At 39.1% G+C, this 119,839-nt stretch overlaps 7 protein-coding genes and 3 pseudogenes across 11 annotated transcripts; 4 read left to right on the top strand and 6 right to left on the bottom strand.

Moving 5' to 3' along the window:
- The first annotated feature begins 5,633 nt into the window (after positions 1-5,633).
- On the top strand, positions 5,634-31,472 carry LOC137288170 (uncharacterized). 4 transcript variants are annotated; one of them, XM_067820602.1, is made up of 8 exons: positions 5,634-5,785; positions 6,310-6,394; positions 7,181-7,286; positions 12,337-12,654; positions 15,703-15,786; positions 29,514-29,573; positions 29,821-29,902; positions 30,149-31,472. In XM_067820602.1, the coding sequence occupies exons 3-8, from the start codon at positions 7,217-7,219 to the stop codon at positions 30,330-30,332; spliced, it is 798 nt and encodes a 265-aa protein (XP_067676703.1). In that variant the 5' UTR covers positions 5,634-5,785; positions 6,310-6,394; positions 7,181-7,216; the 3' UTR covers positions 30,333-31,472. The 4 variants fall into 4 exon arrangements, with proteins under 4 accessions (XP_067676703.1, XP_067676702.1, XP_067676706.1 ...); XM_067820601.1 differs by having other exon boundaries at positions 5,634-5,789; XM_067820605.1 differs by lacking the exon at positions 6,310-6,394.
- Positions 31,473-37,991: 6,519 nt separating this feature from the next.
- Positions 37,992-43,596, bottom strand: LOC137288171 (uncharacterized). Its single transcript, XM_067820606.1, has 6 exons — positions 43,270-43,596; positions 42,682-42,729; positions 41,209-41,277; positions 40,741-40,800; positions 40,320-40,401; positions 37,992-40,081 (listed from the first exon to the last, which is right to left on the bottom strand). The coding sequence occupies exons 1-6, from the start codon at positions 43,541-43,543 to the stop codon at positions 39,880-39,882; spliced, it is 735 nt and encodes a 244-aa protein (XP_067676707.1). The 5' UTR covers positions 43,544-43,596; the 3' UTR covers positions 37,992-39,879.
- Positions 43,597-61,023: 17,427 nt separating this feature from the next.
- LOC137288166 (uncharacterized) lies at positions 61,024-70,089 on the top strand. The gene is made up of 8 exons (XM_067820584.1): positions 61,024-61,199; positions 62,243-62,560; positions 63,080-63,412; positions 63,942-63,992; positions 66,336-66,380; positions 66,726-66,770; positions 68,001-68,094; positions 68,554-70,089. Exons 1-8 carry the CDS (start codon positions 61,124-61,126, stop codon positions 69,740-69,742), a joined length of 2,151 nt encoding a protein of 716 aa, XP_067676685.1. The 5' UTR covers positions 61,024-61,123; the 3' UTR covers positions 69,743-70,089.
- A 2,927-nt stretch (positions 70,090-73,016) lies between these two features.
- On the top strand, positions 73,017-76,789 carry LOC137287052 (uncharacterized). The gene is made up of 3 exons (XM_067819164.1): positions 73,017-73,578; positions 74,271-74,352; positions 74,842-76,789. Exons 1-3 carry the CDS (start codon positions 73,539-73,541, stop codon positions 75,881-75,883), a joined length of 1,164 nt encoding a protein of 387 aa, XP_067675265.1. The 5' UTR covers positions 73,017-73,538; the 3' UTR covers positions 75,884-76,789.
- An 8,486-nt stretch (positions 76,790-85,275) lies between these two features.
- Positions 85,276-87,729, bottom strand: LOC137287859 (uncharacterized; annotated as a pseudogene). Its single transcript, XR_010957051.1, has 5 exons — positions 87,655-87,729; positions 87,080-87,213; positions 86,428-86,587; positions 85,781-85,903; positions 85,276-85,346 (listed from the first exon to the last, which is right to left on the bottom strand). The product of XR_010957051.1 is annotated as an uncharacterized protein (transcript).
- A 3,882-nt stretch (positions 87,730-91,611) lies between these two features.
- On the bottom strand, positions 91,612-94,065 carry LOC137287858 (uncharacterized; annotated as a pseudogene).
- Positions 94,066-97,982: 3,917 nt separating this feature from the next.
- Positions 97,983-100,371, bottom strand: LOC137287857 (uncharacterized; annotated as a pseudogene).
- Positions 100,372-104,018: 3,647 nt separating this feature from the next.
- Positions 104,019-105,780, bottom strand: LOC137287150 (uncharacterized). Its single transcript, XM_067819314.1, has 4 exons — positions 105,733-105,780; positions 105,106-105,265; positions 104,452-104,574; positions 104,019-104,089 (listed from the first exon to the last, which is right to left on the bottom strand). Exons 2-4 carry the CDS (start codon positions 105,263-105,265, stop codon positions 104,079-104,081), a joined length of 294 nt encoding a protein of 97 aa, XP_067675415.1. The 5' UTR covers positions 105,733-105,780; the 3' UTR covers positions 104,019-104,078.
- A 2,135-nt stretch (positions 105,781-107,915) lies between these two features.
- On the top strand, positions 107,916-109,741 carry LOC137287152 (uncharacterized). Its single transcript, XM_067819316.1, has 3 exons — positions 107,916-108,078; positions 109,154-109,276; positions 109,674-109,741. The coding sequence occupies exons 1-3, from the start codon at positions 107,919-107,921 to the stop codon at positions 109,739-109,741; spliced, it is 351 nt and encodes a 116-aa protein (XP_067675417.1). The 5' UTR covers positions 107,916-107,918.
- Positions 109,742-113,726: 3,985 nt separating this feature from the next.
- On the bottom strand, positions 113,727-115,324 carry LOC137287855 (uncharacterized). Its single transcript, XM_067820238.1, has 4 exons — positions 115,165-115,324; positions 114,579-114,701; positions 114,079-114,166; positions 113,727-113,733 (listed from the first exon to the last, which is right to left on the bottom strand). The coding sequence occupies exons 1-4, from the start codon at positions 115,319-115,321 to the stop codon at positions 113,727-113,729; spliced, it is 375 nt and encodes a 124-aa protein (XP_067676339.1). The 5' UTR covers positions 115,322-115,324.
- Between the last annotated feature and the right edge of the window lie 4,515 nt (positions 115,325-119,839).

Raw genomic sequence — 119,839 nt, 5'->3', positions numbered from 1 at the left:
CTCGATTCTTCATACCGTCCTTCCATTTCCATTCCAAACAAAATCAAATTATTTCTTCTGGAGTAGTTTTCACTTTTATCAAGTTTAGCCTCTAAGGCAGTGACAGTGTTTGGAGCGGAGCCAAGACAAAGTCTTAGACCTTGAAGATGTACTGAATCTAAAAGTTTAAGGTCACTTTTGCAGGCTCCACCATATACAATTGAGCCATGTTTAGAGCGGACGAGTGATCTATATAAGTGAAGGAGAGTAGTCTGATCCCCTCCCCACTTTGAATTGGAAACAACCTTTAACAAATAGAGCGCCTTGAGGCATTTAGCTTTAAGAGATTTAATATGTGGCAGAAATGTTAAATGGGAATCAAAAATTAAGCCCAAGAACTTGGCCTCCTTTACCACCTTAATGGGATAGCCATTTAAGGTTATCTCTGGGTCCTTATGAGGTATATATTTTCTACAGAAGTGTATACAATTAATTAGTTTTGGATTTAGAAAATTTAAATCCGTTTTCAAGACACCACTTATTTATTCTATTTAAACATAACTGCAGTTGTCGTTCAATTGTATGCATATTTTTACCACGACATAAAATATTAAAATCATCCACAAAGAGTGATCCATCAATTGAATCATTTAAAACCTTAGATAAACTGTTGATTTTAATGCTAAATAAAGTGACGGATAAAATACTGCCTTGTGGAACACCCTGATCCTGATTATAATGATCAGACAGGGTAGTACCCACTCGGACTTGAAACTGTCTGTCATTTAAAAAGTTGGAAATGAATTGAGGTAAACCATAAATATAAATGCATAAATCGTTATTCGAGATGAAATTCTCCAGCAATTTACCTTTGGTGTTAGTATTAGTACTACCCCAGAGTGGGTTGTGGCCATTTAAATCCCCCATGATTAAACAAGGTTTAGGTAATTGATCATAAAGAGCTTGAAGATCAGACAGTTGACAAGGTGATGTTGGCGGTATGTACAAAGAGCATAGAGTAAAAGCAACCTGTAATGTAAGTCGTACTGCAATGACTTGGAGATTTGTTTTAAGCGGTACTGTGCTATGAATAACATTGTTTCTCACCAGGATAGATGCTCCACCAGAAGCCTTATCCCCTCGAGGAGAAAAACAGTGGTATGTATTAAATTGACGGAGATCAAAATTATCTGTCTGTTTCAGGTGGGTTTCCTGTAAGCACAACGCTGACGGTTTAAAATCTTGGACTAATAATTGTAAATCAGTCAAATTGGTTTTAAGTCCTCTTCCATTGTATGATAGGCGAGGATATCATTTCTTCGGAGGATGGACGGGTGATCTACTCCTCAACATCCTTGAGGGAGACAAGCTATGTGTCCTACCATGGCTATGGTCGGACACGTCCATGTCCTCAAGGGATCCAAACTTGTTAAAGAGTTTAACAGGATTATCCGCTCCCTTCGGATCTCTGCCACTGTGACACTTTTTGACAGTTTCAGTGGACGGGTTGTGTTTGTTTTGTGCAGTTTGTTTGACATTTGTGTCTGATTTGGCTCGTTGATCTGACTTTGATGATTGTCTCTGTGATGTAGTTGGGTCCAGACTTTGATGATTGTCTCTTTGATGTAGTTGGGTCCATATTACAAGATACCATGTTCGTTTGTAAAGAAGACATCGTTTGTGAACTTGAATTCTGTTTTTGAGGCCTCACCTGGACTTCGGGAGGTAATAAAGTAGGTGCTGATGTCCTTGTCCAAGTGTAGTCAGTTTGACAACTGACAGAGTTACATGAAAAATGTTTAGATTGGTATCCCTGAAGAGAAGCGGAAACTGTGGTGGAATATGTCTGACCAGGCTGTTCTTGTGCAAGCACAATCTTGCTTCAGCAAATGTAATCTTCTGTTCATGTTTTACTCTGGAAATTTTAAAATGCAGCTTCCAAGTTGGACAGTCCTTAGAAGATGATGGATGGTTACCAGAACAATTGACACAAACAGGGATTTTGTTACACAGATTACCATCTTCGCAATGTCCGGCACAACGATGACACGCTGGTGGATTATGGCATGACCTGGAGCCATGACCATACTTTTGGCATTTGTAACACCTCAAGGGGTTAGGAATGAACGTCTCAACCCTGAGGTGAAAGTAACCAGCCTTCAGTGATTTGGGATGGTTTGGAACGCAAAATGTCAGCAGATAAGTGTCTGTTTTAATGATTTCATTATTCTTTCTGACAGTGAAACGTTTAACATCTGTCACTCCTTGGGCATGTCACTATGTCAGTTTCTGTCATGTCCGAAAGGCAATGTCCAGCATCACGGACAATGCCTTTACTGGTGTTTAATGTCCTGTGTGGAGAGACCGTCACAGGGACATTTGCAAGTGACTTCGTCGAGAGCAGAATTTTGGATTGGATGCCTTCTAGGCATTTAGACTCTAGGCACATTAAAGACGATATATGTCAAATCGAGGGGGGCGTTTGAGAAACCAAAAGAGCCAAGGCCTAAATTTAACAATACGGTTTAAAAATATAAGTTGTGCAAATACAGATAATGCACAGGGCTCGACATGACCAGCCGATTGGTTGAACCGGGCCCATTCAACCACCCGTCTAGGTGAAGTAAGGGTCAAAGGAGTGTGTTGAGCAAAGGGAACACGATTACAGGCTCCCAATGCCCTCAACCCCCAGACCCCCGTCCTCCACCGACACAGGGCCGCAACCCACGGCAAACGGGTTGGTGAACCAAATATCCCCCCGGGTCCACAACGGGGGTGTCGGCGAGCTCTTGGCGTTACCCAGCACCCACCACGTGGAGGTGGCTCGCCACGCGTGCCGATGGGTCAATGAATTTAAGCATGGTAGAGAGAGTCTTGAAGATAACCCCCGTCCAGATCACCATTTTGGCCAAAATCTCGCGTTCTCGCGATCTCGCATTCTCGCACTTAAGCTTGTTTCCAAAGGTCGAGATTGCGAGAATGCGAGATCGCGAGAAAGTCCCTTACAGTATTCCATAATATGCTCTATTTACATTATGCATTTTTTATAGTGAGTTCATGGATATTATTAACTCGTCACAAGCCTTCTGAGTAAAGGTGCAAATGGGAATATGATCGTGTGCACACACATTATTTTTTGTCAATATAAGATATCACATCGTGTCGAGGGAAATACGGGGTTTTATCAGTGCCGAGTAAGGTTGAGGCCGGGGGCGAGAGGTAGACCACCTTACGAGGGACTGATAAAAACCCGTATTGATATGATATAGGATATTTATATAGCGCACATATCCACGCACTAGTGCATGCTCAAGGCGCTGGTATTTTTCCCTCGATCACTGGATGTCAATTTCAACAGCACATTGTATTTCAATCTCAACTCCTTGGGGAGTATACAACTCTTGCTACCACTAGGCGCACCGAGTTTAGTGTGGCTCTCTCATCCTAACGAGGTACCCAATTGACAGCTAGGTGGACTGGGACACATAGTCAGAACACTTTGTCCAAGTTTACTGCACGCTGCTGTACCCGCAACTAAGTGTATGCACGTGTTCATGTGGTCATATACCTAGTGGGTTCTTTTAAGTGCACAGGGTTGTGTACTGTACCTTAGTGGGTGTGACAACACGGAAAAAATCTACATACTCTCGACTCGAAGTTGACTCGAAGGTTTTTACACCCGGTCACAGGTGGGCTCGATCCTGAAATCTCAACCTCGCTGGATTGATAGACTGGCACCTTAGCCAGCTCGCCCACCATAGTCCTGTATTTAACTAGCTGAATGTTTTCACTAAATCAAAACAAGTCAACAAGCAACACAACACGTTTCATCGCTGCCATGTTGACACCAGCTGATCGTTTGACCTCAGTGCACCGCACGTTACTAAAAGCTTGTCGATGCACGCTTTTCTCACTTCGCGTCGTCACCGAGGCGTGGCGGTGTGATATGACTTTCGTAGCGGGATTACACGACTTTTATACTCCCACTCGCGGATCGTGATGGATGTACATTATACGTTATCACATCGTGTCGAGGGAAATACGGTGTTTTATCAGTCCCGAGTAAGGTTCTATTCCCCTTGCCTCCGGCCTCAACATTACTCGGCACTGATAAAATTCAACTCCGTATTTCCCGAGACACCATGTGATAACTCATTCATCCAGCTGAATGTTTTCACTAAATCAAAACAAAACAACACGCATCAAATCGACTTGCTGCCATGTTGACACCAGCTGATCGTTTGACCTCAATGCACCGCATGTTACTAAAGGCTTGTCGATGCACGCTTTTCTCACTTCGCGTCGTCACCGAGGCGTAGCGGGGTGATATGACTTTCGTAGCAGGTTTTATACTCCCGCTCCCTTGGACCAATCAAAACTCGAATTCTTACATGAGGTTAGATAATGATGTTCATGCTTAATGATGGAGGTCACACACAAAACGAATTATAGAATTGTTAGTCGCAGAGTATGAAATATGAAATTCCCAGATCTTCCTTAACCAGTTGTTCATTTGACACGTTTCAGTTTGTGGGAAAATTGTATGGTATTATGTGCGTTTCATGTTGCGGCATCCGACCCTTTTGATGTTAAGTGTGAACCAGTGAACAACACAGGAAGACAAAAGATTTATTTAGAAGTCCATTTTATAAGTGTGCATGTGCATATTGTATCATGCGATATGCGATTTTCTGCTGCCATTTTATCCATCTTTTTGAAATCTGCCCGAGATTAAACAGATTTATGATCGGAGAGAATGTTTCCTCGGCCGTTAACGTCTCCTGTATATTTCCCTGTAATAAAAGAGTTTGGACTTCCTTTAAACAATTCATGGCAGTTATCGATGTTAGCAATACAAGATAATTTAGTGACTTCGCAACGGATGAAATGGAGTGAGTGAGTGAATATTGCTTAAAGCCGCATCAGTTTCGTTGGAGCTATTCGCGCGCTTAATTCAAGCTGGACTGACGAGTACTGTCTGTCAATCATGACAGCTCCTATACAAAGCTTTATTCAAAAACGCTTTGCTTTTGTTTTTCATGTCTGATGAAAGGTTTACCTTCATGATTACCTTAAATCACCTTTTATTCTTCTTTCCATTTCTGGTGTCCTCTGCACTGATATTGATAGAATATTGCCAAAAGCGTGGTAAAAGTAACACTCACTCACAACAAGAAGCAATGCAAACTGTGAACGTCATGTTTCGTGACTACCGTAGGTGTTTGATAGATGGATGGATGTATGGATGGATGGATAGATATATAGATAGAAATAGAATGTAAGTGATACAAAGTTCGTGTTGAAAGATTAAGAACATACTTTGAAACTTCCTATGACAATCTTCAACAAAGTATGCATCATGCTGAAAACTTTGAGCTTCCGGAACCGCTAGGTGCCTCTTATGGTTTGCGTTATGAGTCATACCTGTAGATAACGTCCCAGTGACTGCTTTCATCGCTGACACTGCAATTTTCCTATATTATGATTAGTAAAGTTGTTTAATTTAGCAGCAAGGTTTTATGCGGATGTGTGTAAATCTAGGAACAGTCACACCTAGAACTGTCGTGGAACGTCGAGGATAAATATCAGTTCAATGATAGCGTTACACAGAGTATGATATCAAGCTAGCCTGCACAAACGCTGCACTACTTCCTTGTTGACAAGCTGAACGCATTTCTCACCGTTGTGTGGCAGGTGATTTGTTCGGAACCTACCCATGTAACGGCGGTGGCCCGTTGGGATGAGATTTAACTGTGAGTGGCGAGTGTCCAACTGGTAACAAGCATGGAAGAGTGAATCACGAATAGTGAGTGAGTATAGCTTTATGCCGCTTCAGCAATGTGTCACACAGTGTACCCATTGTACGAATGCTGAGAAATAAAGGCAGGGTACAGTATTAATGTTTGTTTGAATGAACAGCGTAATCACGTTTTTCTACTATGTTCCAAAGAACATATAGTGCGATTTACATCAATCGGTAGTTACATGTACAGCTCTCCCTGTGAAGAATGACGCTGATTGTGCTCACTGAAAAAAAGAAATAACAGATGAGGACTGTGATATGACACTGTCCGCCATTGGTTTACAATGAACACTGCATGCGAAATCAGGTGGACTATGTAGATGGTTAGTCTGTAGTGGAACGTCAAATATCAAGATTCAGATTGAAAATAGAACATTGACTTGAGAAACCTTTTAATACGGATCCTCTCCTTTTGTTTACTGCCATGTCGCCATTACGAAAACAGACACAGTGTCATGCTCAGCGAACATTGTGTCAGTTCGTGATTTTAGAGTGAATCTGCACAAGTTCTTTGGGACTAATTTCAGGTGGACTACCTCTCACCCAAGAATATCCCTCTTTATTGTGTTTCCAACCATCCGTTCTTCTGAATTCCATGACTTACTTATTCAGGTATGTTCAACCAGGAAGCTATTTGTGACAATGTAAACCTCCCTCTTCTTATATTTTTCGAGGTGGACTTATCACGTCAAGCTGCTCTATGAACGTTATGACGATATCTGTCATCGTTTGGATATATGTCACGTATTTTGGCTATATATGTCACGTATTCTGTTACTATGGAGAGTAAATGTTTTTGAACATCTTAAATAAAAGACAGTTTTTAGTGTATGCATACTGAGATTATATTTATATATGTGTTTCATAGCTATACAGTGTATCATATACCTGCTTCATATGAACATATACATGTACATGAACACTACACACGGAATGGGTGGAATTGTCGATTACAAGTATGTAGTAGAACGGAGAGTTGGACATTAATATCAAACTTCAGACTGAACACAGAACATTGGCACGAGAAACATATTATGACGGATCCTCTCCTTTTGCTTATTTCCATGTCGCCGTTACAAAAATAGACACAATGTCACGCTCAATGCTCAGCGAGCTTTGGGGCGTTTCGTGATCTTAGAGTGAAAGCACTGAGGTGATCTCAAGTCACTAAGGTAACATTGGTACAATGTTAAAGAATGGGAGTTAAGGTTAACCTTAGTAAAGGCTGCCTGTGGGAGGAGGCCCTGGAATCAAGTATAGGTGGGCTACCTCTCCCCCAAGACAGTCTCCCCTGTGTTGTATCTATTCGTCTGTTTTGCATGACCTACTTACTAAGGAATGTTTAACCAGGAAGTTATTTTTGACATTGCAAACTTCCCTCATCTCATGTCTTTCAAGGTGAGCCTACGACGTAGAGGTTCGACCGCCAACGCTATGATGAAGTCTGTGATCGTTTGGATATATGTCACATATTTATGCTGCCTTCTTCAACCATTTTGTACAGGTGAGACATACACTCATATGGAGAAAAGAAATACTTGTTGAATATCTAGAATAAAAGACACTATTTCATGTAAACATTAGTAGGTATGGCATGTTGTATAACTGATACTTTTGTTCAGAACGAACTAGATTAACAATAGAGGAAGATCACTAACGGGGGTTCAAGCAAAATCGGGAATTAGTGTAAGTGTTCATGTAACGAAAATGATTTCCATGGGAAGTACGTGTTAATTTTTGAAACACTGATAATTATGATGAGTATTACATATGGATTCAGAACACAGAAAGCATGGTTCATTATTTTCTGATAATTACACGTATCATTCTGAACATCGGTACCAACAATCAAACTGTAACACCATTGTGAGAAAAAACATGACTTTATATCACAACGTAGGCATGTAGTATACCAAAATGTGCCTTGTGATGGGCGTTTTATAACTGCCATTACAAATCATGAATCTAAATAATATACGCATGCGTAATAATTACTATGATCACACCTGCCTCTGCCAAAACCGAAGGCTTCTTGCAGCTGGTATGTATTCAACCCTCTTTCCGTGTTCGTATTTACGTGTTATCAACGTTACTCACAAACATTTGAAAGGAGTTCAATGAAATATACTGGACCCCTGGAGCTTACTGAAGAAAGTATACTCTTAAAAAAACCGTAACGTAAAAGTAAAATGGCATTGAAAAAATTGGTTTTACTAAGTAATATGTAAATCAACGAATATGAACGGTGCAGTGTTGAAATTATGTAGAGCCATACACTAGTATCTCATGCACAGTTCATCAAAATGACAGTTATCATGGTCATTACTGCCGTCCAGGTGGCGGCAGTGGCGTTACTACCATGTATGACCATCTAATACTGTTTCAACAGTACGACACCTCTTTGATACAGATCGAAGCAGTTGTTGGATGTTTCGGTGTGGAATCCTTCTCCATTCCTCCTGCAGCATGTTGAACAACTGTTAAATGGTCTATGACAGATTACGATGCTGACGTACACGTATCGATCTGAACCCACATATAATCCGGCGATCTGGAGTGCACACGCAGGACATTGAGGACGTTGCCATTGGCCAGGTAGTGCTCTGTGGCATGTGATGTGTGAGGTCTGGCACTGTCCTGTTCGTACAGCTCCCTCTGGCAGCCGACAGGGCGTTGTATGTGAGAACAGATTATAAGGTCGATATATCAAGCGGCCGTTAGATTGCCTTCGACGAGCACCAATTCCCATCTCCAGGTGTATTAGATGGGTACTCACATCTTCACACCAGCTTCACCAAATCATTCCACTTGACTGATGCAGCTGGGTGCTAAGCGTTCATTGTCTGTAGACACCTTGTCTTCCATCACGTCGCTTGAGGGGATATCGCGATTCATCACTGAACCATGTGTGCCTCCAGTTCCCAAGGTCCCATGGTTGGTAATCGTGTCAAAGAGGGGACAACTTTTGGAAGTTTGGCACACATACCTGCCTCTCGGATACAGTTCCTGATTGTGTGGTCGGACATTCTCCGGGATCCAAAACCATTCATGTGCAGAATCATGGGTCGACCATTGGAAGCACCGTCTAGAAAGGACGATGGCAGTGGGTTATCCGGGTGTAGTTATCTTGGGCTGGTGTGGTGACTCGTGGTCTTCCTGGTCATGGATGGTCATTTGTTGAACTTGAATGTGCAAAACGACCCTACAAGCATTTATTGTGCTTGCCACGACATTCTTTGATTCACAAGCTTGCAATCTTTCTATGACAATATTTCTGTCGGCACTGCAGAGGCATCCCATTTTCATCTAGTATTTGGAAGTGTCCTGTATGAATTTGCGAGATGCATTTCAGTCTTTTATAGTCATAGGTTGTACTCATGCTTTGCGTGTGAAAACGAACAATGGCGGTGTTTGGGTGTGTTCGATAACAGTCAAGCTCATCATGACAATCATGATCGATGAAACCATTCAAAACTGCTTATGGTTATATTCGCTCACGAGTGTTCTTCTTAGTCATACAACAATATTCAACCCTCTAAATGTGCTTTATTTGATATATGCGCAGGTGATATAAATCCAATCGTTATTTTTCAAATTTTATTTTGCATTTTTTTCTTTTCTTTTCTTTTTTGGGATAAGTGAATGGTATAGCTCCAGTAATAATCGCAATGTGAAGTAAATGGGGAACATGGATACTAACTCAAAAAGATATGAATGGATTTAAATGAATATTGGTGGTCATATTAAGCAGGACCCATGGGCTATCTACTAACAGTTTGGTGAAAGTACATTAAAGTACAAGTACACAACAACACTTTCAAAATGCAATAGTGAGTGGAAATTGCCGTGCAAGGCAGAGGCATTCGTTAACGAGGGCTTTGCATTTCAACAACATACTTTGTTCTTACAGATTAATGACGGATTGATTGACAATGCATGTTACTTATCAATGGCAAATCCTTGTGAAGGTTAAATTACATATATTGGTACACATTATGAATTGCACTTACAATCCCAACTTGTAATATGTAGATATAAATTTACACTTCTGTATTGATCCGTTCAGTTTAAGCTGACTGCACATTTGGCTTTGTGTCATTTGTCATGTAATGACACAGACACGAGTGTCAGTGTGTAAATTCTGACTGTACTGGTAAGTCTGATGTGTGTCATGGCAGAAATATTATAAAATGAGAGAATACATTAATCGACTAAATGATTTCCATTAATACAGGCCAAAACTTACAAAGTTGGTGTCGGATGAAAGAAAAATACGTTTTAATTAACTTAAATATTATTTTGTCATATTTTCTGTCACCAAGTTGAAAATAGAAACATGTCATATGACTGTTTCTATATCATGCACCATAAGCTTCGTTTTAATATGCTACATGACTGTGTTGTGATAAGCTTATGAAAATATATTTTTTCTCAAAGCATTGTTACCAGTCATTTTGGGAACTCATATTCAATCACTCCACAGTAACACTTACAGCAAGCAGAAAGATACTGGAACAATGTTGCTTCTGAATCCGAACACAATAGTGATTACAATAATCCATGCACAGTAGTGATTACGAGCGGCGTTCAATAAGTTTTGCAAGTTGGGCATTTGTGTTTACATTTACAATGTCACGTCTTAGCAGGTGTTACCGTAGTCAAAACATAGTGTTGGCACATGTCATAACAATTCCTAGACACAACAATAATTTAGATAAAAATGCTCTATTGACCGAGGGGTGTCCATAATCATGGATTCCCTCAAACATGAGCAACGCGCTATAGTTAAGTTCCTTACAAAGGAATGATGCAAAGTTACAGAAATACATAATCGCATGTGTAATATAATGAGTGAGGATGCTCCTAGCTTTTCCCTAGTTTGTCGCTGGTCTCTTCAGTTTAAGCGGGACACAGGAAGTCCATAAACGATGAACCGCTATAGAGAAAGGAAGTTTAGCAGACCGGCGAGTTAAAGTGTCAGAACTGTCTTTGGAATTCCAGATATCAGTTGGGAGTGTTGAAAAGATAAATTCATGATCATCTTGGAATGTCCAAAGAGTCTGCAGAACTGGTTAAAAGTTAAAAACCGGTCATGTAAGTCTGTTTTATATTGAAGTTGCAAAAGTTATTGAACAACCCTCGTACAATTGGCATTCGTGCCAAAAATTAACATGTAAACCCCACGGAATTACACACTCAGTAACAATCATGAAAGTGGAAAATGCCTGATATGGGCCTAAATATTCAACAACGACTTGTTATTCTTATGAGTAGCAAACAAGTAATAGCTACTTTGCAGATGGTGTAGTCCAAAGCTAAATGTGTTAAGATAAGTTAAGAGAAAATGTTACTAGGCCACGAAGACCATGGTATACTCTGCAACAAAGCGTATATGTTGTGCCAAGAGTTAAGATCAATTTATAGTGTCAGTCATCTCTAATAGCATCGATATAAGTGTTTTAGTATAACTATGAGGATTCGAAAATAAATAATCATGTCAAGAAGTTGTAATCTGCCCTTGGTCTTTGGTTATGATTCTTCGATCCTCCCCATGAAAATACTCACATCAAACTTGGATGTAGAAACAATGAATAGATGCCTGATGAGACGCCAGTCAGATAGTCATAACATCTTTATGGCAGAAAACAACATTCACAATCGCAAAAAATGGAATTTATGTTACAAAATTGGGCTTTATCCGTGACGGATGTGTACATATATATTATATCCACAGGCTCCCTCGAGCCTTAAATGACTCAGTCTTTACTGACTCATTTAAAATTAGCTGAACACATGTAGAAACATTGTTAAAGACAATACATACAACATGTATAACATTCACATGTACACAGGTGAGAGTGAGTTAGTTGGTTAATATTTAACGTCACATCGGCAATATCTCAGCCATATCTTGTCGAGCACAGTTTCTACAATAAAAATGAAAACATTTGGAAGATTAAAACCCGTCGACGATAGGCAGTAAATATACTAGAGAATCACAGATATGAATGTAAACTAGCGAGCAAAGTTAAAACATGCAATAATTAAGTGAGTGAGTGAGTTAATATTTAGCGTCGGTATTGCAGTCGTATCGTGACGAGAACAATTTAATTTATATCAACATTAAAGTCAATGCATTGAGAACGTAAAAAAAAAGTCATCGAGTGACAAAAAAGCCCTAGACTATAACGAATGTGAACAAGAAACTAGGATACAAAAACTAAAACCTTGCAATTAAAGAAGACAATACAGTATAAAACACTGTCTTATAGATCACCAAGAACTGAAGGTAGATCACCACTCTAGGGACCATTGGGACTTAATGTACTTTAGCTATCTGCATAGTCCCTAGCCATTTCCACGATTTAAAAAGGTGTGTAGAGCTAAACTGACTTTTAGGTACTATTTAATACTTAGTTTTGCGAATATTTAAATGAGAAATGACATTGTTAAAAAGAATCCTGCATAGTTCGAGATTTGAAACAGCCATCCCTTGTGATGGACTATTCAACATAGTCAGTACATAGATATCGATGTGCGTTGTGTTTATATAGGTACAACATACACCAGTAAGGTATGCTATGGATCCGATCTACCCTGTACTCAGCATCACCTCAGCTGCAATTCCACCCAGAAGATCGGTATCCATGACGCCTACTACACTAACAACAGCGACTGTACAGTGGAGGGTATCTCTAACTGCGTCAATTTCAGCGCGGACGGTGTAACAGAATATGGATATCACAGATTTAACAACGCCGAGCTGGTTTCCCTGTACGAACACTGTTCAACAAAGGTACAATGTGTGTATAGAGCTCCCCGCCGGAGTGCTGCTCTGGCATTCTCTGTTGTGAAATATCGGTGTATTGAAGGTAAGTGTACAGTGCAATTTAGGCTGAGAAACCTATGTTTTGCTATTCCTGTTTTAATAGAAGAAATATCTGGTCTCATGACAACATGTTCAGAGGCCTGTGACCACCACAATGATCCAAATGAATTAATTTGTAAGTGGGCAGTATGCATGCTGCCATTTGCATTCGTTTACCAGTTTAAAACTTCTTATTGGGGAATATGTGACGTGGTGAGATAAACACTAGTCAGCGATTCGCCGTTGTGTTCCGTCTTCCGTCAAGATGCAACCATTGGATTCTTCAGTTGACAATAATCAATGCATTTCTAAAAGTTCATTCTATATCAATTCAAAATGAGAAGCACTATATCTGCTCCGTATTTATTTATTTATTTACTTAGTTAGTTAGTTAGTTAGTCCTGGATATGGAGGACACGTATTGCCCATTTATAGTTCCCATAAAGGGAATGCTGTTGATAATGCCATTAAAAGTCACAGCAAGACCAGGAGTCATGATTTATGTTAGAGCTTTTAAGCCAAATTTAAGAAAACGCAGGAAACTGTTTTTCCCAGAATGAGCTGAAATCGATATTAAACTCAAACTTACTTGAAGATATGAGCGGATAGATAACATTACAAAGGTTGTTTAGATGTTTCATTGACATTTTTGAAGATGCTATTTGATGAACATATATATTTTTCTGCGTTACATCTATAGAGTTGCATTTTACAGAATGCAAAGAAGATGTAACCCTCTAACATCTCTTCGTCTCAAATTGTGAACATAAGACATATTCTATTGGTAAAACGACATTTCATTCAGGGCAATACGCGCTTAATGAAGTTACTTCTAAATGAGGACTCCGGTGAAGACCCTGTGAACAAGGAAAACCCAAATATTATGACTGACGAAGTCTGTACAAACCAGCTCTGTACTTCATCGCCATTACAACTGTCAATGTCATTTTGCTTTGTGTTTATATCTCTTTTCAAGGTCAAGTACCCCTTTTTCCGTATCCAACGGACGTAGTTTAGAGGCTTCAATTCACACTCGTCCCTCTGTCACAAGAGTGTATTGCAGAATAACTTTTATATAGTTTATCCATCACTTGCAAGATAAAGACACTATTAATATGTTTTGAAGGAGGTACCAGTTTTCTGGAGTAACTGATAATTTTCTCACAAGATTTAAGGAAAGCAGCACAATTTTATTTCCACCATTAGAGCGGATGGAACGTATCATCCAGAACGTTTCTTAATTACCCTTCTTCTGGCAGGTAAAGGGAATCTTTAGGATATGATACCTTTGTGACACCTGTGGTTACTGCAATGATTCTGACGTCTGAAATTATGAATTGTACAGGGTCCCGTTTCACAAAACTGTCGTAAGCCTAAGGTCTCGTAACTTTTCTCGTAGCATTTGTACCTGCTATACTGTAACATAGGAAGTAGGAATGCTGTACGAGAAAACTTAGGAGATCTTAGGCTTACGAGAGAATTGTGAAACGGGGCCCAGGTACATTACGGAACGTGAATGGAGCTGCTGAGATGAAGGTATCTCAGGTTTCACTCATCTATGAAGACAAAGCGAGACACAATCCGACATTATATTTAAAATTCTGTTTCTCATGTTCATTGTTACCTCATATGTAGCTCTGTTGTGGTTATAATAATAAACTTCAGATCAAACGTACATTCTTGAGGTTGTCCTTTATCACAAGTTGGAAACAAGTTACCTATTTGAACCCGTGGTTAAGGTTATTTACGGACCTTCCTCTAGTTAAGGTTGTTTAGATCAGCACCGTAACAATATGCAAATCTTCCTTTTTGGATATATGCTGCTTTGTTTTGGGGATATACAGCTTAGATTCCTGCAGAATATGGCTTTAGGTTGCACTGGATCACCCCTGATGTCATCATACAAGTACATGTATCAAACATAATGGAAATACTGAGTGGGTGCCACTGGATATCAATCTCAAAGGCACATCGTATTATCAATCAATCCCTTTAGAAGTATACAACTCTTGCTGCCTTTAAGCGCACCGAGTTTATTGTGGCTTTCTAATCTTTCCGAGGTACCACACTTGGGACACTTAATCATAGCATTGTCCAAGTTCACGTTGCTGTACCCGCAACTAGAGGGGATTGTAACGCTTTAAAAAAAACTGTCATCAAAGTATGTACTCTAACTAACGGCGTATTAGCACTATACACAAGCAAGGTCAACACACCTAGTTCGTTTCAGGGCGAATTTAACAATGGTCACTTATCATTCCATCCCATTTAAAGCATGCACATATTTTAAGCCACTGGGCGTACATACAAAATGAGCCATACAGCACAATATTCGAAGCAGTACTGTGGGAAGTTGCGGTCTTCGGAAACTCGATAAAGGTCGTGATTTCTCGATTCCGAGACAAACTCCCTGCATGGAATTTGTAGCGGTAACTAAACTATTTTCTGGCTTATTTTACAGTATACACAAACGACATGCACCAAAACATACCGAATTGATGGCACCTATCAGCGCTCTAATCGCCATTCTTTCTGAGAAACTTACACCTTACAGTCATGATGAGCCCACATACATTTATACAACACAAACAAATGCTCGACTTTTACCATAACCTGTCAGGCACTAAAACGAGTCAGGGAGCTCACAAACTGTAAATACAATATGTCTCATCAGATCGCTGACTCTTCAATGCGGGCTAGGTCAAGGTCGAGGTCGTTCATGGCGAACATGCACGACATAATCTTGTTTGCGATGAACAAAATAATATAGCTGATGATACACCCGGCCACATGAAGGCTCGATCCCCGCTGGATCACTAGCCTGGCGCTTCAGCAATCTCGCCCACGAGCCCCATTTGGCAAAATATCGATACCTTTAGTAAATCTCATTATTGTGATGAGACAGAAAGCAAGAAAGTAAACTACACTTTATCATCAGATCATCAGGTGTGTAACTGTCATGCAAATGTTCTGTTTCAGCATATTCCACTTTGAGTTTAAAATCCGTTAACAATAAGTACAATTTGACACAAATGCACTTTTGTATTTTTAGAAAATATTCCTGAATCTCCAAAGATAAAGTCGACCCATAACTCACTTGCACCTGGGACCACAGACAACAACAACACTGCAGCAGGTATTTGCCTTGACAATATGTCACATTGGGTTCAATTACTATAAAGTTAGAAACATGTCTGTAAGTCATCGACTACACTTCAGCATATGTTTATTTGGTTCTTCCCTTGCCACAACAGCTTACTACTCATGTTTGCAAAAGGGTTGTGTTTCTTTGATATGAGACACCTGGAGCTTTTACGAATTCTTCTGGAAAAAAATGCTACACACTCAGTTTACAGTCTTGGAGTTGGAGTGTTTTGATTTGCTAATAGAACAAGATAATATCTTATAGTTCTTAAAGGGTCAAAACAGGACATATTGCAGAGGACAGTTACGGTTACAATCACTTCCAAAACAAAATCAATTCCCAGACACACCAGAATGACTACTACACTGCTGCCTCTGCAACTAAGGCAGTTGCCAGCATCAGTACAGCCGAAAAGAAAAGATCAGTTTCATAAGGCAACCAGTGCTGCCAACACTGTTAGCTCGCCGTATGACACTACGTCAAGAGTAGAAGATAACTCTGATTATTTTGTTGCGGGGCAAATGGAATAAGTATATTTCAATATGTATGTATGTATGTTCTATTTCATATGGTAGTACATGTATCTAGATAACCAGATACTTTTACTTGTCCTCTTTTAGGTCACTGAACTAGGTTCCTTTTCACACATTGTTTATGAACAGTCTTCACTTTGTACTGTTGCAATCCATGTGTGACAACTGTCTGTTGTGCCTTTGTTCAACACGACATTTCTTACAATTTCAAACCACGACTGATGGGACTTGTGTGTCGTCACGTCAAGGCGTTCCATGTCAAAGGCAAGGCTGACTCTTCTGTATCCGTTGTTCCCTCTTCGTCAGTTCTCTGTTGCCTTTTACTCTACATTTGGTTATATGTAATATATGTTTTTATTTAAGTATATATACCCGTCACCTGATCTGGCTTATAATAGCAGACTTGGAATCACTGTTGGACTTATTTCAGTTCGATAATGCAATGTGTATGCGACCTTACCAACTGAAGAAGTTTAGACTCAACATAGCTCCTTGTATTTAGGCACAGATGGAGATTGTTTCGAGGTTTCACCATTCGTCTGCCTTTGCATAAACGATATCAAATTGGTACAACTATTGCTGCTTGTGTTACGCAAATTATGTAAAGCATTTTATAGTTTTGGTCGTTAAATATACACTTTCAAAGCATTCAATATTTTTGTGTAGCGCCTCATTACCCCGAAATGAGACTGGTACGTCTCCCCCCAGCACGGGTCCTAGCTGGATTTACAACATCCCTTCAGGTTCAGCAATTTAGACTCATCTAACCATACTTTAATATGCACATGGGCTACTATCAAGTGGAAAGTTGTAATTTACTTTGAATGTTCTGGTACTTACGTACCCAGTATATTAACCCCATCCCCTCGAGGATACAGCCATTTTCAAATATATTTCAAATGACATGATAGAGCAATCGATGTGTGACAGTTGAGCAAACTGAGGTGAAGTAGCAGAACACGTTTCCAACATAAAGATCAAATAGATACCATTTAGTGACAATGAAACAGGCAATACAATGTCGATGTTCCTTCTGTCTGCAGTGTATTATCATTTATGTGTATTGTGTACTGTAATCGACGGCACCCGTGAATGGCCACCTCCTCGTGGTGGGTGCTGGGTAACGCTGAGAGTCGTTTACCCCCGTTGTGGATTCGGGGGCAAATTTGGTCTACCAACCCGTTTGCCGTGGTTTGCGGCCTGTGTCGGTGGAGGAGGGGTTCCTGGTGGTTGAGGGCATGGGAGCAGGACCATTGTTCCCATTGCTCAACACACCACTTTGACCGTGACTTCACCTAGACGGGTGGTTGAATGGGCCCTGTTCAACCAATAGGCTGGTCATGCCAGGCCCTGTGCATGGACTGTGTATTTGCCATTGCACAAATTTTATTTGGAATTGTTTGAATTTTCTTGGCACTACTATTGATCCCTAACTTTTTGGATTGTGAAATATGATAATATGAACTTTGTCTAGAGTCTTATGCCAGAAGGCAGTGGCTCATGGGCCATTCTGGTGGATCAATTATTTAAAATTCTTCTGCTGGTGTATATCTTCTGAGTATCCTTGGTGCTGCAAATCGGAGACCCACTTGTTTTTAGCGTCGTCCTTGTGATACTCCGTGGTGGGTGGGGAGCTCAGATGATGAAATTTAACTATACTTATAATAACTATTCTTATAATATATGGTGAATGCGGACGATATCCTGTATACATAAATGCCTTATGTCGAGTTATTAAATATTGGTTAAATCTTACAGAAATGCACCCTTGTAGAATACCCAAAAAAAATCATATGACATGTTATTGCATTTAGATAACATTGGGCAAAATAATTATGCTTCTCATATTCGTAATATACTTTTTTTCACATGGATTTGGCTTTGTATGGTTGGAACAAGGTGTAGGTAATAAAGTCGATTTCCTTAGATGTTTTAAAGATGTATGTATAAATATGTTTTACCAATCCTGGCATTGTACTCTTCACAGCAGTTCACGCTACGATTTGTATAGAGAGTGTAAAAGTCTGTTGGTTACTGAGAAATATCTAAGTTTTATACATGAATTTAAATATCGTAATGTTCTTATTAAATTCCGAGCAGGCTTACTACGATTGAAACAAAATGAAGGAAGATGGCTAAATATTGCTGTATCTTTACGCACATGTCCTCTTTGTAAACTCGGTATAGAGGATGAATTCCATTTTCTTTTAGTATGCAAGTATTATTCTGAAGAAAGACTACGTTATTTTCCACATGTCAATAACCGAATTCCAAATATATTTATATTCAAAAGCTTGTTATCCTCAGCGTCCAGGGAATCATTGTTAAATGTATGCAAATATATATATACTGCTTACAAAAAGAGACAGACTTTGTTAAACGCCTAATTGTTGTACGTCATGTTCCAATATATTCTGATTGTATATGTGTTATATGTATATGGGCCGGTGGCCTTCATGCATAATAAAGATCTGTGACTATGACTAACTAACTAAACATGGCTTACGAAACCCCTAAAAAAAAGAGCACACGTCAACTTGATACTGATCGCGTTGAAACTGACCACAGACTGCCCAACTCAATTGATTACTGGCCACGTTTTCTTGTCGTTGAGACTATTGACAAGACCCCTTTAAAGTTGAATCCTTTTGCCGTAGCTAAAGGTATACAAGGCATCGCCGGTCATGTTAAAAACATTAGGCGATTACGTTCCGGTGCCCTTCTGGCTGAGTGTGCAAAAAGGCAGCAAGTCACCAATCTTATGAGTACTAAATCTTTTGTCGGCATTCCAGTTACGATCTCGGCTCACAAAACACTTAACACGAGCAAAAGAATTGTCAGGGACCGTGAACTTTTGTTTGCTGACATGTCGGAACTTGGCATGGCCTCCGATATGAAGGCCCAAGGTGTCCGTTATGTCAAGCGTTTTACAACCCGTAGAAATGATGCTCTGTAAACACAAATACATATTTGTTCTCTTTCCCTTCTCCAAATGTTCCAAAATCACTAAAAGCAGGATAATGTAACATCAACGTTGAAATGTACATTCCAAACCCTCTTCCATGCTCCAAATGCCAAAAGTTCGACCATGGGGTTAATAACTGCACATTGTCTGTTGTTTGTGCTCAGTGTGGTGAAAAAACACATACAACAGAAGACTGTGACAGTAACGTTAAGATATGTACAAACTGCACTGGTGCCCATTCATCGTTTTCCAAAGAACGTCCTGTCTGGAAGTATCACATGGAGATCAACAAACTAAAATTCATCCGAAACATTAGTTTTGCACATGCCAAAAAACTGGTCCAAAGTTCTGAATCTAAAGAAAGCTATGCTTCCATAACTAAAACACCGTCAGAAGCAAGTATAACAAAATCAACCGCAAGCTGTCAAACTGACTTGACTTGGATTACATCAGAAACTCCTCTGATTTTTTCACCTACAATATCTACTCAAACGCCAGAGTCACTTTCGTCTCAAATCCAATCAGTAGCATCATCTGATCATGAGTCATCTTCTCAGTCAACACGCAAAATCTTCAGAAACCGTTAAAACTAAACCTAAAAGGCCACATCCTTTGAAGAAATTAAGTGGCACAACCCCGAAAGGGTCATAAAACAAAATTCAGTTGTTTAACAGATATGGGTCTCTCGATGACATGGACGTTTCTGAAAACGTCCATTCTAGGGCACATACCTTGTCGCCCTCCAAAGAGTGCGGGGTAGATCCCCAATAAATCCCCCCAAAAGATAGTTTATTCCAATAATATTGTACAGTGGAACTGCAGAGGATTGAGGACTAATTTACACGAATTACAGCTATTAGTCCAACATTTTACACCTTCAGCGATGTCTCCAAGAGACATATTTAAAACAAACAGATACATTTGACCTTCGTCATTTTAATGCGCATGCATATCATTGTTTTTCTCTCCGGGTGATAGGGCCACTGGCGGATCATCCATTCTAGTCAGACAAAACGTTATTCAAAGCCCTGCTTCACTTATTACTAATAAGCAGGATGTTGCAGTGAGAATTACTTTACATGTAGCGTTTACACTGTGCTCTCTTTACATTTCGCCGTCTTCGACGTTTGCTGAAACCGATCTTCAAGCTCTATATGACCAACTCCCAAAGCCCTATATTATAATGGGAGATTTAAATGGGCACAACCCACTCTGGGGTAGTGTAACTACAAACATAAAGGTAAATTGTTCGAGAACTTTTGTTCTGGCAATGATTTATGTATTTATAATGATGGTTCCAACACATATTTACACCCTGTTACAGGGACCTATTCTGCTCTCGACTTGGCACTCACAAATTCAGAACTACTCAATGAATTTGAATGCTCAGTCCACGATGACCTCTGTGGAATGACCATTTTCCTACTATACTAAAATCTATAACTCCATCTGATGTGCCTCCACCATCAAGGCTAACTGGATTTATATGAAACATTGTGTTCTGAGAAACTTGAACCTGAACGTTTAATTGACGTTCCTGATGCTATTAAATGTTTTTTCTGATGAACTGAATTCCATAGCTGATGAGTGTATCCCAAAGTCCTCTGCAGTTCCACATATTCGAAAACCATGGTTCAGCGATGAATGCAAACAAGCTAGGAAGGCAAGGAAAAAAGGAAAACATTATTTCCGTCGCCATCCTATGGTGCATAATTTAGATAAATTTAATATTTTAAATGCTAAAGCGCGGTGCACTTTTAAACACAACAAACGCCAATCTTGGCAAAATTATGTGTCCCAAATAAATTCTCGGACACCCATGTCCGATATGGAACATGGTCCAGAAAATTAAAGGTAAAGGTACTAAATCTACTGTCCATCAACTGAAACATGGAGATAAATTACTTACCAATAAATCAGATATTGCGAATAAACTGGGCGAAACTCTCGCTAAACATTCTTCCACTTTTAATTATATACCTAAATTTCAGCAGTATCAAAAACAACAAGAAAAGAAAACTATTAATTTCAATTCTGATAATGGGGAAGATTATAATGAAACGTTTTCTATTCATGAACTCCCTCAAAGGGGGTGAAAGTACTATAAACGTATTGTCCTCAGGTGAGGGTACGTAAGTCCCAAAAGATTTCATGTAAATTTAAGTCTTGCAGGTTTTTAATCGTAGCATTTTTGTCAGTTTACATTCTTATCTGTGATATTCTAGTTAATTTTACTGTCCTTCATTGACAGCTTTTTACATGCCATTGATTAATATGTATTTTTGAGGTTGATCGTTCTCGTCACGATATGGCTGAAATAGTACCCATTTGACGATACATTTTAACTTACTCACTCACTCATGAACTCCATACTGCTCTTGAGCAAGCTCATGACACTGGTACTGGAGCTGATAGCATACATTATCAACTCCTGAAGCACTTACCAGAATCCTGTTTAGAGACGCTCTTATCAATTTTTGATGATATTTGGACTTCTGGGAAATTTCCCTCCTCATGTCGTGATGCTATAGTAGTACCAATACCTAAACCTGGACGTGATCATACGGATCCGTGCAATTATCGACTAATTTCACTAACTAGCTGTGTTTGTAAAAGCATGGAACGCATGATAAATAATCGACGTGTTTGGTACTTGGAATAAAATAATTTTATAACGGATATACAATATGGTTTCGGTAAAAATAGAAGTTCTGTCGATCACTTAGTGCGTTTAGATCAACAGTTTATCTAAAGTTTTAAACGATCCACTTGATGAATCGTTATTTGTGGATGATTTTAATATTTCTTGTCGTGGGAAAAATATGCATACTACTGAACGGCAACTGCAGCTGTGTTAAGCAAAATAGATAAATGGTGTCTTGAAAATGGCTTCAAATTTTCTAAAGCAAAAACCAATTGTATACACTTCTACCGTAAATATAAACCCCATAAAGAGCCAGAACTATTTCTAAGTGGTACCCTCATCGAAGTTGTTAAGGAGGCTAAGTTCTTGGGACTTTTGTTTGATTCACATTTCACCTTTTTGCCCCATATTAAGCCCCTAAAAGCCAAATGCTTGAAGGCTCTCGATTTATTAAAGGTTGTTTCCAATTCAAAATGGGGATCAGACTACTCTCCTTCACTTATATAGATCACTCGTGCGATCGGAACTTGATTATGGTTCCATCATATATGGTGGAGCCTGTCAAAGTAACCTAAAACTACTTGATTCTATCCATCACCAAGGCCTAAGACTTTGTCTTGGTTCCTTTAGAACCTCTGCTATCGACAGTCTTTATGTCGAAGCTGATGAGATTTCTCTCAACCAACGCCGTATAAAACTATCTTTACAATACATTACAAAATTAGCTTCTAATGAGTCAAATCCTGCATTTAATTGTGTCTCTAATCCTCTTTTTGAGGATTTGTATAACAAAACGTCTTCCCTTTTTTCGACTTTTGGGCTTAGAATTAAGCCATTTCTTGCTGCTTCTAGCATTGAAGTGGAAAATATAGCTCCTTCCCGTCTTCTTTCTTCTCCTCCTTGGCAGTTGGTTAGGCCACAAGTTGACCTAACATTAACTTGTACCACTGTCATTGGATCCAGAACAATTTTTTATAGATTACCAGATAATAGTTCTATTTTTACAGTTGAAGCTAACGCCATATTTACAGCTCTTAAATATATACAAAGACACCCTAAAAGTAAACAATATTAATCTATTCCGACTCTCTTTCTTGCCTTCAGGCTATTAAAAATATTTCTTGCAAACATCCACTTTTAATAGATATTATTGAATTGTATACTGATTTTGCCACTGGCCAATACGACATTGTCTTCTACTGGTTACCATGCCATGTAGGAATCGCTGGTAACATTGGCTGACCTTGCTACTAAAGCAGCACTCAACAAAGCTGTGGCACCACTTCTTATTCCTTACAAAGCCACCATTAGATCTGATATCCGTGATCTGATGCAGAAGAAGTGGGACACCCAAGCAGGTATCAATAAACTACATGAAATAAATAAGTTCTACATTGGTTATACCTTCTTGGGTTGTCAGTCCAGATTTCAAGAGGTCATCATGCGACGATGTCGTATTGGCCATACAAGATATACCCATAACTACATGTTAAAGGGTGAGGATCCTCCATTTTGTATCCCTTGTGATGAGAGAGTCACGGTCAAGCATATCCCGCTTGACTGTGTTCAATTCTCCATCACAAGGGATAGATATTCCAATGTCAAAACCGTCAAGGATATTTTTAACACTGTTGCTTCTCATTTAAATATTGGTTTTTGAAAAGAAATTGATTTTTTTTGGTTGAATTTCGAGTAATATGTTCTGTAAATAGATGTATTTTAAATATTGGTAGCTTAGATTATAAACATGAATTGTTAGTGGCTGTACCCTCAAAGGGGGGTTGAAGTATTGTAACATTATTGTCCTCCTGAGAGGGTACGTACGTAAGTCCCAAAACATTTGATATAAATTTAAGCCTACCAGGTTTTTAATCGTAGCATTCATGTTATTTTCATTTTGGCTAACTTTTCGTACACTCGCCAGCACCTGAAGGGATAGTGTAAATCCAACTAGGGTCCATGCAGGTAGCAAAGGTCCTGTAAGTCCCCATGGTCCCTAGTGTGGTAATCTACCTTCTGTTGTTGGCGATCTATAGTCTGTTTTTCTATTGTGTTGTTTCAATAGTGATATTAGTTTTAACTTTCCATGCTAGTTTTAATTCAAATTGTGACAATCAAGTTGTTTTACTGTCCTTTGTCGACAGGTTTTCAAAATGCTCATATATTCCATTTCAATGTTATGTTCCCGTCACGATATGGCTGAAATATTGCCAATGTGACGTTAAATATTACCTCACTTACTGTAATCGACGACCAGCGTCTTACAAGTATATCGCAAAACAACATGTGTCCTTCGTTCAGCCATGGAAAAAACATACAGGCGGTCAAATAGTGTTAAGATGGTAGTATTTGATTCCAGGGTCAGGTTACCTATTCCAGTGACTAGATTACGATGAACGTCCTGTAATGCAGGACGCTGTATAAACTTAATCAATGCTACTTTTCAGGTAACATGAAGTTAGATACGGGATTCGGGATCGGGGATTCGAGTCCCAAATCTGAACATTTGTTGAGAAAACTCAAAATTGAGGTTCAGATATGGAAAACTGCATCTCATTTGTGCATGTTCTTAAGGTACGCGGGTTCACAGGGAGTGTACATGGGTACACAGTGTGAAATCCGTTTCTGCTGTACCCTGCCGAGACATTGCTGGATCATTGCTTCAAGCGATGTAAAAACATAATCCCCCACCTCATCCCACCTGTTTGCCGCTTTGATGGTCAATAATTTACATATGTCAATTGCCTATTGCTATGGATAAATGGCATTACATGTCTCGTCAGCGCATCACAGGTGTATAAGAGTTACAATAGTAAGACCTCACTAACGTGTAATACCGAGGAAGTACATGACAGAAAGAATCACGCCTTGGCATGTTGAGTTCACAAGGAATAAGACACAAGGATAAACCAATGACGACCTGCGGGAACTCCCAATTTACTTCGTTGTTGACAGTCTGAATGTATTTTAATGCGACATGAACTCCTTCCGTAAACAATCTATTCGTACAGATGTTTGTATCATCCATGTAAATAATTAAACCAGATGGTTTTGTATCTGTAACATGAAGAACACTGTAGCCACTGACCTACAGTTCCCATGATAGATCTCCTCCTTGGTGTCTGATGCATATAGCTGACTGATGTAAAGCTAGCAATGTTAGGTAAGTATACACATGCTTACCTCCATGTGGGGGTAACGGTATTTTGTATTTGTTTGTAGCATTATTTCTAATGCAGTGGTAATCCTCTTGAGCTAGAACATCCTTAAATTTACGAAACGTATTTAAATATTTGCATCTTTCTTTTTCAGTTTATCACACTCTGCATCATGCCAAGTTATACCTCTGTTTCTATTTTTACCACTTCGGGTATTTTTTTTATATCTGAAGCACCTGTACAGAGTGCTTGTACAATTAGATCTATGCTTCTGTCAATGTTTGAAGATACGGAATCTGCTGACTGTCTTAGTAAGTCTCGAATACTTTCTAACAACATATTTTGTCTAAAGAGTTGAAGTTTATCGTTATCCCAAACAAATCTATATGATTGTTTCTCAGTTGTTGCATGATACGCGCGAAGCGCACGTAACTTCATAATGAGAAGAAGATGTCGGATTGCAAAATCAAACTTTGGCGTTGACCCTATCATATAATCTACTTCACTTGTACCGTCATGACCAGTAAATGTAGGCTCACCGTTTCCTGAATCAAATCCACATTGTTCACCCATTATGTGAATGTTGAGAACTGAGCGTAAGTCAATTAAACCCTTGTCATACGTATTTACAATTCTGTCAGTTGACAATCTTTTGATGCTAAAATAATCTTATACGAAATCCTACATTGAGTGATGTTGTCCTTCTGTATGATGGATGATATCATCCTAAATGAAATCGGACCCTGGACCTGCACTGAAATCACAAAATATGTACGTCTGACATGTTTGATGGAATGTCTAATAAATTATCCCGGAAAAGATCTATACCAGTTTTGTAGTATAGACTTGTAGAACGTGGATTCCCCTGGGTGGATATATGTACAGGGGTACAGTAAATCTAGATTAAGGTGAAAAAGTCGTTTATAAAGGAGAATGAATATTGTATTTTCTGTTGTTTTTTAAGATGAAACGAATTCTTTTAATTGTTTTCTCACCATTACCAATATTCCACCTGAAAGTCTCATACTTGATGAAAGTCTACCACGTCTCTGCTTTTTCATTATATATTTCATAGCATTGAAATGCATCTCCTAAGTCGGTGTCAGAGGTCCATGTTTGACATAAAACAATAATATCAAATTTGTCAGTATTACTAACAAAATCATAGTCAATTAGCATACTATAAATACCTAAAATATTCCAAATTAAAAGTCAACGGATTCTCTTTTAATTCTCCGAATTTCAGTGTTAGTGTCAGTGTCAGTATCTCTTGGTTGAGATGTAAAATCACCGAGGCTCTGGTCGGGTACCTATCTGCTCTATCCCCTGTTACTGGGGTAAGCGATAAACCTGAGCACAACTTCTCTCCGATCTCCAGATGGTGATCTTCCTGACTTTGAGTTCCTGTTTCTACCGTCATTGCTCTAAGCTTCTTTGGGCTTTTCAAGTATCTTGCCATCTTTGTAGTAGTACCTTATACCTGGGTTTTCTGCTCTACGTTTCTGAAGTGTTCTTTGCTGGTGCTGTGTTAGGTCATTGGCTATGCCAATTCCTTTCTCCTTGAGGACTGCCCGGAGCTTGACGGATTGCCACTTGTCCTCACAGTGGCGCATCCTGACTATGATAGGTCTTAAGTTGTTTCAAAGGCATTTAGAAGTTGGAGGAATCAAACTAAAAGTGCTTCATGGTTCAACTTCTTTATTATACATGGTCACAACGTTTCGAGACAGATTCTAGTCTCTTCTTCAGGTGAAGTGAGGGTAAAACTAAAGGGTTGTGGTTTATATACACATAACAGTGGACTGATAACAATGGGTAACAAGATACACAGGTTTCTATTAATTGATGTACAGGCTTCGATTGATTGATGTACAGGCTTCAACTTATGCACAGGCTTCAACTGATAGGTGTGCCGGCTTGTGTTGATTAGGTTAACGAGACGTTTGGATAAAGATTAGTCGCTGAGGATAAGGTGGTTCCATGCATTGGGTAAGTAAATCAAGCGGAACAATCTCTCAATCAACAGAGACGGAGGTGTTTACTTACCCAATGTTTGTTAAGGGGAATACAACCTTACGAGGGACTGATAACACCCCGTATTTATCTAGCTGAATGTTTTAACTAAATCAAAACAAGTCAGCACGCAACACAACACGTTCCATTGCTGCCATGTTGACACCAGCTGATCGTTTGACCTCAGTGCACCGCACGTTACTAAAGGCTTGTCGATGCACGCTTTTCTCACTTCGCGTCGTCACGACTTGTATACTCCCGCTCGCGGATTGCGATGGATGTACATGGTACTTTATCAGAGTCACGTGGACCAATCAAAACTCGACATTCTTACATGAGGCTAGATAATGACGTTTACGCTTAATGTTGGAGGTCACACACAAAACGAATTATAGAATTGTTAGTCGTAGAGTATGAAATATGAAATTCTTCCTTAACCAGTTGTTCATTTGACATGTTTCAGTTTGTTGGAAAATAGTATGGTATTATGTGTGTTTCATGTTGCGGCATCCGACCCTTTTGATGTTAAGTGTGAACCAGTGAACAACACAGGTAGGCACAAGACATATTTAGAAGTCGATTTTATAAGTGTGCATGTGCATATTGTAACATGCGATATGCGATTTTCTGCTGCCATTTTATACATCTCTATAAAATCTACCCGAGATTAAACAGATTTATGATCGGAGAGAATGTTTCGTCGGCCGGCAACGTCTGCTGTATATTTTCATGTAATGAAAGCGTTTGGATGAGGCTTCCTTTGAACAGTTCATGGCAGTTATCGATATTATCAATATAAGATATTATAGTGAGTTCGCAACTGAAACAGTGGAGTGAATATTGCTTAACGCTGCATCACCATTGTTGCAGCTATTCGCGACGAGAAAAATGTCTCTCGGTTTGCAATACACTGAAAATAATAGAAGTGAATATCACTAAACTCTGATTCAAGTATCATGTCCGAGGATTAAAAAACTTATGTGTGAAATATAAAACTGTGGGGTTTTTTTTCTTTTATTTGATTAGCCTTGTCAGGAGCAGAACTTTAAAACCATTCGCTATTTCATCACCAACCTTAGCACATAGATCTGCTTGCTTACTGGTGCCTTTTTGTAATTTTCAATTCCCGTATGTAATATTCTTTTGCGTTTCCATTGCAAAAAGTCTTCTACAGAGTTTGGAATAGTGCTCTTTTCTGGGGCAGAACCTTAAAACGTTTAATTATTTCTTTCCCAAACATGACAATATTTTATTATTCTGGTGGTGTACTGGTGCCTTATGGTAGTTTTGGATTTCTGAAAATGTCTGTTGTCTTCCTGTTTCAATCAGTTTGACTACTACATTAGGTAGTAATGCTCTTTTTCTGGAACAGAACTTACAAACTGTTCACTACTTCTTTACCAAACCTAGCACATGGATAGGCATGCTGATGTAGTGGTGCCTTTTGGTAGGTTTGGAATTCTGAATAAAATATTGTTCGTGTCTCATGCCGGCAAGGTTTGCTAGGACTGACTTTGGTGGTAGTGCTCTTTTCTGGAGCAGAGCTTCACAACCTTTCAAAACTCTCCTCCCACTTTGCCATATATAGACATATTGAAGTCATTTTGCCATAGCAGGCGATATTGATGACTTTGTCTTCGTGTTAATGTTTTGTTTTCATGACAAAACCTGCACATTCTATCGGTGCAAGTAGTTTATGTAGTTGCCCAATGAAACCGTAACCGGCATACATTATTAGTCTGTGCTTAGTGATAAAGTCACGGTTCAGACGAATGCATCATGTGTTTTGTTTCTGACTTGTACAGCAAATGGGAATACATTACAGTTTACAAAACAGACTTTGTTCGGTAACTGCACATTTTTGTCTATTACATTCACAATGTCACCTGCAACGATTTTACACCTGTGTGTCACCAAATGTGATTTTAGTGCATGAATAGCTTACTGAATGTTTGCATAATGCAGTGCCTATTTTGTTCCCTGTAACGGCTTGTATATTGGTGTGTTTTCCATCCTTTATTTATACTCATTGCTGAACAAGACATCACATTTAGATGTGCCCACGCTTGTGTCCTCATGACTTCTAACTGTTCAACAGAAAAGTGATGTATGCATTCTCTTGCAAGGCAGTGTCGCTATAAATCCCGGGACGGATAGTGTAGTGAAGTTTGACCATGTCGCGAAATGTCGGATACTTCCTGTTTGTTAGCACATGACATTCATGATACTTATCATTTACGGCATCAAGTGACGAGACGTATTTTAAATGATGGTTGTGATATTGTGACTTATTATTTACATTGACTTCTTCCTCAGTTACGATTGCATGATACTTACATATATTGTATATTATATTTGTATATTGATCACTGTTTGAATGGAAATAAACGTTTTTTCCTCCACAGGGGAGATCACAACTCGGCCAAATAAGGATGAACTTCCCAAATCCACCCCTTCATTCCCAGGTATGGATCATTCATTGAATTGGAACCTATGCCCAACATGACCATATCCTAACCTTAATGTCGTTACTTCCACGACGGTAGCTTAATGCATTCAGCTGAACAAAAATATTACAATGGCGTTTTCGCATCTCATGGAAAAGACTCATGTTCTGGCCTATGTTAGTTAAATGTTATTTAGATCAAATGCCAGAAAAGAGTGGTCTGGTTGATCTCTGCTCAATACACAGTGGCTCTTTTTCTGTTTCAGCTGGAGTGTTTATGGGAGGGGTGGCTGCCGGAGCTGTTATTGTCATCCTGGTCGGTCTTGCAGTGTTTGTCCTCGTTATCAGGTATATTGGAAAGAATATTCAGTCTTCCGGGTTCATCAATATACCTAAAATATACCATCATGACGTCTATCCCATCTAATTTGTGATATGTGTGAGTAACTTTACTTTTGCAAGTGCATCCTAAAAATGCACAACAGAACAGTTACAATAGGATTGAACTGTTTATCAAACATTGGAATCGCAAAACGATGTTTGCTTAAATGTGTTTAAAAGGAAATTCACATGTCACATTGTCTGTCATTTCAGACGTCGGTACGATCTGACTGCGAAGAAAAAAGGAGAGACGCCAGCTTCTGTTGAACACCCCACTTACTCCGGTCTGTCTGCTGGGACTGATGCCAACAACTATTCCATGATCGAACAGACCTCAAGATCCCAAGAGAATACTACGCATGGGCCAACGGGTACCACAGATTACCAGAACATCTGATTTACCTATATAGATATCCATTTAATCAGTCACAAATTTGTACATGCAACACAGTCAAGATAGAACTTTTTGGTAATCATCTTACATCACTCCCTTGGATGTAGCTGGAGAGCTTCAAATACGGGCTTTTGTTTGAGTGACGCTGACTGAGATGCGTTAAGACTGTTTCCATGCACCTGACTGTCATGAAGATGGTGACTCTGATAGTGACTAGGTTGTGCTTGATAGTGAACTTATTGTCCATCAACAGTTGTTTCAACACTCGGTACTTCTTTGTCCTAATGTGATCATGTTATATCTGCAGTACAACTCATTGTTCTCATACTGTTGAGTATAGAACTACCCACTGAGGCACATTAAGACTGATTGTTTTGATGCACTTGATTATCCTGAAGTCTGAAGGTGATGACTCTGCAGCTGACTGCATTGGGCAACAAATTGTCCTTTGAGCTTAAATATTTTATACTTCTTAACATGTGATGCTTGTTTGTCCTCATATAGACATGCTATATCTGCAGGACAGCTCAGTAATTTTATTGTGTGTCGTATCATTATTCGCCAATCATACGAAAGCGATATATACATACATAGATACATACATACTTAGGTACATGCATACGTACGTACATACATACATACATACATACATACATACACACACACACACACACATACATACATACATACATACATACATACATACATACATACATACATACATACATACATACATACATACATACATACATACTTAGGTACATGCATACATACATACATACATACATACATACATACATACATACATACATACATACATACATACATACATACATACATACATACATACATACATACATACATACATACATACATACATACTTAGGTACATGCATACATACATACTTAGGTACATGCATACATACATACATACATACATACTTAGGTACATGCATACATACATACATACATACATACATACATACATACATACATACATACATACATACATACATACATACATACATACATACATACATACATACATACGTACATACATACTTAGGTACATGCATACATACATACATACATACATACATACATACATACATACATACATACATACATACATACATACATACATACATACATACATACTTAGGTACATGCATACATCCATACATACTTAGGTACATGCATGCATACATACATACATACATACATACATACATCCATACATACATACATACATACATACATACATAGGTACATGCATGCATACATACATACATACATACATACATACATACATACATACATACATACATACATACATACATACATACATACATACTTAGGTACATGCATACATACATACATACATAGATACATACATACATACATACATACATACATACATACATACATACATACATACATACATACATACATACATACATACATACTTAGGTACATGCATACATACATACATACATAGATACATACATACATACATAGGTACATGCATGCATGCATACATACATACATACATACATACATACATACATACATACATACATACATACATACATACATACATACATACATACATACATACATACATACATACATACATACTTAGGTACATACATGCATACATACATACATACATACATACATACATACATACATACATACATACATACATACATACATACATACATACATACATACATACATACATACATACATACATGAGGAGGAAGTTTGTGTAAAATTCTTTCTTCAATTTGTGTGTGTGTGTGCGCGCGCGCATGCGTGTGTCTGTGTGTGGGTATGTGGGTGTGGTGGTGCGTGTGTCTGTAGGTGTCTGTGTGTGTGTGTGTTGGTGGGGTTTGGGTATGTGTGTGTGGGTATGTGTGTGGTTGTGTGTTTATCCTTCTCTTGTATTTTGCTGTAAGTAAACTCTCAGGGTTCTATAGGGAAAGACTGATATGACTTGTTGCTTCCCTCTCGAGGCGAGGATGTACTGATTTGTATTGATGTGTGAATGTAAAGTCGGGGGCCACACTGGGAAGGGTCGTTAACAAGGCGTGAAAACTCAGGGGCCAAAGTGAGAAGAACTACACCGGGAATAAATCCTCTACAAATACTGTAGCACAGTTATTCATACTGTAAGTCCCTATGGCCCCTAGTTTGGTCATCTACCTTCAGTTGTTGGTGATCAATAGCCCATTTTACATGGTATTGTCTAAAATTTTCTTTTTAAAAGAAACTAATATACACTAGCTAGTTTTATCCTTTTTTGTGATACTCTAGTTATTTTACAGTCCGTCGACGACTGGTTCTTTAACTACTTGTATCTATTGTGTATCTACATCATGTCCCGTCACTATATGGCTGGAATACTGCCGATGTGACATTACAGTTTAACTCACTCACTCACTATTCAAAATTGCACCACCAAATAGCATCACGGAAGTGTGCATATTGGGACGTGATCACTATCGTTACCATGCGTTCAGGGGAAAAAACATTTGAAATATTTTACCTTAGAGTTATAGTGTAATACGTAACCGATACACATACTATGAGGCAGTGTGTAAGGGATGTTCCGAAAATTCTAAAATTTGGGTAAACAATTCGAAAATTCTAGATTATTCTAAATAAAAGTTCGGTACATGTTAGTCGACGTGGGCTTTGAATGTTCCTCGTCTTGATCATATATTTCTCTTTAATAGATCTTGCTAGGTTTCTTAGCATAGCAAATCAAATGAATGTATTTACGTGTGGCTGGAGAGAGGTACAATTACTACTTGAGGAAAAAAAGTTTTATTTCCAATGCTAATGAATTCATGGGTATGTATGTACTATGAAAGTGTAGTAATGGGACATCCCCATCACAAGGTAGCGATATCATTCCGTCAGTGAGCATTGGCTCTTGAAACAGTCAAAGGAAGACTTCGTTAGATAAATAATATTACGAATTGCTATTTATTCATCTATTTTTTCGGTTTTCTACTTTGCATATTGTTTACCAGTACTACTTCTAAAATGATGTGTTGATATATATGTTTCTAAGTATGTTATTTTGGCAGTTGCCGGTAGATATGTCTATTTGATGCAAAGGTATAATTACGCACCTGTGGCATTAGATTCTTGCGGAAACCCAGCACGTGGTAGCATAATCACAGGGTGAAACGCTATACATTGGAAGCTGTGGAAACCGGCATTTGTCCAATCCGGCAAATTGTCAACACCAGCATAAAATCCCAGTCCCTCCCGTGGCATATACATTTATCATCAGCTCTACAATCCGGTATGTTGTCGAAACCGGATTATTTTTTCAGTCCCGATGAGTGCCGATGACAGCGTCCACTGTACATTCTACCTGTCCAGAACATCGATGCGTATTTACAATTATCAGTTCCTTTGAATTATCTTCAGCCTTTCCCCGCAAACTAGTCATGACAACGAAATACGTGTCTCACGTGTGTTTACTCTCAGAATGTCTTTTTTCTAGGTTTCCATCACAAGGAATCAATATGTAAAATTATCATCAATGAAGGATATTTGTAACTGTATCGACTCAGACTTAATCATTGTTCTTCCTATGAGAAATTGATTTACATGATACATTTTGATGTATCTAGTTACATAGTTACTTTTTTAATATTATTATTCCGGCTGGATATAGTTATTAACCGAAATTGTTCATGGTGTTACCCTCGGCGGGGGTTGAAGTACCGTAAAATTGTAATCCCCCTGAGCAGGTATGTAACTTCATGTCTCTTCAGGTATGTTTGCATCCACCAGTCTGTAATCGACATGTAGGGACTGAAGAGATTGTTTAAATCCCGCTAGGGTCCATGCAAGGAGCAAATGTAGTGTAAGACTATATTGTCCCTAGTATGGGCACCTACCTTCAGATGCTGGAGATCTAAAGCTTATTTTCACATTGTGTTGTTGTTAACTAAACTGTTGTACTAATGATATCAACTAGTTTTAACGTATACTTGTGATACTCTAGTAAGTCTACTGTCCATCGATAACAGATTTCATTCTGAGTATATTAAATAGTTACATCTACATTCTCGTCATGATAGGGCTGAAAACAGAAGCATTAACCACGTGGCGTTAAATACTACTCAGTCACTCACTACTCTCAGAATGCACATCGTACAAACCAGACCTAGAGTTACCTCCCTAGATTAACCCCGGTTACACAGTGAATGAAGTGTCTGGAAAATCTCCATAAGAAAGCAAGTTTCACACACCATATTTTCTAGATTATAGCACCCTTTAATAAAGGCTATGATGATTTGTATATAAATAGAACTAAAAAAAATTCTATATTTGCATTGACATGGTGCCATGTGTACGTACCTAGCCTCGTTAGTACTAGTCTCTTGTGTGTATAACATGTTGTTAGTGGTATGTTTATTTCGTTTGGGGTCCACAGGCCCATGATACAGATATTGTGTTACAGCAACATGCTATACACTATACACTAGCTTTACATGATACACTAGCCCTTTGAGACGCCTGTACCATGCTGAAATGTAACAGATAAAAATCTCCGCAAGGGCAATGCAGGCCTGAATATTTTAACAAGTGTGTTATTTATAGTAAACGTAAACTGTAATTAAATTAGCAAATAAACGGATTGTAAATCTGCCTGCTTTGTGTTTCTGGTAAAACAGATCGTATGCTTTTTGCTACTTGCTTCTTTATCTGAGAGGCATTTCCAATAGGTTTCCTCCTGAAAACATGTACAAAGGCCCAGCTATCTACCAGGTGTTACTTGTACCAAGTCTGAATCAATGTGTTTCCCCTCTGAATCCAGTCTCTATTTAAAAATGGGGTACTTGGTGTCCATATTCGTTGTTACACAGACGACGAATTCTATGAGGAAGCTACTTTGCATTCCATATTATTTCATATTGGTTTTATTACCAATTCGTTTATATTTTTCATATATTTTGTTTGCATTGTTGCATATATAAACGAAAGTGAATCCTTGTTTCACTCAAATAGGGGCTACAATTGTCTATTAAAATATGCAATGAATATCAAGGTCACGAGAGATAAGTTGTTTGAGCTGTAGGAGGTCTTTGCATCGATACAATAACCATAGTGTGCCGTTTGAAAGACAAGTTCATCATTGGAATCTGATCCGTGAAGATACGGGATAGAATTGATCCTCAGTTCCCTTAAGAGGGGATTAACGGGATCTTGTGGTCCGGCTCGATGGCTCGGTTCACTCATGGCATCGTATCCCACTTGCATACATCTACGTTCATGATGTTGACCATATATCGATGATCATGCTGATGATACCAGGATTGACTGGACCAGGCTCCGTTATTTACAGATCGCCTACGTACAGCAGGAATAGTGCTGAGTGTGGCGCATAACTAAAATCACTCACTCGTATTTAATATGATAACATAAACTTATATTCAAGTTGGGATTCAGTACTTGAAGCCTAGTATAAACTGACCGGCAAAAGAAAGTATACAAGGTTTTCAAGAGGTCATCATTATTGACCCAGACTATCTCGACACACAAACATAACACAGTCATAAGTCTTGGAAACCGTTTTTAATCACATAGAGAATACGCAGGTTCTGAGTTACACACAATAAATGTTCACTGCCCTCACTTTAGTGTCCTTTACGATCGTCACTTGCATCAATACAATCACGCAGCTTCCTTCTGTTCGAAGACGTCACACGTTGGACAAGGTCACGTAGTATGCGACGCCATTTGTACTGAAGGGCTTGCGCAAGTTGCTGTCTATTCTGTGGGCGCTTCGCAGTACATCCCACATGTGCTCTATCGGGGCCAGGTCTGCTGGCCATTGTAAAGGTTTCACGGTGATCTTCTCGTCCCTGCCACCGACGATGTCTGTGGTCAGGGGTCATCACCTGTCCTTTGAATGGTCTGTAGACTCTGATACCTGCCCCCGAAGACGTCTAGCTATCGTGCATAAACTGACACGGTGATCAAGGGAATTCGCAACTGATTACGTTGCCGTTAAGAAACGGTTTCTCAGGTGTAACGTCCGCAAACACCGTCTTCAGCTGGTGCTGTTACTCGCATTCTAGCACTTCTTGATCTGTTCTGCGTCTGTCTGGAACGTTGCCCCAGTGCAGTGACGGCGACACGGGTATAGCCGCAGGTTCTTGCTGGCATGTGTCGACTCCATCTGGAGCAAACCAATGGCCCTCTGACGATAGTTGATAATCCTGGCATATCTGTGGTGATCCTTATCAAACTGCATGTTTAACATGTACGCACACTAACGTTTATACCCGTAGTGCATATGAAACTCGTAGGCCCCAAATCATGGTTTATACAACTGACCACTTCAACGTTTTAATCACGACGAATTTCACTGCAGGTATCAAACTGCAAGGTTGCAGCGACATGTTTCAATGTATGATGTACCTACAAAAATAATTCTTAAACATTAGAGCAATGGTAACTTTTGGTATACTTTCTCTTGCCGGTCAGATCAGGTGCACATATACTTTATCACACAAACGTATCCAGCTGGCAACATAAGACAAACAAGTATTGAATGCGTCTCTTTAGAAGTAGCCTTGGTAAACAATAACGTGCAAAGTAGAAAAAGAACAATTAGATGCAGAACAAGCAATTTGTTACTTAACGAAACATAACATAAAAAGTATGCACTGGGATGTGATATATATAACGTTTCCCTTTAACACATGGCGACAATAGCACTGCAAGATCGATCATCACGTCCAAGGATTCACACGTACATGGTGGTGTTTGTTGGCTTAATTTATTTGTTGTGCTGTAGTGTTTGTAGATTACTGGTATTATATTGATAGCCCCGAGCAACACGAAGTACTGTCCTGTTCGTGAAAATGATAATGATAATTTGGAAATATTAACTAAAAGAGGGAACTGAGTAACTAATATTACACACGCGCATCATGATCCTGCGGTCCCTTCTGTCACAGTTTACTTTAGCAAACTTATATTAATGTTGCTGGTGCAATTCAAATTAATTTTCGCATGACCAGCTTCTCTGTTGGGATATCGTGTGTTGTAGAACATTTCCTGCAGCTGCAAAGATATCTGATAAGATAATACCACTAGGTCCTTTACGTATGGGAACATGTCATGATTCTATATATGGTCATGTAAAGTCGATTGACGAATTAACATCCTTGTCAGTGTGAGTGAGAGAAATCCCATGTCAGGAAGAGGGAAATGTACAGATTACATCTCACCATACTGTTCCTCCTTGTTCTGATAAATTTTAAACATCACAAAATTATCGTCCATCGCACAATTACTACTAAGAGTCTGTAGAAGCATTTATGGCAAAACAACCTGTGAGACAAACATTTGGAATGGTATCCGCTGATTCGAAAGGGGCAAGGTGTATTTGCAGCAACTGCCTATCAAAAGGCGTCAGCAATATCTTACAGACTGTGCCATCACGGACGTTCTTGCCAGGTATAGGCACGAAGGGAACGGAGAGAGGTACTTGAGGTCATATCGTAGCAATGCACAATGCAGTCAGTCAAGGGTTCCTTTGTACCGAACGTGACCCCCTAAAGTTCCTCGCCAGTTTACAACGTCTACGGTACTTCTTGAACATAAAATGGAATAAGACGAATATGTGTTTCAATACGTTTATGGCAGAAAGAAAGCGAAAATACACGTACATATATTAGCTCCACGAGTAGCAATGCAATCTGCAATACCTCAAGCTTCAGACAATCTATTATGCAATTATGCAAGGAATATTATGCAACTATACATATGAAATTATGCAAATGTACATAGAAGGTATTTATATAAACATTGACGAGCACGATTGCTATGTAATTACATTTTCCACAACTTTGAAGTCGGTATCATTTGAAATATTGGAGTAATCTGAATTTAAACTGTACGTGGTACAATGCAGGAACATTTCATACTTCCGTTTTGTTCGAATAGTTGTGTATTGGGAAAATATGATGTCTGCTCGCAAAACGAATTAAAGAAAACAAGGGCCACACAGACACAACTGTAGATATAACATTTCAGTTTATAGCAAATATGGCAGGTGCAGCTATTGTTCATGCTGTATGCATCAGATGTATACACTTATCAACGGCAATATGTAGTTCCATCCAAACAAAATGAAAATAGCGATCTGTCATGCAGATGTAACATCACTGTATAGGTCAAACAAGCATTGAATGTTAATAGCGATCTGTCATGCAGATGTAACATCACTGTATACGGTCAAACAAGCATTGAATGTTAATAGCGATCTGTCATGCAGATGTAACATCACTGTATACGGTCAAACAAGCATCGAATGTTAATAGCGATCTGTCATGCAGATGTAACATCACTGTATACGGTCAAACAAGCATTGAATGTTAATAGCGATCTGTCATGCAGATGTAACATCACTGTATACGGTCAAACAAGCATTGAATGTTAATAGCGATCTGTCATGCAGATGTAACATCACTGTATACGGTCAAACAAGCATTGAATGTTAATAGCGATCTGTCATGCAGATGTAACATCACTGTATACGGTCAAACAAGCATTGAATGTTAATAGCGATCTGTCATGCAGATGTAACATCACTGTATACGGTCAAACAAGCATCGAATGTTAATAGCGATCTGTCATGCAGATGTAACATCACTGTATACGGTCAAACAAGCATTGAATGTTAATAGCGATCTGTCATGCAGATGTAACATCACTGTATACGGTCAAACAAGCATCGAATGTTAATAGCGATCTCTCATGCAGATGTAACATCATTGTATACGGTCAAACAAGCATTGAATGTTAATAGCGATCTGTCATGCAGATGTAACATCACTGTATACGGTCAAACAAGCATTGAATGTTAATAGCGATCTGTCATGCAGATGTAACATCACTGTATACGGTCAAACAAGCATTGAATGTTAATAGCGATCTGTCATGCAGATGTAACATCACTGTATACGGTCAAACAAGCATTGAATGTTAATAGCGATCTGTCATGCAGATGTAACATCACTGTATACGGTCAAACAAGCATTGAATGTTAATAGCGATCTGTCATGCAGATGTAACATCACTGTATACGGTCAAACAAGCATTGAATGTTAAGAACTATAACTACTCAAATTATTCAAGGAGGTCGATGGACAGTAGGTGGGTTAAAACTTTGTGATATAAAAGCAGGATATAGATCGCCAGCAACTGAAGGTATACGAGTACAAGGGACTTGCAGTAATTTTGCTGTCTCCTTACATCATCCAGTCAGCCGCTGGAGTTCAGGTCACAAATAAGTTGAAGTTAAGCACCGTTGAGCTGGGAGAGTCATTGGATGGGTGACCGTGTTTGGCAGCTTGAGATTTTCCAGGATTTTACTCCTGCCCACAACGAAGCACATGTGAAACATGTGATCTCACCTCAAGCGAGTTTGTTCAAAATTGAATCTGTAATATAAATCCACATTATTTATCATTATTACAGTTACAAATGGCGATAGATCAATGGATATCTAGATAGGTGAATAAGATGGAGTAAGGTAATCTGGAGTAGCTGTTGTCCCAAGTGTGGTATCCACTTGAGATCTTGAGGTCTGTTCAATAATGTCATAGTGGTTGACATCATCCACAGCTGACAGACCAGAGTAAGTCGGGTGTTCAGCTGAAGCTGGCGTGTTCCCTTGTTTCTTCTTTACAGTCAGATCGTACCGACGTCTGAAAGGACAGACAATATATCATGTCAGTTTCGTTTAAGCATATTAAGCGAATATCTAATCTTTGATAAACAGTCTAGTCTCGGAGTTTGGTGTTTTGTGCTGTAATTCTTTAGCAGTTTTAGAAACGTATAGTCATTATCACGAATGGGATGGGCGTTATGACTGGACATTTTCGTAGTATATTGTCCACTAGATGAACCCTGAAGGACAGTTAGTGTATAAACCTTCCAGCATACCTGATAACGAGGACATACACTGTAAGACCGACCAGGATGACAATAACAGCTCCAGCAGCCACCCCTCCCATAAAAACTCCAGCTGAAACAGAACACAGCCACTGTGTATCGAGTAAAGATAGTATTCTATGATGACATTTGATTAAGATAACATTTAACACAGTCCAGAACATGAGTCGTTTCCATGAACATGATCATCGGTGTTTTGGCTTCACAAGATCAACGCTACTTGACCTACAGAACTAAATTCAACCTTGTACATAGCTAAAAGATGTTGACGCATGTCAACATAAATGTCATATTTTCAGCTGAATGTATTCAACTATCTTCATGCAAATAACTTAACAACACTAGAATGTAGTCATCTGTCTGAAGTCTTAAACCACTGTGTATCGGTTCCTATACACTGACTAGTGCATACCTGGGAATCGTGAAGCGTTGGACATGGAAAGTTCACTTTCTTTTGGAAACGTTATCAGCTCTGCGGTGGGTAAAAAGTAGTATATTATTATATTTCCATTCAAAGAGCAACACTCGCACAATGCACAATATAAACAATATGCAATGCGAACGTTCCAGAGGAAGAAGTCTATATATTAATATAAATCGTAAATCAGAATAACAATTAATTGTTCTCTGTGTGTTAGTCTTGTTTGAGTAAGATATCCTCCATTGCTACAAAAAATATCTGCATAGGTACATGATTTTATACTAAGTCAAACATGGAAGTTGTGCACACAAGGGATCGGGTGGTTTTTGCAATTTGCCAACTATAACCAGTGATTGTGGGTTCAATCCCGGTTCGAGTTTGGTTTTAGGTTTTGGCAGCTTACATATTCAGTTGTCAAGTAATTTTAGATAGTGTTAAATGTGTCATGATAAGAGTTACCTGTTGTAGGTGTATTCTCTGTTGTTTTCTCCACTGTTACATTACTAGCTGTCATGGTCGGAACTGTCACTGTGGTAAGACAAAATGATTGATTTCACTGAGAAGCCTTCTGAGACATATAAAATATTGTTAATTATTTTAAAATCAGTTTGCATCCATCGTATTGGTAAAAGCAATTTCTGCAAAACAATACCGCCCCACCTAATTTGTTCATCAAAATCTGCTATCATAACAAATCATCCAGGGCCATCCATATCATTTCTAGTGTCATACCCTTTACATAGTCAGATGTCAATAATTCTAGAGGATCGAGACCGTGTTAATGCTGAATGAGAAGAGTTAATTGATGTAGGTGTATTATCTTTCCTACTTCGAACTGCCATACTGTCCACTGTTACTATATGCGTAAGAGGCGACTAACGGGACCGGGTTGTCAGGATCGCTGACTTGTTTGACACATGTCATCGGTTCCCAATTGCGCAGATCGATACTAATGTTGTTGATCACTGGATTGTCTGGTCCAGACTCGATTATTCACGGACCGCCTTCATATAGTTGGAATATTGCTGAGTGTGGAGTAAAACTAAACTCGCTGACTGTTACTATCCGAACTGTCACAATAATTGTTTTCACTGACTAGACCCCTGGGACTTGTGAAACATACAAGCACCGGTCCACATCCAGAGTTCACCCCTTAATTTTCTGTTGACTAGCAGTTTCGCATTGCGATGATGAACTATAAATATTTTCAAGCGACATCATTTCAACGTCAACTCGCCCATACACTCTGGTTATTAGCCGTAACACCGGGTTAATTCGTCCAATCAAATATTACTTAAATGTCATTGTCAGATGGGAACGCAATACCTTCAATCATGCTTGTATTTTGTTTCTTTAAAATGCACAATCCTACACAACCAAACACAATGCTATATATTCAAACGTAATCAAACACAATCCTGCATCATCACACTCAATCCAACCCAACCCAACACGATCTAACAGAATCAAACACAAACACGTTCTCAATCCAATACAATCAAACACAATCCTAACCAATCAAACACAATCCCACACAACTAAACACAATCCCACACAACTAAACACAATCCCACACAACTAAACACAATCCTACACAATCCTACACAATCCTACACAATCCCACACAATCCGACACAATCCTTTACAATCAAGCACAATCCTAAACATTCAAAGGTAGAAGCTTGGCTAAATACTATAGGATATATCATAGTTGCCAACCAATGTTGTTATGGTTACCAGCGACTATAAATCGATATGCGTGTAATGCAAACCAAAGCCTGGTTTCAAAATACTGATAAAACCAATCACTATACAAACAATGAGACACCATGACACCGGATTAAATGCAACCACAGCTGTATGGCTGCAAGGTACACATTGATAATCATATTGAATTGTCGCGGATTGGAACAAGTATATATCCATACTCACCACTCACCAGAAGTGTAGGAATGCATTGGATCGAGACGTTTCTTGTGGCTGAAATATTAATGCATACATTGAACCAATGAGAAGACACAATTGATGTACATGTACTCTCTGAAGGTCTGAAGTAGTAGGATCTTTCGCGGTTGACTGAATTTACATATGATTGGCAGAGGGTTTGGTATACATGCCAAAATGTTCATTTTTAACGAAGCAAGCAGTGATATTACATATCAAATTTGACTTTGAGATTAATTTACTTCTCAGATCGTTTGGCAAATTGTTTCAAATATAAAACTTCCCCATGTTAAGATACTGCAGATGACTTAGATTAGCGTTCATATCAATTAGTGAGTACTGCTCAATAATACGTCCATTGTTACACACATTTTGTGAATGGCCGGTGCAACCGATGGGACAGGAAATGCTTACCGTTATAGCGAACACCTGGTGTCATCACTGATATTTTCTGTGATCAATTTATATAATACTCACACAATTTTTAACCCTGCACCTAACGGAATCCGTTTCTGAAGAAAGTCACCAACGTATACTTTCGCATTGGGGTTGCACATTTAAACATTGTACACTTACATGTGATTCCAAGCCAGACAACTGGTCGTGTTCCTTCCTTAACTTGAAGTGTAATGAATAACAGTCCAGATGATTGAATAGTTTTGAGCTGTTTATATGGCTCAATCACGTTTGAGCAGGTGTACGGTGTCATTGTAATTGCCAGTAGGGAACACCTTGTAGGGTCATTCCCATCTCCAAGACGCATATCAAGAGCGGTTATATTTATAAGCGTATGTGACTGAATTGCACATGTATACGCGGGATTTTTCATGCTTTCTGTATACTTGTACATAATAGAGGTTTCGGATGCAATCCGTCCTAAGGCTCCAGCGATGGGTATAATTGAATTTCCTGTAACAAAGGAATGTTCTGGGAATCACAATGCCAATCTTCACAAATTTTTTTGTATGGATTTGTAAATTTTTATTTCTTTTCCATTAACAGTTTTCAAGACTGATGGCGGAAAATATAATTGTTCTTCATTTCTTGATTAAAAATGCAATCCTATTGACAATGTAGCCTCTTGAAGCATAACCTATGGACCTGATGCAACAGATATAACTTCCGATCAAAGGAGATGCAGTGCCACAGTCATACTAGCACGCAGGCAACGTTTTCACACGCTGTCTTCACAACGTGTTCCGTAACTATTTATTTATGAATATGTACGATCTGAAAATTTTGGGGCCCTGGATAATTATTTTGATGATTATGTAGTTATTACCTTCCGAAACAATTATTATGCATGTTAAAACAGATACGTAGCCGGTTCCTAATTCCGATACTGATGATAAATTTAACAATGAACATGTAGTCATGTAAATTGTTACATGAAGAGGGAGGCCATCTATGCACTGTTAAACTACAGTATTATTTCACTACTTAACGCAATCTCAATAGTAAATGTAAGTGTCACTTGAAACACACATACCATCAATGCACCGATATTTGACAATGGAGAATATAGCTCCTACACTCCCCCGAGGAGCCTGATACACACACTGGCTCTCTGTAGAACATTTGTCGTAGAGGAAGATGAGCTCGGTCGTGTTGAAGTTCTCCTTTCTCCTGCTTACGGTCACATTATCGGGATTTACTTCTTGGCAGTGACTGATGCCTGCACCACACTCTTTGTTGAAGGTGAAGTAGGCGTCAACGATGGCGATCTTCTGGGAGCGCATGCAACTGATGCTGTGCTTGGTGCAGGGAAGCGGAGCAGCTCCATAACACGCTTTACTCATCCGGATTTCTACATGGACAAATACTCAGACCTTTATCATATTTTGAATAATTATATACATAGTGCAGCAGGCTTACACTGGTGTCTTTATTCGATTTCCTCTCCTTCCAAAGGGACAACATTGACATCAGTCATATCAAATCGGTATGATGTCATCATATATTCGACACCCCGTTACTCTCTGGCGGTTTCGGTTTGAATTACGAACAGGCAATTCCTTGTATGGTGAAATTCGCTTTAATAGCACTATTTCGCTGCAAAATATAAATAGAAGACATCAATAGAGAAAGGGTTTTTCCAAAATATAACATATGCTAAATTTGACTATTTTCTCTGTTGAATTCTGTATTCATAGCGTTCGGTCATGGAAGGTGATCTCCATGGTCCCTAGTATGATGATCTACATTCAGTTGTTTGCAATTTATAGCCCAATTTTATACTGTCTTGTTCGCATTTGCAATCAATGTTTAGTGATAGATGACAGTTTTACAGTTCATGCATGCATGAAGAATTTACAACTTGTTTTAGTCACGATATGGCTGAAAAATTGACGATGTAACTTTAAATGTTAACTCACTCACTCACGGAAGACGCGAGAATCGTGTACATTTATACTTGCTAAAGGAGGAGGTACACAAATTTCGTGATCAAAAGTACCAGTTGTTCGACGTTCGATTTTGTGGAAGCCGTGGTGGTTGGGATATATGTTCTCTAAATCTGAGAATGTGGGTTCGAGTGCCGAATGGAGCTCAACCTAGCTCACGCTTGTACACAAATCCAAAAGCACGTCACATTCAAGAGTTATTTCAGTACACATTTCAGCAACACAATGCTAATTAAATAACACAGACTATCACAACATTATTTATGATATATAAAACATGGGAAAACACAATATTACAATAATAATAAGATTACCGAAGTCATAGTTATTGTGGCAAAATAATATTCAAACGAATGAAAATTTGGTAAAAATATTAGACAATTTGTATAAACCCTGTTACCAATTGGTTAAAGGCGTGTTTTGAAATGGTTGTGTTAAAGAACATACCCATAAGTACGGCACCTTGTAGAATACACCCTGCCAGGTATATGGCGATGAATACCGTTGCTGACATGATGGAGTAATGCTCAGAATCGTTATATATTCACATATATGCACACACATGTGATACTGACATATGATGCTAACATATCTTGTGTCTGCTCAGTTTCCTGACACGAATTATGACTAGTGCAAAAACAGCATACATCCTTGTCCGTGTGAGGCTCATGCAGATCCGGTTAGAATCAAACTAGTAGACCTTGCAAACCATCTATCTGTCTATCTATCTATCTATCTATCTATCTATCTCGCTCTCTCTCCCTCCATCTCTCTCTCTCTATATATATATATATATATAGATTATATTTAAGGATTGACTGTGTATTTCTTTCGTTGCATTGAAGTTTGAAACTAAAAACCAATGTGCTAACTGTATGAATCCGCGTAGCAACAAATACTATACCCTTTCAACAATATTTTCTTTAAACATAATCACATTCATCGAAACAGATATCTTTGTTACCACCGATTAACATTTTCGCTGTAAGAATTCGGTAATGACGTGACATGACTCAGGTGACACATTTACATAAAATGACACGCCTACCAAACCATTAGCCAATCAGCATAGAGCACCCCCAAACAGCCGTCAATCAACCAAGCTAACATCGGTCGGCGAATCAGGGTGGAACAACTCAACGTGACGCGTCCCGGTATCGGCAAAGTTTCAAGTTCAAACGTTTGAATTACTACCTGCGAACTGGAAGAGACAGTTTGAAAAGTGAGAATTGGAAATGAAGCCCGATGATATGAAGTTAGTGGAACTGAGATTGTAGTATTTGCGCAAGTAGAAAGAGGGTGTGATGTGACTGGGACTGCGATGCCATGAACTGATGTTCCAACGTGCGCATGCTCTTGTCGAGGCGTTGCAACGTTATTAACGTTCACGGATAATTTTGAGTTGTTTGTTTTATGTTAATGACAATGTATCACTTCAATGTTTACCCAAAGTCCATTAAGGTACCCGAGTGCAAGGGAATTCCCTCGCTGTGTAAAGGTATTCCCCGACATTCTTCAGGTCCGAAAGTAGTCCGGTTCGGTGGGCGTGGCTTATTTTTTTTCAGATTCATTGGGAAATGAACTCAAAAGAAATCTTCCCAATTAACCAATCAGATTGCCAGTTCAGATTTTAATGAACACAATAAAAATTTAATTATATATATATATATATATATATAGTCGATGGAAACCTAAAATCAATATCAAAATATCCCACCAACTCACAACAAACTATCTTTCAAAATAATGACAGAGCTCACTCTTTGTACCGAGGGAGGAGTGCAGAGAAAGGGAAAACCAGATGTTCGCGAAGTACGTGCACACGTGTTGGCAAAGTTATTGATTCACTGACCCGTGCTGTGACGTCCCTATCTTTTCTGGCTGCCCACCTGGTTTACCCCGATCGTGATACCGTCCAGCAGTACTATGCCAGGGGAAAGGTCAATCTCTATTTTCAGATTTTGTCCGACTTCAGCACGCTTCAAATAGCTATGGAAATCCTTGCTTTCATCATTAGTAATCTTGTCAGTCATCTCTAGAGGATCATCCGATAAATAAAAATGTGCCCAAGTACACAATGAAATTCTGTCATGAAGAGCCTCCACGCTAGTCAAACGCCTGCCTCCAGAACTGATTGGCATATATAAACGATTAATTGAGGAAAAAGGGTGGTGTGCTCTGGTACTGGGCAGGATCCTTCTGGTCATGCGGTCAAGGCTCTGGATATCTTGTTTTATCTAATCAACTACTCCAAAGGAATAGGACAGGACAGGCAGAGCAAATGTTGTGGTAGTTCCAACCTTATTTCGAGCTTTTAGCTCACACCTTCAGATTTTCCTAAGCTAGATGTATAAACGTCCGGAAGTTTCCCTTGAATCTGGGCATTCTGCAGCCTGTCTCGATCTTGCGTTCCAAGATACGTGTGGGCCTAATCTTCCACAAGATGCTCAATAACTCTCCCCACCCTCTCCCCCTTCTATCTTGAGCGATCCATCATTATTTATCTTGCCACCTTTCCAATGAAGAGCAGTACATTTGTCAATTCCATAACCATGCCAATATCACTGGAAAACGACCCGACAAGGAGAAGCTGTTCTTTCAAATTGGTATCTGCATTAGAATGTCATCCATGTAAAGGTAATGAGGATGTGGTATTGGGGATCTGTGCTGTAATATTATTAGATTCTAACAGTCAAATAGTCCAAATGCGAAGTAACTCACACAATATCATATTAGCGGGATAGTTTATCTCTAACTATCACACGGTCAAGCATGTCGTGCTTTTTCCATCACAATAGATCATGTCAACACATGGAAGGATCCCTTGTATTTTATCAGTTATCATTTAATGAATATTAGTTAAATTGAATTGAATCATAAATTCTGAGAAATATGTTTTGTAGATAAATTTCATGATTGGGAAATCAGTAACTGAGAGTGTTAGTGGCTGTATCCGTAGGTGGGTTTTAAATATTGTAACATTATTGTCCTCCGGAGACGATACGTAAGTCCCAAAGTATTCAAATTCAGTTTAATCTGTCTGCTCCTTTTTTATATCGTAGAATATGTGTCATATTTATGTATGCTTAGATTTGTATAAATTGCGAACAACTGATTTATTCATTTTTAATTGAAATACTAGTATATGCTAAAGCTGTTGTTTATTGTCCTTCATAATTTACCTTTATTTTCTGTAAATTTATAAATTCACTCACTCACTAACTCACTCACATAGACATGTTGACACTTGACACGGAACACGGCACCCGGGTCTTCAACGTCAGGAGCTACTCTTTATCCCCTGAAACTTTGTGCGAGAGTATGTAATCCAAGGGGTACAACTGTTCCAGCACTCGAATGATTAGTGACTAAAGGAAAGTCAAATATCCTACTGTAGAAAAATACCACATAAATTGAAGTACGAGAGGAGGTACAGTTTATAGCTTTCGGTTAACTTTTTTCCTCTTGCTTTTTCTTTGTTTTTATTTTTCATTTATTCTTTTTGACATGAATCCTGATGTTAATGCCATGTTGCCCAGCGCTGTAAAGGAGGAGTGAGTTAATATTTAACGTCACTTCGGCAATATTTAAGTCATATCGTGGCTGTAAAGGACATCTGTATCTATGAAATATAATAATATGCATGATTTCTACAAACTGCACTCGTACCACTGTGCTGAAATACTTAAACATTTGTACTAATACATAGTATGGTAATGGTACACATTAAAAATGATACATCATACGTGTGTATCATGAGTACCGCCTCGAAGGCTAAGCGGACAGTGTCTGCCTTTAAAGGTCTGTGGTTCGGTTGTAAACTTTGTCACATCAAAAGGTTTGGTTGTCAAAAGATGTACTTTTTTTCGTCCTGTCTGGTCAATTAAGGATATGGGTGAAACATTTGTTAGCTCAGTCTGAACAATGTTGGGTGGAGTTAAGCAGCATACTGAATCCTAGGACTTTGTATAGAAGGCTAGTATTAGTCCTGACTGCAAACACTTGTGCATCCACAGTTTCATACATGACATGTGCAACTATTTCGAGAGCGATAAATCATGTTTAACCACCAAACCTCTGTCGCGTGTTTATAAAATACGTTCAAAACTAAAACTCGAGAAAACGCAAGTGAGACTGATTCAAGGGAAACAGCTCATTTATACTCATTGTAGCACACAATCCCATAAGTGCCGTGCTTGAGAAAAACGATATATTTTCCCTTGCTGCAACATTGTGTCCCAAAATCCTAAACGATTCAGCCCAAAGGGCTGTGGAGTACGTTTAACTTATCAGACAAATATGAGACATAAGAAATCCAAACACATATATCGTCCAGTAGAAGGATTAAACTAACTTATAGAGAGGAGATGTTGACTGTGTTTCATTTAAATATTCAAACCTCTCATGTTAAAATTCCCCATTCTTTATGACATATCGTAAACATACCTTTCTTAAAAGACACTAGAACACTATATTTTTACAGTCGACCAACATGTACGTGTAAATATACGTACGGGTAGTTTTTTACTCTATGATTTTTTTCCAATAAATGCATTCTAGAAATGTGTCATCAGGATATGACATCTAGGTCTTTCTTAAGTAACTGTTTCCAGTGATGAATATAAGATTTAAGTAATCTAACAATAATTACAAAACATATGCTGTGGAATAAAAACTGGACTATATTCTTCCAGGCTGAGAGAACTTGCAACAGGAAATCGGTAGGCCAACATGCGGTTACTCACAAAAGGGAGCTAATCATTTTCCCCAGGCCATAAGTATAAGAATATATATTGTGAATATAAAGCATAAGAATATATATTATGAATATAAAGCATAAGAATATATATTGTGAATTATTATTGTAATTATCATAAGGTGGAGGTTCAAGAATACTTTTGACTCAATATGGAAAAAGGAGGAAACCGTTTTATGTGAAGAAAATATGGCTGCACCGCCTATGACAGTCAAAACCAACAAACAAGAAAGAGTTAAGTTATTATGACATCTAGCTCTTTCTTAAATAACTGCTCCCATTGGTGAATATAAGAACCAAACAGCAGATATTGGTAGGTACAGTGTACTCACTGTCGTTGACCACACTGGCTTTACACTTTACTCCATTTCCTTGCCCTCATGACCTGACTATGGAGTGAATATGCATAAGCGGTAAAAACATGTCACTGTGTTGAATATCGCCATACATATTTTTGGTGTGGTTCTTTCGCCTGAATTAGTGTATGAGTTTAGCTTAACACTAGTGGATCAGACAGTGTTGTTACATATGTAGAACCGGTAATGTTAGACGGGAAGCCGTGTATTTACACATATCCAACGCAGACTACAGTGTTACATGAGCTTCGGATTCTAACTTGTGTTCTTAGTTATCATACTAGGTGACGCTACCGGCCTCGGATTCTATCTTGTATTCTTATTTACCATACTATGTAAAAGCGATTAGGTGACGTTACCAGCCTCTGCATACACGGATGCTGTTACTCAGGCACTTCCCACACACCTGATCCCGTAAGTCTGTACCTGGTACACATAAAGTATCTGCTATCTCATTGCAGTATTAACAAGTGTTTGCCACTGACATGGCAAAGTCCTCCACCGCTACAGAAGAATGGCATATATAACATATTCACTACCCTTTACTTTTTAGTCACACGCAAGATGCATGAAATGACTGGTGTCTGTATAATCATCCATTGTAGGCTGTTGACAAAATTGAGGACATTGGTTAGAATGTTGTATGGAATATTGCGTTAACTTAAGTTCGAAAAGTGAACAAAGTGTTGTGGTCATATTGAAAATATGGTCACGGTCACCCCTATCCACTGGTGTCTGCGTAATCCCCCAATGTAGGTTGTCACCATATTTGGAGACATTGGGTACAGCAGTTTAAGAGGCGTCGCGTTAACAAGAGTTTGAAGAGCGGTCAAAATGTCGCGGTGGCCTTGAAAGTAAGGCCAAGGACAACAAAATTGACAGTTGTCTGCACATTCCACCAATGTAAGCAGTCAACATTTGAAGACATTGGATACAACAGTTCATGAGATATCGCGTTAAAAAGAAACGGGACGTACGTACGTACGGGACGGAAGTGCGGACAGACGCTGCTGAATGCATAGTACCCCGTTCCGCGTTGCGGCGGGGAGCAAAGAGATCCTATTTAATTCCCTTCTGTCGACAGTGTGACTGCATAACTAGTGGCTGGTAAAGATGCTTCATGTGCATTGTGTGACCTTAAGCATCTTTGTGTGACGCTAGTATTTCAGGTTAGGACATGTGTGTGAAATGATTTATGCTTAAATTGGTACCTTGTGGCTCACCCTTTCAGTGATGAAAAAGGCACAAATTCCGAGATCGCAATACCGCTGGTTATGATGAAAGATTCGTACATATTAGGATTGCTAACCAAACACTACACTTTGCTTTCTCTAAATCTTGAAAATAACTATTTTTTCCAGGTCTGATACTAAGGTATAGGAAGTGTGAAAAGCAAGAGATACATGTAAAAATTTAATTATATATATATATATATATATAGTCGATGGAAACCTAAAATCAATATCAAAATATCCCACCAACTCACAACAAACTATCTTTCAAAATAATGACAGAGCTCACTCTTTGTACCGAGGGAGGAGTGCAGAGAAAGGGAAAACCAGATGTTCGCGAAGTACGTGCACACGTGTTGGCAAAGTTATTGATTCACTGACCCGTGCTGTGACGTCCCTATCTTTTCTGGCTGCCCACCTGGTTTACCCCGATCGTGATACCGTCCAGCAGTACTATGCCAGGGGAAAGGTCAATCTCTATTTTCAGATTTTGTCCGACTTCAGCACGCTTCAAATAGCTATGGAAATCCTTGCTTTCATCATTAGTAATCTTGTCAGGCATCTCTAGAGGATCATCCGATAAATAAAAATGTGCCCAAGTACACAATGAAATTCTGTCATGAAGAGCCTCCACGCTAGTCAAACGCCTGCCTCCAGAACTGATTGGCATATATAAACGATTAATTGAGGAAAAAGGGTGGTGTGCTCTGGTACTGGGCAGGATCCTTCTGGTCATGCGGTCAAGGCTCTGGATATCTTGTTTTATCTAATCAACTACTCCAAAGGAATAGGACAGGACAGGCAGAGCAAATGTTGTGGTAGTTCCAACCTTATTTCGAGCTTTTAGCTCACACCTTCAGATTTTCCTAAGCTAGATGTATAAACGTCCGGAAGTTTCCCTTGAATCTGGGCATTCTGCAGCCTGTCTCGATCTTGCGTTCCAAGATACGTGTGGGCCTAATCTTCCACAAGATGCTCAATAACTCTCCCCACCCTCTCCCCCTTCTATCTTGAGCGATCCATCATTATTTATCTTGCCACCTTTCCAATGAAGAGCAGTACATTTGTCAATTCCATAACCATGCCAATATCACTGGAAAACGACCCGACAAGGAGAAGCTGTTCTTTCAAATTGGTATCTGCATTAGAATGTCATCCATGTAAAGGTAATGAGGATGTGGTATTGGGGATCTGTGCTGTAATATTATTAGATTCTAACAGTCAAATAGTCCAAATGCGAAGTAACTCACACAATATCATATTAGCGGGATAGTTTATCTCTAACTATCACACGGTCAAGCATGTCGTGCTTTTTCCATCACAATAGATCATGTCAACACATGGAAGGATCCCTTGTATTTTATCAGTTATCATTTAATGAATATTAGTTAAATTGAATTGAATCATAAATTCTGAGAAATATGTTTTGTAGATAAATTTCATGATTGGGAAATCAGTAACTGAGAGTGTTAGTGGCTGTATCCGTAGGTGGGTTTTAAATATTGTAACATTATTGTCCTCCGGAGACGATACGTAAGTCCCAAAGTATTCAAATTCAGTTTAATCTGTCTGCTCCTTTTTTATATCGTAGAATATGTGTCATATTTATGTATGCTTAGATTTGTATAAATTGCGAACAACTGATTTATTCATTTTTAATTGAAATACTAGTATATGCTAAAGCTGTTGTTTATTGTCCTTCATAATTTACCTTTATTTTCTGTAAATTTATAAATTCACTCACTCACTAACTCACTCACATAGACATGTTGACACTTGACACGGAACACGGCACCCGGGTCTTCAACGTCAGGAGCTACTCTTTATCCCCTGAAACTTTGTGCGAGAGTATGTAATCCAAGGGGTACAACTGTTCCAGCACTCGAATGATTAGTGACTAAAGGAAAGTCAAATATCCTACTGTAGAAAAATACCACATAAATTGAAGTACGAGAGGAGGTACAGTTTATAGCTTTCGGTTAACTTTTTTCCTCTTGCTTTTTCTTTGTTTTTATTTTTCATTTATTCTTTTTGACATGAATCCTGATGTTAATGCCATGTTGCCCAGCGCTGTAAAGGAGGAGTGAGTTAATATTTAACGTCACTTCGGCAATATTTAAGTCATATCGTGGCTGTAAAGGACATCTGTATCTATGAAATATAATAATATGCATGATTTCTACAAACTGCACTCGTACCACTGTGCTGAAATACTTAAACATTTGTACTAATACATAGTATGGTAATGGTACACATTAAAAATGATACATCATACGTGTGTATCATGAGTACCGCCTCGAAGGCTAAGCGGACAGTGTCTGCCTTTAAAGGTCTGTGGTTCGGTTGTAAACTTTGTCACATCAAAAGGTTTGGTTGTCAAAAGATGTACTTTTTTTCGTCCTGTCTGGTCAATTAAGGATATGGGTGAAACATTTGTTAGCTCAGTCTGAACAATGTTGGGTGGAGTTAAGCAGCATACTGAATCCTAGGACTTTGTATAGAAGGCTAGTATTAGTCCTGACTGCAAACACTTGTGCATCCACAGTTTCATACATGACATGTGCAACTATTTCGAGAGCGATAAATCATGTTTAACCACCAAACCTCTGTCGCGTGTTTATAAAATACGTTCAAAACTAAAACTCGAGAAAACGCAAGTGAGACTGATTCAAGGGAAACAGCTCATTTATACTCATTGTAGCACACAATCCCATAAGTGCCGTGCTTGAGAAAAACGATATATTTTCCCTTGCTGCAACATTGTGTCCCAAAATCCTAAACGATTCAGCCCAAAGGGCTGTGGAGTACGTTTAACTTATCAGACAAATATGAGACATAAGAAATCCAAACACATATATCGTCCAGTAGAAGGATTAAACTAACTTATAGAGAGGAGATGTTGACTGTGTTTCATTTAAATATTCAAACCTCTCATGTTAAAATTCCCCATTCTTTATGACATATCGTAAACATACCTTTCTTAAAAGACACTAGAACACTATATTTTTACAGTCGACCAACATGTACGTGTAAATATACGTACGGGTAGTTTTTTACTCTATGATTTTTTTCCAATAAATGCATTCTAGAAATGTGTCATCAGGATATGACATCTAGGTCTTTCTTAAGTAACTGTTTCCAGTGATGAATATAAGATTTAAGTAATCTAACAATAATTACAAAACATATGCTGTGGAATAAAAACTGGACTATATTCTTCCAGGCTGAGAGAACTTGCAACAGGAAATCGGTAGGCCAACATGCGGTTACTCACAAAAGGGAGCTAATCATTTTCCCCAGGCCATAAGTATAAGAATATATATTGTGAATATAAAGCATAAGAATATATATTATGAATATAAAGCATAAGAATATATATTGTGAATTATTATTGTAATTATCATAAGGTGGAGGTTCAAGAATACTTTTGACTCAATATGGAAAAAGGAGGAAACCGTTTTATGTGAAGAAAATATGGCTGCACCGCCTATGACAGTCAAAACCAACAAACAAGAAAGAGTTAAGTTATTATGACATCTAGCTCTTTCTTAAATAACTGCTCCCATTGGTGAATATAAGAACCAAACAGCAGATATTGGTAGGTACAGTGTACTCACTGTCGTTGACCACACTGGCTTTACACTTTACTCCATTTCCTTGCCCTCATGACCTGACTATGGAGTGAATATGCATAAGCGGTAAAAACATGTCACTGTGTTGAATATCGCCATACATATTTTTGGTGTGGTTCTTTCGCCTGAATTAGTGTATGAGTTTAGCTTAACACTAGTGGATCAGACAGTGTTGTTACATATGTAGAACCGGTAATGTTAGACGGGAAGCCGTGTATTTACACATATCCAACGCAGACTACAGTGTTACATGAGCTTCGGATTCTAACTTGTATTCTTAGTTATCATACTAGGTGACGCTACCGGCCTCGGATTCTATCTTGTATTCTTATTTACCATACTATGTAAAAGCGATTAGGTGACGTTACCAGCCTCTGCATACACGGATGCTGTTACTCAGGCACTTCCCACACACCTGATCCCGTAAGTCTGTACCTGGTACACATAAAGTATCTGCTATCTCATTGCAGTATTAACAAGTGTTTGCCACTGACATGGCAAAGTCCTCCACCGCTACAGAAGAATGGCATATATAACATATTCACTACCCTTTACTTTTTAGTCACACGCAAGATGCATGAAATGACTGGTGTCTGTATAATCATCCATTGTAGGCTGTTGACAAAATTGAGGACATTGGTTAGAATGTTGTATGGAATATTGCGTTAACTTAAGTTCGAAAAGTGAACAAAGTGTTGTGGTCATATTGAAAATATGGTCACGGTCACCCCTATCCACTGGTGTCTGCGTAATCCCCCAATGTAGGTTGTCACCATATTTGGAGACATTGGGTACAGCAGTTTAAGAGGCATCGCGTTAACAAGAGTTTGAAGAGCGGTCAAAATGTCGCGGTGGCCTTGAAAGTAAGGCCAAGGACAACAAAATTGACAGTTGTCTGCACATTCCACCAATGTAAGCAGTCAACATTTGAAGACATTGGATACAACAGTTCATGAGATATCGCGTTAAAAAGAAACGGGACGTACGTACGTACGGGACGGAAGTGCGGACAGACGCTGCTGAATGCATAGTACCCCGTTCCGCGTTGCGGCGGGGAGCAAAAAGATCCTATTTAATTCCCTTCTATCGACAGTGTGACTGCATAACTAGTGGCTGGTAAAGATGCTTCATGTGCATTGTGTGACCTTAAGCATCTTTGTGTGACGCTAGTATTTCAGGTTAGGACATGTGTGTGAAATGATTTATGCTTAAATTGGTACCTTGTGGCTCACCCTTTCAGTGATGAAAAAGGCACAAATTCCGAGATCGCAATACCGCTGGTTATGATGAAAGATTCGTACATATTAGGATTGCTAACCAAACACTACACTTTGCTTTCTCTAAATCTTGAAAATAACTATTTTTTCCAGGTCTGATACTAAGGTATAGGAAGTGTGAAAAGCAAGAGATACATGTATTTTCTTGATTGGAATGTATCAGGGTAGCTACGATCTATTTTCAAAAGAAATGGGTAATAACGTCAAAAATAGACAATTAATGACAGTATATTACATATTTGACTCTTGCATGTTTACATATGCATATTTCTTTCTTTTTGAAAAGCATAGTCCTCCTGAGGAGGTACGTAAGTCAAAAATGAAAATTCACATTTTTTTCTTCAGGGCAATATAAAAGAACACGAGATGGTAAGATGGTTAAATTATTATTATTTCATTGCTGAGATCTGTGTGATGTACTCGATACACTGACAGTGCCAAAATCAGTTCCATTAGGCTACACCGCCGTTCCAAAACATGGGTAGGCAGAATGTCAAGTCACAAAAATAAAAATTCTAAATTTCTCAGTTCAATATTGTGTATGGCCGTCCCGCGCATTCACCACTGCCAAAAACCGTCTCCTCGTCGACTGCCTGATGCTTGTGAACACTTGGTTGGGGATTCTGTGCCATTGCTCTTGCAAGGCAGCACCAAGTTCCTGCAAATTCTGGGGTTAATACCTAAGCCCACCAAGCCTCCTCCCAAGTGCATTCCAAACGTCTATTGGATTAAGGTCAGGGGACCCATGACGTTGATTTCGTTGAAGGAAATTTCGCGTTATGCAGTCGAGCATTTTCATGCTGGAACTGTAGGCCTGGCCCATGAGCTGTCATGGAAGGAACGAGTTCAGGGTTGAGCACCTGGTCGCAGTAAGCAGCAGCTGTAAGGTTTCCACGGATGTCGGGAACGATTGTTCCCACAGAAAGCACCCCACCCCACAACTTCCGCCCCGAGTCTGTCGACTTCCTGTAGACAACATTTGGCATACCGTTCACGATGTCGTCTCCAAAATCTATGCCTGCCGTCCTCGAATCTGAGGGTAAACCTGGATTCATCGCCAAAGACGACTCGATTCCAGTCTCTCTGGCTCCATCAGAGGTGACTTCGGGCCCACAGCAGACGTTGACGTTGGTGAAACGGCTTCAATATTGGCCCACGATATGGACGTCGAGAATGGTAGTCCTCTAAACATCTCAGCCCTGGTTCGTGTAGCCGGCAGAAATCTGTCACGTAGGTGGCGTAAGCCGATTTGACGGTCTTCTGCACGTGACTTCACACGTGGACGATCTGACCTTGGGCGATCAGAGGTGGTGCCAGTTTGTTGTAGACGATCTCGCAAGTCTTACGACGGCTGCATCCCATTGCTCTTGCTACGTCAATAACTGATCTACACGCTTGCATCATGCCAACTGCACGTTCACGTTGCACATTTGACAATCGTGGCATTTCAAGTACCGTTAGAGCTGTGGTTTCAAATTATTGAGGCCAATGCAAACACGTGCAAATGAAGAAAACGTCGATGCGAAGATCACGTGATTGACTACACGTGCAAAACCTGATTTGGCACTAACGTCATTTGCACGACGAATGGATGGGTTTGAGTGGGTTGGCCTCGGAAGAGTCGAGAAATTGTTCATTACTTAAAAAAATACATTTTGTGAAGTTTCTGTTTTGAATCAGATCTACACTCGGAATAACGGTTGTTTACAAACAAATGTTTCATTCTTCATTTACTGTATTGCGCTTGTATCGAGCCGCAAATAATCGATCCCAACAGCTTCGCATTGGTGTTTGGTTGAAGGCATTAACTTATACACCTGTATATAGCCTAGTGATTCGTTTGTCACACTGAAGATCCGGTGTCGATCCCCCACATGGATACAATGTGTGAAGCCCATTTGAAATCGAAAGAACATGACATCACTTTATAAGTGAAATTCCACCTGGTTATTCTTTTCGGGATGATTTGATCAGGGCAGCCTCAAAGAAACAGGCGAATCTAAAATGCACTCGCAAGAACGCACGTATTGTTATTCTACCAAGGATTACAAATCGGGCAGTCTGGAACCTGTGATAGATACTTCAACATACAGCAGTGACTATGATCACATCCGTGGTAACACAACTGCTCGGGCCACTGTAACACTGCTATGGCTGTAACAGTTTATCTAGCCCCACTGATGTCTATGATAACATTCTCGAGAAGACATCTCCTCATGTCTCCTCTAACGGTGGCAACCCATCTAACCAAACCAATGTCTGTGATCACAACCATGGCAACAAAACTCTTCAGGTCATTTTCAGTAATCATGATTGTCAGAATCAATCTATCCACAGCAATCTCTGTGATCACATGAGTCAGAAGACATCTCCTCGTGTAACTGTGTCTCACTGTGGCAATCCATCTAGCAGGAAACATAGTCTGTGATCACATCCGTCGAGGCAGAACTGCTCAAGCCACTGCTAGTGTTTATGAGTGTAACAGTCCGCCTAGCCACAAAAATCACAATGATCACATCACTGAGACGACATCTCCCAATGTAACTGTAACTGATCCTGATTACGGAAACCCATCTATCAAAACAGTATATATGTTCACAAGAGCTCAGGCCACTGCTTGGGAGTATACATGTTACAACCTATGTAAGCACACCAATGGCTATAATCTATCAATCAGTCTTTACTGAAGGGTATGATCAGAATTTCCTCATGTAATTGTATCGTTTCAGAACAACCTATCTACCCACTCCTGTGTATATGATCACATCCAATGTCTATGATCACTAACATGAGAGGACAGCTCCTCGTGCAACTGTATCTGGCCATTACAACCCACCTAACCATTCCAGTGTATATGATCACATTGGTGTGACCCGCCAGGCCACAACATTGACATGCAGCTGGTACGCCCAACACTTCGAGATACCCAAAGGGAAGATACAGGTTATGACCACGTTAGAATAAACTCCTGCTATGGATTATACTAATGATGCATATAGACAGGGCATCTGCATCTGGGAATTAGAGGAACTCGCAAAAAGATGATGGCATTCCAAACACATCGGGAGGAACGTATCCGTTTTACAAAAGCAGTATACTGTACCAGGATACAGATGTCCATGGCAGACAAGAAGCAAAATGATTAAGATTGTGTTTCCTTGTTGAAATATGCCCAATGTGCATTGTTCGGTGTATTTCTGTTTGTTTAGGTTACACAAACACAAGCCTGATCATTGTGCGTAATGCATGAGACTGCAGCGCTGGGGAGGCGCCACATTCTCCCTAAACGCCTCTGTTGGTGCTTTCACGATATGGCTGCAATATTGCCGATATGATGATAAATACTCACTTACTCACACGCTCTCTTGGTGCATCAAGGTAGAGGTCCAAACGAAGGGTTCTAATGAAATATTGCCAGCCTAACATAGCCTTCATATCCTGGACACGCCTTTTCTGCATTCATATTTTAATCAGTAAATGTTAAATAGCATCATCGCTATAACATTACTAACTATATTATACAAGTCATGGCCCTAACATGGGTACAATGTGTGAAACCCATTTCTGGTGTTCACCGCCGTGATATTGCTGGAATATTGCTAAAACCGGAGTAAACCTATACGTAGTCACTCGTTATAAATCGTTTCCACTTGAGATGGAAAATGTGTTAAACATTACTAATACCATAACTAAGTATTTATTTTTTAATAAAGATAAAAAAAAAATACATTTTGGCATATGTCAGTTACATAAATTAAGTAAGGAAGTTTAGATATTATATCACAAGTTTCCATAAATACTGGAACACCATGACGATGTAGTGAGGGAGTCATGTCCTGACCCACCGGATGTATTTACAGATATCAACACGAAAGCCTGTTGCGTGATGATAGACTAAACGAGTGACACATTATTCCTCTGTGTCGTGTTCAAGTTGTCCTGTTGATATTGTAGATATTGTCATCTCTTAGTTTTTCGCTCTAAATTAGGACAACATTGGTTTGTTCTGGAATTGGTTGCGTGCTGATTCTGCTTTTGAACTGATTCTGTACATCCTATTCCGTGTGTAATAGGGTAAATCGTGTTGACAGGTTAACTGTTAATCATTTCCGACACGCCTATTTCTGTGCTCACAATAATATCTGCTATAGTTATAGTCGAATGTACGAAACTGAGGTAGTTTAGACTTTGACGCAGTAAGGATGGGTAACATGGCAGAGAACGTATTTGTTATGATAAAAGCGACGTTTCGGTGTAGGTTCTAACACGGTGTAGGATCAATTTGCTTTGATCAATGGAAGGCAAGCCATGGGACGACAGTCACGGAAGCGACGCATACGTAACTTCTGGCTGCAGTATCACACAATTTTTTTTCTTTGGTTGTTGTTGAACGCAGCAACTCTTCATGACTACAGTCTGCAAAATACAGGATTAAACATCATGTGTTCAAAATCATAAACATCAATCTACACAGTTTGGCTATGATGCCATGTGTGAACCAAATAAGCGAGCCTGGCCACCTGATCCGGTTAGACGCCTCTTACGACAAGCATGCATTGTTGAAGACAACAATTCTAACCCGGATAGATGTGGATCTTACGCACAGGAGGCCGTATATGGGATATGATTACTCTGATTACAATTTATTCATGTCACCAAACTAAGCAGACTCGCCACAGCAAAACTTCTACTTCCTTGTTAGCACCATCTGTATATCCTAGTATCACATGTGCTTGTACATGTATGTGAATGTATAACGGTCGAGAGCTATACTCATGTCAGCCACAACTTTCATCTCCTGGCGTGTGATATACCTGGCAGGGTGTCTTCTCCAGGGTGCCGTACTTATGGGTATGTTCTTCAAACTACGTATCTAACACAATATTAGCAGTGTTTATAACAGTTGCTTCAAGCCTTAACACCCTGTCCATTCATTTACGTTTACTACAGCCTCAGTACTCTTATTGTTATTGCAAGTAAGAATATGTTGACCTATGTTTGAAATTGTAGATAATGTGTGTGTGTGTGTGTGTGTGTGTGTGTGTGTGTGTGTGTGTGTGATGGGGGTGGGGGTGGGGGTGGGGGAGCTTGGGTTATTTTAAATAGCATTGCAATGTTGAGATGTGGACTTAAATCGTTCTTGAGTGTTACATGTTTATCGGTTTGCATTCACGAGTGAACTGGGTTGAGTATCATTGGGGGTTCGAACCTACACTCTAAAAGTCAGAGATCGAACACCTCAACCACCGTGGCGTCCACAAAACGGAATGTCGGGCAACTGATAGTCCAGATCACGATATTTATGTATTCCCCTGGCAGATGTAAATCGTCACGGCTCCAACTACCGGAAAGTATGAATGCAGAGTACTAGTTATTGTCAGTCAAATAGTCAGTCCACACGAGGACGGAATTTTAAGGAATTGCCTGTCCCAAAACTGATATAGTGTAGATGTTCTATGCCTTACTTGGAATGTCTTTCGCTAGCTATTGTCAGTCAAATAGTCAGTCCACAAGAGGAAGGAATTTTATAAAAAATTGCCTGTCCCTAAACTGATAGTTATTCAAGTCAAAACCGATGTATAGTAAAGTCACGGATGTAAAAATCTGATGACATGGACATGTTTTGATTTTGTTTTGATATGAATGAGTTCCATTTTAACAGAGGCGAATTTGGGCATCACGATAATTTAATAATTAGTTTGCACTGGCATTTAGTCACATCATGTCAATCTAAAGTTATACTTGCCCTACCCTTACTTGCAACTGAAATGTGTTTGTAATTTCCACAAACCTGAACTAATGTCACAAGACTAACTCACTCAGTATAAGCCTAACGCGCTGTATTGAATACTGTTTTAGAAACCTACTAAATGACAAAATATTTCTCCATGTAGATATTCGGATGAGTAAAGCGTGTTATGGGGCTGCTGGGCTTAACTGCACCAAGCACAGCATCAGTTGCATGCGCTCCCAGAAGATCGCCATCGTTGACGCCTACTTCACCTTCAATAGACAGTGTAGTGCAGGCATCAGTCACTGCCAAGAAGTAAATCCCGATAATGTGACAGTAAGCAGGAGAAAGGAGAACTTCAACACTACCGAGCTCATCTCCCTCTACGACAACTGTTCTACAGAGAGCCAGTGTGGGTATCAGGCTCCTCGGGGGAGTGTAGGAGCTATATTCTCCGTTGTCAAATATCGGTGCATTGATGGTATGTGTGTTTTCAGAAACACTTAAATTTACGATTACGATTACATTAGATAATGAAATAATACTGTAGTTTAACAGTGCATAGATGACCTCCCTCTTCATGTAACAATTTACATGACTACATTGTTAAATTCACCAGCAGTATCGGAATAAAAAACCTGATACTTATCTGTTGTATCAGGTGTAATAATTATTTCGGAAGGTGATGGCTAAATAATCATCAAAATCGTAAAACAAAATAATTATCCATGGCCCAAAACGGATCAGTTTGTACATATTCATGATAAATATTTACGGAACACGTTGTGAAGACAGCGTGTGAAAAACGAAATCTGTTGCCTCAGGTCCATAGGTTATGCTTCAAGAGGCTATATTGTCAGTAGGATTATATGTTTTCATCAAGAAATGACGACCAGTTATGTTTTGAAAAATGTTAACAGAATAGAAATAAAATTTTACAAATCCATACAAAACAGTTTGTGAAGATTGAAGTCATTCCCAGAACATTCCTCTGTTACAGGAAATTCAATTATACCCATCGCTGAAGCCTCAGGATGGAGTGCATCTGAAACATCTATTATGCGCAAGCATACAGTAAGCAGGAACAATCGCACGTATACATGTGAAATTCAGTCACAGATGCCTATAAATATAACCGCTCTTGATATGCGTCTTGGAGATGGGAATGACCCTACAAGATGTTCCCTACTGACAATTAGTGGGAAACCATACACCTGCGTCGACGTGATTGAGCCATACAAACAGCTCAAAACTATTCAATCACCTGGACAGTTATTCATTACACTTCAAGTTAAGGAAGATCCACGGTCGGTTGTATGGCTTGGAATCACTTGTAAGTATACAGTCTTTAAATGTGCAAAATCATTGCGAAAGTATAAGTTGGTGACTGTCTTCAGAAACGAATTCCGTTAGGTGCAGGGATGAGAATTGTGTGAGGATTATATGAATTAATCTCCGAAAATATCAGTGATGACACCAGGTGCTCGCTATAAGGGTAAGCATTTCCTGTCCCATCGGTTGCACCTGACATTCACAAATATTTGCGCATTAATGGATGTATTCCTTGTCTTACAGAATAAAGCAGCACTACCTCATTGATATGAACGCTAATGCAAAACATTCATCCTCAGTATCTTAATGTGGGAAAGATTTATTATAAACAAATTTGCCAAACGATCTAGTAGTAAATTCATCCCAAGATCAAATTTGATTTTGTTCTTTAAATGCAATCGTTTGCTTCATAAAAAAAAAACGATTTTATTTTGACATGCATACCAATCCCGTGTAAAATCAGACTCAGCAAGGACATCTACAGTTAATTATGAATTGTCATTGGTTCCATGCATGCATTAATATTTCAGCCACAAGCAGCGTGTTCATCAAGTGCACTGCTACACTGATTTCACCAAGGGGTGAGTTTGGATATATATTTATTTCAAAGTGCGACAATTCAGTGTGATCATCAAAGTGTATTGTTAGGCCAAACAACTTTGTTTACATTTGATCAATTATTACTATCCCGTAGAAGATACTGCAGTGTAATATTTTTACAGCAATATTACACTAGTGTAATACCGCTATGACGTCATCGTGATTCACAGTTATGACGTCAGGCTAATGCTGCTGTCGCAGTGGTACTGGACCTTGCCTTACTCATGTAAAGATGAGAGTCCTCACACTGTAGGCAGTGAAGCCGCAGTTTCTATGAATTTATGTTGGCGAGTACTAAACAGAATACGAAACTCGCTTCCCTGAAATGCCATTTTTTATTAAACTCGTGAAAGATGTAGTATCAAACTCACTTTCGCTCGTTTGATACCACATCATTAACTCGTTTAGTCGTCGTTTACTATCGTTTAGTATCTTCTATGTGTCTCATTGTTTATGATCGATATTGTGAAATCAGACTTTGGTTTCCACGACACATATCCTGATTCATAGTCGTTGACATATTGGGGTTGAGTCCCACCTGCATCTGAGGATGAGGGTTCGAATCCCGGATGGGGCTCGACCCCAAAAAAGTACTAGAATTTTTACTTTACTAAGAAAGTGAAAACATATGTTGTAGACACTTGTATAGCGCCGATATCCAGTGAGCCAGTTCAACTGCTCAATGGCGTTGGATCATTCATTGGATGTCCATCACAACGGCGCATAGTATTTTCAATTTCAACTGCCTGGGGATCATGCAACCATATTAGGTTCACATGACACCATATTAGGTTCACATGACACCATATTAGGTTCACATGACACCATATTAGGTTCACGTTAATGATTGTACTTCATTGTTTAGGCAAGCGTCTTCTCTGATGCCATACGATTATGTTTGGTTATGTAGGGTTGTGCTGTGTTTTTAGGATTGTGTTTGATTGCGTAGGATAGTATTTTAATATGAAGGGTTGTTTAAGGTTATGCAAATATAATGCAAATATGTCTATAAAGTCTTGTGTTACAAGCCTGACACAGACATTATTTAAGGAATGTTTGATTCGGATGTATAATCCTATTTTACAGCTCTAACTCGAATGAATTGCCAAATTGAGCATCAGTGGTTTGTCACTTATATCAAGACGTGATAGCGGAAAACCAGAGAGTTTCGAAAATGATTTGTAGACGTGACCTATTTAGTGACACCCATAGCCATGTATAATGCTCTGAATTAATAATAACAAATGCGAATTTCGAACCTGCTACTCAGCAAAGAAAGTATAGGATCGTAACTCTGAATGCAACGGAATGTGTTCCTAAAAGCCTTGATTGTGAAAGCAATCATTGTGTCTTACGACAGCGACAATTCTCGAAACGTTCGTAGCCATAGAATTCTTAACTTTGGTCGTAGCCAATGTGTTAAGAATGGGCTTAAGAACTTCGTAGGGCTACGAACGTTTCGAGAATAGCTAGCCTGGTACTGTGACAGTAGCGAGTAGAACGGAGAGGGCATCCACAACAGGTAACAACATCATTGCGCATATAATAATGTCTATATCATCTAGAATTATTGACAGCTGAATTGGCAAAGGTTATAGTGCGATATGTTGTGTCTTCCTTTTAAGTCATGATGTCAGATTTTGATGAAACAGCAGGACTGTCGGTATTTCCTGTTGAGTCTATTTTTGTCAAAATAAATAGACTGGGCTGGTTTGGAAGACACTTTTAACAATATTTTGATTTTATCACCTTAAAGAGAAAGGGAGGCTTGAGGACATCTTTCCATTATTAAACTGCGGTATAAAAAACTGCCAGAGCTTAAAAGCAAGATTCCAGTTCACATTCGTTGGTTGTGCCAACGAAATCACCTTATCCCCTCAACGGGGAACTTTCTGTATTGACTTCGTATACATGCATGTAACTATCCCTATGGGACGTAAGATAATCGTACTCAAACTAGACTAACACGAACACAATAATATAAGCCCGCCAAAATGTATCTGTTAGCGATAATATATTTATTCACTTCTAGATCGATATTTAAAGGCGCTCTTGTGGAATGAGTATCCTTTGTAGTATCACGATAATCAACCAACCACGGATTCTAGATTCGAACTTCAACCTGCTACTCCGTTGAAATTAAAGGACGTTACTCTGTAAACTCTGTAGACAAGTAGTTCACTCCTCGTTACTATATTAGACAAGTAATGAACTCGTTGCACTGTAAACAATTAATGCACTCTCGTTGCTCTGTAAAGAAGTAATGAACTCCTCGTGGCCCAGTGTGTAGGAACTATCTAACGATGTCGTCACTGTTTTCACAGTCACCGTGACAGAGAGAAGCAGCACAGAGAGTCCAGGCACAACCGGTAACACTTCTGACAAACATGTTTGAGATAATCTCACAATACAAAAACGTTCATAACTTAACATTGGAGTTTTCTGATTCTTTCGACCATGTGGCTTTACAGACAAATCAATGTTTGTTTCTACTTGTAGGGGGTTTGATTGTCTAGTGTTTAAAGCGTTCGCGCGTCACACCAAGGGCCCGGGTTCGATTAACCGCATGTGAAACCCATTTTCAAAAAAGTAAATGAACGTTACGTTACTCTGTAGTCAAATAGTGCACACCTCGTTACTTTGTAAACAAGTAATGAACTCCTCGTGGCCCAGTGTGTAGGAACTATCTAACGACGTCGTCACTGTTTTCACAGTCACCGTGACAGAGAGAAGCAGCACAGAGAGTCCAGGCACAACAGGTAACACTTCTGACAAACATGTTTGAGATAATCTCACAATACAAAAACGTTCATAACTTACTATTGGAGTTTTCTGTTACTTTCGACCATGTGGCTTTACAGACAAATCAATGTTTGTTTCTACTTGTAGGGGGTTTGATTGTCTACTGTTTAAAGCGTTCGCGCGTCACACCAAGGGCCCGGGTTCGATTCATCCGCATGCGGGAAACCCATTTCTGTCCCCTGCCTTGACGTTACTGGAATATTGCTAAAAGCGAGGTAAAGCTAGCTATACCTACTGTATTGACCCAGCCATGACCGAGGAGATGGGGGTTGGATACGTATACGCCAGGTGACGTATAGAAACAGTAAACCTAAGTGACTTCCTTGTGAAGATCATCGCGTCCATGTTGCGTCGGTCAGTGTTCGTGATATTCATTACAGGACAATCAGGAATGAAATGTTTGCCTTCTTATAGCCACTGCAGTCAAAAGCGTTCTAGACAACTATGAATATAATACGTTGCTTGGGGTTGTGTTACTAATAGTAAGACAGCAGCTGAAGGGATGCTGTAAATAAACTAGGGTCCATGAAGGTGGGAAAGGTAACGTAAGTCCCTGTGGTCCGAAGAAGGTGACCTACCTTCTGTTGTGGACGATCTATATTTACAGATGGCCATCACGTAATACTGGGAATACTGCTTTCTGCTACAACTACTCACTACAATTCATTCATTCGCCTTGCAAAGGATATGTAACAAACCTGATACATTAGACATCTAATATGATAAATATGCATACATTGTACCTAAGATACAATAAACAGAAACGAATCGGTGAGGTGTCTAGTCAGAGCGTTTGATCGTCACACCCCAAACCCTGGTGAGACTCCTCACACTGGTACAGAGTGCTTAAGGCCCCTTTCTGGTGTCACCCACAGCGATATTGCTTGAATGTTGGCAACCGTAGGGTAACACTAAAACCTCACTCACACACTAAAAACAAAGGGTAGCCAAGTAGTTAAAGCATTCGCTCGTCATGAGAACACACGGGTTCGATTCCACAAGTCGGTATAAAGTTTGTAAGACCTTTTACTTGTGACACCCCACCCCATAGCCACCCAGCGATGTCGCTGGAATATTGACTAAAGCTGCATAAAACCATAACCTCACTCACTCACCAAAAACAACACAAATATACAGCAGTATCTGATAGATTTAAAGTTTATTACAAAATACTGTTTTAATTACAGACCTCACCAGGACTGGCGTTATTGCAGCTGCCGTTGTTGGAGCACTTCTATTTGCAGCAATGGTTTTTGCATTCTTCTGGTGTTGGAGAAACAGGTATATACATAGAAATGACAGATACAGTTTACTCTCCAGTTTTTCTGCTACACTTGTGATTATTAACTAAGAGTTAAGAACCAGTGCCTGCTAGAAGGCGAATAAAAACGATCCTATATATTGGTACCTCCAAAGGCACACATAGACAAAACGTCAATGTCAAAATAGGACATTAATCGTTATCTTGGTCATTGATGCTTGAAATTTAACCTGTAAATGTGCTAAAAATATCTTACCTATAATTTCTAAAACTTATCGTGAATTATGAAACACTGATGACAAAACGATATTGCGATTACAATCCTTTTTCTGGTTAGCTTGAAGTGAATGCTTATCGAAGGTTGTCCACTGATCGTCACGATGATGACGTTTAAATGAAATGTACTTCAAATATGCATTGTAATTAGATAACATTCCGTTTGGTATTTGTACCTAAAAGTCATTTTTTTTTATCCTTAGGAAAATTGATGAAAAACCCATCCCCCAGATCCCAAGGAGGACAACTCTGGATGGGAATAGAAAAACGACACACACAGCTGCGAATAGCCCACAACAGTGCAGTTATGACGAAATCGATGACTTGCGGCAACATCTTGCGAGTAATTATGATTATGCAACTTCCAATCACGTACCTGATTCAAATACATATTTCTTACTCGAAACCAAGGAATATGCAGTGATGAGCAATAACGATTCCAACCCAACAGATGAATACAACCATACTGGTCAACTATTGTCTCCCCTGTCTGGAACGTATGACACAACAGAGTCAGCAGCTAAATCAATGATGGGCAATAATGGATCCAACCCAACAGATGAATACGACCATACTGGTCAAGGATTGTCTCCCCTGTCTGGAACGTATGACACAACAGAGTCAGCAGCTAAATCAATGATGGACAATAATGGATCCAACCCAACAGATGAATACAACCATTTGGGTCAAGGAGTATCTCCCCTGTCTGGAACGTATGACACAACAGCGTCAGCAGCTAAATCAATGACGGGCAATAATGGATCCAACCCAACAGATGAATACAACCATTTGGGTCAAGGAGTATCTCCCCTGTCTGGAACGTATGACACAACAGCGTCAGCAGCTAAATCAATGATGGGCAATAATGGATCCAACCCAACAGATGAATACAACCATTTGGGTCAAGGAGTATCTCCCCTGTCTGGAACGTATGACACAACAGCGTCAGCAGCTAAATCAATGATGGGCAATAATGGATCCAACCCAACAGATGAATACAACCATTTGGGTCAAGGAGTATCCCCCCTGTCTGGAACGTATGACACAACAGCGTCAGCAGCTAAATCAATGATGGGCAATAATGGATCCAACCCAACAGATATATACAACCGTTTGGGTCAAGGAGTATCTCCCCTGTCTGGAACGTATGACACAACAGCGTCAGCAGCTAAATCAATGATGGGCAATAATGGATCCAACCCAACAGATATATACAACCATTTGGGTCAAGGATTATCTCCCCTGTCTGGAACGTATGACACAACAGCGTCAGTAGCTAAACCAATGGAGCTAGCAGGCTCCAGACCAGCTGATGCTTGGTATGATCATCTCAAACAAAAGACGCCCACTGAACACATCAGTAATACTTACGATATTACAGAAATGTATTAGAATCCTTACTAGTAACAATAATGGAAGATCCCCTCAGTTTCCTTCAAAGGCAAACATCGCTGATGTGTTTTAGTGACAATATTTTCCTTCTCCGCATGTGGTGATGCGACTGATACATTAGTAAAAATGAAAGGAGGAAACGAATTAGATATATTTGTAATATACAAAACATTATCTTGTATTATATTTGTTTTAACAATGATTATATATCTCAAAATTTATTTAAGACGTTTGTCGCCATAATACATGTTGCAGCTTTGACAACAGGTCATGCTTATTTTTTTATTGTTTTTCACATATTATATCATTGTATTCATCGTAACAATAAAGCATATATAATAAGGAAATCAATGGTATATGTATTGGTGAGTTTACAAGGTTCCAGCACATTTCCAGAGAATTTGCGTTTCTCTATACGAAATGTCGATTCCTCCAGATCAATTTGCCATGCGTATTTTATTTCCTTCCGCCAATAATATTCAGGATAACGTTCTTGTGATTTTTGTTTATTTTTTCTACAAACAAACAGACCTGAAATAAGAATGTAACGTCCGGTTGGGATGAGGGAAAGTGAAGACCTTCAAACATTTTATTAGGTGGAAAGTTTTTTCCTGAATGTATAGAACACCCTGTAAGAGATAACACTATAAATAAACAGACAGGATACCTTTGCTGCGTAAAGACGCATTCTAGTGCTGAAATCCAGTATCTTTGTACTAACTATATTTCTGATATATTGCCGAGGTGACGTTAAATGTTTACTCACTCATCATGCTATCTGCCGTATCAACGTAAGGGGACCACACATATAAGAGATAGGTTTGAAGTTTAAGATGGGATAGGGGAATTCATTAACAATCTAGCATTAATGACCCTCCATCAAGGGGGATAATAATCTATGTACTACATGACGTGATTATAAACGGTCAGCGCAGGACACAAATGATAAGCCTTTGTCTTGAAAGCTCTTGAGCTTTCATAATACTTAAAAGAGTGAATGAGTTAGCTGTATTTTATGACTAGGAGAAACGGGAATTCATGCCATGTTGTCACTGAGTGAGAGATCCAAACACCATACCACCAAGCAGGTCCATCAGTTGCTGAAGGACATAATCGAAATATATCGAACAGCCGCACTGAATTCTTTGAGAGCATTTAGAATTTCGGGCAGTAAGGAAGCACACACACTGTAGATAAAAAACTGTGAGAGAAGTTGTTCATCGGTATATTGTTATCCTTCGCAATGCGCATATTTTGACTACAATGCAATAGTCACAATGTCTCAGCTATATTAAACCCCGAAACAGGAAATACTTCGTATTGCCACCTTCCCTGTGAAACGGACCTCCTTAAAGACGCTAGAACACGAATGAAAGCGTGCGAGTTGAATACTGAAACACGACGTCATGTCTGACCCTTCCGAGAAAAAGGATTGTGTCATTTAAGAACCCCAACGCAGAAAGGCATTTAGAATTTGGAATAATATGACTGCTTGACACGTCATGATAGGTCACAGCAAATTCTTTGTTCTTTATATGACGTAAATAATGAATGCGTGTAACCTGTCTCTATCTAAGTTGTAGCTGAACTATAAAGCCAGGAAGCAAACGTGTCCATTAAATGAAAAATCTCGAAAATCTCTATAAAAGAGATCATAAGCATTACCATGACTTCAAATACATGTGAAAAAAAACAGGATTCCGATGCACTAAGCGTCCGTGACGCTGCGAACTGTCGTAACTCTAGAGTGCATCATAGGCTAAGAATATTGTATCTCTACAAAGGTTTTTCGGATTGCGACACTGGTACTGTTATATGAATCGACCCCATGAAATCAATGAGCACCCATTCACTCAAGTTACTTGAAAAAGTAATTATTCACTGTCAGACGCCGCTAAACACTGCACTTGCCATGAGGCAGCGTCCAGTCATCATCATTGTTCAGTGAACCAAATTACCCAGTTGCAGTTTGTGTGTGCACCAAGGCACGCGCGCGCACGCAGGCACACACACATACGCACGCACGCACGCACGCACGCACGCACGCACCCCCCCCCACACACACACATACATACATACATACATACATACATACATACATACATACATACATACATACATACATACATACATACATACATACATACATACATACATACATACATACATACATACATACATACATACATACATACATACATGCATACATACATACGGCTCGATTCCCGGGTCTTCCCGCCCATTTTGGTGTGATATCACATAGTGCTAAAACCAGCATTAAAGTAAACAGAAGCATAAATACAAACATAAATAGCGATTTGAATCTATGTTCGTTTGATAAGCAACTGTTATCCTAATTTTGAGATTTACATGTTCAGTTGACAAGGTTGACAAATACATGTACTCTTTTCTTTAAAGTGAAATTCACCGGTACGTTTTCACTGCCAACAGACTATATATGCGCATTGTAAACAATCATGTCACTGCCGTTTCTAACTACTATATGTAGTAGTATTTCAACATGTATCCAGTTGGCATGTGCTCATAACGTGTCCACTCATAATGCTATCAAGTGCGGCATGGGCCATTTTCCGTAGTCTTCAGCTTCTGAAATTTACAGATGTATAGATAAATAATGAAAATTCCTACATAATTTCCAGTTCTACTGACAAACTTACGTAAATATATCAATGATTAGTGTTGAGTCTCCACTTAAAAATCACGGCATTGTCAAATATGTCCACAGCGTCACATTTGTCAGTGAGTCATCATTCTCTTTGCACTTCCTTGTTGGGTTTGCTCGTGTCTGGGACCCATAAAGGTCCGGATTAGAATACTGGCCCTCAGTAGCGCATTCTTGTAAGAGGAGACTAACGGGACCGGGTGGTCAGGCTCGCTGACTTGGTTGACCTAATTGCATAGATAGATATTCATGCTGTTGATCACTTGACTGTCTGGTTCAGACTATGTACAGATAGCCGGAATATTGCTGAGTGTGGCGTAAAACTAAACTCACTCACTCTTCGTGTCTGGCGTCGTCGAAACAGACGGCAAGCCGTCGTCAACATGGCGCCTCATGGTATATTTCACGATCGATAAGTGTAGCAAACATTGCCAACAATTAAGCCTTCGAAACAAGGAAGCGGTGGAAAGGGGAAGAATGGAACATCATTGTGCAGTATTAAGATAAAAGGGTGTTAACTTCCGACCTTCCACTTAGGCGTGGTCGCTGTAACCCGTTTTTGTCAAAAACAATCTAGAATGTTTAAGTATGAGAGTATGAGTGAGCGACTGAGTGACTGAGACAGTGAGTGGGTGAGTCCGTCTGTCAGTCAATGAAGGAGTGAATGAAGGAGTTAGCAGGTGAAGGAGTGAAGAAGTCCGTGAAAGAGCGAAGAGAGAATGAATGGGTGAAAGAGTAAGTAAAGTGAAAGAGGGAGGGATGGAGGTAGGAACGATTACACGATCAAGAACCTAACATGTACTTACAGTCCAACTCATGACATCCCTATACTTGTCGAAAAACTAACTAGGCATGTGTCAGGTGAGTCACTGGTCAGTTGACTTGTTGACTGTCCTGAAACCGCATAAGTTGCAGTTATTTGGCGTTCTAACGTCGAAATCATGAGCTTTGTTTATACAAGGAAGATAAGAGAACAATTCGAAACCCGAAATAACGATAAACACTGTCCTTCCGTCTTAAAATAAGTTACAGTTTCATTACAAGCGCGTGTTTGTACGCCCTGTAGAATCCAGTGGGAGGGAGCGTATATATCGTGTAGGGGTTGTCATATTGATGATGCTCCCTCCAGAGAGAGAGACGGCTTCAAGCACAGGTAAGACGCTCTCTCTACTTCTTCGTTGTGGCACTATTTACTCAAAGACAAATCTGTATGAACATGTGATCTCGCCTGTCCTGAATAACTCCATGTTAGAACCCCGTTTTTCAGAATTCACATTAAATGAGGACCCCTCGGAAAAGTACACATTCTGGGTTGTTTGCGTTATGTTAGATGGGATGATATGGGTTGAAGACCTAAATTTTCCGATGAGAGACTCACAGCCATTGAAAAGAGGATGTGGTTTGGCCTTGCATCAATATACTTTAATATATCACATCGGCCTCTAGCCTGTGTTTATAAGTCAGAAGTACGACTGTGTTTGCCCTGATACAGATGTATCCAAACTACCCTGAAAACATTTCTGTTTCTGTTCCCCATATATCTGAACCCTTGATAGAAATGTTTCCGCCTTTCTTGCACCCGGACAACAGACGCACCGAACATGGCACATTGAGGGCATATGATGATTTGAATATTAAGAATGAATGCCTACATACGTGAATGCATGAATTAATAGATCCATGAACGATTCAGTGAACTGACTGATGGGTTTCGGTGAAACACCTATTTCTGGTGTTCTTGTTATTGCTGCAATATTGCAAAAACGACGTTAAATCACACTCACCCACTTTTATGTTATTACGTACTTAGAAACATGTTACTTGAATTCAAATTCGATGTTGCAGCTGATGCAGCCGGCCAGTGCGCCATCGCAATCGTTGCATCGTCGTTTGTTGTTTTTCTCCTGATGTACTGCGTGTGGATAAGGTACGTATCTATAGTGAGTGAGTGAATGTTGTTTGATGCCATAAGTTATCGAGTCTAGATGTTAGTAGTGTTCGACCTGGACCTCCGGGACCCCTTGTTGTGATCCAATACGCTTGCCTCATACCGTTTGAAACTAACATTGAGGTTTATCGTAAGAAATACATTTTTCAGTGGTCCCTCAGGGTCCATGGGTTGATGTACCCTCGATGTTTGCTTATGTTCCCCTGACCCTATGGGGCGGCAGAGGATCATCGTGTTCAAGGGATATAACCAAACATAGAGGATACAACAACCCATGTCCCCGACGTTCCCTGTACCCTCTATGTCTATTCATGTTCCCCTCGAACGTTGAGCTCAGGGAACATAAACGAACACAAAGGACACATCAACCCATGGCCCCCAACACTACTGTAAAATGAGATCGCATTGGCTGTCGTCGCTGAACATGATACCTTCCAAAGTGAAAATTAAAATATTCTTTCTTTTCAGAGGTCTAAAGCTCCCTCGGTGGGTGTCGAAGCGAAGGACTCGCTACAAGAATCCCGTTGCCCGATATCACAGCGATTATGGCGTTGAGTTTGACCTTGATGACGCTTACGCCTATGCAATCGTGGATGACCAAGACATAAGTAAAGAACCTACTCAGGAAAGAGCAAGCTGTTATGACCAAATAGGTGGCGCTTTGGGCATAGATGAAGCGACGTCAATGAGATGTCAGCCTAACGCCTCGTTGAATACTAGTATTGAAAGTACAGAGTACAGCTACAACCATCTGAACCACAAACCCAAGCCAAAAGTCCTCAACCATCAATATGACGTAGTCATTCCCCATGGACTAGAAGCTCTGCCACCTTTAACGCCAACAACTTCTCCGTACCACGGCCCATCTATGGTCCAAACGTTGGTAAAAACTGACGTTGGGAAGACAGGGGTTTATGCAGTAGCCACGGATCCTAATAGCGCCATGCAGCTATCAGAATCTGTTGTGAAGGACGACAGCAGGGATTATGAAACATTCAGTTCTGACAGTGACGAAAACATGTGTATTAACAATGTTCGGGTCAGTTCAAATGTTGGTGGAGAGATAGGTCAGGGTGGAGATGAACCTGTATACGCATTAGGCACCGTCATGACTAGGCCTGACAGCACGTCTCAGATATACGACATCCCGATAATGCCTGTTTCTAAAATTGGAGCGTCGGAGCAGAAAGTAAAGGCGGTTCTACAAAAATGTTTAAGTTATCCGGAAACCGTGGTGGAAACCCAAAATGCTCAACAAGTGTACTCAATGGCTACTGTTACTGGACCTGTCTGTGGAACTAATGACAATACCAACAGCCGTGAAACACGAGACAAAGAGGAGCCTAAACCCGCCAAGGTGAAACCACCTATCAAGAAGAGGCAACATGTAATGGTGAAAACACCAACCAGGTCTGTTCAGGCATTGGCAACGTTCTATGACACGCAGCTAGATGTTTGTTCACCTGAGAAGAAGCCTCGTAGTAAAAGCTCAGATATGATATCTGAATGATTGAACGTGTGAGTAGGTTAGTTTAACCTCTCTTCCAACATTCTTACAGTTTTATCAGCTCAAAATGTGAGAACTGCTCTAGTGTGAGCTATCCAGATGTCCCAGATGTTTACCACTATGAGGAAGCCCATGGTCCTGACATATCGAAAACCACAACTGGAACACAAGGGGTAGGTTTCTTGTGTGTTGAGTTTGGACTCAACCACTTTGTTGAAAACCAGACAAGCAGCTGACTAGCAAGGCGTGGCAGCAAATGTTGTTCATTTGCTCAGACCAGGGTGTCTGAGAAAGACTTCAAGCAAAACAACTTAGACTGAAGGACCTGGAGGCTCATATGCCTTTATTCTGTTATTCACGTGTATCCCTTGTCACGGTGGAATCACCATCAGGGCCCTATTCCCCAAAGCGAGCGTAAAGCTAAGACGATAGTAGCTCCTATGCTATAACATAGACTTGTGACAGTCGTATCGTTACCGTAGTTAGGAGGAGCCCGCCACTGGTGTAGAGTCTGCACTAATTCTGGATTTTCACCATTTTGATGCTAAGACGCCATGATAAACGTTATTCTGCTGAGTGTAATGAAGCTGACGTACTCGCGACTCATTCTCGTTGTGTATGTAGAATTTTGTTTTTCAAGCAGGAAGTGTGGTCTAACATTCTAAAGAGTTAATTGGTAGTAGTACTGGATTATAATGATTATGCCGGATCGTATTATTCTCGTTTCATGCATTTACCATATTTAAAAACATCGGAGTCTGCATCATCTGTTTGTAATAGATTAGCAAAAGCGAGGGATGGCACATTTTCCCGCCTTATATTTTTCAACTTAGAGTCTGCACAGGGTAATTTACAATGTTTTTAGAAATTAAAATATTTTCTCGCCACTTTTGAGAAAATACAACTTTCTGTGTGTCTTTTTTTTTTGTAAATCAAACCTAACAGTACTTCAGAAGGCCAACACCTATTTTTCGCACAGTGAAAATCATAAGGTGACAAATACTTTAAATCACTAGAATCCGAACTGAAACACTTGAATACGCATACGCCGAGTGTGTTGGGTAGACAATAAGGAAATAAAAACATGCCGTAGTGGTATGAATCTTATTGGATGGGTATTGACGCAGATGCGTGAACCCATTAAGATCCTAGTTAGAATTTATCTGCAGTAACCCATAGTAAGAGGCGACTAACCGGATCGAGGATCCAGACTCGTTGACTTGATTGACACGTCAACGAATCCCAATTAATTGCGTAGAACGATGCTCAAGATGTCGATCACTGGACTATCTGGTGCAGATTCGATTATTTACAGACCCCGCCATATAGCTGGAATATTTCTCAGAGCGGCGTAAAACTAAATTGACCGGGGGGGGGGGGGGGGGGGGGTGTGTGGTGATGATCATGGCCAACACGCATTGAACATTTATCCTTGTCTATTAGCCCATTGAACACTATCATTCGTCAAATACATGCATGCATGTAGGAAATGACACCATGTATTATATTCTCGCCGTATCTCCATACATTCGTGCTTTGATAATTCTCTAGACGCCTACTTTATCTGAATTCAGTTATCTTTAATAACTAGTTCCCCAATTCCCAGTTCAGTAGCTTAGCTAAAACCACATGATTGTGATATACTTTTCTTGTTCCCGTCAAGTTTGGAGGAAGTGAATAAAGAGGTCCACTTACCACAAGGAAACTTGACCCATATGAATTCCATAGATAGCATGCGGCAATACAAGGAAGTACCCGTGTTTATCATTATGCGCATTACTCCCAAACTATTCTGTAAAAGGTAAAGTAAACCCTGTCAATATTGATCCAGTTAATAAGTTGGGGGTAATTTGCACTGAGTTCGTCCGTTCGTTCGTTCCTTAGTTCGTTTAGTAGGTTTGATGCATCTTTTCTTATCTTCATCTTTTTCACTAATGCCTCTCTGACCAGTATTACAATAAAATGCTAACGGATTCCTGCAGTCAGTCGATTCAGGCCTAGCTTAGATTTCCGACTCAGACTCGTTACTGCAGACCTAAGGTACAATTACACCAGAACACACTATTTGTCACATGGATTTGATATATCAAACAAATCTAATAATCAAGAACGGCGCGCATTAAACACATGCTTAAAAAATAGCGATAGCAGTTGTCTGTCTGTGGATTTTGTGAAGAAATAAGTTTGATGAAGTTAAATTTGTTTGGCATATCAGAGGTTAACAAAGGTACATATGCCATTCGGAGTACGGATTGTTTTGGAAAGGAAAATATTATGGAATGTCATCTTCCATGTAGAGATCCGTGCAATGTTCACAGCAGATGTTATAGTCTCACTGTTGTTTCTCCTTCCTGTATGTATTTTCCTTCAGATTGAAATTGTCAGGGAACTTGTCCCACATGACCAAGAGAAGCTACTGATAGGATCTCTTCCAACCGACTCTCCTCGAGTACCTGGTGCTTGTTAGTATTGAGCTGGTGGTGTGTGGGCCTGTGTGTAGAGCTCAGGTCATAAATCAGTTGAAGGTAAGATACTTTGGGCGGGGAGAGTCATAGGATGGGTGACCGGCTTTGGAATGACCCGAGAGTTTCTCTGACATCAGTCGTGCCTAACAACGAAAAACACTTGATACATGTGAACTCACCCTGTTCACCCAGCGGAAAATGAGTACATGGTGAAAATCGTTCAGAGACTATTCACCATTTTCGATGGTTCATCAGGGGTAATAATGATCTGATTGTGGCTTTGAACAGGATATCTAGCCTGGAAAAGGCACGTTATTAATATTATCTTCATTATTATCATTTCGTTTGCATTAGCGAGTGACTGCAAGCCGGTAAATAAAGTCTACTTTATATCAGTATGTGACATAACACCGACCCGTGAAGGTCCGGGGTAGAATAGGCCTTCAGCAACCCATGCGTGCAATAAAAGGTGACTATGCTTGTCGTGAGATACGACTAACGGTCTGGCTCGCTGGCAGGGTTGACACATGTCGGTTCACAGTTGCGCAGATCGACGCTCATGCTGTTGATCACTGGATTGTCTGGTGACTCGATTATCTGCAGAGCGCCGCCATATAGCTGGAAATTTGCTGAGTGCGACGTAAAAGAACTCACACACTCACGGATATACCACCCCTGTGTGAAAGTCGTCTGTGAATGTTCTGTGTAACATCACGCAGTCTGACGGCCATGTCTACACCATAGTTCCACACGACGGACCAGTATCTTACAACTGCCGAGTCTTCTGTGAAGTGTACCAGACGAGGATAACCTTCGTATCAATGATCATAGTGATTGAATGAGCGAGTATGGTTTTATGCCGTTTTTAGCAATATTCCAACAATATCACGTCGAGGGACACCAGACATGGGCTTCACACAAAGTACGCATGTGGGGAATAGGACCCCGGGTGGCGTGACGAACCAACACTTTAACCACTACGCTACCACATCCCAACTGTAATTCTCATAGGTAGCATCACTTGCAAAAAATAACTCCGAACCCCACAGTACATCGAAGTGCAGACTGTGATGAGAGAGGAAGATATCTTTTAGAATTGGAGTGGTAAGGTCTTTAAACGGCATATACCTCTTTCAAAGTCGACATAAATACAGTTGAGAAAATATTATATTGAATAATGGGATGTGTTATGCTACGAATTGGAAGAAGGGTAAAGGTCACTTGCAACGTAAAGTACAACTTTGCAGATTCTGATATCTTTTGGTATGCACTTACTGAAACAATTTCTCAAAAATGCCAATTCAACCTATAAAGTTGAAAAAAACGCAATGGAAAAAAGGCCTGCGAAAATGGAGTTCAAACGATTCACTAATTTTCCCCCGGCGCTGGGGGAAATGTGTTTTCAACAGCTATGCTGCGCTGCGCTCATAACGCATGCGCAGTGAGTCGGTTCGCGGAACTTGAAACAGTATGCCTGCCCGGAGTATGAAGTCGTAAGCAGTAGTCTAATCTTTGTTGTGTACACAAAAAAGTAAATAATCTACTCGTTACATTAAACACATGTTGATTGTGATAAGCAGACTCTGTCACAGAGTAAACTCAGTGTCTGGTTTATTGACACCTATATGTCTGTCTACCTGTCCGCTTGACAACTTCAATCACTGACCACATGCAATTCGAAATTAACACCTATCGGTCTTATAAGCCATAGTCAAAGAGCCGGCTAAGCCAATGACAAGGCACATAAGTGCACACCCACCGACTGGGTTGGGTATCGCGACTGCTTCGTTTCGACTGGGGTAAACCCAAGTTCAAAATATTGCACTTTTGATGTGTCATTATACGCTTATAAGTTTGTTTATTTCTTTTTCATAGTCACCAGTGTATTATATATATCATGAATAAGTGATAACTGTGTTTTAATTATGTTTGATTTTTGGGTCGCATGTCACTTGTAACGCTGTAGGCAGTATTCACTGTGTTTTCGAATTCCTGTCCTATTTTCCCATGCCTGTTTATAAAGAAGGCGGCGTGGATATGATTGTATCACCAGGATGTCACGTCTCCGGACGTTAATGACAGTACAGACAACGATAACATATGTCTAACGAACTGATAGGTAATTTCTGTTTCCGGGTGACACCGAGCCAGTCAGTTCTCATATGTAGTTGTTCCTGCTTAGGGGCGGTTTCCTAGGAAATCCCGATTCGTGCACAACTTTGGGCACAGATAGGTTCAGGTCAACACGGATGTGTATAACGGTGACTCGCGTTGTGTGATAACGTTTCATGTGAAGAGTGCACACTTATTAGGCTTATTTTGCAGTGTTTGTTATATACTATTCACACTTTGTTAAGGATCAAATCATGGATTCAACACAAAAATGTTATGTGGTGTCAAATGCGGTTTAAATATTTAAGCCTATTGCACGCATGGATAATAGCTTTCAGTACGTCACTGAATGTTATGGATCCCATACTTACTATTGACAGATGCTGTATACTCGTGAATAGTACTCGGTCCATGATTCGCAAAATGGCTGATTGGTGTCATGAAAACCATTTCAGTGGTTGATCATGTATCAAGCGCATAAGGTTAGATTAAAGTGGTGTTTGCCTAAAGAACGGAAACATTCCTTTTTTAATCGATACAATTTCAAAGCATAAATCTACGTTTAAGTAAAGCCTTTTTGTTTGATCCTTAGTAAAGTGTGAGTAGGACATTTGGAATAACGCCTTCCCATAACGTAATTTGATTAGTTTTTTCGTCCGGAATTCGATTCCACACGCTCAGAGTGTGATATTTAACAGCCAGCTAACTAAGTCAGCGATCACAGCCACTCACTACTTTGTGTGTCAAGAATGCATCGAGTCCAGTTTCAACTCTGTTACTTAAGCTGGGCTTGTAAAACTCTATTTTAAATTTGTTTCCGCGTACAAGAACTTTGTGACATTCACGTGGGTGGATGTTTGTCCACGGTTGAATGAGGGGGTCCTGGCGTCGGCCCACTGCGATACCCTGTCTGAGATGTCTGAGATCTCTTACTGTTAGACATATATTAGATGATCCTGCGCACTAAACGCATTTGTGACAAGAGGGGCGGTACAACGAATTGGGCGAGTACACTTGGCTGCTACAGGTAGCTAGGCGATTATGGACGTGCAATACATGCTAACCGTGACATGAAATCAACACCGCATATTCCTTCGAATGATAAGACTGCAATTTCAGGCATAAGATACTGATATTCCACGCTAACTTTTAGTTAAGACGAAGACAAATATCTGATTGGGGCATTGACAAGCATTTTAGATATTCAACAATTTTGTTACAAAAAAAACCAGGAAAATGTCATTTGTTTCGTGAAATGGATCGGTTGTCTTAAACATATTTGCTCGGTATATTGTGCTGATTCAATTCGTTGGGATTGTACCTGTTCCCAAATCGAGAGTCCTATAACAATTCATGCGTGAAACGCACAGGGAAAATGAACTTCTCGACATTTATCAGACAACCTGTCTCCCTCTTGTTTCAAGTGGATCGTTCTGTGGGGCGTTCCCAAGTATGCAAATTGGGGTCATTTGTCAGGTCGTGGATCATCTTATATGTGTTTACCAGTAGTATGTATGTATGTATGTATGTATGTATGTATGTATGTATGTATGTATGTATGTATGTATGTATGTATGTATGTATGAATGTATGTATGTATGTATGTATGTATGTATGTATGTGTGTATGTATGTATGTATGTATGATGTGTGTGTATGTATCTATCTGTCTATCTGTCTGTCCGTCTGCCCGTGCTTGTGTGCGCCTGTGTGTACCTGTGCTTCTTCCCCTAACGTACCAGTAACAACAGACTGGGGATTTCTATGGAAGGGATGTAACTCAGGATATCAAAACGTCTGTGTCAATTAACAGTTGAAGCATACGTAAAATAATATTACCGTTTCGAAAGAAATATCACCAGATTCTTAGTGCATATACTGATAACACGATAAGGTTTTTACTACAAGTATTAAATTGAAAATAGATTGTTAGAAAATTGTTCAACTTAAAGAATATACTTACATGAATGATTGGAATCGCGAGGTCAGGGTGATTGATTCACAGCTTCTGGATTTAAATCTTCATAATGTATCGCTAGAGGAGTGACTATTGTAAAGGAGGATGGCGGATGGTGGGGTGGCTTGTCATTCTGTTTTAGTGAGGTAGGGGGCAAAGCAGTGTTGTTCACATGTAGTAGAGGGGGCAACATTTTCCTACATAGAATTATTAAAAAATAAAATCTTCAAAATTATAGGAAAGGGAAGGAGGTTCATTGAGATTGTGCATGACATACTGAGACTCACTTACCTAAGTTTTCAGGGGACGTCAATTCACAGCACATGCAGGATGAAGCTAGTCTATCTGGAAACTCAAGTTACGAATGCTGATTCTGCTGTTAAATGTAGCTCACTGTGCTCAGTTCATTATGATCATTCTTTGACCTCGTCTTGGGAGCATAGAGGTAATTATGTTACATTATCACATGTAGCAATCGATTTTTCATCAAAACAAGGTATCGATATGTGTGTGTGTGTGTGTGTGTGGTTTTGTGGGGCTTTCGCAGTATTCCAGCATTATCAATGGGCGGGATTCAAGAAATGGGATTCAAACATTACGCATACTCATGTCTCGGACATTGTGTGTAAACAGCGAACACCTTTAACCATACAGCCTCCCATCCGCCCAGATTTACAGAAAAACGACTCAAACGCTCTCTGTGCACAAGTCAAGCACTAGAAGGATATTGTCAACATCGCTTGTGCCAAATATATCATCATTATTTAAAACTATCTATACATACACACATGTGTGTGTCCATATATGTTTATTTTGGGGGATTTTTTTCGTTACTATCATTGTCTTTTTATCTTTATGGTTTACATTACAGTCTATAAACTTTCATTGATATGAAATGTCTTCCTTCCTTATTTAATGGCAATGACATAAATTGTACAATACGAAGAGAGAATCATAATACTATGACACTGACTTTTGAGACTGATGTTATCACAACTATAACAAGTATGTTTAGGGAATTGTAATGTAGCAAATAGGAGCGACATGTGCAATTAGTGTCACTTACTCTTATACACTTATTTTCCCAACTATCGCAATGTCTATCTCAGTACGGGTACCTGAATCCAGCGTATAGCCATACGATTTATTTGACATTACACAGCTCTGTTAACTATACTCTGAAGCATTTCGAGTCAGGCATCACTTCAAATCTTTTCATATTTATAACAAGTTTCGATACAAGAGAGCCTTTGAGAGAGGCAGTACTTCCCAGATAGAGACTATTATACGAGCAAGTGTGTCAAACTCATTTTACGAGAGGAGTCTCTCCAGCGAGATCAAGGCCAGCTCATGAACCTTCACATTAACTTCGTGAAATCAGTATGGAGTGTCATGATTCCTGCCTTTCATCCTTTCTCAATCATTCTGACATCCGTCTCTATTAGAAAAAAATGCTGTCAGAATACAAAGGTGGAAAGATGTCAACAAAATTCATGCATGATAAATGGAATCAACAATGACTTAATAATCCGCTGTTGTGTGTGAAGTGCTACTGACAATTATATGTTTGTGAACTCGGGTATTTGAAACCTAATAACTAATTATAGTAGAACAGTAGTATTGCTGGTATTTGTTGCACGATGACACACAGTTAAAATATCCCGATCAACTGTTGCAACTAACACTTTATATCGTGTGTTCCTTTGTTCTTGGTGAGTATATTCATCACTCAATAAACTTTGGGAAACCACGGGAATTAATCGCATTCACACTTGATCTCTGCTGCTTCAGTACACACTTTGCCAATCATTTTCTCCGCTTCTGGTTGGTCAGTGTTACCATTCCCATTCAGATCAACAAAGGCAAGGTTATCTTGTACATCTCGCACGTGTATGACAGTTTATATTTAAACGTGACTGAGTGATCAATGCGTTAACTTAATGCAAACGCCTCTCACTATTCAACTTTTCGAAATAACAATTTCCACTGTATGAATGTAATGATCTATGTCGTTTGTTTAATTTCTTTCATTTTCGTTTCTTTTAAAAACTGGAAAACATGAACAAAACAACATTCGGTGTATTCTTTGAATAAAGAACAACAATATTGGTGCAGGTAAAACACATCTCTTTCGTTCTCAACTTCATATGGGTATTTCGCAGCAATGAATGTAGATACAAAAGGGGGAATAAACGCTTTAGCATAATCCTTACCTTGACTGGATACGGTCAAAAGGTTACAGAAATTCACACTTACGGTTACGGTTACAGTTACAGGTACAGATCCTCTCAGTGAGTGAGTTTAGTTTTACGTCGCACTCAGCAATATTCCAGCCATATGGCGGTGGTCTGTAAATAATCGAATCTGGACCAGACAATCCAGTCATCAACAACATGAGCATCAATCTGGGGAACCGACGCGTCAACCAAGTCAGCGAGCCTGGCCACCCAATCCTGTAAGTCCACAAGCATAGTCGCCTTTTTTTCGCAAGCATGGGTTGCTGAAAGCAAGAAGGTATTGTACCCGGAACTTCATGGGTCTGACGAATACGACAGCTTACGCGTGTTTAGTTTTATTATATACTAATCATTAAGTGTAATTACAATATTTTCCCTAATTTGCGTTGAAGGAGCACTTCCAAACGCATGAATTGAATGACGGTATGTCGTTCAGGGAAATGGGTTGCATTATATACTTTCTCCTAAAGAAACGCACATTGGAAACAGAGTATTTTCCTTCATTGCTTGTAATACCAATGTAGATAATCACACATGGAGGCAACATTCGATAATGAAAAACCTGTAGAGATTAAAGTGAAATATACAGGTAGAGTTCAGTTAAGAAAAGACAATACACAAGACATCATCTTGCAAGTATTTATTTCCAAACATCATATCTCCAATGTTCTTGTTTTGAAAACATCTATTCAGCATCTGAAACAAAAACTGAAAATACAAAGATGTGCTCATTTGGTTCTTATCATCGCAAGATTCAAACGTCGTGATATAAGTCCTCCAACATCACAGTTAGCGTCAAAACTAGCGTGGAAACTTAAAACTAATATAACTATTTGAACAATACAATATAAAAACAGCCTATTGATCGACAACAACTGAAGGAAACTTAAAACTAATATAACTATTTGAACAATACAATATAAAACCAGCCTACTGATCGACAACAACTGAAGGTAGATCATGCAACATCAGATCTCTCAAACTAGTTTCAATCAGATACTCGTACAATCGATGGCGATAAGCTGAAGTTGAAACAAATCGGTCCTGTCTTGCATAACTGGAAGTGTCTTTATGTCTGCATGCAAATCACACACATGGCTGGCTTAAAACTCTACCTAGTTTGTACTTACCGTCCATGTCAGCCATTTGTAGGATTTGTTCTGCATCCCGCTTGTCGAAAAGATTCTCAGCTTCTGACAGGTCAATGTCTCCGTCCTCATTCAGATCAGCGGAGGCATGGTCATCTTGTACATCTGAATGAGTACAAAAGTTTACCGTTTAACCTTTGCTGGCTGGTCAAGGCAGTTTAGATAATGTGATCTCATCCTAACGCACACGCTCCTGACTTTAGTCGAAACAACAATTTGAACTGAATCATGCATGCTCTTTGTGGATGTTTTTTCATTGTGAATTTTCCTTTTAAAAAGAATGAAGGTGAAGAATAAAGTTGGTGTAAACTGTTGCTTTCCTCTTTCTATACCTTAATTATTTACTCTGTATAAAATGTTGCAACTTTGCTGCGAAGAATACAAATTGGTGCTGTTAACGCGTATTCTCTTTCCACCTTTGGGTTATTCATAACATTGATTTCAGATACCAAAAGAGTAATAATTTCTTTGAAAATGGCTCTTTCCTTTCCTTCCTTCCAGTCAAAAGGTTAGCTAGGTTATCGCAGCTACTATTTACAGTTCTGATTGCAGTCGTTGGAATAGGACTGGGTGCAGCGTAGAACTAAGCTTACTCAGTTGGATTGTTGTCAGTATTACCACCATCTTACCTCTCTTTCCTATCAGTCCCAGCCTGGCAGCAACGCCAAGACCAGTGAGAACTTTACCGGCTCTGATACGAATCCATCTGCGTCGTCGACGACGGCGGAACAGCCCCTCCGTTGGGAGAACAATCAAAGCCATCAGGAGAATTACCAGAAGCAGCCTCATCTAGATAATTGAAGAAAACACCCAGGAATGCATATGAATTCCAATACCAGTGGACTCGACACATTGCTTGCATAACGATGGGACATGAAACAGATAGTTGTTTTGACCGTATTATCTTCATCAACTACCAACTATTAAACGGATGGACAGAAAAAATATCTTTTCAGTTAATTCATGGTTCGACATTTCAGTACAGTTACCAGATAAGTCACTGACAGAAAACACCCTTCCCATTTCGGTTCAAGTGATGAATGATGTGATATTTTATTAATTTGGGTCGGACATCCTGAATCAGAGAATATCAACCCAAAAGACCGTGAGAGTAAGAATTACTTTACAAATACAAGGCCGTTTCTATTTGCATCCAACCTAGAGGACGGAAATAACGGAAAGGAATATCAAACATCACGAATGAATTTTTTTTAACAGAGTTGTTGACAAACACTTGTGTCCATGATACTTTGAGCTCCGAAAGAGTATCTAAAGACTTACCTTCAAGCGAATCTCGAAACTGGATGGCAGGACTCAGTGCTGAGTGGGTTATATAGGATGTACCTGATGACTGTCACAGCTGAGGTGTTTGACGTGATGAATGATGGATATTTGTTTTTACACCACATCACACACTGCAACATATGACAAATAAGCACTGAACGGAAGTGTAAGTGATTTATGTTTATGTCAACACATGGGATGGTATCGTCTCATTTTGAACAAAACGAATGTATACCTTAATATATATGTGGAAGACTTATTATTTGGGAATGATGGTTCATCATGCCCCGATTGCTTAACTTTGTCATCTTACAGATGGTAAAGATAATATCGGTTGTAGCAGCCCCCTGATTATATTACCTCTGGTTACATTTTTGTTACACTTGGCAACGCTCTGTGAACGCTATATGTTGTGTAGCCCTTGTTTCTATGCAATGTATATTTTTACAGATGTTTAGCTTCCATAAATCCGGCATGTAATAATAACAGAAACAGACAATTCATAAACAAAATATTCAAGTTTTATTACGTTCTACCTCAAACACGCTCTGAGGTATATTTGATGTTCATACTAGTTTAACAGTTATAACTGTTATGTTCTGGTTACTTGCATTGCTCTTCGCCGACAGGATGTTGTGATTTGCCATGCTTAATTATATGTTATTATAACTTGCGTTTAGTTACGATGACACCTTGCAATTTATATTATGCACATTGGTTTCGTTCCCATAATTTCGGTATGTAATGCAGGCAATTCATTAACGCAATGTATCATTTATGATATCTTCACCATAACTAAAATACTGCTATTCCAATTAATGGACATGGCTCTCTAAATGGAATAACCACAGCATTTTAATGATGAATCAAGTGACGAACGATATGGCACACCGCTTTGGCCAACTAAACGTCATAGCGCCAAGCTGTATTTTGAGTTAGCTCACCTCGCAACTCGAACCACTGATAATGCGGTTTATTTAGTTACCTGGAGCACATACGGTTCGAATTCACATTCAGCCGGTTCTTCTACATCCTGTCAGAGGTGTGTCAGGTGTGAATGTGTCGTTCTCACGAAAGTCACACACGTGATACCAAAAATGCTGTCCAGCAGGATATTAGATCAGTATCATCTGATCTGCTAGTTAACTGATAACATCAAATGCCTGTCACATGGTTAACTCAATAATGAGTGAGTTGTTTTCTACGTCACCTTTAGCAAAACTAGTACTCCACCTATATGATGGCAGTCAACACCAGAAATGGCCTTCACACATTGCACAGTTGGGAGGAATGGAACCCCAGCCTTCGGCGTGACTCACTGAAGTCACACGTTACACACCTGATATCAAATGTTCTGTCTGATCTCCTAATTAACAGATAACATCAGATAACTGTCACATGGATAACTCAATAAGAAGTTGCGAATTACAAACGTTCATCAAATTAATATCTGCTGAGAAAATTGGATGCCAGAAAATTATTACGTTCCCTCGTCGGACACATTGCACGTTACTTATGTTATTATTCCCTGCTCTTTGGTAGACGGTGATTCTTGTTGGGAAGAACCACATTAGAGAGATGACAACAAAACATGGTTGAGGTTGAGATGGCACCACCCAGAGAGTCTTTCAAATGCAGCCTTTAAAATATGTTTCAGGTAACTAGATAAGCAATTCCCCACAAAACGTGCAGATACTTCAAGACTGAAGTACGAGGTGTTGTAAATGAATATTACCTCATACATTTGGTTATTGATATTAAATTTGTATTTTGCTAATTATGGAAAAGAAAGAAATATACAAAATAAAAATTGCAGAATAAGGAAGGTTACTATCAACGCTTAATACCGCTAACAGGATGTAGACTCAGTATAGTTATTAGTGTGTTGAAGACAAAACGTGGTTGAGGTAGATGTCATCATGCGTTTTCTTTGTTAAGTATATATTAACAAGTGTTTTCCCCAGTGCATGAGCGGTAAATTTATAAAAATATATAAAAATATGAGCCCAGATATTTCTTCTTTCCAAAACCCCTTTATCAGCTGCCCAAGATCTTTCGCAATTATTCTTTCATTTGTTTGTATCTGCAATCCTAATAACTGCACAGTTATGCCATTTGTGTGTGTGTGTGTGTGTGTGTGTGTGTGTGTGTGTGTGTGTGTGTGTGTGTGTGTGTGTGTGTGTGTGTGTGTGTGTGTGTGTGTGTGTGTGGTTGTGTGTGTGTGTGTGTGGTTTTGTGGGGCTTTAGCAGTATTCCAGCATTATCACTGGACGGGATTCAAGAAATGGGATTCAAGCATTACGCATACTCATGTGGCGGACATTGTGTGTAAAGACTGAACACCTTTAACCACAAAGTCTCCCCTTCTCCCAGATTTACAAGAACCCGATTAAAACGCTCTCTTTGCACAAGTCAAGCACTATTTAAAACTATCTATACATACACACATGTGTGTGTGTCCATATATGTTTATTTGTTTTTCGTTGGTTTTTATTTTTGTTTGTTTTTGTGTTTTGGGTTTGTTTTTTGTTTTTTGTTTGTTTGTTTCTTAGTTTTGTTGGGGTTTTTTTGGGGGTGTATTTTTTGTTTTTTTTTTGTTTGTTTGTTTGTTTTGTATTTTTATTATTGCAACTATAACACGTATGTTTATATGTTTTTATGTAAATTAGGGAATCATAATGTAGCAAATAGAAGCGACATGTGCAATTAGTGTCACTTACTCTTATACACTTATTTTCCCTAAATATCGCTATATGTATCTCAGTACGGGTACCTGAATCCAGCTTATGGCCCCCATGCGATTTATTTGACATTACACAGCTCTATTAACTGTACTGGGAAGCATTTCGAGTCAGGCATCACCTCAAATCTTTTCATATTTATGACAAGTTTCGATCCACGAGAGCCTTTGAGAGAAGCCACTAGTTCCCAGATAGACACTATTATACGAGCAAGTGTGTCATACTCATTTTACGAGAAGAGTCTCTCCAGCGAGATCAAGGCCAGCTCATGAACCTTCACACTAACTTCGTGAAATCAGTATGGAGTGTCATGATTCCTGCCTTTTATGCTTTCTCAATCTTTCTGACATCCGTCTCCATTAGCAAAAATGCTCTCAGAATACAAAGGTGGAAAGATGTCAACAATCGTCATGCATGATAAATGGCATCAACAATGACTTAATAATCCGCTATTGTGTGTGAAGTGCTACTGACAATTATATGTTTGTGAACTCGGGTATTTGAAACCTAATAACTAATTATATGAATAGTAGTATTGCTGGTATTTGTTGCACGATGACACACAGTAAAATATCCCGATCAACTGTTGCAACTAACACTTTATATCGTGTGTTCCTTTGTTCTTGGTGAGTATATTCATCACTCAATAAACTTTGGCAAACCACGGGAATTAATCGCATTCACACTTGATCACTTCTGCTTCAGTACACACTATGCCAATCATTTTCATATGCGTTCTCCGCTTCTGGTTGGTCAGTGTTACCATTCCCATTCAGATCAACAAAGGCAAGGTTATCTTGTACATCTCGCACGTGTATGACAGTTTATATTTAAACGTGACTGAGTGATCAATGTGTCCTACTTAATGCAAACGCCTCTCACTTCTCAATTTAGTCGAAATAACAATTTCCATTGCATGAATGTAATGATCTATGTCGTTTGTTTAATTTCTTTCATTTTCGTTTCTTTTAAAAACTGGAAAACATGAACAAAACAACATTCGGTGTATTCTTTGAATAAAGAACAACAATATAGGTGCAGGTAAAACACATCTCTTTCGTTCTCAACTTCATATGGGTATTTCGCAGCAATGAATGTAGATACAAAAGGGGGAATAAACGCTTTAGCATAATCCTTTCCTTGACTGGATACGGTCAAAAGGTTACAGAAATTCACACTTACGGTTACGGTTACAGTTACAGGTACAGATCCTCTCAGTGAGTGAGTTTAGTTTTACGTCGCACTCAGCAATATTCCAGCCATATGGCGGTGGTCTGTAAATAATCGAATCTGGACCAGACAATCCAGTCATCAACAACATGAGCATCAATCTGGGGAACCGACGCGTCAACCAAGTCAGCGAGCCTGGCCACCCAATCCTGTAAGTCCACAAGCATAGTCGCCTTTTTTTCGCAAGCATGGGTTGCTGAAAGCAAGAAGGTATTGTACCCGGAACTTCATGGGTCTGACGAATACGACAGCTTACGCGTGTTTAGTTTTATTATATACTAATCATTAAGTGTAATTACAATATTTTCCCTAATTTGCGTTGAAGGAGCACTTCCAAACGCATGAATTGAATGACGGTATGTCGTTCAGGGAAATGGGTTGCATTATATACTTTCTCCTAAAGAAACGCACATTGGAAACAGAGTATTTTCCTTCATTGCTTGTAATACCAATGTAGATAATCACACATGGAGGCAACATTCGATAATGAAAAACCTGTAGAGATTAAAGTGAAATATACAGGTAGAGTTCAGTTAAGAAAAGACAATACACAAGACATCATCTTGCAAGTATTTATTTCCAAACATCATATCTCCAATGTTCTTGTTTTGAAAACATCTATTCAGCATCTGAAACAAAAACTGAAAATACAAAGATGTGCTCATTTGGTTCTTATCATCGCAAGATTCAAACGTCGTGATATAAGTCCTCCAACATCACAGTTAGCGTCAAAACTAGCGTGGAAACTTAAAACTAATATAACTATTTGAACAATACAATATAAAAACAGCCTATTGATCGACAACAACTGAAGGAAACTTAAAACTAATATAACTATTTGAACAATACAATATAAAACCAGCCTACTGATCGACAACAACTGAAGGTAGATCATGCAACATCAGATCTCTCAAACTAGTTTCAATCAGATACTCGTACAATCGATGGCGATAAGCTGAAGTTGAAACAAATCGGTCCTGTCTTGCATAACTGGAAGTGTCTTTATGTCTGCATGCAAATCACACACATGGCTGGCTTAAAACTCTACCTAGTTTGTACTTACCGTCCATGTCAGCCATTTGTAGGATTTGTTCTGCATCCCGCTTGTCGAAAAGATTCTCAGCTTCTGACAGGTCAATGTCTCCGTCCTCATTCAGATCAGCGGAGGCATGGTCATTTTGTACATCTGAATGAGTACAAAAGTTTACCGTTTAACCTTTGCTGGCTGGTCAAGGCAGTTTAGATAATGTGATCTCATCCTAACGCACACGCTCCTGACTTTAGTCGAAACAACAATTTGAACTGAATCATGCATGCTCTTTGTGGATGTTTTTTCATTGTGAATTTTCCTTTTAAAAAGAATGAAGGTGAAGAATAAAGTTGGTGTAAACTGTTGCTTTCCTCTTTCTATACCTTAATTATTTACTCTGTATAAAATGTTGCAACTTTGCTGCGAAGAATACAAATTGGTGCTGTTAACGCGTATTCTCTTTCCACCTTTGGGTTATTCATAACATTGATTTCAGATACCAAAAGAGTAATAATTTCTTTGAAAATGGCTCTTTCCTTTCCTTCCTTCCAGTCAAAAGGTTAGCTAGGTTATCGCAGCTACTATTTACAGTTCTGATTGCAGTCGTTGGAATAGGACTGGGTGCAGCGTAGAACTAAGCTTACTCAGTTGGATTGTTGTCAGTATTACCACCATCTTACCTCTCTTTCCTATCAGTCCCAGCCTGGCAGCAACGCCAAGACCAGTGAGAACTTTACCGGCTCTGATACGAATCCATCTGCGTCGTCGACGACGGCGGAACAGCCCCTCCGTTGGGAGAACAATCAAAGCCATCAGGAGAATTACCAGAAGAAGCCTCATCTAGATAATTGAAGAAAACACCCAGGAATGCATATGAATTCCAATACCAGTGGACTCGACACATTGCTTGCATAACGATGGGACATGAAACAGATAGTTGTTTTGACCGTATTATCTTCATCAACTACCAACTATTAAACGGATGGACAGAAAAAATATCTTTTCAGTTAATTCATGGTTCGACATTTCAGTACAGTTACCAGATAAGTCACTGACAGAAAACACCCTTCCCATTTCGGTTCAAGTGATGAATGATGTGATATTTTATTAATTTGGGTCGGACATCCTGAATCAGAGAATATCAACCCAAAAGACCGTGAGAGTAAGAATTACTTTACAAATACAAGGCCGTTTCTATTTGCATCCAACCTAGAGGACGGAAATAACGGAAAGGAATATCAAACATCACGAATGAATTTTTTTTAACAGAGTTGTTGACAAACACTTGTGTCCATGATACTTTGAGCTCCGAAAGAGTATCTAAAGACTTACCTTCAAGCGAATCTCGAAACTGGATGGCAGGACTCAGTGCTGAGTGGGTTATATAGGATGTACCTGATGACTGTCACAGCTGAGGTGTTTGACGTGATGAATGATGGATATTTGTTTTTACACCACATCACACACTGCAACATATGACAAATAAGCACTGAACGGAAGTGTAAGTGATTTATGTTTATGTCAACACATGGGATGGTATCGTCTCATTTTGAACAAAACGAATGTATACCTTAATATATATGTGGAAGACTTATTATTTGGGAATGATGGTTCATCATGCCCCGATTGCTTAACTTTGTCATCTTACAGATGGTAAAGATAATATCGGTTGTAGCAGCCCCCTGATTATATTACCTCTGGTTACATTTTTGTTACACTTGGCAACGCTCTGTGAACGCTATATGTTGTGTAGCCCTTGTTACTATGCAATGTATATTTTTACAGATGTTTAGCTTCCATAAATCCGGCATGTAATAATAACAGAAACAGACAATTCATAAACAAAATATTCAAGTTTTATTACGTTCTACCTCAAACACGCTCTGAGGTATATTTGATGTTCATACTAGTTTAACAGTTATAACTGTTATGTTCTGTTTACTTGCATTGCTCTTCGCCGACAGGATGTTGTGATTTGCCATGCTTAATTATATGTTATTATAACTTGCGTTTAGTTACGATGACACCTTGCAATTTATATTATGCACATTGGTTTCGTTCCCATAATTTCGGTATGTAATGCAGGCAATTCATTAACGCAATGTATCATTTATGATATCTTCACCATAACTAAAATACTGCTATTCCAATTAATGGACATGGCTCTCTAAATGGAATAACCACAGCATTTTAATGATGAATCAAGTGACGAACGATATGGCACACCGCTTTGGCCAACTAAACGTCATAGCGCCAAGCTGTATTTTGAGTTAGCTCACCTCGCAACTCGAACCACTGATAATGCGGTTTATTTAGTTACCTGGAGCACATACGGTTCGAATTCACATTCAGCCGGTTCTTCTACATCCTGTCAGAGGTGTGTCAGGTGTGAATGTGTCGTTCTCACGAAAGTCACACGTCTCACACGTGATACCAAAAATGCTGTCCAGCAGGATATTAGATCAGTATCATCTGATCTGCTAGTTAACTGATAACATCAAATGCCTGTCACATGGTTAACTCAATAATGAGTGAGTTGTTTTCTACGTCACCTTTAGCAAAACTAGTACTCCACCTATATGATGGCAGTCAACACCAGAAATGGCCTTCACACATTGCACAGTTGGGAGGAATGGAACCCCAGCCTTCGGCGTGACTCACTGAAGTCACACGTTACACACCTGATATCAAATGTTCTGTCTGATCTCCTAATTAACAGATAACATCAGATAACTGTCACATGGATAACTCAATAAGAAGTTGCGAATTACAAACGTTCATCAAATTAATATCTGCTGAGAAAATTGGATGCCAGAAAATTATTACGTTCCCTCGTCGGACACATTGCACGTTACTTATGTTATTATTCCCTGCTCTTTGGTAGACGGTGATTCTTGTTGGGAAGAACCACATTAGAGAGATGACAACAAAACATGGTTGAGGTTGAGATGGCACCACCCAGAGAGTCTTTCAAATGCAGCCTTTAAAATATGTTTCAGGTAACTAGATAAGCAATTCCCCACAAAACGTGCAGATACTTCAAGACTGAAGTACGAGGTGTTGTAAATGAATATTACCTCATACATTTGGTTATTGATATTAAATTTATATTTTGCTAATTATGGAAAAGAAAGAAATATACAAAATAAAAATTGCAGAATAAGGAAGGTTACTATCAACGCTTAATACCGCTAACAGGATGTAGACTCAGTATAGTTATTAGTGTGTTGAAGACAAAACGTGGTTGAGGTAGATGTCATCATGCGTTTTGTTTGTTAAGTATATATTAACAAGTGTTTTCCCCAGTGCATGAGCGGTAAATTTATAAAAATATATAAAAATATGAGCCCAGATATTTCTTCTTTCCAAAACCCCTTTATCAGCTGCCCAAGATCTTTCGCAATTATTCTTTCATTTGTTTGTATCTGCAATCCTAATAACTGCACAGTTATGCCATTTGTGTGTGTGTGTGTTTGTGTGTGTGTGTGTGTGTGTTTGTGTGTGTGTGTGTTTGTGTGTGTGTGTGTGTGTGTGTGTGTGTGTGTGTGTGTGTGTGTGTGTGTGTGTGTGGTTGTGTGTGGTTGTGTGTGTGTGTGTGGTTTTGTGGGGCTTTAGCAGTATTCCAGCATTATCACTGGACGGGATTCAAGAAATGGGATTCAAGCATTACGCATACTCATGTGGCGGACATTGTGTGTAAAGAGCGAACACCTTTAACCATAAAGTCTCCCCTTCTCCCAGATTTACAAGAACCCGATTAAAACGCTCTCTTTGCACAAGTCAAGCACTATTTAAAACTATCTATACATACACATGTGTGTGTGTCCATATATGTTTATTTGTTTTTCGTTGGTTTTTATTTTTGTTTGTTTTTGTGTTTAGGGTTTGTTTTTTGTTTTTTGTTTGTTTGTTTCTTTGTTTTGTTGGGTTTTTTTGGGGGTGTATTATTTTTGTTTTTTTGTTTGTTTGTTTGTTTGTTTTGTATTTTTATTATTGCAACTATAACACGTATGTTTATATGTTTTTATGTAAATTAGGGAATCATAATGTAGCAAATAGAAGCGACATGTGCAATTAGTGTCACTTACTCTTATACACTTATTTTCCCTAAATAGCGCTATATGTATCTCAGTACGGGTACCTGAATCCAGCTTATGGCCCCCATACGATTTATTTGACATTACACAGCTCTATTAACTGTACTGGGAAGCATTTCGAGTCAGGCATCACCTCAAATCTTTTCATATTTATGACAAGTTTCGATCCACGAGAGCCTTTGAGAGAAGCCACTAGTTCCCAGATAGACACTATTATACGAGCAAGTGTGTCATACTCATTTTACGAGAAGAGTCTCTCCAGCGAGATCAAGGCCAGCTCATGAACCTTCACACTAACTTCGTGAAATCAGTATGGAGTGTCATGATTCCTGCCTTTTATGCTTTCTCAATCTTTCTGACATCCGTCTCCATTAGCAAAAATGCTCTCAGAATACAAAGGTGGAAAGATGTCAACAATCGTCATGCATGATAAATGGCATCAACAATGACTTAATAATCCGCTGTTGTGTGTGAAGTGCTACTGACAATTATATGTTTGTGAACTCGGGTATTTGAAACCTAATAACTAATTATATGAATAGTAATATTGCTGGTATTTGTTGCACGATGACACACAGTAAAATATCCCGATCAACTGTTGCAACTAACACTTTATATCGTGTGTTCCTTTGTTCTTGGTGAGTATATTCATCACTCATTAAACTTTGGCAAACCACGGGAATTAATCGCATTCACACTTGATCACTTCTGCTTCAGTACACACTATGCCAATCATTTTCATATGCGTTCTCCGCTTCTGGTTGGTCAGTGTTACCATTCCCATTCAGATCAACAAAGGCAAGGTTATCTTGTACATCTCGCACGTGTATGACAGTTTATATTTAAACGTGACTGAGTGATCAATGTGTCCTACTCAATGCAAACGCCTCTCACTTCTCAATTTAGTCGCAATAACAATTTCTATTGTATGAATGTAATGATCTATGTCGTTTGTTTAATTTCTTTCATTTTCGTTTCTTTTAAAAACTGTAAAACATGAACAAAACACAACATTCTGTGCATTCTTTGAATAAAGAACAAAAATATAGGTGCAGGTAAAACACATCTCTTTCGTTCTCAACTTCATATGGGTATTTCGCAGCAGTGAATGTAGATACAAAAGGGGGAATAAACGCCTTGGCATAGTCCTTTCCTTAACTGGATACGGTCGAAAGGTTACAGAAAGTCACACTTACGGTTACGGTTACAGTTACAGTTACAGATCCTCTCAGTGGGTGAGTTTAGTTTTACGTCGCACTCAGCAATATTCCAGCCATATGGTGGTGGTCTGTAATAATCGAATCTGGACCAGACAATCCAGTCATCAACAACATGAGCATCAATCTCGGGAACAGACGCGTCAACCAAGTCAGCGAGCCTGGCCGCCCAATCCTGTAAGTCCACAAGCATAGTCGCCTTTTTTTCGCAAGAATGGGTTGCTGAAAGCAAGAAGGTATTCTACCCCGGAAATTCATGGGTCTGACGAATACGACAGCTTACGAGTGTTTAGTTTTATTATATACTAATCATTAAGTGTAATTACAATATTTTCCCTAATTTGCGTTGAAGGAGCACTTCCAAACGCATGAATTGAATGACGGTATGTCGTTCGGGGAAATGGGTTGCATTATATACTTTCTCCTAAAGAAACGCACATTTGAAACAGAATATTTTCCTTCATTGCTTGTAATACCAATGTAAATAATCACACATGGAGGCAACATTCGATAATGAAAAACCTGTAGAGATTAAAGTGAAATATACAGGTAGAGTTCAGTTAAGAAAAGACAATACACAAGACATCATCTTGCAAGTATTTATTTCTGAACATCATATCTCCAATGTTCTTGTTTTGAAAACATCTATTCAGCATCTGAAAGAAAAACTGAAAATGTAAAGATGTGCTCATTTGGTTCTTATCATCGCAAGATTCAAACGCCGTGATATAAGTCCTCCAACATCACAGTTAGCATCAAAACTAGCGTGGAAAGTTAAAACTAATACAACTATTTGAACAATACAATATAAAAGCAGCCTATTGATCGACAACAACTGAAGGTAGATCATGCAACATCAGATCTCTCAAATTAATTTCAATCAGATACCCGTACAATCGATGGCGACAAGTTGAAGTTGAAACAAATCGGTCATGTCTTGCATAACAGGAAGCGTCTTTATGTCTGCATGCAAATCACACACATGGCTGGCTTAAAACTCTACCTAGTTTGTACTTACTGTCCATGTCAGCCATTTGTAGGATTTGTTCTGCATCCCGCTTGTCGAAAAGATTCTCAGCTTCTGACAGGTCAATGTCTCCGTCCTCATTCAGATCAGCGGAGGCAAGGTCATCTTGTACATCTGAACGCGTACAAAAGTTTACCGTTTAACCTTTCCTGGCTGGTCAAGGCAGTTTAGATAATGTGAAAACTTCTCATCCTAACGCACACGCTCCTGACTTTAGTCGAAACAACCATTTGAACTGAATCATGCATGCTCTTTGTGGATTTTTTTTTTCATTGTGAATTTTTCTTTTAGAAAGAATGAAGGTGAAGAATAAAGTTGGTGTAAACTGTTGCTTTCCTCTTTCTATACCTTAATTATTTACTCTGTATAAAATGTTGCAACTTAGCTGCGAAGAATACAAATTGGTGCTGTTAAAGCATATTCTCTTTCCACCTTTGGGTTATTCATATCATTGATTTCAGATACCAAAGGAGTAATAATTTCTTTGAAAATGGCTCTTTCTTTTCCTTCCTTCCAGTCAAAAGGTTAGCTATCTTATCGCAGCTACTATTTACAGTTCAGATTGCTGTCGTTGGAATAGGACTGGGTGCAGAGTAGAACTAAGCTTACTCAGTTGGATTGTTGTCAGTATTACCACCATCTTACCTCTCTTTCCTATCAGTCCCAGCCTGGCAGCAACGCCAAGACCAGTGAGAACTTTACCGGCTCTGATACGAATCCATCTGCGTCGTCGACGACGGCGGAACAGCCCCTCCGTTGGGAGAACAATCAAAGCCATCAAGAGAATTACCAGAAGAAGCCTCATCTAGATAATTGAAGAAAACACCCAGGAATGCATATGAATTCCAATACCAGTGGACTCGACACATTGCTTGCATAACGATGGGACATGAAACAGATAGTTGTTTTGACCGTATTATCTTCATCAACTACCAACTATTAAACGGATGGACAGAAAAAATATCTTTTCAGTTAATTCATGGTTCGACATTTCAGTACAGTTACCAGATTAGTCACTGACAGAAAACACCCTTCCCATTTCGGTTCAAGTGATGAATGATGTGATATTTTATTAATTTGGGTCGGACATCCTGAATCAGAGAATATCAACCCAAAAGACCGTGAGAGTAAGAATTACTTTACAAATACAAGGCCGTTTCTATTTGCATCCAACCTAGAGGACGGAAATAACGGAAAGGAATATCAAACATCACGAATGAATTTTTTTTAACAGAGTTGTTGACAAACACTTGTGTCCATGATACTTTGAGCTCCGAAAGAGTATCTAAAGACTTACCTTCAAGCGAATCTCGAAACTGGATGGCAGGACTCAGTGCTGAGTGGGTTATATAGGATGTACCTGATGACTGTCACAGCTGAGGTGTTTGACGTGATGAATGATGGATATTTGTTTTTACACCACATCACACACTGCAACATATGACAAATAAGCACTGAACGGAAGTGTAAGTGATTTATGTTTATGTCAACACATGGGATGGTATCGTCTCATTTTGAACAAAACGAATGTATACCTTAATATATATGTGGAAGACTTATTATTTGGGAATGATGGTTCATCATGCCCCGATTGCTTAACTTTGTCATCTTACAGATGGTAAAGATAATATCGGTTGTAGCAGCCCCCTGATTATATTACCTCTGGTTACATTTTTGTTACACTTGGCAACGCTCTGTGAACGCTATATGTTGTGTAGCCCTTGTTTCTATGCAATGTATATTTTTACAGATGTTTAGCTTCCATAAATCCGGCATGTAATAATAACAGAAACAGACAATTCATAAACAAAATATTCAAGTTTTATTTCGTTCTACCTCAAACACGCTCTGAGGTATATTTGATGTTCATACTAGTTTAACAGTTATAACTGTTATGTTCTGGTTACTTGCATTGCTCTTCGCCGACAGGATGTTGTGATTTGCCATGCTTAATTATATGTTATTATAACTTGCGTTTAGTTACGATGACACCTTGCAGTTTATATTATGCACATTGGTTTCGTTCCCATAATTTCGGTATGTAATGCAGGCAATTCATTAACGCAATGTATCATTTATGATATCTTCACCATAACTAAAATACTGCTATTCCAATTAATGGACATGGCTCTCTAAATGGAATAACCACAGCATTTTAATGAGGAATCAAGTGACGAACGATATGGCACACCGCTTTGGCCAACTAAACGTCATAGCGCCAAGCTGTATTTTGAGTTAGCTCACCTCGCAACTCGAACCACTGATAATGCGGTTTATTTAGTTACCTGGAGCACATACGGTTCGAATTCACATTCAGCCGGTTCTTCTACATCCTGTCAGAGGTGTGTCAGGTGTGAATGTGTCGTTCTCACGAAAGTCACACGTCTCACACGTGATACCAAAAATGCTGTCCAGCAGGATATTAGATCAGTATCATCTGATCTGCTAGTTAACTGATAACATCAAATGCCTGTCACATGGTTAACTCAATAATGAGTGAGTTGTTTTCTACGTCACCTTTAGCAAAACTAGTACTCCACCTATATGATGGCAGTCAACACCAGAAATGGCCTTCACACATTGCACAGTTGGGAGGAATGGAACCCCAGCCTTCGGCGTGACTCACTGAAGTCACACGCTACACACCTGATATCAAATGTTCTGTCTGATCTCCTAATTAACAGATAACATCAGATAACTGTCACATGGATAACTCAATAAGAAGTTGCGAATTACAAACGTTCATCAAATTAATATCTGCTGAGAAAATTGGATGCCAGAAAATTATTACGTTCCCTCGTCGGACACATTGCACGTTACTTATGTTATTATTCCCTGCTCTTTGGTAGACGGTGATTCTTGTTGGGAAGAACCACATTAAAGAGATGACAACAAAACATGGTTGAGGTTGAGATGGCACCACCCAGAGAGTCTTTCAAATGCAGCCTTTAAAATATGTTTCAGGTAACTAGATAAGCAATTCCCCACAAAACGTGCAGATACTTCAAGACTGAAGTACGAGGTGTTGTAAATGAATATTACCTCATACATTTGGTTATTGATATTAAATTTATATTTTGCTAATTATGGAAAAGAAAGAAATATACAAAATAAAAATTGCAGAATAAGGAAGGTTACTATCAACGCTTAATACCGCTAACAGGATGTAGACTCAGTATAGTTATTAGTGTGTTGAAGACAAAACGTGGTTGAGGTAGATGTCATCATGCGTTTTGTTTGTTAAGTATATATTAACAAGTGGTTTCCCCAGTGCATGAGCGGTAAATTTATAAAAATATATAAAAATATGAGCCCAGATATTTCTTCTTTCCAAAACCCCTTTATCAGCTGCCCAAGATCTTTCGCAATTATTCTTTCATTTGTTTGTATCTGCAATCCAAATAACTGCACAGTTATGCCATTTGTGTGTGTGTGTGTGTGTGGAACCCGATTAAAACGCTCTCTTTGCACAAGTCAAGCACTATTTAAAACTATCTATACATACACACATGTGTGTGTGTCCATATATGTTTATTTGTTTTTCGTTGGTTTTTATTTTTGTTTGTTTTTGTGTTTTGGGTTTGTTTTTTGTTTTTTGTTTGTTTGTTTGTTTGTTTTCTTGGGTTTTTTTGGGGGGTGTATTTTGTTGTTGTTTTTTTGTTTGTTTGTTTGTTTTGTATTTTTATTATTGCAACTATAACACGTATGTTTATATGTTTTTATGTAAATTAGGGAATCATAATGTAGCAAATAGAAGCGACATGTGCAATTAGTGTCACTTACTCTTATACACTTATTTTCCCTAAATAGCGCTATATGTATCTCAGTACGGGTACCTGAATCCAGCTTATGGCCCCCATACGATTTATTTGACATTACACAGCTCTATTAACTGTACTGGGAAGCATTTCGAGTCAGGCATCACCTCAAATCTTTTCATATTTATGACAAGTTTCGATCCACGAGAGCCTTTGAGAGAAGCCACTAGTTCCCAGATAGACACTATTATACGAGCAAGTGTGTCATACTCATTTTACGAGAAGAGTCTCTCCAGCGAGATCAAGGCCAGCTCATGAACCTTCACACTAACTTCGTGAAATCAGTATGGAGTGTCATGATTCCTGCCTTTTATGCTTTCTCAATCTTTCTGACATCCGTCTCCATTAGCAAAAATGCTCTCAGAATACAAAGGTGGAAAGATGTCAACAATCGTCATGCATGATAAATGGCATCAACAATGACTTAATAATCCGCTGTTGTGTGTGAAGTGCTACTGACAATTATATGTTTGTGAACTCGGGTATTTGAAACCTAATAACTAATTATATGAATAGTAGTATTGCTGGTATTTGTTGCACGATGACACACAGTAAAATATCCCGATCAACTGTTGCAACTAACACTTTATATCGTGTGTTCCTTTGTTCTTGGTGAGTATATTCATCACTCAATAAACTTTGGCAAACCACGGGAATTAATCGCATTCACACTTGATCACTTCTGCTTCAGTACACACTATGCCAATCATTTTCATATGCGTTCTCCGCTTCTGGTTGGTCAGTGTTACCATTCCCATTCAGATCAACAAAGGCAAGGTTATCTTGTACATCTCGCACGTGTATGACAGTTTATATTTAAACGTGACTGAGTGATCAATGTGTCCTACTTAATGCAAACGCCTCTCACTTCTCAATTTAGTCGCAATAACAATTTCTATTGTATGAATGTAATGATCTATGTCGTTTGTTTAATTTCTTTCATTTTCGTTTCTTTTAAAAACTGTAAAACATGAACAAAACACAACATTCTGTGCATTCTTTGAATAAAGAACAAAAATATAGGTGCAGGTAAAACACATCTCTTTCGTTCTCAACTTCATATGGGTATTTCGCAGCAGTGAATGTAGATACAAAAGGGGGAATAAACGCCTTGGCATAGTCCTTTCCTTAACTGGATACGGTCGAAAGGTTACAGAAAGTCACACTTACGGTTACGGTTACAGTTACAGTTACAGATCCTCTCAGTGGGTGAGTTTAGTTTTACGTCGCACTCAGCAATATTCCAGCCATATGGTGGTGGTCTGTAATAATCGAATCTGGACCAGACAATCCAGTCATCAACAACATGAGCATCAATCTCGGGAACAGACGCGTCAACCAAGTCAGCGAGCCTGGCCGCCCAATCCTGTAAGTCCACAAGCATAGTCGCCTTTTTTTCGCAAGAATGGGTTGCTGAAAGCAAGAAGGTATTCTACCCCGGAAATTCATGGGTCTGACGAATACGACAGCTTACGAGTGTTTAGTTTTATTATATACTAATCATTAAGTGTAATTACAATATTTTCCCTAATTTGCGTTGAAGGAGCACTTCCAAACGCATGAATTGAATGACGGTATGTCGTTCGGGGAAATGGGTTGCATTATATACTTTCTCCTAAAGAAACGCACATTGGAAACAGAGTATTTTCCTTCATTGCTTGTAATACCAATGTAGATAATCACACATGGAGGCAACATTCGATAATGAAAAACCTGTAGAGATTAAAGTGAAATATACAGGTAGAGTTCAGTTAAGAAAAGACAATACACAAGACATCATCTTGCAAGTATTTATTTCTGAACATCATATCTCCAATGTTCTTGTTTTGAAAACATCTATTCAGCATCTGAAAGAAAAACTGAAAATGTAAAGATGTGCTCATTTGGTTCTTATCACCGCAAGATTCAAACGCCGTGATATAAGTCCTCCAACATCACAGTTAGCGTCAAAACTAGCGTGGAAAGTTAAAACTAATACAACTATTTGAACAATACAATATAAAAGCAGCCTATTGATCGACAACAACTGAAGGTAGATCATGCAACATCAGATCTCTCAAATTAATTTCAATCAGATACCCGTACAATCGATGGCGACAAGTTGAAGTTGAAACAAATCGGTCATGTCTTGCATAACAGGAAGCGTGTTTATGTCTGCATGCAAATCACACACATAGCTGGCTTAAAACTCTACCTAGTTTGTACTTACTGTCCATGTCAGCCATTTGTAGGATTTGTTCTGCATCCCGCTTGTCGAAAAGATTCTCAGCTTCTGACAGGTCAATGTCTCCGTCCTCATTCAGATCAGCGGAGGCAAGGTCATCTTGTACATCTGAACGCGTACAAAAGTTTACCGTTTAACCTTTCCTGGCTGGTCAAGGCAGTTTAGATAATGTGAAAACTTCTCATCCTAACGCACACGCTCCTGACTTTAGTCGAAACAACCATTTGAACTGAATCATGCATGCTCTTTGTGGATTTTTTTTTTCATTGTGAATTTTTCTTTTAGAAAGAATGAAGGTGAAGAATAAAGTTGGTGTAAACTGTTGCTTTCCTCTTTCTATACCTTAATTATTTACTCTGTATAAAATGTTGCAACTTAGCTGCGAAGAATACAAATTGGTGCTGTTAAAGCATATTCTCTTTCCACCTTTGGGTTATTCATATCATTGATTTCAGATACCAAAGGAGTAATAATTTCTTTGAAAATGGCTCTTTCTTTTCCTTCCTTCCAGTCAAAAGGTTAGCTATCTTATCGCAGCTACTATTTACAGTTCTGATTGCTGTCGTTGGAATAGGACTGGGTGCAGCGTAGAACTAAGCTTACTCAGTTGGATTGTTGTCAGTATTACCACCATCTTACCTCTCTTTCCTATCAGTCCCAGCCTGGCAGCAACGCCAAGACCAGTGAGAACTTTACCGGCTCTGATACGGATCCATCTGCGTCGACGACGACGGCGGAACAGCCCCTCCGTTGGGAGAACAATCAAAGCCATCAGGAGAATTACCAGAAGAAGCCTCATCTAGATAATTGAAGAAAACACCCAGGAATGCATATGAATTCCAATACCAGTGGACTCGACACATTGCTTGCATAACGATGGGACATGAAACAGATAGTTGTTTTGACCGTATTATCTTCACCAACTATTAAATGGATGGACAGTTAATTCATGGTTCGACATTTCAGTACAGTTACCAGATAAGTCACTGACAGAAAACACACTTCCCATTCCGGTTCAAGTGATGAATGATGCGATATTTTATTAATTTGGGTCGGACATCCTGAATCAGAGAATATCAACCCAAAAGACCGTGAGAGTAAGAATTACTTTACAAATACAAGGCCGTTTCTATTTGCATCCAACCTAGAGGACGGAAATAACGGAAAGGAATATCAAACATCACGAATGAATTTTTTTAACAGAGTTGTTGACAAACACTTGTGTCCATGACACTTTGAGCTCCGAAAGTGTATCTAAAGACTTACCTTCAAGCGAATCCCGAAACTGGATGGCAGGACTCAGTGCTGAGTGGGTTATATAGGATGTACCTGATGACTGTCACTGCTGAGGTGTTTGACGTGATGAATGATGGATATTTGTTTTTACACCACATCACACACTGCAACATATGACAAATAAGCACTGAACGGAAGTGTGGGTGATTTATGTTTATGTCAACACATGGGATGGTATCGTCTCATTTTGAAAAAAAACCCGAATGTATACCATAATATATATGTGAAAGACTTACTATTTGGGAATGATGGTTCATCATGCTCCGATTGCTTAATTTTGTAATCTTACGGATGGTAAAGATAATATCGGTTGTAGCAGCCCCCTGATTATATTACCTCTGGTTACATTTTGGTTACACTTGACAACGCTCTGTGAACGCTATATGTTCTGTAGCCCTTGTTACTGTCAATGGGTAGTATGTGATCGACGTGATTACCTCCATGCAATACTTTGACGAAATGATGAATAAGTTGATGACTACGAAGGCATAGTTTAGTTGTTCAAACTTCTTTAGTTGGTTTCACAAGACATGACAAACAAGTATACACGAATGGGGTGAGCCGACTTCCAGCTCAACCCCAGGGCCTTTCCTGCGAGCGGCATAATCCTGCTCGCGGTTGCCCCTACAAAGACAGTCGGAATGCCGGTCTCCACACTCACCTCTCACGTCTAGATGTGAGCATACATATATATACAGTTTTTAACAACAATGGACAAGCAACGATTCAACAATGGACAGCTAGAGAAAGAATAGTACTTCCTTCTACAGTTGTTGTGATGACAGACACAGCCAAGGGGGATGATCAATAAAGGCCATAAATATCATTTACAGTAATTAATGGAAGTGACAAAGAGGAACAAGGTAGCTGACAAAACAATGTACTCTGCGGTAGTAATAAAGATCATGATTGCAGACTGAATAATAATAACTAAATATCATATAGCCTGGCTACATAGTTGTTGGTCTGTAGAACTATTTGGACATGACTGTCCTGAAGTAGCCCTATAACAGAGAGATGACGACAAAACATGGTTGAGGTTGAGATGGCACCACCCAGAGAGTCTTTCAAATGCAGCCTTTAAAATATGTTTCAGGTAACTAGATAAGCAATTCCCCACAAAACGTACAGATACTTCAAGACTGAAATACGAGGCGTTGTAAACGAATATTACCTCATACATTTGGTTATTGATACTAAATCGATATTTTGCTAATTATGGAAAAGAAAGAAATACGCAAAATAACGATTGCAGAATAAGGAAGGTTTCTATCAACGCTTAATACCGCTAACAGGATGTAGACTAAGTACAGTTATTAGTGTGTTGAAGACAAAACGTGGTTGAGGTAGAAGTCATCATGCGTTTTGTTTGTTAAATATATACTAACAAGTGTTTTCCCCCGTGCATAAGCAGTAAATTTATAAAGATATACAAAAAATGAGCTCATATATTTCTTCTTTCCAAAACCCCTTTATCAGCTGCACAAGATCTTTCGCAATTATGTCATTTGTTTGTACCTGCAATCCAGTGTAGTGTAGTGTGTATTTCTGCACTGAAACCATAATGAATGTACGCACACCGTTATTGTTGCTATGACGTCACAAACGTAACCTTACTGTCACGTCTCCCGATATTTTCGCTAAATGTAAGGTGACGACACAGATACTACCGTTTTGCGTGGCCTGTGACGACACTTAGTTTTCATGTTTTCATTCTACATCTGAGCTCAAAGTATCTTGGAGACAATGGTTCTGTAAGAAATTTCCATTCATGATGCTTTCCTCCTATTTTCTCTTGCGTTATTTCCATTTTTGGGGATGGGTGTTAAATGCAAACAGTCCTGTGTGTGTATGACAATTCTCAGTCTCACTTCTTTCGTTGCTATCGGTTTCAGTCCTACCTGCACATTCCTTCACAAACTCGAACCACTCGTTTTTTGAACAAAAATGGAGAAAGTAATTTCTGCTCCTTAATGTGCTCGCAAAGGTACTGTTCATCTAGTCAATAGCAGAAGAAAGTACGTAGCACAGTCATAGATGCATCAATGTGTTTACTATCCCAATGCAGGTGCAAGGGTTGTTGCACAAATAGCTTGTTGAAATCCCTCGTTATTGTGATTGCTACACATCAATGGATGTCATCTTAAATTGTCTCGATGAGACAGTTCCTGATATTCTACCTGATGACTTTCATTGTACTGCCCGTGGAGGGGCTGTTCCGTCGTCGCCGACGACGCAAATGGATCCGTATAAGAGGTGGTAAGGTTCTCACTGGTCTAGGCGTTGCTGCGAGATTGGGACTGATAGGAAAGAGAGGTAAGACAATGGTAATGGTGACAACCATCCAAACTGTAACGGTAAACATGAATTACGATAACACAGGTGACCTTTAAGTGTGTTTAGTCAAAGAAGGAAGAGGCCAGTTTCAAAGCATTTATTTCTAGGGGTGCGCGTTTTGCAGAGAATTTTCATATTCAGATATTTTGCGATTCGAAAGTATATATTGCAATACGTATTGCAATATAGTGCAAGAAATTGTTTTCAAAAAAATACTTATAATAGAGTTAATGCTTGATTTATAAAGCAAAACCGCTACATTATCACTATACTTGCTCAAACTTCTTAAAAAGTACTTTTGATCATGCCAAAATGAAGGACACAAGGAAAAGAACAATTTAACATCGACACAGTGGTTACTAGTTTCTCCACACTCAAAAGAGCCCCTGGAATTTGGACAGCAGCTTGACCTGGTCAGTACATATCAGAAATCACCGGTCATTTATGAGTAAATATTTATAACATCCAGAATCAAAATCATGATTGGACAACACTTGGACAAAAATTATGAACACAACTTCAAACCGAACATAACTTGATTTCCGGAGTGAAAAACGCAGATATCCGAAGATTTCCAAGCGTTACAACATTTTCTGAATGCATATCCAAAAAACCAGTTTTCGATCAGGGTATCACAATACGTATCAATTTCATGTCTGAACCGGTAAATACCGGTAAACAGGTTTTATTGCGCAGCAATATTTATTACGCTTTTTTGTATCTGCATTTACTGTTGTGAAAGAATATGCCTTGCCAGCACCTGTATTTGGTTTGTCTTCACAGAACAGTTACAACATCTATATACATAAATAATGTGTTTATAGCAAGTGGAAGGTAACGATTTACATCAAATAATAACTTCATTATTTAGCAACAAAAACACATAACGAAACAAATACAACCAACAAACAAACATTATTATATTCATGCAATGCAAACTGCTGTTTCCACTAAAGTCAAAGGAATAAACGTTACACTGAGAAGTGTTTATATCATTTACAACCCATGGATCAGCCAGCTGAGGTCGAAATGAAACCTATCGTGTATGTCTCAGTTGTACAAGATGACCTTGTCTCTGCTGATCTGAATGAGGATGGGAACATTGACAAGTCAGAAGGTGAGGAGCTCTTTGACAAGCGCGATGCAGAACAAAACCTACGAATGGCTGACATTGACGGTAAGTACGAACTTGGTACAGTTTTAAGCCAATCATGTGTGTGATTTCCATGCTGATCGGAAAGGTTCATATGGACACTACCTGTCATGCAAAGCATGACCAAACGGTACAAAATCAGTTTGTCTCCATTGGGCGGTAAGTGAGAAAGAGAAGGGAGTTTATTTCCGCTACTAGTATGTGTGTCATTTCCATTCGGATCGGAAACAGACATAAGGACATGCCCAATATGGTTCAAAATTAGCTTGTCGCCTCTGTACGTGTATCTGATTAACGTTAAATTGATAATTTTGTAAACCTCATGTCATAACGTCGTGAGTCTGATTATGACGTTAAGCTTTCGACTTTCAGGTGCTGTGCTAATACTAATCATCCAATGTTTCCTTGTCGTACGTTTCAGGTGATTCTGTTGTTATTCATGATGAGTTTATCCGAGGATTGGAAGAGCTTGTCTCTCAAGGAGAGTGAGTGGAACCACATTGTTACATTGGAGTACATCTCACCTTAAATGCCGTTGTTATTGTCGGGATGATAAGTAACAAAAGAGCACACATTTATCTGTGCATTTTTTGTTTCAGGTGCTGAATAGGTCTTTCAAAACAAGAGCATCGCGGTGATAGAATACGATAATTGAAATAAACAATTGCCAAATAATTTTGCGTATGTTATCTGTATATCTGTGCGTTCGTTAGCACTTCAGTCTTGACAAGTTTTTCTGCCAAATGTTCTTATCTATATTGCTATATTACATGGTACTGAGAAAGGCATGTACTATACTCTCCTACATAAGAAACGGATATTGACATCTTCACGAATATAATCTCAGACTGCTTACGTTAAAGTGAGAAATATTACTCAGTCTGTAATTCTGGATCAGTTGCACGCACATTTCACTCTATGAAAGATCAATGTCTGTGTATGTTTATAGCTTATAAAACGTTCAACAAGTGAAGGCGTCCTTTGCCAGTATCTTTTGTGGCAACTAAGAACTTTCAAATCTGTTCTGCACCGTTTCGGTATGGACTGAATAGGTCTTTAATTTCGACCTTATGGGGTTCTAGCCGATTCTTCTAGCAATGGGGGCGGTGAGGTAGCCTAGTGGTTAACGCGTTCGCTCGTCACGCCGAAGACTCGAGTTCGATTCCACATGGGTACAATGTGTGAAGCCCATTTTCTGGTGTTCCATGATATTACTGGAATATTGCTAAAAGCGGCGTAAAACTAAACTCAATCACTTTTCTGGCAATGCCTGATACAGTTGATTATCGGTTTAGGGCACCTGTTGACGTTCACGTACGCCTCGGTGGATGATATCCCACAACGATAGATGGAGTAGAAGTCGGGCGATTGGAAAGGCCATGGAAGCACTCTGATCTTCTCTTTCTGAAGATGATGTAGAGTTGCATGTGCTGTAATATGCCTCGCATTGTCTTACTAGGATCAACTTCCTCCAACGGTCAATGATTAGAACCACGTGAATCCTTAACATTTCGTTTCTGTACCGAATGGAAGCCAAATTGCCCTAAGGTCGTGCAAAGTTAGATTTCTGTGCTTCAGGATATGTTCCCCTGCATCATGACACTACCTCAACTATATAGGTCAGCTTGTGCGACACAATTAACGGCCGACTGTGGTGCCTGTCACCACAAAGCATCTGGTATGGTGAAGTATACATGGTGGAATGACTCGCTTTCAAACTCAGTACTGCACAGATTACAGTCACGACCAGGCCAGACAAACAACGTTGATGACAGACTTTGATCAGCAGCAGCGATTGGATTACAGGTACTTTGACACTTTGACTTGTAGAACACGTTTGCAGATTATTTACGGAGGTTTTCATCTCTTATTCCTAAAATCCCAGTTGATTGAACATGAAACTGACCAATATCAAATTATACAATGTAACAAAAAGAAAAAATAAACAAAAGATCACACCGAAACTTGATGTGTCTTCAAAACAGATTCAAATGCATAACACTAGGGTGTAGGTCCATCAGTTTTCGAGCTTACCCACATATTCAGTCTAGTTCTTTGGTCATTGAAAGTCATTTTACATTGTATTTCTTTAGTCCGAAACTACTATTCAGCACACAAAAATAGCTGTGACGGAGTTAACTTGGAATTATCCAACGGAAATTAAATACAAATCTGGTTAAAAAATTTGTTGTTACTTTACGCTGTCCTATTTGGCCTTACTCCTAATGCCAATTTAGCATTTGAATCAAGCCCAGTTGCTAAATTGAAAATGATATTTAACTTTGGACAGGGAGGTCTTCGTTTAGTTACGTATGACTTGGTACAAAAATACACAGAAACAAAAGAATGTTAACCAGCATAAAAAGTATAACTGAAAACATTACAAAGACTATGTATAGCTTGCTGAAAAAAGCAAGAAATCCTAACATACCCTTAGATTGTTTACTACCGGCATTTGATGTGGTGATGAGACCTAGTTTAACCTATGGATCAGAAGTGTGTGGATTTGAAAAACGCCACCTAATAGAGAATGTCCATCTAAAATTTCTGAAACTTGCTTATGATCTTTTCTAGCTTTGAAATCTGAGTTTTAACAGACCAGTTTATACAACAGCGGAGGGAAACGATCAAATCTTGTCCGAAATGAATATGTTATCAACACGATAAACAGTTACTTGCTTCTGACAATTACGTATTTTTACAGAAATTTGTTTCTATTCTAATGTTCACATTCAGAACCTTAAACCTAAACCTGTCAACTGAAACTGGAAGATGACAAAGCATACCGAGTTATGAAAGATATGCATTTATTTATGTATAGGGAAATGTGTATATGTTTTAGGATTATTTATTGTATTCCACTGTCAAAGACGCACGCATGTGAACTGTACATGAGCTGTTGTTAAAATATGCTCTTGTTTTTGAGTAATAAAATAGGACACGACAGCTTTCTTTGATATTTAGGGTAAATGTTTTAGACATTATCACATGAGATCAGTAACTATATGAACTCTCTCTTTGTTTGCATAACATTGACGTATTGGATGCACTTGAAATTGATCTTTAAAAAGAAACTTTGTTAGTCGAAGGTTCAGAACATGTTATTCCATTATTCTTATGTCAGGTAGTCTGCAACAAATACAATAATTCAAGCACACGCGAGACGTTCCTCTCCTCTCAGCTTGGCGTTTGTCGTTGGCGCATTCCTATCGTAATCACGTTTATGTGTGCTCGTTTTAGAAAAGGTTACGACTCCTGAAAAATACATTACATTTTCCAAAATTCTGAGTCGCACAGAACACATTTAAGAATTTAATAAACCTTCATGTGAATTCAGATGAAACGTCATGTTTACTATATACGACATTCTGCAAGACACACTAGTGGCCATATTATCTCATGGTAGGATCATTTGAAAGTCTAGTGCAGATTGACATGGGGATGGGCGAACGGATATAACCTGCACATATTGAGTCAAATGTCAATCGAATAAGATATTTGTATATAATTTACAGGTACGGTACTTATGTGAATAAATATCAATAACACGTTTCAGTAGTTCGTCACTGGTGGTTATCTGTTCAGTTATGTCGCTAAATATCATACCTGACATATGTCGTATTCTGACAGGCTTAGCGCTTTGCTATTGTTCTTCAAAGTGCCTCGCTTACAAACGAGTAAACTTTCGATGTTATCCTCTGGGAATGCCGAACTAATCGGATTAATTTGGTACGTTTTCTAACTATGTAAGTCCTTATTATGACCTGTGCTTCAAGCAGTTTTCAAAATTAACTCAGATGCGTTTGGTAAGATAAATACCTTGTTCAACGGTCCTTCCCGATCCACGATGTTCGTTTGGGAACAAGATATAATGTACTAGTGATCCATTCTACATTTAGTCTATTCATACAAGCATGGTAAGGTTTGTCTGTTGTAACATCTTACAAATTTTCCACAGAGAGACATGTCAACTTTATTTTTAAAAAGGTGATAAACCTTGAAGTGAATCCGCTACGTTCCATGGAAGAAATTGTATACATTGATGAGTGAGTGAGTTTAGATTTACGCCGCACTCAGCAATATTCCAGACAGTCCAATGACCAACAGCATGAGCATCGATCTGAGCAATGAGGAACCGATGACATGTGGCAACCAAGTGAGCGAGCCTGACCACTCGATCCCGTTAATCGTCCCTTACTTCAAGCATAGCCGCCTTTTATGGCAAGCATAGGTTGCTGAAGACTTATTCTACATGGTATCTTAACAGTTCATATATCAAAAAAATATATTCTTCTGTCTATTCAGTAAGACATTGTAAGACATTGTAGTTTGCTGCTGCTTTTTAGGAACTGTGAAATTGACTCAGTAATGACAATATGAACACTGTTTATTTGTACTTTGCTTTATTTTCAACCTTCGAGAAAAAATGCTGGTGTATGGTTTTATCTTGTTATACTTGAGTCGAAGCATCTACTCAGCATCTGCAAGAGAAAAATCAGTTTACAGAGGAGTAGTGTAGTTTTACGCCGTAGTCAGCAATATCACAGCTATATTGCGGAGGTCTGTAAATAATCAAGACTGGACCAGACAATCCAGTGATCATTTGAATGAGGATCGACTTATGCAAGCAGGATACGATGACATGTGTCAACCAAGTCATCTGGCCTAATCACCCGATCTCAATAGTCGCTTCTTACAACTAGCATAGCCAAGGGTTACTGAATATCAATTCTGACCACAACCTTCAAGAGTCATTGAAGGAAGTGGTAGGCTTATTAATATTAGACAAGATGGCATAGCAATATCAGAGAAATGCCGCAATATACAGTAATTCTATTCGATGAAAAAGCCCTTCTTGTGAGAAAAGGTCTTCCACTCCTCGGATGAACTCATCATGACTGATTACTAAGTCACCTGAAACATGACCCAGCGAGGCAATGACTCATTAAAAACAACTGCCTTATTACAACTTACACCGCGTCATAATTCAACTTATAACTCTTCAGTTTTATAAAATCAACACCGCAGTTCAAATTTACTTTTACGATGACCATGGAACAATTAAGTCGCCTACTTACAGGATATTTTCAGCAAGTGAAATCATGCCATTTGTTTGCGCACTTGTCCACTTGTGTCACTAATTTTGAGGATTTGACTGAATTCCAAAGTTCTCAATAATTATACTCAATCATTCGTTAAATCAATGGAGACACTCTCATTTCATACAGTTTGATCATGTTTTGCCTCACAGGTAATGTCTTTATGACCCTTTCCAATCTAAATGGAAATCATACATATGTTTAAACTGTAGCATGTTCGTACTTACTGTCCAAGTCAGCCAATTGCAAAATTTGTTCTGCATCGCGCTCGTCGAAGAGATTCTCATCTTCCGATTGGTCAATGTTGCCATCCTCATTCAGATCAGCAGAGGCAAGGTCATCTTGTACATCTGAGACATATGCAACAGTTCATATTTCAACCTTGGCCGAGTGATCAAAGTGTTCTTGTTAACGGAAACACATCTCATGTCTGCTGATTTTAATCGAAATAACAATTTCTATTACATGAATGATATGAGTTTTGTCGTTTATTGAATTGGGTTCATTTTCGATTCTTTTTGAAAAGATAAGTGAAATCCTTTCATGTAAAACGTACCCTTTCTCTTATCACGGGATCAGTATTTAACTATGCAACTATTATGGGATGAAAACACAACAATATAGGTGCTGGTAGAACATATTCTCTTTCCACCACTACTACATATGGGTAACTCATAGCAGTGAATGCAGACACAAAAAGAGTAATAAACGCTTTGGCATGATCCTCCCTTTGACCAGGTATGGTCACAAGGGTACAGAAATTCACAGTTACAGTTACAGATAGGATGGCCGTCAACATTAATATCATCTTACCTCTCTTCCCTATCAGTCCCAATCTCGCAGCAACACCAAGGCCTGTGATAACTTTACCGGTTCTGATACGGATCCATCTGCGTCGTCGACGACGGAACAGCCCCTCAGTCGGGAGTACAATCAAAGCCACCAAGAGCAATACCACGAAAAGTCTCATCTAGACAATTGAAGAAAACATCCACTGATGTATAGCATGAGAATAACAGTGGATTCCAGAAAATGTTAACACAACGATATTTTGGCCTGCATTGGGACAGTAAAAATTGATGTATCTATGACTGTGCTGCGTTCTTCTGCTATCGACCAGATGGACAGAAACTGCTCTTATCGTTTCATTCATGGTTTGTAGACTGAACAAATTGCGTGTGCAACGACACAGAGACACATTGTTGTATTTATAATTGTGAATGTATAACTTTCTTTGGCTACCGAATGGATAAACAGAAAATACTTTCATCATTTGATTCAGTACTTTGTGAAAATGGTGCAAGGCGGTCGGAAGCGGAGAATAACATCCGAAAACTTGAGACTATGAATTATTCGACACACACGGGGTTGTTTACATATACCATTTGCAAATTAATGCAACAGAAAAAATGGAAATGTCTTAATAAAGTTGTTGACGAGTACTTGTCTCCAAATTACTGTTTGGGCTTGAGGTTCCAAAGTGTTCAAAGACTGACTTACCTTCAAATGAATCTCGGTTTGAATGCCAAGGACGCAATGCTGAGTGGGTTATATAGAATGTTCATAATCACTTTTGCAGCTGAGGTGTTTAATGTAATGAATGGACATTATTTCTAATAGCACATCACGCCCTACAGTATGTGCCTAATCACCACTGTTTGGTTAATGGCATCAGGCTATCAATTAGTATACGTTAACGTGTCAACACATGGGATGGTGTCTTCCTATTTCACAAAAACCTTCATAATAATAGGCAAAAAATATTTTTGAGTGATAATTACGTATGTTCACACTGTTTAACTTTATCATCATAGAGAAGACTTAGTCACTATCTACAAATAGTTCAGCTCATATTAATAGTTTCCAATTTCTCTGATTCTACCTTTGCCATAAAAGGCGACTCAGCTTGTCGTAAGAGGCGACTAAAGGGATCGGGTGGTCAGGCTCGCTGACTTGGTTGACGCGTGTCATCGGTTCCCAATTGCGCAGATCGATGCTCATGTTGTTGATCACTGGATTGTCTGGTCGAGACTCGATTATTTACAGACCGCCGCCATATAGCTGTAATATTAAACTATATTAAGCTATAAAACTAAACTCACTCACTCACTCTGATTCTACCTCTTACATCTGCCAACATCCGGTTATATATTCTGTAGTCCTTCTTACTTCGATCTGAAGGTTTACGTTTGTTTTCATTTCATTAAATTCGAAACGCAATATAACAGAAAACACGATTTATTAAGCAAAATGTATCATAAATCATTAATTTACCACGGCATGAATATCAAACATGCTTCATCTTAATGTTTTGTACTGAATTTACCACATTATCAATGGTTCAAGGAAGATTGCTCTCTCCCACTGCCTCGTCCAGGCAAACTTTTGCCCACATTCGAAACTAATGTACGTTGAAATCAAATAAATCATTTCTCACAAATAAATGTTCAAGTGAGACGTAAGTGATTTAGAATGTATGAAATAATTCCTATGAAGAAAAACAATGCCAAACGCGCTGAACCGTGCCCGCGAAACGAGGCAGTGCACTCATTTCCTTAGTTGTTTCCTTTTGTGGAATGGTTCTCACAGTGTCTATGACGCCACAGGTTGAGATTATAGATAAGAGTTTATATGGTGATTGATTTACTACGTCTGCCGACATTTTACCATGTTAGGTCTACAGGACGATATAGTAGCTTCGGGATTTGGAAACATGGAGGAGTTCCGAAAATGCTGTGTAAATTTGTAGTAAGAGAATTCATGTTTGCAAAACGGAGCTCTGACTAAGTCGAAGTTACCTCTTTTCACGGATAAAGATATATTTTGTATGTTTTATGGGTTTACATCAAAAGACAACTATATCCCCATTAAAGATTTTCAAGAGGAGGAGGCAAATAAATATCCATGTTCTCATGGATTTCAACCACTCTTTCCTGAACATGACTTGGCTAGTTAGTGTTACTGCAAGTATCAACTAAGACAGTAAAGTACGTCCATCAAGAGAAAAATACAGAAGAAACACTTTGAATGTGTGTATTTTATGTGAATCAAACATTCGGGCATCCACCTGAAGACACTATCGACTATACCATCAACATACGTCTGACCAAATATCTGAGTGGTTTCCGTGAAAAGTATGATGAACTTGGGGCTTCTTTTTGTCTGTGTTGTTCATGCACTGTCAACGTTTGTCTCAGGATATTTGAATGAACTGAGGAGCATCGTTGACGACTTGCCTGCCTTGGAAGGAAGAATAAAACAATTAATGGTTTGGTTGTCAAAGAAGTAACACACATACATTTCTCACATTACCATGTTTAACCGCACCAATATTGTGAACAATCTCGCTGTGAACTGGAGCTATATTTCAACTCAGAAATCGTTCCAAGATGTGACGTTTGAAGATGAGGCAGTTCAACCTACATGATGCTTGACAATTATTTCCCATGGATGATTTAAAATGCTATTGATGAGACGATATGACGGACTTACTTTTGTTGTAAGATCTTCTGGTGGGTAGAGTCACTACTGTGCAGGGGTGTTCCTACTAAATCATACAGGTGCTAGTTGGCTTTGGAGGCATTTCACTGGATATTGCATGTATTGCAATACAGCCACAACATGAAGTGTGATTTAATTCAGATGAGTTCAATATGCAGTGACACTGGAAAGACTTTTGATTTCATGAAAGAAAATAACCTGCTTGCCACAACAATGAACTGTGAAAAATCTAAAATGTCCATGAAAATAAGACAGAAAGACCAAATCTTATGGCTATGTATCGCAATGCACAAAATGTAAGAAATGTAAATCTGTAAGATTTAGAAGTTTCTGGGAAGACCAGAAACCCCCCACGTGGTTCATTGTTAATGATCTTGTACCTTTTTGCAGTGCCATTCCAGGTCACAACGCTGTGAAAATGTTTAGTGTGTGTGAGAAAACTGTCTATAATCTATACCGTAATTTAAGGTCTCGGTCTCTTATTGATGATCCTGTGGTGGAAGCGGGTCAAAATATACGGGGGAGGAAGAGAAAATACAACATGGGTTCTAGTCAGGGTATGACAGACGTTCATTAGCAGACAAAGTAAACAAGTTCTTCTGTTTAAAGTACATTACAGAACAACTGAAACACTGTTGCCAATAATCACTACTCATGTAGAAGTTGGCACCAAAATTATTACCGATGAATTCACGTTATATACTTGTCTTCAACATGTCTTCAACATGAGAATGTTCAAACACAGGAATGGTTATGTGGATCCAAACTATGGGGCCCACACCAAGTCCATGGGGGGAAAGCTAAGTTCAAGACAACGATGTCCTAAAAGAACAGCTAGATGCTCATACTGGTGAGATTATGTTTAGATGGAACAACAAAGATGGCTCTCTGTTTACAATCATGCTTCGTTTGACCCGTCACGGCCGGGGATAGAAAAGGCCTTCAGCACCCCATGCTTGCCATAAAGCGACTATGCTTGTCGTAGAAGGATCGGGTGGTCAGGCTCGCTGACTTAGTTCACCCATGTCATCGTTCCCAATTGCTCAGATCAATGCTCATGCTGCTGATCACTGTTTTGTTTGGTTGGCCCAAACGCGATTATTTACAAACCGCCGCCATATAGCTGGAATATTGCTGAATGCGGCATAAAACTAAACTCACTCACCCACTCATGCTTCATCTTATTGCCAGATATTATTATTAGCATGACAACGCTGAAATGTTTCCATCAAATTCATGTGACCATAGGTGGCATCATTTCTTCTTAAAGTGTTTGTGTTGTTATGTTCATCATGGTTTCAACATTTCAAAAATATGCACCTGAAACTATGCATATATAATGTAGTGCCTGTCAACAGTTTTTTGAAGGAATGAATAAAATTTGATTTTTACTCTTCTGAATGTGTTATTTCTTTCTGAGAGTGATTCATTTTTGTAATACTTGAATGATAAGAAAAGTATATTTACATAGTTTTCAAATTCTTGGCCCACCTACAGAAATCTCTGAAGAAAACGACAAGTGGACCCATATATCTGTCCGCCGTAAGAACTTCTGTTTTCTGGATGAGTACCATGTATAATCACAGTATGCAGATTCTTCAAAAATGTGTTCCCATCCACACACTTACTCTATAGGGATTAAATTTCGCACATTTATGTTCACGTCAATGCACAGTTTTGTAGTTGATGTCGATGTAGTACTACTTGATATCCACCTATTAAATAAATCAAATGGCTCAGATGTCGTTTACTTCAACATCATGGGATACTCTTTGGATTCTATAACTAGAGTAGGATTACTAAGAGAGTACTTGATGGCAGCGTATAGTCCGTTTTCCATATTGAATTGTCTTGCAATTATAGCTGTGATATTCTGGTTATTTTATTGTCCTTCGCCGACAGGATGTTATGTTTTACCTTGCTTCATTATGTGATTATAAGGTGCGTTTAGTCACGATGACACTTTACAGTTTATATTTTTACGGTA

The sequence above is a fragment of the Haliotis asinina genome, chromosome 6, assembly GCF_037392515.1.
Source record: "Haliotis asinina isolate JCU_RB_2024 chromosome 6, JCU_Hal_asi_v2, whole genome shotgun sequence".
NCBI classification, from domain to species: Eukaryota; Metazoa; Mollusca; class Gastropoda; order Lepetellida; family Haliotidae; genus Haliotis; species Haliotis asinina.
The sequence above is the reverse complement of the archived record's forward strand: the minus strand, read 5'-3'. Positions and strand labels throughout refer to the sequence as shown.

Excerpts from the sequence above, each read along its gene's own strand:
- LOC137288170 (XM_067820605.1), top strand. The coding sequence starts at position 7,217 with ATGATGAAGTCTGTGATCGTTTGGATATATGTCACATATTTATGCTGC. Across the intron at positions 7,287-12,336 it reads TCTTCAACCATTTTGTACAG|GTACAACATACACCAGTAAG; the intron begins GTGAGACATACA and ends GTGTTTATATAG. Across the intron at positions 15,787-29,513 it reads CAACAACAACACTGCAGCAG|GGGAGATCACAACTCGGCCA; the intron begins GTATTTGCCTTG and ends TTTCCTCCACAG.
- LOC137288171 (XM_067820606.1), bottom strand. The coding sequence starts at position 43,543 with ATGTACAAGTATACAGAAAGCATGAAAAATCCCGCGTATACATGTGCA. Across the intron at positions 40,801-41,208 it reads AGAGAATACACCTACAACAG|AGCTGATAACGTTTCCAAAA; the intron begins GTAACTCTTATC and ends TACCCACCGCAG. Across the intron at positions 40,402-40,740 it reads CAACGCTTCACGATTCCCAG|CTGGAGTTTTTATGGGAGGG; the intron begins GTATGCACTAGT and ends GTTCTGTTTCAG.
- LOC137288166 (XM_067820584.1), top strand. The coding sequence starts at position 61,124 with ATGTCAGCCACAACTTTCATCTCCTGGCGTGTGATATACCTGGCAGGG. Across the intron at positions 62,561-63,079 it reads CAAATATCGGTGCATTGATG|GAAATTCAATTATACCCATC; the intron begins GTATGTGTGTTT and ends CCTCTGTTACAG. Across the intron at positions 66,381-66,725 it reads AGAGAGTCCAGGCACAACCG|TCACCGTGACAGAGAGAAGC; the intron begins GTAACACTTCTG and ends CTGTTTTCACAG.
- LOC137287052 (XM_067819164.1), top strand. The coding sequence starts at position 73,539 with ATGATGCTCCCTCCAGAGAGAGAGACGGCTTCAAGCACAG. Across the intron at positions 73,579-74,270 it reads AGAGACGGCTTCAAGCACAG|CTGATGCAGCCGGCCAGTGC; the intron begins GTAAGACGCTCT and ends TCGATGTTGCAG. Across the intron at positions 74,353-74,841 it reads ATGTACTGCGTGTGGATAAG|AGGTCTAAAGCTCCCTCGGT; the intron begins GTACGTATCTAT and ends CTTTCTTTTCAG.
- LOC137287150 (XM_067819314.1), bottom strand. The coding sequence starts at position 105,265 with ATGAGGCTTCTTCTGGTAATTCTCCTGATGGCTTTGATTGTTCTCCCA. Across the intron at positions 104,575-105,105 it reads GGGACTGATAGGAAAGAGAG|ATGTACAAGATGACCTTGCC; the intron begins GTAAGATGGTGG and ends GTACGCGTTCAG.
- LOC137287152 (XM_067819316.1), top strand. The coding sequence starts at position 107,919 with ATGAGACAGTTCCTGATATTCTACCTGATGACTTTCATTGTACTGCCC. Across the intron at positions 108,079-109,153 it reads GGGACTGATAGGAAAGAGAG|TTGTACAAGATGACCTTGTC; the intron begins GTAAGACAATGG and ends TGTATGTCTCAG. Across the intron at positions 109,277-109,673 it reads ACGAATGGCTGACATTGACG|GTGATTCTGTTGTTATTCAT; the intron begins GTAAGTACGAAC and ends CGTACGTTTCAG.
- LOC137287855 (XM_067820238.1), bottom strand. The coding sequence starts at position 115,321 with ATGAGACTTTTCGTGGTATTGCTCTTGGTGGCTTTGATTGTACTCCCG. Across the intron at positions 114,702-115,164 it reads GGGACTGATAGGGAAGAGAG|ATGTACAAGATGACCTTGCC; the intron begins GTAAGATGATAT and ends CATATGTCTCAG. Across the intron at positions 114,167-114,578 it reads GCAATTGGCTGACTTGGACA|GTGACTTAGTAATCAGTCAT; the intron begins GTAAGTACGAAC and ends GTCATGTTTCAG.